This window comes from Pezoporus wallicus, unplaced genomic scaffold (genome assembly GCF_028554395.1).
Source record: "Pezoporus wallicus isolate ANWC-B61680 ecotype Strahan unplaced genomic scaffold, APGP_CSIRO_Pwel_v1 contig_7461, whole genome shotgun sequence".
NCBI lineage: Eukaryota > Metazoa > Chordata > Aves > Psittaciformes > Psittacidae > Pezoporus > Pezoporus wallicus.
Genome location: NW_026637976.1, coordinates 1 through 144,179, shown reverse-complemented (window position 1 = coordinate 144,179; position 144,179 = coordinate 1). Strand labels below are relative to the sequence as shown.

The window sequence follows — 144,179 nt, the reverse complement described above, 5'->3', positions numbered from 1 at the left end:
ATTTTCCCCAGAGACATTCACTTATCCAAGTGTTCGGATGCCAGGTCCTGCGTTCGGTGTCTCCTTACATCTGTTCTTCTCTCAAGTCAGGCATTAGTTTCTCCTAATTTCATTCGTGCTGACGGGAGCAATGAAATGGGTTTGTCTCCTATAGCAAGACCTGCTCCATCATCCTCTTCCTCAAAACCATGGGAAACAAAAGCAATTGCCTTTAATCTCCCAAGCCCAATCAATCCCCATTGCTTCTCCTCCATTACACAGATGTCAAACCAGCTGCAGTAGGAGCTGAAAATGGGCTTTGCATTATGTCCAGCTGTTAGGCAAATCATGGAATAGAAAAGACCACATTTGGGATCTTTTTTTGCTTTTCAGTGCTGTCAGTCAGATGAAACAGCAGGTCCCTAAAATAGTTATGAATAACCATTAGCAGGAGAAGACTTTGAACATGTTCCTTGTTTATACATTTGCTGGAGGGTCTAAATCCTGGTAGAGCTTAGAAAAACCCACCGTTTTCACTAAGCTTTCAACTCTGCTTGGGCAAGAGCTCTGCAGCACGGGATAATAAATAAATGTCATGCCACATGTATACACATTTGCTTCCAAGGCTGTTTTCAATTTCTCCTTTCAGGCATGTTTTGCCCTGATGGTTCCCTTTGCTGGCTATATATATAAGAACCAGCTTCAGCACGTCTCTGAAAGCTTTCCAAACAGAAAGCTCATTCATGTCCTCAGCTCTGAGATGAGTAACAGTCTGCAGCCATGTACCTTAGGAGCCATAAAGCAGAGTGGACGAGATTGGAAAAGCTCATGTGCCCATTTCCACTGTGTTTTTCTTTCATGGGAATGATATTCTGGAGGAAAACAGGGTTGAAAGCGATGCCAGCAGAAGGGCCCTGGAGAGCCAAGTCCCCACATCTCCAAATTTAGCAGTTTCAGCCTAATCTTGTTATTTTTGCTACCACCTCACTGCCCACATCGCGAGCTGAGTCCACAGTATATGCAGGACCAGTACATTGATTTGACCTGGGGAGCTAGGCTCCCTAAAGAAGAGGGTAGTATAACAACAAGTGCTGGACCTGCTCACATCACCCACCTTGTCCTCATCATTAGGACAGCTCTTAGAAACACTGTATGACTTTCACAGGTTTCCCATGTGGGCTGCTGCCGGTAGATGTGTCCTTTGGTCCATGGCATCAAGTGGCATGGCATGTCCATGGTCCATGGCAACAGACCTCAGGTCTATTTGATGCTCGTGTCCTCAGCACGTGGCTGAAGCAGAAACTCAGACTACTCGACACCTTGCAGCAGATTAGTCCTAAACCCACCAATTTGAAGCCCTTGAAAACACTTTCCTGCCATGGTCCATGTCAGATTGAAGTGGCACTTAGAGAAAACACAACACAAACACTCAGGGACATCGAGCATAGCCTTGATGCTGATGAATTTTGAACATGTTTTACCTGCAGTGCAAGCAGAGACATAGAATCATAGAACCATAGGATGGTTTGGGTTGGAAAGGACCTTAAGATCATCCAGTTCCAATTCCCTGCCATGGGCAGGGACACCTAACAAGAAACCATGGCACCCAAGTCTCTGTTCCACCTGGTCTTGAATGCTGCAAGGGATGGAGCATTCACAGCGTCCTTGGGCAACCCATTCCAGTGCCTCAGCACCCTCACAGTAAAGAACTTCTTCCTTATATCTAACTTATACATCTTTGCTGCCACCTTGCAGATAGCTCATGCTGTCAAACATGGTGTCCATCCAAAAGTGGCAGGCTTGATATTCCCAATGCGTGTTAGGGGAGTGATCAGATGGAAGCTTATTTGTTGTAATCTGCTTTTGTCTTCTGATCTTGGCCAGGCTTTCCCTTAGAACAATTTCCCTTTCCCATTTACTTAATTACTTTAACAATAACATAGCAATAAAGCATTCTGGAGTGAGTTTTATCAGACCATTAATATACAGCATAGGTGGGTGAAGGCAGAGGCCACACTGCAGCACCCCCCCCCTCCAAGGCACATAATAATGGGGCCCATAAAACACACTCCTTTGTGTCTTCTGGCTTCGTTGTCAAATGGTTTCCAGATTTAAAGCCCCTAAAGAGAATCTTTTAGAGGATCTACATTCATTAGGTAACATCAAAAGCCCCAGTAAACATAGGAAATGGGAGCTGCCATTTCGAACTCACGGAGACATAGAGCAGTGGGGGGGTTAGCAACATTTTCTTTCATATTGGCCCAACCCAATCGTAGCAGGCAGAACTGAATACACCAAAAATTGGGTTGCTTTCCCCAGCTGGAGATCTGCTTTTGCTCTGATGTCCCTGCCTAGCTCTTCCTCCCTTTTTTTGAGTTATAAGTATGTGTAAAAGAAGCAGGAAGAAAATGAGACCTTGGGGGATTAGGAACCACTGGCCACAGTTGGTAAGAGTGCAGATCAATTTTGGGTACCTCAGAGTTTTGGGGTGCCCATCCTGACTAACTTGAAGGTGGTTTAACCCCCACACTATTAACTCCATTGCTTTGCTATGTCTCAGGTTGGGCACTTGAAGATCCCATAGATTCTGTCTCTGTTTCACCTTGTTTCAGTTTCCTTTTCTTTTAATACATCCATAGCAGGGTGGTTCAGTAACTTCCTTCAGATGTCTTCTATTCTCATCATATCCTAGCTTCTTGTAGCTATTTTCATTGCATCTGGTACTGATCATGGGCAGAGACACAACAAGCTTGCTGGAGTACAGCTCTGCTGTGGGGTGGTCTGGAATTAGAGACCTTCTGCTTGCAGTGTCCTTTGGTACCATTTCTGTTCTTGGGCTTTCTTCTAATTCCTAATCTGGAAAGTTCCACCAGGAAGGGAAGGAAGGAAAAGAAAGAACAGGTCTTTGCTTCATCAGTGGGCTTTGGATAGCTGGGAATAACCTCTGCTTGACTGTCTACAAGAGAACCACGAATCCCCCATTTGTGGGACCCACTACCAGTAAAATGATTGATAGCAACCATTTTTCAGCACATCATCTTCTCTATTCTATTCTATTACATAGGTAATATAAAGGGTTCCTCAGTCTGGGGAAATAGAAACTATGGGGGAAATAACCTATGCATTAATAGTGTATATAAACTCTCTGCATATGTAGCTGCCCTGTGGATGCCCATGGTCACAAATAGGTGCTTGAAGACTATACCACCTTCAACTAGATGGCTAAAATGGTCCACCATCAGTTTGCTAATGTAAGTTATGAAACCAGTCAGACAACTTGAACTCTGGAACTGTCTCTTTGTCAACATGGACAATGAAGGGAGTTTACTGTGAGTAGCTCAGATTGCAAACACATCCTCTACACATGGAAACATGGATATCAGTAGTATTACACTTACTTAGTCCCTCCCCAAGTTCTTCCTGAGATTCCAAAGGAAGGCCAGGTAACAAGAAAACCTGTTGTGCAGAAGAACCCTGTTTGTAAAATAAGGCTGGTAACACTTCCTTTCTCCCCTTCCATGCTTGCCCTGTTAATCACTGCTAGAGATTCTGTTTTTATTCAGGATATAGTTCCTTCTATACCAGAGCCTTAACCCTCATTCAGGTTACCAGCTTTTCCTCTAAGTCCATTTCTCTCCAAAACCAATGATGGTGGAAGCCATGCCTTATGATTCATATCGACACCTTGGCCTGCCTTCATCCAGGTTCAAATCACAAAGGTGTTTGACCCAACAGTGACTGAAAAGTGAGTGTGGTGTCTCTAACCTCAAGCTACTGTTCAGTGAGGAGCATTTGGGATCATCTGTAACTGTTCTTACTAAGGAGGATGTGGTCCCATGAAGCTGGAAAGAAGTGGAACAGTTTGGGCCATAATCTTGCCTTCATAAAGGGATGCTGATAGCACAGCACAACACAACTGGCTTTACCAAAACATCATACCAGCAATGCTAAAGTATGAAGATGCTTCTTGTGGACTATGCTGCAAAGAGCCTATTAGTGATGAAGAAGCTTCTGTAGAAGGATTTTGCCCGCCTGTGCTGTAAGACACTCATCTCTTCAGTCCTAAGAGAGGGTTGTATTTCTTGAGCATGAAATATTGTGCGGATTAGCAGGAAAGCTGAGTCACAGAATCATAAAACAAAGAGGGCTGGAAGGATGAGGAGAGGTCATCAGGGCCTTTTCGTTGCCTCAGGGCAGGATCAGTTTGTTCCTAAGCCATTCCTGACAGATGTTTGTCTAATATGTTTTTAAAGACCTCAGTTGGTTCAAGGATCACAGCCTCCCCAGGCAATCTATGCTGGTGCTTAACTGGCTTTACTGTTAGCAACTTGCCTCTCAAGTTTAACAGAAGTCTCCCAGGGCTCCATTTAAGACCATGACTTCATGTCTTGTTCCCTGAGGATACAGAGAAGACCTTATTCCCTTCCTCTTTACAACCCTTTTTGTATAGTCAGAGATTGCTGAGGGCAACCCTGGATAACCCCCTCCTACTGTGTATTTGATGTACACGCTGTCGACCAACCTCAGAGGAGCTCTCATGCATTCCTGTGGGGTTTATGCTCCCTTATGGGATGGCTAAGTTCAGTTCTTCTGCTGTCCCACTCCTGGCCAGTAACAGTGCCACAAAAGCTGTCGGGTCTCTGCTCAGCAGCATGAGGGTGGCAGGGAAGCTTTACTGCCTGAGGGCTTGTGACAACGGGGCTCTATGGAAGGTTTGGCATGCAGTGGGTCCCTTGGGGAGGTGATGTTTGCTCTTAGCCCTACATATCCTGAGAGTGCTAACATCACCTATACCCTCCCCAGGGACCTACAAGTCCCAGCATCCTTGCGGCCCCTTTCAGGCACTGGGAGCTGCTATGGGGTCTCCACGCAGCTTCTCTTCTCCAGGCTCAACAGCCCCAATGCTCTCAGCCTGGCTCCATATGGGAGGTGCTGCAGCCCCTGAGCATCCTCGTGAGCTCTCTCTATGAGCACTTCCATATTCCCTAGACGTAACTGCAGCTCATGTGCCCGTAGCCACACGTCCTTCTGTGATGAAAGGCTAAGTCAGCAAAACCTTGAGGAATCCCATTACCTTTCACACTGGAAAAAGCAACCAAGCCTTGCTACCAGGTCCCAAAGACAGGCAATAATCCATGAGATGGATTGAGGCCAACAGCTGCTCCTGCTCCTCCTCTCTGCGATGGCTCTTGCCTTTCAGAGCAGCCATAGGGGACTGCCTCACAGTGAATATAATCCCCTTCCTCCCCTGCTCCTCTCCCCTCAAGAGGTCGGTAGCCTTTTGGTATCAGCTCATGCTGCCAGGCAGGAGGCTTCCCTCCTGCTCCCAGACTGCTTCTTCGCTTCAAAGGCCAGCAGGGAGTAGGAAGCACAGCAGAGGCCACATTCTTGCAGTCTGTTTGCCTTGCCACACTCTGTTTTCCATGACAGGGGTACTCGCAGCCCCCTCCAAGACCTCATCTTGCACTTGGGCATATAAAGTGTCTCCAGAAGAGAAAACAAGAGCTTGTACCCAGGGAAGGTCAGCATCATCTCCTAGGTGATGTAGGCTTTAGCTTACTTCTCTAGAAGGAGTTAAAAGCTTGTGCCATTTACCCTTAGGTCTGTACTGCAACTCGTCACTGTGCTTGGAATAAGAGAGAACAAAAGCTAGTGTTCCTGAAAAGTGTTGGGAATGGGGGATTCAAAAGGTTCTGGTAAGAGACCAAAATGCAAACCTGGGACAAAAAGGCACCTCTGAGATAACTGTAGCATCATAGAACGCTTTGGGTTGGAAAGGACCTGAAGATCATCCAGTTCCAACCCCCATGGCCATGGGCAGGGAGACCTCGCACTAGACCATGTCATTCAAGGCTCCTTCCAACCTGGCCTTGAACACTGCCATTGATGGGGCATTTATCACTTCTTTGGGCAGCCTGTTCTAGTTTCTGAGACTCCTCTAATAAAATCCATTGTGATTGCAGCTCAGTCAGTGGAGCTGGAACCACATTGCTTTATTCACAGCAATTCAAGAAGGATCACTACGCAGGGAAGGTACCAAAGCTTTCTGCCTCTCATGCAAGGACAAAGGCTGTGCTGTCTGTAAGGCATCTGTGCTTCTTGAGCTCAGAGCTGAGGGAGGCAGTGCTTTCTGATTGCCTGCTTTTATAGTCCAGCTGGTGCCACTGGGATTCATTTAACAGGTCCAGCATTAACTTGTGGGGAAGAACAGAGGTGCCACAGCTGATTTCATCAAAACAAACTGTAATGAGAAGGGAAGTGAAGTCACTGCTCCATTCCATTACAGACACTTTCCCACTGCCATTAGCTTTCTCATGCTTCCTTCTGGTTTGTAGTGGGTGAAGGTTTTTGTCCCTGCTCTTACTGAAACCCCATGGAATCCCCATGGTGCCCACTCCATAGAGCTGTTACCAGTGATGCTTTGTGCTGGGTTGAAACACCATCCTGTGCACCAGGACATGGCACATGTGGTGCCTTGTGCTATAAGACCCGCCAAGAAACAGGTCACCATGCTAGTGAGTGATGTCCAAGAGTTCAACCACTCTGGACCTTAAAGAGGATGTGAATCATTAAGGGGCTTCTGGAATCATCACTCTTTTCTATACCAGTTCATGAAGAGTGTTGGAGACATTTCAAGGCCAGGTTGGATAGAGTCTTGGTGACATGGTCTAGAGTGAGGTGTCTGGGTTGGAACTGGATGATCTTAAGGTCCTTTCCAACCCAAACCATTCTATGATTCTATGATTCTACGATTTATGGGCATGGAAACACATTCACCTGTGGTTTGGGATCTAGTAGAGGCCAAGAACCATTCCCAATGAGCAGTCCAGATGAAGGTACCTGCTCAGACTTAAGAACAAGCATACAAGCTCTTCCATGCCAGATGGCCTCAGAGTCGCAGGACGATCTTGGGCACGTTTGATTTATTTGCACAGACACAACCATTGAGTTGAGCCCTTGCTGTTTCAGGCACCAATTCATGCAGTCTTCCTTAGAAATACATTGAGCTCAAGAGCCCAGTGCTTCCATAAAGAGAGAGGTTGACTTGTAAGAACCTTCTTATTGGTCCTGAGTCTTTTGCTAGAAAGGAATTAGTGTGTGAAGAAGCAAAACCATAAGGAACAATTACAGAGGGAAGGGATCACAAAAAACTTCGATGCAGATCTTAAACTCATGGAATCAATGAATGATTTGGTTTGGAAAGGACCTTAAAGCTCATCCAGTTCCAACCCCCTGCCACGGGCAGGGACACCTTCCACTAGAGCAGCTTGTTCCAAGCCCTTTTCAATCCGGCTTCTTACTTTCAATTCTTACATTAAGCTGAACGTCAGCATAGAAGTTAATGTTATTTAGCTTTGCTTTGACCACATAATAGTAAACTCGGTGTCTGCCTTCTCATTTGTATCAATGCAGCTGTCTAGTAGCCTCTAGGTGTTAAATATACTTCCCAAAAACTGAAACATTGCTCTTCTGATGCCGACCTTATCTCCATTGTGAGCCGGAGTTGGGAGCTTCCCTCCATGAGAGCACAAACCACATCAATGGCTGGGATTTTCTGTCTTATCCCTGCTTTTTTAAAGGATTTTTGTTCAAATCCCGTGATGCAAATGCCCCAGCTCATGACTGAAGCTCCCACCATACTTGACAAGGCACAGGCACATAATACAGTGACAGCCCTTACCCCGAAGAGGTTTTGCAAAGGTTTTGAGCTGGTGGAGGACACATGGAAGAGAATAGTTGCCTAACACTAGTATTAGTTGCATTACCCATCAGCTTAGGGCAACTCTTCTGAGGATGCCATGGGAGCTGGTGTGTGTGTGTGCCTATGTGTGGGTCTGCATGCCAGCTGCGTGAATCCAAGGTGGGATTCACGTCTCCGAAGTGCACACGGACACTTGAGCCTCACCAGGCTTTGGCTGCATCTTCTGCTCTGACTCAGCCTCTTTCTCTCCGCTCATCCTTGTGCCAAAATCTGCGCTCTTGATGGTTGCCAAACACGCGATAGGAACATCTGCCTGCCAGAAAAGCACCTGCGTGGGGTCTGCGGCTGCTGCTTCTCCATGAGAGCTCACAGCCCTTGGGGCTTGGAAGGGGTGCCCGGCTCCTCGCTGCCCTCTCACTGCTCACTCCTTCCTCTGTAGAGCCAAGGTCTGCACTGTCCTCCATGGCCATAGCACTTTCCCACTGATTCTAGACTCCTGCGTAACCTCGGACGGAGCCCACATCTTCACATGTGGGAGCATTGCTTTATCTCCTCTCTCTGTTTCCCGTCTCCCTTCCTCATTTTCATGGCTCAAAAGCTTCCATGCAGCACAGTGGGAGAACTGAATCATAGAATGGTTTGGGAAGGAAGAGACCTTCAAAGCTCATCCAGCTCCAACCCTGTAGTGAGCACAGACATCCTCAGCTAGATGTCCAGAACTACATCCAGCCTGGCCTTGAATGTCTCCAGGGATGAGGCATCCACCACCTCTCTGGGCAACCTGTGTCAGTTTTTCACCACCCTCATTGTAAAGCATCCCCTCCTCACATCCAGCCTGAATCTCCCTCTTTTAATTTAAACCCATCACCCCTCATCCTATCACAACAGGCCTTGCTAAAAAGTCTCTCCCAATCTTCCTTATAGGCTCTTTTTAAGAACTGAAATGCTTCAATAAGGTCTTGCAGGAGTCTTCTCCAGGCACATAGAGCTTCAATAACACATGGGATTATGGAAACCCATCAATACAAAGAAATCGTTTCAGGACAATGAGTACCAGAGGGATGTGCTGGGATCATGGCACTGGAGACTTAAACTGCTTAAATCTTGAAGCTTTTCTTCAAGAATTCCAGTTTCTCTGGGCCTCATTTTCCCATGGTAATATTTCCTTTCCTCACTGTTGTCTGTCATATCTACCTCAATAACAGGTTTGATAGGTCTCAGCCTACATGTCTAATACTTAATGCAGTGACCCCCAGATCTTGTTTATACAGTACAGGCTTCATTGCAGTAAAATAGAGTCACTCCAGTCAGAAAGAAGCAGCTTTACACAGAGCCTTGAGGTATGGACTTCTCACATCTCTACCTCTGACCATGAGACGAGCTCCTTAGGGTATTTGGGTACCATAGCACGGAGTTAAAAGAGCAAAGCTGCAAATACTCCTTTTCCCCTGCAAAAAATGATGGCATTTAGCATCAGTCGGAAAGAAATCCCCTTTTATTGCAGTGGCCAAGAGTTAGTCCTGGACAGAAGGAGTGAAGCTGCAATTCCCAAGCGCAACTTAACTGCTGCACACCCAGATGGGGACCAGTTCTGCTGAGCACCGCTCCACACACCAGCACAATCACACCCTCCCATGAAGAAGTATTTCTTTACTGGTTCCAAGCCAAAAAAAGAGATGAACCCCAGTTCCTGCATGGGCTTTCAAGGAGCGGGAGGGAGGGAAGATGTGTAACACATGTGTTTTGCAGTAGGACATCTTACCTCAGACCAATCCATCACTGTCCATCCACACTGCTGGGCCCCGGCGGCAGGTCATCGGCGGAGGCCCCAGATCCACTGCCTCTCCAGGAGTGATCAAAGGGTGAGATTGGGAATGGCATAAGCTTTCCTGGATGGGATTACAGCCCAGCCAGGGCATGCGACACTGAGAGATCCCCCTCTTCATCCCCCTGGAGTGGATTCATTTTAACTCCTCTCCTGCCATGCTCAGTAACCAGAGCTCATAGGAGGTGCAGTAGGGATGGTTTTGGATGAAGACACAATGCAACTTTCAGCCCAAAAGCCTGCAGTAAGCTGGTGGTACTTAGGGCTCACCCTCTCCAGCAGCTTACACAGGAACAAGCGTACATCAGACGAAATGTTAAGGTGATAAACTCTAAATAAGGTTTAAAGCAGAAAGATTCCACTGAGAGTGATAAACACAAGCACAGAGAAGCTGTGGCTGCCCCATCCCTGGCAGTGCTCAAGGCCAGGTTGGACACAGGGGCTTGGAGCAAGCTGCTCTAATGGAAGGGGTCCCAGCCCATGGCAGGGGGTTAGAACTGGATGAGCTTTAAGGTCCCTTCCAACCCAAACCACCCTGGGATTCTATGATCTCATTCCTGTCAGGTGGTCCTGGGTGCCTGGCAAGAGGATGCCAGGTACTGGTCCTCCGTGCTGTCCATGTACAGTAACTGGGTGTAATAAGGTGAATCCATAGGCTGCTTTTAGGGCTCTAAGTCTGAAGATGATGTTTCTCAGCAGAAAAACCCCACTTTTCATAGGTCCATCTTCTCCTGAAAGGTGACGACTACACATCTGGGGTTTCATGAGATTTCTATGTGTGGAGCAGGCTGCAGTAGGGTCTGGGCTGATGGCTAGTGTCAGAAACATAGGAAAGCCATGCAACAGCCAGGAAGGAAAAGGGACTTTCCTTCCAAGGAGGAAAACTTCCAAAAAGGAAGGAAAACACCAATACCTGGTAAGGTTAGCATTGAGCTGTGGGATGCTGCAGAGGAAATAGAGGCAGCCTGCGAGGATATGAGCACAGTGGCATCCTATGGAGAGTGCCTCAGGCACACAGGACCTCCTAAAGACCTCTAAGGTCCACCTGCAGCTATTTTAGCAAGCAAAAGCTAAGTTTCATGAACGAATTTTGGCCTCCCCAGGTAGAAACTGCTGTGATTCCATTACGCCTCTGCCCTCTTCTCCTCTAAAGCAACCCTGGAACTGCATCAAACTTCTTTTCCTGCCTTAGGTGAAGGACTCAGCCTCTCAGCCCTGCACTGGGGTTGTCACAGCTTCTTGTAAGCACTTCATATATTGTGAGAAGTGACTCCCACAAAGGCGTTTTCCAGCTCTGCCTTGTTGCTTCCAATTACCCTGACACGGAGCTGAAGCAGATCCATGTCTCCCATCCGGAGACTCATGGGAATCTTCCTCCTCTCTATGCCTGTGTCCATTGTCCTCCTCACGGATGAGTTACATCTTCCCTTCCTGCCTGCTTTGGTGAGCAGCCGGAAACGCACACGTAAGGAAGAAATATGCATGTCCTAAAGCAGAACATGTCTTATTGTTTAGATGTTAAGGGCAGGCTGCAACGTGGGACATAGCATGAATCACAGCTGCGGCTTGCCTGGAGGATGGGGGTACCCCGCACATGGCAGCTGGTGCTGATTATCTGGAGTTCTCCTGCTTTCTTTAATTCCTCCTGTTATAACAGGATCCAGTAATTCATCCTCAGCATGGGCTGTGTGTCTGTTCTCTCTGCAATATCCCAGGGATGGGTTAGTAATCCATCATAGGGAGATAGCGAGCTTTTCCTCCTCTTTGTTTCCCCCCCTCAGGTGATTTCAGGGCAGCCAATGGACTTCTACTACCTGAGCTATATGGAGATTGGCCTGGTGTGTTCAGTCTCTGAGGAGGGACATGGTCAAAACCAGTGTTTCTAATTACATAGAATGGAAAGATAAGCACATTGACAGGCAAGCAAAAACTGCAAGGGGTGGTGCAAATGCCCTGCAGTGGAAAAAGCCCTCTCACATGATGGCAGCTCACACAATAATATAAAGCACATTACAGAAGGTCAAGTCTCTGCCTCAAACTGCAACTGAAAGACATTAAAAAAGCTTTGCAGAACCATGCCCAGATCACCACAAAGGTGATTTCCCTCCTAAAAGAAATGTGGGGCTGATAACACCAAAGCAAGCAGCAGCCCTGGTGTCTGGAGCAACGTGTTTCACACATCATTTGGAATTATGCTCTGGGAATGTAATAAGCAGCATCAAGCCAGGGGATTGCATTGTACCAGGCAGCAAAGTGAGCAACGCAGTGGTTCTGAATGCCAACTGAATGCACTTCACATTTGGATGCCTTACATTGACTATGCTGGATCAGTTGAGTCCTTTTCCAACTGGAAAGATCACTGCTGATAAAGATATTTGTAAGCAGCAAAGCATCTCCACATGTTGCATCTTGGAAAGTACTCTGGGTACCAAGTTAGATGGATTCTTCACCAGGATGGATGGGACTTTGAGCAACCTGGTCTAGTGGAAGGTGTCTCTGCCTGTGGCAGGGGGTTGGAACTGGGTGAGCTTTAAGGTCCCTTCAAACCAAACCAGTCTGGGATTCTGTGATTCTTAAACCAGCCCAGCATAAACGTTCCTAAAACACCCATCCTTATAAGGCCTTCAAGACAAAAACCCCAAATCATCAGTCACATCTGAAAATCCTGGCTTTTGGTCTTTGCCATGAGAAAAGATGTGAAAACAAGAGGTGTAACAGCATCTCAACCAGCTCAGTCTGTCCTTAGAAATCAAGCAGAACCATGTTGGTCTGGGTCAAAGATCCATCTAACTTGGTATGCAGCAGTGGCCAAAGTAGAGAATAAGGCAAATATACAATTGCACCCCCAACTCCTAGCAATCCCATTCTATCCAACACTTTCTGATACCCCAATTCATAGTCTGGGGGCTATAACCTGCCTAACACTAAGTACAAACCTGTTAGGAAGCAGGCAGGTCCCACCGAGTGCTCTTATTTGCATCCCATTTCTAACCACCCGTCTCCTCATCTCATTCATCTTTGCAGCCTTGCTCCCGAGTGTCGACAAAGCTGGCGTGTCCAGCCACAGTAGCTTTCCACCGATGGCTGCTAATACCTCAGCACCCCGTGCCATGTGGTTAGAGCTCTGAAGTTCATAAAAATTCCTGGATTATTAGTTTAATAATAAGTCTAGTCTTTCCATGTCAGTACATTATAGACCCCCGGCTAGGCGTTTGAAATCCAGGACCATGAGGGAATGTTGTAAAGCCTCCAGCCCACAAGCCTGGTTTTTTCCCTTTGAGAAAGAGGAAAATTAATAAGACAACCTCGAGAATGGGAATAAGTCCAGGAGACAAAGGAAAAGAATGAGAGGGAGGAGAAAGGGGGGGGGGAAATATGGGGGGGGGGGGGGGGAAGAAGTGGAATAAAGCCAGAGGGCAAAAGATGGAGGCTGATAAATGGCTCTGTTGAAAGGCATATTGAAACTTTGTTTACAATCTCATGGTACCAAAGCATGCAGCATTAATAGCCTTCGACACCTTGTAAACTCAGCAAAACTCATTTTGCAGGGAAGAAGTCCTTTCCCAGAAGTCTCCTCTTTCTTGCTTAACACATTTCCTAGGGCTGACATGTCCCCTTTTCATCACGACAGCACAAAGGAAGCAGGAAGGTTTGCCAGGACACCTGGGGTAATGCCCCACGTGCTATTGCAGAGGTAGAACACAAAACCAGCTCCATCCGATCTTTAATGACCCCAGCCACCCCATAGCACTCTGCTGGGACAATGGGTCTGGAGGTGAACTCGTAAACACCACTTGTGAGGTATCCAGTCCTTATTGGCCCAGTCTGACAGATAAAGAAGCTGAGAGGGGTAGCTCAGGGCCACACAGGAAACTGATGTCGAAGTTGGGACAGAAGCAGGGGCTGCATCCTGTGATCCTGACAAGCCCTTGCTGAAGCATGGACTGAACCACAGCATGCTCCTTTAGCACCATAATCATGCAGCTTAGGAGGTATGGCCACACCGGTGTACCCAGAATGAAGTACCCTTCCAACTTCATCAACTACCAAATGTGTAGTGTTGGAACACATCCATGGTCTAAGAACCGTGGGCCTTTCAAGGCTTTTCTGGCCAACTCCTTGGCGCAAGTAAATGATGATGGCTGGACATAGACAGTCAGCCATGTTCCCATATGAGAGGGATACAAGCGGTACCATGAACCCAACTTGTTCCTTGGTGCACCCCAAATCTCAGCTAAAAGCCCTACCTAATCTATGGCTTGCATAAAAGCACTCTGGGCTCAAGACATGGCACAGCCCCATCATAGCTTGTTGATTATAAAATGGTTTGGGTTGGAAGGGACCTTAAAGCTCATCCAGTTCCAACCCCCTGCCATGGGCACGGACACCTTCCACTAGAGCCCCTGGCCAGCACTGCCAGGGATGGGGCAGCCACAGCTTCTCTGGGCATCCTGTGCCAGCGCCTCAGCACCCTCACAGGGAAGAGCTTCTGCCTAAGAGCTCATCTCAGTCTCCCCTCTGGCAGCTTAAAGCCATTCCTTCTTATCTTATCCCTCCCCAACATGCTTGAAAGCCCCCTTTAGGTATTGGAGGGGAAACCTTATAGCAGCTGATAAGATGCACAAGGCTGAAACAAGGTCTTCTGGATAACTAAAGCTGGTGGGCTTCTGCAGGAGCACCAGCAACAGATGTAAAGAAAGGTGCAGGAATAGTTTTTACTGAAAGCTTTTAGTTACAAAATGACATTTTCTCCCCCACAAAAGAAATTTCTTCCATGAAATTTCCCTTTGTTAACGTTCTTTGTGATCATTTTTTCATGGGTGATTTACCTGATCGCTCTTGAGATTTTCCATTCGTCCTGCTCCAGTGAATATTTCCCTATACATTATGAAACACCATTAGAAAGAGAACAAGAAAAGCTATCCCAGATTAGTGGGAATGGCAACCATCTGCACTGTGGGTAACTGACAGCGAGAGTCCCATTAAGTTGATGCTTGTCTAACACCATGGTCCTAACACCATAGAAGCAGCATCTTCATGTGCCTCCCTCTTCCAAGAAGGGGACAGAGGCACTTGGCTCAAGACAGAGCTGCCTTTGTGGTGCCTCCTTTCGAGGGACAAGGGACTGATGCAGCAAGCTGTCAGATCCAGTTTACGGGTCATTGTCCACCTCCAGTTGCAGGTTATTCTCACCTCCTACCACTGGTAACATGAGCTAGAGCTCCCCAAAGACAGAGGTGAGCTGACAGCTATTGAAGTCAGCCCCAGAACATGACCTGGCCACGCTGCCTCCACCACACATGCCTTCCCTCTGGGCTCCATCACTCGGTTATGTATCTCACACACCGGTTGGTGTCTCAGAAGACACCACTTTGGTTTCCCCCCCGGTCTCCAGTGATGTTTGGCTGGTGACTTTCTGACCCTTTCAGTAGCACAGTGAATGTCCAGACCAATATCAACTCTCACCCTTTCCAATGAAAACAAGGCAAAGACATCCACTCCCTGCTCCCATGCTCTCTGAAGGTCACAGCAGTCTTGAACAGTTTAACCCTCCCCTTTCCACCACCCCTCCAACAGCACAACACATTTAACTCTGTAATAAGCTTGATTCAGCAGGCAGGAGATGCCCCAGTTCCTGGGTTGAAAGGTTCTTGCACAAACTGGATCAGTTGTTTTCCCAACTGGAAAACATCACTGCTGGGGCTTCACTGGTGGAAAACAAAGCAAGCAAGAAGCTCTGCAGGACTCTCTCCTCCAACTGGAACCTAAATCCACATCCTCGTCTGGTTTCAGTGGTGCTGTAGAGTTGACCCAGGCTTGGCAGCAGCAAGTGTGCATCCAATGGAAAGTAATATTCATGGCCCACATGCTGACCCAGCAAGAGCATTCAGTTCTTCTGCCAGCTCTTGGGATGCTGGCTTGATGAGCAAGTAGATTAGGCTGGTTGTGTATTCATTAAGCAATGTTTTCGTGTGCTTGCTGTTACTTCAGGGGACAGTGAAGTCTCTAATGACATACGAAAGGATTAATCCAGTCCATTTGGAGCAGCATGGTGTGATCAACCTCAGTGCTCATCCTTGTTATGCCAGCATAGGATGGGATTACACACATAGCAGGTGTTAGATGGGGAGAAGGACAGGAAAGAGAAACGTTGGCCATGGAAGAGATGTTGGGGTGGAAGGTAGACAACCTGCGGCTTGCAAAATCCAGAGAGTAGAGGAGGTTTCAGGCCTTTCTAAGCCACTTCTCCATTTCAAACCAAATCCCAGTATTTACTCAGTGTTGCAAAACCAAGAAGGCTAAAAAAGATATAAAGAGATGGAACCCCCTAATCTGCTCCTAGCAATAATGTAAACATGAATCTGTAGCAGGACATACACACTTCCACTGCTCAGCTCCAACACAGATGATATTTGTTTATATCTGGGGGGGGGACTATATGGGAAACAGAGATTTCCAGCCTTCTGAGAACTGACCTGATGAAACTGGGAAGGTGTCCAAAAGCATCTGCTGTGTCAATGGAGGGTGAAGGAGGAAGCTTTGGGGAGATTTTAGCATGCGGAGCTGATTGAGCAAGACCTCCACGCTGTGGCTGGGATATATTGTTCAAGGGCAGCACAATGAGCTTGTGGCTTCTCCCACCTGCCTACGACCTGGCATCCAGCTTGGCAGCAATGGCGCCGATACTCTCACGAAGGATTCGAGATGAAAACACGCAGGGTTTAACGTTTAATGAGATGGCTGTTAAATGTTACTGGAATAGGAATTGATGAGAAACACATTGAGGTCTAACCAGCAACAGAGACTCACCCATGGCTGTTCTTGCAGTCAATATTAAAGCTTTAAAAAGGACAATCTGTGCGTGGTCCTGAATTTCAGCATGGGGTCAGAGTGGGATGCTTGGTGATGTTCTGCTCTCCAGACTGGGAATACAGATCCCACTTCGACCCAGATGAGCTGTCCCAGCCTCTGTTGTCTCTTCAGTTGAGGAGTACACAGCAGATATTTGCTAGGTGCTCCAGACCTACAACCTGTAGAGCTGCTCCTGAAAACTGGTGGAGAGAAGATTGAGCTATTGAGAAGATTCATAAGTTTCCTTTCAGATATTCAGGAGCCTTTGGACTGACACTCATTGCCATAGAATAGGCAATGTCACTGACTGTAAAAAAAAACACTTTCTCCCTTTTCTTTGCTGTCAGGCCCACCAAACTTGTGCTCTAGAGCTGCATTAGAAGTTTCATAGGATGTTGATGCAAAGGGTGTAGGTGCTACAGCGAGTCCCATGTTCCTAATGTGGCTGCACCTATATCCTTTGATACAGGCACCCCCAGCACACCACCTATATGCTTTGTGTCAGCATCGCATGAAGAGCAAGGCATTCACAATTCTGAGCAAGGAGACAGACAGTGTAACTTCAGGTCTAGCCCCATTTCATACTGAGTGAAGTAAGGTCTTTATTCCTGGCCAAAGACTGTTGCATTCAATAACTTTGCCATCTATTAGATTGTGCAGGGCCTTTGACCTAAACCCTGTCCTTTCTTCCCCTTTACCTTGATTTCCACTGACACAAAATCCCAGCCTGGTTTGTGTTGGAAGGGACCTTAAAGCTCCTCCAGCTCCAACCCCTCCCACGGGCAGGAACACCTTTCACTAGAGCAGCTTGCTCCAAGCCCCTGTGTCCAACCTGGCCTTGAACACTGCCAGGGATGGGGCATTACATGCAAATCTTTGCAGAAATATCATCTTCTGATGAGCATCCATGGCTCAGAATCAGGAGTCACATCGAGTGTCAATGTCTCATCACACCAGTTAGGTGTGTAATCTACCAATAACCCTTAATTTCAAGAACTACCTTTTACATCTGCTGAGAGCAGGCTGGTAAATGAGCTGCAGAGGACCTAGCAACATAGAATCATAGAATAGTTAGGGTTGGAAAGGACCTTAAGATCATCCAGTTCCAAACCCCTGCCATGGGCAGGGACACCTCACACTAGACCATGGCACCCAAGGCTCTGTCCAACTTGGCCTTGAACACTGCCAGGGATGGAGCATTCACAACCTCCCTGGGCAACCCATTCCAGTGCCTCAGCACCCTTACAGGAAAGAATTTCCTCCTTATATCCAATCTAAACTTCCCCTGTTTCAGTTTGAACCCATCACCCCTTGTCCTATCACTGCAGTCCCTGATGAAGAGTCCCTCCCCAGCATCCTTGTAGCCCCCTTCAGATATTGGAAGCTGCTCTGAGGTCTCCACGCAGCTTCTCTTCTCCAGGCTGAACAGCCCCAACTTTCTCAGCCTGGCTCCATACAGGAGCTGCTCCAGCCCCTGCTCATCCTCGTGGCCTCCTCTGGACTTGTTCCAACAGCTCCATGTCCTTTTTATGTTGAGGACACCAGAACTGCACACAGTGCTCCAGGTGAGGTCTCACGAGAGCAGAGCAGAGGGGCAGGATCACCTCCTTCGCCCTGCTGGTCACGCTCCTTTGGATGCAGCCCAGGATACGGTTGCTTTCTGGGCTGCAAGCACACACTGAAGCCGGCTCATGTTCATTTTCTCATCAACCAACACCCCCAAGTCCTTCCCCGCAGGGCTGCTCTGAATCTCTTCTCTGCCCAACCTGTAGCTGTGCCTGGGATTGCGCTGACAAACATGGAGTCCTTGTAGACACCCATGGATTGCAGGGACTTCTTGAGAGGAGAGGAGCTTAGGAACTGGCATTCCTCTGGTCTCAGCTTCACATCAGTCAATTTGCGCAAGATCCTGGGATCCTGGAAGCTGAGGACTCCCCTCCCACCCCACCAGGTGAAAAACCAAGCAGGGTGTGCTAGAAACACACCAGCTTTCCATCAGGTCCTTGATGAAATCCAACTGTCCCCATGGACCATTTAGGCTTCAGCTGTGCGATTGACGGAGGTATTGTCATGGCGGGAGGTATGGCTAAAACTGAGGCAAGAGAAACAAACTAACAATGCCTTGTAAACAAGGGAAAAATAATATCTGAGGATCTAAAGGGAAATAATTAGTGCTGGAGCCAACCCAGGTCATTTATCTGAAATCCCACATACCTTGGGGGCCTTCATCTGAAACACGTCTAGCTTTTGCCTTTGCTTTCTTTCTGTTGTTTTAACCAGGCTGAAGCCCACAAGACAAAGGTTTGAGACACTAATAACTGTGGCTGATTTCTGCCTGGATGCGTTTCAGGCCTCTGTCTCTTCATGCTAACCCGCGGAATGAAGAATAATTAATAACACTCCAAATCCTCCACGCTGAGCGCGAAGTGCCATTGTTCCCTCTGCATTCCTCATCCTGATTCCGCAGGGCCCCAACCCAACAAAGCAATCAAATACATGTGTAACATTGACAGCCTGCCTAGCAGCTTTGGCTCCAAGGAGCTCAAGGCTAGTATTGCATCCAAAAAGGTGCTGGGCTATTAGTATGGACATCTTGAACAGGTTCTTGCCTTGGCTTTGAGTATGACCATTCGTGACTTCATCTTTCATGTGGGCTTCCACATTTTCAAAGCTGGCCACGATAATCCAGCCCTGAAGCTTTAGATGAGCTTCCAAAATAGTTTCAAGGAAGGTACTGGTTGATGCAGAAAGGGTTTCTATTAGGCTGTGTCCATATGGGTAAATCAAACAGCACCTGGGATTATTCCCAGGCATGAGAGAGCTCCCTTCTCCAAATGGTTTAATTAGTAGGATGCTTTGGCACCATTCAGGTCTGGACCACCAGGCTGCTTCATGGACACCCCCTGGCACTGCTCAGGAGGTAGAACAAGCCAGGGACTCCAAACAAGCAGTTTGGAAGCAGCCACCTGGGTAGGAGCAGCAGCATGGACACAGGCCCTTCCTTGATGCTTGGCCTTGGGGCTGGAGATCAGCATTGGGCACATTTCATTTACTAGTATAGATCCAGTGACTAAATCACTCTCTTACCCTCTCCGTTACCCAGTGCGAACTTCTCATGTGGCAGAGCTGTTTCTAAACCTTCATCCATCTGGAAGCCATTATCTCAAAATGAAGTTTATTTGAAGGAATTGTATTAAATGATTACATGTTATTTTTGCCTCGGCTAGAAAGCAAACTGTTGTACCATTGCTGAGAGCCTCTCTTTGGTCCAGCTTTGTTTTAATACTTTATCTAGACTATCAGCATCAGGCTGTGGCAGCTCATTTGGCTGCTTTGCTACAGTTGTCTGGTGGTCGGACATCATTTATTAAGAGTTTGACTCTTTATTTAGGTTTATTTGTTACTGTTCCTCTTCTCCATCTTCTGTTAGGTCTATGTATCACCCGTCCAAATTGTCTCTTTATTTACTTCTTGCATTTTGCAGCGAAGATTTGAAACACATATGAAAGCCCAGAAAAGAAGGAGAACATGACTGCTGAAAAGGAAAGATCCCAGATAGGTTGCCAAAATAGTGTCACTTGTGTTGTGTACTGGGAAAAAGCTGGACTAGACAGCTGTGGGGCTGATCCTTCTCCTAGTGAAAAGAAAATGAGGGAAAAATACAGGGAGGACTAAAGCAGAGCATTGACCTTCAGCAAATGCACAGATTTGCAGGCCAGATGTTGGTTTTTACTATCAGGCAATCTTACTGCAGGCTTCCACGCCACTGGTTGATAATTCATGATCCCTTTTGAAGGGGAAAATAACTGTTTGATTTCAATATGTTAACTAGTGGAGACTCGGATCATCCCCTGCATTGATGTTCAGTTCTGGCTCATTGCCTTACACATGCTGCCTCTGCAGACTGCCCTTCCCAACCCATCTGCACCACCAAACCCTTGTGTGGGAACTTCTTTTCCTCTGATCTTGACAAACACCATCCCATCCCTGCTGATATTCATCCTGAGCGAGGATCTCTTTGATCATGTCTCTTCCTCCCCAGGCAGCTCTCCTTGGATTCCCCCATCTGTGCGCATCTGACATGAGCTGCTTCTCCCTGCTGTCAAAGCCTGTCATCCCTCAGTCAGCATCAGGCCTTTTCCAATGCCAGGTTTGCCATCTGCTGCCCATTCCAGGTTCCTCAGACATATCACAGAGCCTGGATTCACATGAACACATAAACAAATGGAGCTCAGGACATGGCGCTACTCAAGTGCTTTGACCATCAAGGCTTGTGGGGTCTTTCCATGCCCCTTTTGGGTTGCATCTCAAGAAGATAAAAGGAAGAGATTTCAGGGCCCATGCAGCAAAGGGGCACCATAAGTGAGTGTGAACATGAGGTCCAAGGCATGAAAAAGTTGTGAAGTGACTGACGTAGCAATAGTTAGAAGCAGTTTTAAACCATCATGTACTTCCTTTCTGGGTATATTATTCCCCACTGCAAATCTGACCATAATGGGGTATTTTTGTCCCCAAAGGACAGAAGATCAAGAAATCTTTCCTTTTCCCCTTGCACATTAAAGATCTCACTCTAGGATCATGTCACAGACCAGAACCAGTGCTGTGCTCTCCTCTGGCCAGGCACCATCTCCCTCTTCTGTGCTAGCATCACAACTAGCACAGCGGACAACTTCTGCCATATACAAAACCAAACTACAATCATTCACTTTTATACCCTGTGGCCACATTTCCACCTCCAAAGTGTCCATTTCACGCTCCATAGCGATTCCTTAACACTTCAGTTAAATCCCTTTAACAAGCAGGATAAATGTCAGCCAGATCCTATGATTTGTAGACTTCCAAAGTTTCCAAACCCGTCCTTATCAGCTTCATTTTTCTCTTTATTTTTCTTGCTAATGACATATTTAGAAAGGAATTCCATATTCTGGCGGGTTTAGAGGCATTTATTAATTACATCCTGCTCTTTGTTTATTAATGAGCCTGGGTTCTCATTTTCCTCTGTTATAATCATAGAGGGCTTTTATTTCCCTTTAGCCCTCGCACACTTAACATGAGCTCATAAATGCTTCCTTTCTTATGCCCAGAGATTTTCACTATTAGTTTAATTGACCAAGGGCTCATCTCAAGTAAGGAACTGACTCATTGTGCACTACAGCTGTCAGCACCTTGACTAATTGATAATACACTCGCTGAGGCCAAGCCCAGGACAGCTTGAGATAAGTAGAAAGGAAAGTCAAGACCAGATTTCTCCTGTATGTTTGCACGGCACCTACCACAACCCAGAACTGCCCCAGATTTCCTATATAGTTATACAATAGAAATAGTAATAAATAATTAAGTATTAATAATAAATTATAATGGTGTTGGAAGAATGGAACAGGGTGCCCAGAGAAGCTGTGGCTGCCCCATCCCTGGCAGTGTTCAAAGCCAGGTTGGACACAGGGGCTTGGAGAACGCTGCTGTAGGGGAAGGTGTCCCTGCCCGTGGCAGGGGATTGGAACTGGATGAGCTTTAAGGTCCCTTCCAAGACAAACCATTTATGATTCTATAATAAATAATAATAAATGGTGGAGGTAATGTATGAAAAAAATGGGGAAATGCTCCAACAAAAACACAGTTTAGCTCCTTCCATTTCCCAAGTGTTCAGATGACCCATTTTCCACATGACATTGCAATGAAAACCCCAGTTGTACTCGAGAAATATGTTTTCTGGTTAAAAAAAAAGTATGTTAAAAAATCATGGATGGAGATGTCAGAACAAAGTCAGCATCACTGGGATGATGGGCACTGAGGGAGCTCTTGTGAAGTGGATACTACAGATGGAAAAGGCCAGCATTGCCCTGGACCAGGAGTCTCTTTGGTGATCAGCAAATGAGCTGCCCAAAAGGCTGCAGTAGAGGAAACCAGTCACAAACTGACAATGAAGCCATCCCTTCAGAACATCAGCAATGCTTTCAAACATATGCCCAATACTGGATGCCATGGGACAAGAACGTCCATAAGTTTACAATTAAGCATGGCCCATGCTGATTGCAAAGGTGTTGCATCCCCATGTGAGGTGAAGCCACATTTGCCCTGACAGGGGTTCATTAGTGGGTTGGGATGGAAACCATGGTTCCCTGCACAGGGGTAGAAAGCCTCAGCTTAATGCAACTCCTCACTCTCCTCACCATCAGGAGGACAATTTGGAAGTCAAAGGCAGATCTCATCTGGGGCCATCTGCCCTCAGGTTTGCTCTGTACCCCTCAAGAAGAGCTGAGTAAATGTAATTTTGGGGGATACTGGGGCATCAGCAGAAAGCTGGCCTGCACCTCTGGGGTCCCCTGGTGAAAACAGGGAGAGAACTCCTGAATCTGTGATCTGCCTTTGCTAGTTTTACCTCTTGGTCCTTCCTGGCCATCTCCAAATACATTATGTTTTACCCATTGCACTTCAGACCCAGACAAGGAGCTCCATCATGATCTTCTACCTTCAAGCTGGAGCAGCCTAAGAAAGCCCCTTGTGAAGCCCAAAACATCTCCTCCCTGCACCGTAGGAGCTTGGAAACTGTCTGATACATCAGAGAAGTCTGCTCTTCTGTCTGTTATTCTCTCCCTCAGCTGCGAGCTTCCTCCTTCAGGCTCCCCCTTTGATTTATTGGACTTCTGCACTTGTGAGCACCTGGAAAGTGTTTTTGTCCCATTAATTCTGGCTTGGAAGTTTCAATGTTTCCCAGAAGAAAAATCAATCACTCGAGCTGGGAAGACGCGCCCCACACAACCTCCTCCCTCGTCTGAGTCCCACTCTCCTGCCTTCCACTCTCTTTTCCCTCCTACTGTTCCCTTTCCCCTGCTCCGAGAGGGGAGAAGAGTGATAAATGTGCCATGCAAGGTATGAAATCCATATACTAGGAGCAACGAGGTAATCTTATCTGTCTAAAACCTGTTTTACTGAGCACCTAAATAAAGTTCTCTGCACCCAGCACATTCCATATTGATGGAGATGAACACTGTGGTCCAAGGAAAGAAAGCAACAGATGGAGAGGTCTAACCCCTGCAGGGGTCTGCCTCCACTTCTAAAGCATTTGGGGCCCAGAAGTTTGAAACACCTCTGGATGGGCAGTATTGGGCTGATATTGAGTTTCCTTTAAAGGTGACTCTTCCAACGCAAAGGTCTCAAGTCTCTCCTTTGCGCTATTATTTATCCCACTCTCCCATGTTGCTTCCTAGCTTCTTGTCATCCGCCTTGCAAGGAAGAAACTTACAATAGCACTCACTGGTCATCCTGAACAAACGACATTCCCCAAATCAAGTGTTTTCCCATTTTATCAGGCATAGGAACACAGCAATGACATATGTTTACTCTTGGGTTCAATGTCCAGCCTCATGCGGCTGCCCCACCATTGACTGGTTGTTAAAATCCTGCTGTGTAAGTTATCTTCTTCCAGGATAGCTCCTGCTCTGCACTGGGGCAATTACTCCTTTGCTTTAGGATATTCACTAAACACTCAATAATTAGGATTTTGAAATATCCTCCTTTCCCTCACCACTTGGACAACTCTTTCAGATTCCCTCCAGTGATGAGCACACGATGGACAAATTAGACATACTTGGCACTGAAGGAAGAGCTTCCCAATCTATGAAATGTTTGCCTAATCAAGCCTTGTTTGAAAAGGAATTCTATTTATTTTAAAGATGGCCTCAATCCCACATCAGCTCTGCTTTAAGGTTTTCCACAGTCCCCTTTTCTTCCATTCGGTACAGGAAGGACAGCGAGGGAACCACTTGTGAGTTCACTTTAGCATTTTATCATATAACCATCTTTTTTCTCTCCCTGGAAATGATATTTATGTGGTCATTCAACCTGTCATCTATCAATCCCCCATAGATTTCTCCACCTGTTGGCTTCTCAAACAGCTTTGACAGAAAGCTGAAGGTCTCTGAAGGAATTATGTTCATATTTCCACACGGAAATAAAGATTCAGAGAAAGCAGTGATTTCAATCTAAACAGTTTCTCCTTAATTTTTATCCTATTAGCTGATTCCTAGAGGGAGGGTGATGCACATAGCACATTGTAGTAGACAAATTGTACAGAAACCCCAAGGGAATTCTAAAGGTGCAACAGAAAGCCATGGACAATCTTCAGATAAATCAGTTTAACAAGCCATCAGCTTTGAGACATAAATCCATAACGACCAGATTTTGCTTGCTGCCATTCCTTGTTCTTCCAGTTTCTGTCTGGAATTGAGTCCACTGAAACCCTGCTAGAAAGGTAATTCCCTCTGCTATTTCCATGCTGTCTAGAAATGTCTGAGTAGAAAGCATTGGAAATTCCTCCAGAAGGCACATTTTCACATGGTTTCCAGTTGTGTTTTGCAAGCTGCGGTCCCTAGATGCAGTACGCGCACCACAATCAGGGGGGAAATCATTTCAAGAGGGTACTCAGCCCTGCACAGAGGCCAGAGCAACCAGTGCCAGATGTGTTAAAAGTGGTGGTGACTTCAAAACCAACACCTCTACCGATAGTAAAAGAGAAGGAGGTCACCCAGAGCAATATTTAGGACATAACTCATTTCAACCTAGACTTAGTATGTTAAATGAACTGCATGACCAAAAGCCTGCTTCTCTCCCTTCTACTAAACTAAACACAAAAGTAATGAAAGTAAATGAGACCGAAAAAAAAGAGGAGTCATTCCAATAAGAGTATTGTAAAGAATCCAAGTCTTCTCACTTTATTCCCCAATGCCCTTGAGAAGTTACAGCACGTCATTCAGGAGCATCAGACAGAAGAGCCTTGTCCAATTCCAGAAGTGCAGCTCAACAGAACTTAATTTTAGTCGTGTCTTGATCAAATTCCATTGGACTGAAAGCGTTTCCTAGGGGAAAACCAGCCTAGGAGAGCGAAAAAGCAGGCAAGTGTGTTTTGTGAAGCAAGACAAGCATGAGTGCTCTACCTGCAGTGAAGCTGCATGGAGGATATGCAGTTCCAGGGGGACACGGGGAGTGCGGTAGGTTGGATGTCAACGGGTGTGCTAGAATAACACTACTTCCACACTACATTGCTAAGGAGACCCACTTGGGAAAGCACAATAAATAACATGACTACATAATAGCTCTGTAGTGCCTTTCATCCATATATCTCCAAACACTGTGCAAAGGTTCATTAGAACCGCCGCTAACCCCAGACAAAGCAGCGCTATCTGAGCCATGCAGCAGATAAGGGAATTGAGGTTATATGTTATTTCCAGGAGCTTGTGACAGGGGCCAGGGTAAGAGCCAAGAGTCCTGCCACCTATTCCCCTTTGCCCCACGGGAATGATGGAAAAAAATGGATATGGAGGTCTGGGTCTGCTCTAAGGCCACGCTCATGTCAAGGGCACGTCAGTGGTGGTGTCTTTTGTTCCTGAGTCAAGTGACAGTGCAGAGAAAATGGAAAGGTATTAGGAGAAACAGTAAAGAAATTACATATAGAAAGATGCTCAGGTCAATGCATGGTACATTCATAAACACTCGGAGCTGGGAGATGTGATCCAAGGGATAGGAAAATGGGGAATGGCTTTAAGCAGACAGAGGGGAGATTGAGATCTGATTGAGCAAAGACATACGAATGATGATCTCTTTGTTCAAAGCTCTGGTAGTCCTCCCTTCCCAAGCCCTGACTGTAATGAAACAGTTTGATAAATCCAAGTTGGTTTTATTTCAATGCAAAAAAAAAAGGGGGGAATTCAGACTGTTGTGTTTTCTGACCTATAGCTAGCAACACATTAGCCCTTGCCTCCCTTTGCAACTCTAAAGCATTGATGTTAGTGTAACGTTAGATGATGAGGAAGCGATTCCTCACAAATATTATGATGGGGTTGTCATGTTGCAGTCCATGTGGAGTGATACACAGTCTGAACAACAAACTGACCTGCTAGAACTCAGCCCCAAAAGACAAGTCTTGTTTCTTCAAAGCCACTCCTTAAGGGACTGTGAAGGAAGAGGGACCAAGGTGCAAGAGGAACAGACAGTTGTCTCCCAGGGATGCAATGACCAATTACCACATCGCTCTTTGGCTGAAGATGCTCTGCCCAAAGGAGAAGGGAGCATGGATTGGTTTGTATACAGGTAGAGATTTACATGGGAGTCAAAAGGGGCTTCCACTCATTGCTTTTTACTAAATAGAGTGGGATTTCTATTCTGGTCCTGCTGCACTCACCCCTCCTTGGGCAAACAGTACCTGGTGGAGGTGGCTCTTTATAAAGACAAGTCAAACAGCACAGAGGATATTTTACTCTCATTTCAGACACAAAAGAAACATCAGAGCTCCAGCATCTCTTAAAACCCAAGACACCTGCTCTAATGCTATCCATGTCCAAGTCTGGGGGAGCTTTACAGGAATGTCTCCTACTGAGAAACAATCAAAACTCCCCCAAACATCGGATGTCAGCTCTTCCAAGGCTCGCTATAAATCTGTGGTGTTGTCCAAAGTCTTTTTATGTTTTAGAAATTAAGGAAGGAGTAAAACTCCCAAAGTCCACCTGGTTGTCTCCTTCCTCCTCCCGGGGAAGAATCCCATCCCTGGAGTTCATTTCTGCTCCCTAGGACCAGGCTTTTGATTTGGCAGCTCATAGATCACATCTATCCCACCAGCCACCACGGTGGACTCCTCCATGTGGCTCCAGCTTGGGGAGTTACCACGAAGGTCCCATATTGCTGAAATCCAGTCCAGACAGACCTCCTGTCTCCTGGACACCAGTGTGGGATCAAGGACAGCCCAAGATGCAGCAGGACCCAGCACTGCCTCTGCATGGTCCACACAGAGAGGAACCCTCTTCTCTTACCTCAGGGTACAATGGCATTGCTAGGTAGTAGCTCAAGCCCACCTGGAATACCCACAGAATCATGGAGGATCTCCTCATTTCCAGTTGGAGTGAGACCCCAAACTCCTTTCTGGGATCCCAGGAGCACCGTGATGGCTTTTCAGCAGGCACCCCAAGCAGGGCCAGGCTGCTGGTATTGCAAAGACGCATGGATGAGTCTGTCATCCCTCTCCCCATGGCTCAGGCATTCCTCTCTTCCTTCCATGGGGAAGGGAGACACCAACCCATAATTCTTGCTGGGAATCTGGTTCTCCAGCCACTTCCAGCACAGCAGAACAACCCCAGATCTGCGTTTTCCCTTGCAATTGATATTTTCCCTTGCAGTTGATATTTTCTCTGCTATATGGACAAGAAAACACCTGCCAATAAAATAATGATGCATTTATGAAGGCATCCCTGCAGGGAGCATTTAAATCTATGTGCAAAGACTCCAGATCCAAACAAGACATGGGCTGAATCCCCACCTCAGAGAGCGATGCCATCTGCAACCCTTTCTCAGGCCATAACCAGAATCCTACAGTTCTGTGCTATGTCAAGACACAGCATCATGAAGCTCCTTTGATGTACCTGTTATTTACGGCCTTACTATAGATGGGTGTAGGAGCTACAGCTGATTTTAAGGCTTTCAGCATCTAAGCAACATCTGGTTGCACATTAGAACATTGATGTCTTTTAAGGTTTACAGTTCAAGCAAATGTCACAAGCAAAGGGCAAGAGGAGGACAATAGCAGAGCACAACTTCCCCATTCACTCTGCAGATAGGTCTCTTTCTCAGTCTTGCCCCATTTGTCCGCTAACTCCTCTTCATTGCCTGATCACTGGTGAAATTAGAGGCCCAATGGGGTTCCCCAAAGTCTACTCTGTCAACCAAGCAGAAGGCAAAGTCTTCTTCTGAAGTCAGATTCATTCACATATGGAGTATCAGGAGGGAGAGAGTCCTTGGTCTTCTCACCTCCTCTTCGGTCTGGACAAGGAAGACCTATATGGGACAAAGTGGACCATACCCCTTCACCATGAAAGGGAGCCCAAAGTCAACACTTCCTCAGCAACCATGGGCCCAGATCAAAGCTTCTCCATTTCACAGGGAAGGTGGAGGATTGTTGCCCTCTGGAGAGGGGAATGAAGCTGCCCCAAGCCCGAGAAGGAGAAATGGGGACAGACAAGGAATTGCTCTAGGGCTGCCAGAGGACAGGGGACAGCTGAGGGCACAGCAGCTGGAGCACACAGTTGGGTTTTTACCACCAGGATTCTCTTCGCACTGCGTTGGCAAATGCTTACTGAGCCTGCTGGCAGAGCAGTTCCCTGTGGGTTCTCCCATTCATGGGACAGATCACAGGCCCTCCCTGATGGAATCATAGAATAGTTAGGGTTGGAAAGGACCTTAAGATCATCCAGTTCCAACCCCCTGCCATGGGCAGGGACACCTCCCACTAAACTGGTCAAATCAAACACTCATAAACCTGTCTGTCCATCATGATGCAGGCTGTACTTGAGGACACAGAGATACTACACTTCCATGTGAGGCTCTCTGTTGAACCCTGCCTGTCACAGCAGAGATTAAAGGCATCCACAGCGTCTCCTACCCAGACCATTCACAACTTGCAATCATTTATATCAAGATACCACAGAAGTCACCACCACCCTTTTCAGAAGCAGGCATTACAGAGAAGCAGCACTGCAGGCTCGAACTCCTTCTTCTGCAGGAATAGGATATTGCAAAGCCAAAACTACAAGCACAGCAACTCCACTGCTGAAATAAACTTAGAGCTGCAATTTCTCTTTGCTGCCAGGGTTTGATGAAGGTGGGAGTGATTTGTGGCATCCTAAGAAGGCAAAGTTTGTACAGTCACTGTTGAAGCATGTGGGAGTGAGCACCTATCTGTCTAACAGGCTGTCTGCTTTTCCTCTAGCCATTTTTGAGCCCTTTCACCAATTTCCAGCTAATTTGACAGAAAAGGAGCAGTCTCTGCAGCGCTTGAGCTCCAGCATGTTTTGTGAAGGAGGACAGAGGAAGAGGGAGAAATATAAATGTCCCTGCTGAGGAAAAGCAGGTGTATGGTTCCTGTCCTTATTAGACCCTAGAAGATCTACACGGGAGAAGCTGTGAACATCCTGAACACTGTAGAAGCTTCAGCAAGGTTTGTAGCAAATAGACACTGGAGACCCTAAAACAGAAACCAAAATCCTTTTAGATCAAGGTGCATCGCTGCCCATGGCAGGGGTTGGAACTGGATGATCTGAAGGTCCTTTCCAACCCAAACCGTTCTGTGATTCTATTGCTCTTTAATCCTTGCAGAGAGCAGGAGTCCCCCACACTGATTGCAATGGATCGAGCAAGTCCTAAGTGTCCCCTCCTCGGCTGGCACTACAGGTTTATCATATCTCCTCTGGCTCTTCCGCTTCCCCTTTACAAGTCAGGACTGCTTTAATCTCATCCTGCCAGCACCTCCCTCTCCACGAGCACCCTCCACTCCTCAGCCTATCCCATCTTTATCACTGGAGTCTGGCAGGACAATGCGGGAGTGAATTTGCACTTGTATCTCCTGCTGTTTGTTATGATGGCCTGGCCTGTTCCTCCTGCTGGAGAGTTTGTTTGAACTCTTACATTTCCAGCCAAGCCTTTGTAGATGAGCGAATCCATGTGTCCTGATCTCTTTATCCCCTTGGAGCGCTCCAAGCTTTCCTGGTCCTGCCCCAACCGTGGTGTCCAAGTCATGTTTGCTTCGTGAAGAGACAGGAAAGATTTGTGTCGTGTGCGTCTGCAAGGTCAGATTCTCAAACCCCATGGGTTTCCACATGTTATCCCAAGGTTTTTGGCTTCCTCTCTCCCAGTTTTCATCATTCTTCACTCTTTCTCCCACTCTGCAAATACACAAAGTAATGATCCACACGGACAAACATCCCCATGTCATGCTGTTGAGAAGCTGTTAGGATTTGGGACACTAAAACAGATCATTTCACAAAGGGGGATAAGCAGAGGAACAAGCCAGTCCTTATTTGTCAGTAGGATGTTGACTCTTTCTATATATACCTACAGGTATAGAATATGTGAATAATCAAACAAAAGGAGCAGTTTCTTCAATCTACCGCCAGGTCTGCATGCACGGGTGGTTTGTGCCCCAATAGCCCCATTTCTCTGTCTTCCCTTAGGCTGTATCACTAACACATCTCCATTAGCTGGAGGAAACAAAGGAGGAGAGGAGATAGGACCAGCATGAAAAAAAACAAGCAGAAATCCTGAAACAAGCACATGTAGACAGAATGGACTCATCCTGATGGGACAGTTTTACTTGTGGAGAGGGATATTGTTCCTGGAGCGAGTCCAGAGGAGGCCATGGAGATGCTGCAAGGGCTGGAGCAGCTCTGCTCTGGAGCCAGGCTGAGAGAGCTGGGCTGGGGCAGCCTGGAGAAGAGAAGGCTCCTGAAGGGGAGACCTGAGAGCAGCTCCAGTGCCTAAAGGGGCTGCAGGAAAGCTGGAGAGAGGCTTGGGACAAGGGCCTGTAGGGACAGGCCAAGGGGAATGGCTTGAACCTGCCCAAGGGGAGACTGAGCTGAGCTCTTAGGCAGAAGCTCTTCCCTGGGAGGGTGCTGAGGCGCTGGCACAGGGTGCCCAGAGAAGCTGTGGCTGCCCCATCCCTGGCAGTGTTCAAGGCCAGGTTGGACACAGGGGCTTGGAGCAAGCTGCTCCAGTGGAAGGGGTCCCTGCCCGGGGCAGGGGTTGGAGCTGGAGGAGCTTTAAGGTCCCTTCCAGCCTAAACCAGGCTGGGATTCTGTGATTCCATATCAGGGTTTTCTGAAAGCCACATGGACACTATCCTGTCCATAGAGTGCTCTCCTCTACTGGGAAAAAAGCAGCAGAAACCTTATTCACTTGCTGGGTGTTTCACTGAGGTGACCACACTGCATTTCACTGTCCCTGAGATGTGAGATGTTCATTATTCCTTTCACTGAGCTGAAAAATGGCCACTTCTGCAACCAAAGCCTTTACCTACATCTGTCATTGCCTTAGAGCTGCTGTTCAAGCTCTCAACCTAATGCTTTCTAACTGCCTGTAGAGCACAGATCTCCATCCTTCCAGCAGAGTTGTATTTCCCTCTCAATGCAATGGCTCAGGGTGAAACCCTGCCCTTGTTAATGCACGTGAACCAGCACAAGGAATTGGAAGTCCGTGGACCCTGGCCTGGCACAGGGTTGAACTTCAGTCAGCATCAGGCTTCTAGAGGTGATAAATCCCATCAGTTCCAGGAGGGATGGCTGCACACAGAAATAAGGTTCATAGCGTGGGGGCACCGCTTATCCCCCAGCATGGATCACACACAGAAGCCTCCACAGCCTGCCACTGGAAGGATATTCTGTGATGCCCTATTCAATTCACGTCAGGCTGAACCACTGGGATTGGTCAGGGACTCAGGAGGGAAACACATGGGATGCTCATAGCCAGGGCAAAGCAAGAGGAGCACGTGCTTCCCAGAGGGACACACCATGCCTAACGTCTGCTTCCAGCACAGAGGGTCATAGATCCCCCTTGGGTCGTCCCTTCCCACACCCTCACCCCATAGAGCTGAGACTTATGCTTTAGCATGAAAACGATGTTGCAGCATGGAAGGCCACATAGGGGCTTGGATGGGCAGTCTCTGTGTTGCACGCCAGCGGTGGAAAGCATCCTTGTAATGATACCCAGCTCTTGTTAAGCTGAAACATGTAGCAGGAATCTCTGTGGGGAAGCACCAATTTATCAGTCTAACTGGCTTGGAAATTCCTTTTGGGCAGGATCTCTCCCTCTCGAACATGTGCAGCACAGCCCCAGGAATGAGCAATGAACATGACATCTCTTTTATGTCCGCCGTGGCAGACATCCTATTCATAATAATAATAATAGCTTCCAAAACACACCCAGCCTGCCTAGATGTAAAATATGGATGGGAAACACTACGAGACGTCTGTGCTGTTTAGCCTTGGGATGCCTGTCTCCTGCCTCAGTTTACTTCAGGGCTAATGGGTCGCATCTCTGAGGTGGTGTAATGTGTGAGCAGTAAGTTGTATAAACGCTGCAAGAGGGTGCAGCTGAAGGGGCCCCCATATAACTTGTTTTCTCTGGTGTCTAGCAAGGGTTATGCTCACTCCTCAGCCCATTCTTCCACCAAGCAGGATTTCTTTCTCTTACTTGCTTGGATTCAAAAGGCATATTAGAAATTCCTCCTCTCTAACTGGCCACCATCCTTAATGGATTTTGAAGAGATAAACAGACACAGGCATGTGCAGAACATGATGTGTAAGTTGTGCTTTCTTGGGGAGCCAAGTAGAAAGGAAGCCAGATGACTTCCACCCAAGCTGCGCTTAGAAAAGAAACCCTTGTGAAGGTGATCATGGTGGTGAGGACTGAGCGGGTGTGAGGGGAAACAGGCGGTGTTTGGGTAAATTCAAACAAACTGGGGTGGTATCAGCCAAAGGATTGCAGAGCCTCAGCCAAAGTGTTTGTATGCTGAGAGCAGAATGTGGCTTCAGAGGAATAAAGCTGCTACTGGTTGTTCAGGGTGAGTCACCCTGGGTACATCCATCCTGCAGCACTGGGATACTGAAATCACTGTGCTCTTTATAGACCAGAAAGTACGGATGGGACCATAAGGAAGAGGAGAAGCTAAAGCACCTTCTCTCTGTCAAGACCCCCATGCTGTCCCTGAGAGCAGTGGGGTTGAGTCCCACCTCCCAAGCTCAGATGGGGAGTGAGGGTTTAGTCAAAACACAAGAATTGGCGCTAAGAGATATCAAGACATTGAGAGATGGCAATGGGTGCCATAACAAGTCTCATCTGAGGTGTTCTTGGTGCTCCTTTTCAGGTGCTTGACATAGAGCCAAGAGGTTTTGTCTACCTGGGGCTGCAATGTGGGTACACTCATGCAAGGGAGGGATAGAGAAGACACAAATAGAGCTACAAATCCCATTGAAACCCATTTGGAAAGCCTACACTGGTGCTGAACCCCCCCAGAGCATGGCCATCAAGGGGGTTAGGGAGCATTTAGCTACACGGTGCAGGTTGAGGAGAGGTCAGCTACAGGCATTTGCCATATTGAAAAAGGATCGGCACCAGAAGGCAGGGCTGACTTGAGAGCTCCCCTCCGGGACCACTTGCAGCATGAACATAATTGCCTGAGCATTAAAGAAAATAGAGATCCATCTTTCCATGCAAGTGGGCCTGCTGCTGGGAAAGGGAAAGCTCAGGGAAACAGCAGAAGAAATACTGGTGCTGTGCAAAGCAGAGATAAATCCCACCAGCAAGGAGGGAGCAAAGTCGGAGAGCTTTGGGAAGCCTGAGCACATCAAATGAGCAGAGCATCCCCTGATGAGTGAGGGTGTCGGGGAAGTAGATCGATGGGCAAACGCTCCGAACAGTAGCATCCATCTCTCGTAATAAGGCAGTGAAACTGCTCTCGTTTCCTGTAACCTGATAACCCACCAGAGGAAGGGGGGAAAATGCCTTTAAATGGTGATTATAATTCCCATCATGATGTTTCCTGACTAAGTGGCCCCCCAACATGGTGTTGTTATCAATCACGACTACTGCAGTAGCATCCTGAGGCTCCCATGCAGATCGGTACCTTCAGAGGGAGAACTTTGCCGGCCTGAAGGACCTGCAGGACCTCTGTGGAAGTGAGTGAGGGCTCCACAGAGGTGAAATGAGTTGTTCAAGGCTTCACAGCTGGGAGTAAGACCAAACCCAACTGCTCTTTGGGTTGTGGGATTACGTGAGCATCACGCGCTCGTAGCAGTGTCGGCTGGGAGGGACATGCACAAGTCTTTAGCACAACCTCCTGCTCAAAGCTGGACCACCACGAGCTTCCATTCAAGAAACAGTGGCTCACAAGTTGGCATAGTCACAGCAAACTGAAAGTGAAGATCTGATAAACATGACCATCAAAGCTCTGTGTTATTGGATAATCTCATGAGCATCAAGCCAAGTGTTAGCAAGGCTGGACACTTCATGTCATTTTTGGTTCCTCCCTATTGCTGCTAATGTGTGGCAGCAATAACAGTGCTCAGGGCTGGTTTTCACCTCCATGGTCATGACAGGCAGTGGTAGTGCTCCTTCTCTTCCTCCAGCAAAATGCATGTCTATGGCTATTTTTAGCATTGCTGCCATTTGTACTCCAGATGTATCTGTGCGGGCCAAGTGAACCCTGTGCTAGGTCCTATAAAAGCGAATCCTTCCTCAGAGAAGCATTGCATGATGAGCAGCACCTCATTCCTATCCTGAAGGACCAACCTCAGTTGTGCCCCATGCCTCCACAGCACCTCTGATCAGTGGTCCCCATGCAGCACCATGGCTTGACCCTCTCATTCATCCTCCCTCAATAAAGAAGTACGTTCAGGTGGGAACTTTCAATCACCTTTGATCATATGAGTGCAAAAGAAGATGAGATCCAAGCTGTGTCCACCAACACGATTGGAAATGAAGATCTAGGGTGAGGCGTTCCTGCCCGTGGCACGGGGGTTGGAACTGGTTGATCTTCAGGTCCTTTCCGACCCAAACCAGTCTGGGATTCAATGAATTACAGAGACTGAGGTGCTGCAAGGCAAAGCCTTGAGGCAGCAACCAACCTACCCAGGACATAATGACCTCCTCTGGACAGAAGAGATGCAAATATCCCACTGTGCCTGCAGCATTCATCTACCTGCCTCATTCCTTATGGGAGAGCTGGGCTGGGAGATCCCATTCCTGCCCTGCTTTTGCCTTCCCTAAGTGATGAATTCCTCAGAAGCAGGACCGGCAATCCCAGTCATAAATCTGTCTTCCATGGAGCACGGTGAGGCAAGCAGGAGGAGGGAAGATGTCGCGGGCGCTCCAGAATAACCATTAGCACAAAGCAAACCTCATATCCCCCCTCAAAACAAGGAGGGAATGAAGGAAAGAGGTCCATAAAACTCCCCTTTTACGCCTCATATCACAGACACACAGGTCTGCCCAGCTTTGTGATTAATTAGGTAGGCAATGGGTGACTGCTTCAGACAATGTGCAGGAGCAGCTCATACAGCGAGCAGCACCGAGCCACCGGCTTGAGAACAGGCAGACCAAAAGCCCCACGTTGCTTTATGACGTTTCTGCTATTAAATCATCTCTTCTAGAGGCAGGGTTGTTTGAAGCCAGCTCACAGATGCAGGCAGGGTTGCCCAAGGCTGGTTTCTGCTCTGTAGCTGCCAACACGTCGTTCCCATCAGATCTACCTGGAGCAAAGGGAACTCCAGGCCCTGACACTGTTGGGTGCGTGTTCCCAAGAGCCAGCTTCCCATTGCTGCAAGTCCAACACCTTCCCTGGTTGACTTTGGACCCTGGAATAGATGTTTTCCTCTCTGATCCCACACTCCTGGCACCCCATTGTGTGTGACTTCGGGAAGCCAATCCCACTACCCTCTGGGTGCCTCGGGGAATAATTTGGAGCAGCAGCACAAAGAACCCACAGCGACATTATCCCTCTTCTTAAAATGTGTCCAGACAAGAAACCACGCACAAATCACAACCTATGGATTACCATGAAATGATGGTGGCCTTGGCAGTCCTGGGGTGGAGGTTGGACTTGATGATCTTAAAGGTCTTTTCCAACCTGGTTGATTCTCTGATTGGATGATGGATGATACCTACTCTATTTGCCACGAGAGGGCACTTTTACATTAATTCTCACGGCCTTGGCTCTAGCGTGGAGTCTGCTCGAATTCTGTTTGGGATCCAATATCCAACTCATTGAGGGGATTTATTTTGCAAGGAGAGGGTTGTGTTGAGTGTGTTTCTCGTTACATTAGAGGCGAGACCACAATAAGGGTGTAGTTGAGAGTTTTGGTATCAGTTCTATATGGAGAGAAGTAATAGCAAAGAAAACCCCAGTGGGAGAGGATGCTACATGCAAAGAAACCTTCCTAAAGGAAACAGTTTTGTAGGGAATACTAACACAGAAGTGCAATGTCTTTCAATGCAGATGAGGGAGACACCTGCTTCTTCCCAACTTCCCTACCAAACACTGCATAAATTAGAATCTTGGGAACGGGACAGTGAGTTATGCTTGCTGCAGACACGAGTCATTCCTTTGCAAGCACCTCTCCAGCTGGAAGCTGCAGGACAGAATCCAGGCTGCTGCCTCGGAGCTGATTAAAAACCTTATTTCCCCTTCTTTCCTCTCCATCATGCAGTAGATGTGGAAACCTGCAGACTCTGAGAGCATGCATAGCTCTGAAATTACCGCTATTCATCATGTCCAATTGCCTCTTGGACGAATCCCAACCGGTCAAGGAGTTCTGCAGCATAACAATAGGTGATTACCATTTACTCCAATTCATTTTGTCACAACAGCCTCCCAGCCTCTGCTGGGCTGTGATTTCCATTTGGTTTCCAGGAAAAGGACTGAAGATCCAAGCAATGAGACAGGTCTTTGATTCTCTAGGGAAGGTACCGCATGCCTGGGCAAGAAATCAACTGTGCCTTGATTTCCAGTTAACAGACATGATCACTATCTTGCGCCTCAGGTTGGGAAGAGGGAGATAAATGTCTTTTTAACTAAACTCTGCAACTTTAGTCCGGAGAGGAAGGGAATGACAGACATGAGTTAGATCAGCCCTCGGAAAAAGAAAGCCTTTTTTCAGTCATCTTTACCCTCCCTCTTTTCATCTTAAGGATGCAACCATAGATATGAGACAGGACCTTTTTAAACACCATCAGCACTGTGACAAGGAGCACTCAAATGCTGAGCAAACAGAGGAAAAGCTCATGGAAGAACAAGGATGATAAGAGGCTGAAGAAAATAGGGCTTGTGGAGAAAGACTCGTGGGGTGGTGACTCCTCAGTCTAGAGAAAAGAAGCCCACGGAGGGAACCTGGTGACTTCTTTGGCATCATTTGCAGCAGAGCACATTTAGGCTGGTTCCAAAGGAAACTGAGGAAGTCGATGGAAGAGAAACATGGAGAAAGTCTGGACTCATTCCTTCTGTGGGGTTTTATGAACTGGCATCATGGTCCTTGGTGTAGGCATTTAGACTAGGTGGGTCTTCAGCTTTCTTCTATCCCAAAGCTTCTTCCATGCACAAGATGGTGAAATTCCACATGCTCTGCTATAGAGGTCTCATAAAGAAAGGACTCTTTGTAGCTCCACGACCCAGACTTACATCACAAGGGCAAGCACAGTAGCAGGGAGACGTCCATCTTGTCTTCAGAACCAGCGCTGGTGGCCAAAGACATCCATTCACCCACACACATCCTACCTCTAAGCATCACTTTTTACAAGGCCTGGTTATGATTAAGGAGGTGGAGCTCAGCAGGTTGAGCGGAGGTGATGAATCACATCCACTTCTCAGTAGCATTAAAGTCTTTCTGCAAGGAGCTTACATGAGATTTTGTCCATGCAGAAGGACAGAAGTCAAAAAGAAGACAGAAAAGAGCAAAGACTGTTTTGTTTCCTTTGTGGCAAATGAAAGAGCATTTCACAGCATTGGAGTGTGTTGAAGCCTTTCCAGATGGATGAAGGAGACAGATGAGCATTGCCTGAGCTGGGGTAGGATGCACCAGGATTCCTGCCCGTGTGCTGGGCTGCACCCCCAGATTGTGAGCAGCAGCTCAGGGAGGGGATCCTGCCCCTCTGCTGGGTGAAGGGGAGACCCCCCTGCAGCCCTGATCCAGCTCTGGGGCAGCAGCCCAAGAGGGACGTGGAGCTGTTGGAGCGAGGCCAGAGGAGGCCATGGAGATGCTGCAAGGGTCTAAAAAGCAAAGGCAGAGCAAGGGAGGGCTCCCAGGAGGTACAACAGGCAGGAGCACCTCTATCATCTCTAAACCTTCTCTGTCCCCCTGCATTAACCTCTTGCATCCTCTTCCCAAACACAACCAACAGAGGAGCATAGCCCTCTCCAGCAGGTCGTTGCTTTGAGCAGCAGGGCTGTTTGCAGCAGCAAGCTCTTGCTCAAGAGACCATCTCAATAGCATTTCCTTTCAGTGGAGCTCACGGGTTGTATTTGTTACCCCTTTCCCCCCCATGTGAGCAAATAAAATGTGTTGCAACGACTCTCGGAGACAGGGAATGACATGTGGATCTCTGGCACCTTCCTGCTGAATTCTTTCGGTGAAGGAGTCTGACCCTTCCCAGTTCATGCATGCGTGTGATAGGAGGGGAACATCTGCACCAAGGCAGCCTCTTTGCATGTAGAAAACCACCCACAAAGTGTCTTCTCCCATCACCTTTCCCCAGCCACGGTCTCCTAGAGTCCATTGTGAGCCGTGGCGCCTATTCCTTGCACCAGGTTTGTCCCCATCACTCATCTTCTACACAGAAACTACTCCCTCCGGCCATGAAAATCAAGTCACGGCACACTTGCAATGTGATGATCTGAGAACAGAAGGGTTACGAGCGCTTGGGAAAGGCTGGGTTTGAAACCCAGGTGAGATTCAGGAGGGGTAGTGATAAAACAGAGATGATTTGCGGGCAGTGGGTGAAAGATGATCGGTGCTGTGGGTGTTATTTTGCCTGCGCTAAGCCTCTTCAATGTGATCCGTGGCTGCACACCAAAGGGGGAAGCTGGGGAACAGCTCATAAGCTGGCACTTCCCAACCACACCAAGCATTTCCCTGGATATTAACCAACAAAGGACCCCCGAAACCCCCAAATTTGGGAGAAACGTCCTCAAAAAACGATGCCGAAAGCATTTTCCCAACATCTAGCAGTGGAAACGGGGAGATAACACGGCAGGAGAAAACAAGCCGTGCTATTACCAGGAAGATTAATTACAAGTGCAATAATATCCAGGCCTTCTGATGAAATATTTTACAGTCTATTGCCCTCAGGAGAGCAGCTGCTTTCACTGATTTATTTCAACCCTCACATTACGCAGATACGTTATAGACGTCTTCAGAGATGCCCCGGTGTTATTTGCCCCCTGACAGCAAATAATAAACTCTTTCTCAGCTATATAACATTGCTAAGGAAGCCCTTGACGTGACTAGGAAAACATTGAGGACAATTAAGTCACACGGCACTCAGAGCCCTGTGGGAACGGGATAAAGCTCTGCTCCAGGACTCGGATAGCATGAGAAAGCCTGGTTCAAACGGAGTAGCAAGCGTCGTGGAGGTAGTCCTTATTAAAGATCTCCTGGTTAAAGATCCTCTGGGGTCTCTCTATTATGTTAATAACAGTTCAAGCCAACTTTACTGCTTCCAGAGGAGCCCGTTAGCACAAAAGAGGAAGGGCCCAAGGGAATGCAGGCTACCCAGTTTCATTCAGTGTAAGGAAAGGGGGGGTGTTGATCACACATCTTTTGGGGTCCAGGTAAATTTGGTGTTTCTCTTGCACCCCTGCTTTCAGTCTCCCTGGATGGAGCGATGTCGTGGGCAGAGGTTGCTGGGAGGTGGGCATTAGCATGGGGTTCCCACGGTCAAAACAAGGGGATGCAGGGAATGTGGGGAGGTTTCCAGCCCAGATGGCCTCCTCCATCCTGCCCTTGGCTCCTCATCTGCAATTAAACAGGCAGCTTTTTTCCCTCATTGCAGTTCTCCTGCCTCTGCTGTGTTTGTTTCTCCTCACCAGCTTACCATAGTATCATAGAGCAGTCCGGGTTGGAAAGGGCCTTAAGGCCATGAACCTGCTCTTCTTCAACCCTGCAGTCTCCTCATCTCCTCCACACAGCAAAACCCCCTTAAATCATCTGATAACCATCAAGGCACCTTAATAGAACATGAGTCCTACCCCACCTAACTCAGACGCCACATGCAATTCCTCTCTTTGCTGTGATGTATGATGGCATGGAAGTCCAAGTACCTAGGATCACAGAATCACAGAACTAGGGTTGGAACTGGATGAGCTTTAAGGTCCCTTCCAACCCAAACCACACTGTGATTCTACAATCAACATCTACCTTCATGTGACCATCTTCTTATTTGTAGGGTCCCTGCAGTGTCTGAGCACTAGTCTGCTGGCTCCATGCTTACACCCTTGCTCTGCACTCGTGTGTAGTAGATGGCCATGGGTGAGGAGAAACCACCATAAAGGTGACCCTGTAACTCCAGGTTTAGGCTATTCCTAAAGCATTCAGCACTGCAAGCTTCTTGTCCCAAAGGGAATGACTCCTCTCTGTGGCAATGGCAGCATCATCCCCTCAATCCCCTTTACCAACATCACAAACCCGAAGCGAAGGGCAGCGCACACACACACCTCCGATGCCGGTTTTTGCCTCCTCCTGCTTCCCAATCCCTGCGATGCTGGAACAGATCCCTGCAAAACCACTTTGGTTGGAAAGCTGTTGTCAGGTCACGCTGGAAAGTCTGCAACACTTTGCAAATTGTTCTTGCTGGAGGGTGTACAATAACAGTGCCGTTACTCACAAACCCCATCCAAGCAGATTATGCTCGGCACAGGTCACATCTCCCCCACCCACAACAATATTCCAAGGGGGGAAAAAAAAAAAAGAGGTGGAAAAGGAATTGTTAAACACGAGCTGGAGATGACAGTGAAAAATTTACCCCGAACTGTGTATATTTTTATGGAGGAGGGTTATCTATCCATCCATCATCACTTACTAGCACAGGAAAGAGCCTGGGAGTATTAAGGTATTTATATCTTGCATGGGTAGTTAAAGAGAAGAAATACCCTTATGGATGTAGGGCTGTCCTTAATCCCTCCCTTTCCTGCCCTTACGTGCCCATCATGAACACTGCATAAGGCTCTCACCTCACCTGTTTTAATTACCTCTATTAGGGAGAAATAAACAGAAGCGGCTCTTTAGCACCAGCAACAATAAAAGGAGGCTCAAGCAATTAGTTCAGGTGTACAAAACTACTGTGTCAGAGCAATCCCATCTCTGTGTGCCTGCCCCATCCCTGGCAGTGCTCAAGGTCAGGATGGATGGGGCTTGGAGCAAGCTGCTCTAGTGGAAGGTGTCCCTGCCCATAGCAGGGGTTGGGATTGGGACTGGATGGGCTTTAAGGTCCTTTCCAATCCAAACCATTCCATGATTCTTAAAGCAGAGGCAATAACCCTGCCTTTGTCTCAAAGGGACGCAGGGATCCAGAAGGGAAAAGTGTTCATGACATAGGGATGTTATCTATGAAATAGCAGCAATCAGGTTAACAACAAGGTGAGTAATGAGCTCATATATAAAATGTGCTATGGGATTGCAAAATCCATGTCTTGGATATTTATGTCTCTATTCCCCCCATAGCTCAAACTGGATCCTGGACTCCTTATTCAATCAGAACTCAGCAATTTTCAAATCCAGTATTGAAGAGGAGAGGTGGCTCTTCCTAAAAGCCACGTTCAACATCTCACCCTGTGTGCCTGTATTCAGTGCAATCCCCACTTGTCCAGCATTTTGGTGAGCTAAACGCAACAAGTACCAGGACCCATGGGAAATTAGAGGGGGTTTTTATTCCATTTTCCCTTTTTTTTTCTTCACATTTACATTTTCTCTTCCCCCACCCTGTCTTGGACCGCTCAGCATCAATGAAACACCTCAAGGTGCAGGAACAGAACAAAGACATAATGGAGTCACCCCGGAGAGGGTACCCCTTTTGTATCCTCTGTGCAAGAACCTTACTCCTCAGCACATCCTGTCCTGCTGATGGACAGCAGTTGGTGTCTTGAGGCCATTCCAAGCCATGACTGCCTGTTCCTGGGTCTGCAGCATGGATATGGGGCTCTGGAAGGGGCTCGGGTTGGAAAAGCTGGGATCTGATGCCTGGAATGACTGGAGGAAGACCCAATCCATGGAAAGCCATTGGCAGCTGGAGATGAAAGGTGTAAGAAGGAGCCAGGGCTCGGAGGTGTCCCCACATGAGCCTCAACCACTGGGATGGAACCAGGACATCCCTTAATATGTGACCATGAGTACATGTGTCCAGGGGCTGGGGGAGACATCCCTTCCCATGCCAGTGCCTGAAGGGCTCACCAAAGAGCAGGGCATAGGGAGCCCCATGGAGCACATGTGTTGGCTCCTGAAGATACCACGAGACCCCACAAAACTCATGATGTCAATGACAGACTTGTTCCAGGGTGCCTACAGGGAAGATGGAGACTTCCTTTTGACAAGATATCCCATTGAAAAGCTAAGGGGTGATGGGCACAAGTTACTGCTGGGAAGATTCCCAATGGACACAAGAGGGAAATGTTTCCCAATGAGAACAAGCAGCCATTGGAATAATGTCCCCAGGCAAGTGGTGACTCCCCAGTGTTGGACACTGTTAAGACTGGGCTGCACAGGGTGCTGGGCATCCAGTCTGGGTCATGCTTTGCCAGGAAAGGTTGGAGCAGATGATCCTTGAGGTCCCTTCAACCTGGGATTCAATGATAGACCCCTTTGAGCATTAGGGCAAGGAAACAGCAGCTTCTGGGCACCATCTGCTTCAAGTCCATGCTTTGCATCAGCTCCTGAACACCTTCAGCATCTTGAAGTCTCTTGTGAGAGACTCTGGGGCACTGGACTGGGTGAGGTTTTGCCTTCTTGTTGAGTCAGGTCAGAATCAGGCCTTGGGTCTTCAGAGGAGTTTCTAAATATCCACAAGGTTCCAACAACATCAATTTCCTCTCAATCAGCGTTTCCTTCTCTGCTGCTCTGCCCTTTCTGCCTTTCCTACATCTCCAGCCCCTGCAGCCTCATAAAGCATTGAAGGAGAAGGGTCCTGCCTGGTTGAATGACAGGAAATCGCTGCCGTTTTTCACCTCTTTAGCCCAAGGAGCTGCCCTCCAGGCATCCATCAATGGGCAGCTGCACCTTGGCCCTTCCAGCCCCATCCCCAGAGAGGTCTTGGTGCCAGCAGCAGTGCAGGGAAGAAGCCAAGCTCTTCGTTTAGAGTGGCACCAGGAGCGCTGCATCTCCAGCCGAGCCTCAGCATCACCTTGGCAGTGCAGTGAGGGCTGCAGAGCACTCCAGGCACCCCCCAAAGGTTGGCAGCCACACGTTTGAATGTGTTTAACCTGGTTTTGGACACATCACCCCTTGTCCCATCGTGGTTTACCAGGTGTCAGCACCGACATCCCTGGGATACTGCCGTGCTTTGGCACCTCTCTGATGGATTTGGACCACAAAAGCCCTAAGAAGGGCTCGTAACTCCCATACATCTGTATGGGGAGAGTTAACAGGAGCTTTGTGGCAGAACATAAAGGCAGGACTTAGAAATGTCCATCAAGTTTTGTCTTCTTCCTTCATCATTTAAGAGGAATAATGAAAGGCAAAGACCAGCACGTTGGGTGAAGAGCCTCCAACCTTGCTAAGGGCATCATATTGTTATTTTTGGGGTGGAAAAACGCAATTCCCTCTAACCCAAACCATTCTATGATAGTTGTGATCAGCATTCATAGGATTGCAGACATGTTGGGCTTGAACAACACCTGAAGCTAGTCCTGCTGCACTACCTGGTTTGAGGAAAGCTCCGTGGCTTCTCTCCTTCTCCATCACCACCACCACCAAACAGAGGGCATGGATGGTGGCGAGAAATCACACCCAACCATTGAGCGAGTAACAGAAGAATTAGAACCCACAACCCAACCACATCACCTCGTCTCTTGTAGTTTGTGGAGAGGATGCTCCAGCCCTTGGGTTTCCAGGTGTGGTCCAGCTTGTTTCCTCACTTCCAAGATGGTTCACTGCACACACAGGTCTGTGCAACACAAAGATGCTGAAGCATTTCCAAGTGTTCCCAGCACTCGTGCCGTTCAGAACAAGAAACCAAAGGCACCACTGGTGGAGGTAAGGAAGGAGGTATCACACCCTAGCTAGCAGGTTCTGCCAGGGCACTGCCTGCACCAGGAGCTGGAGGCTGGTTTTGGGGAGCCATCTGAGTTGTGAAGGCACAGTATAACCCTGGAGAAAGAAGGCAAACTGTGCCCTTGGGTAAGTGGAACCTGTAGCTCTTAACTAGGGAAGCTCTGCAGGAATGGGTCCACGTGTGCTGCTCCTCCCAAGCTGTTCCTATGGCTGATAGGGAAAAATGAATCTTAGAGGAAGATTTATCTCATCCTAAAGTGGGCACTCCCTTGGCTTCAAGGCCAGGTTGGACACAGGGGCTTGGAGCAAGCTGCTCTAGTGGAAGGGGTCCCTGCCCGTGGCAGTGGTTGGAGCTGGAGGAGCTTTAAGGTCCCTTCCAACCCAAATTCCATGGTTCTAGGGGACCTCGTGGTCACGTCTCTTCATTGACTCAAACTGGAGCCCACAGCAACCAGGTCTGCAGCACAGACAGCCCTGCAGACAAGCTCCTTCCCTTCAGCCTCAGTGTCCTCACCCACCGTTAGGAGATGGGGCTGGGATGCTCCTTTTACCCAGCCAATAGCCAAAAGCAGTTCAGTTGCTCAACACCCCGAACACTACTAGAAGAGCTCTTGGAGCAAACCCCACTATCCAGGCCTGGATTCCACCCATGCAGCCACCATCCAGCCATGTGGAGATGCCCGTCTGCTGCAAGGAAACCACAAGGACAGGAGACCAAAACCACTTCAGCAAAGGGAGATGGTTCTTTGTGGTTTAGTGATGCTGCAGTAATCATTTCCATATGTTTAACCATCCTTTGCAAGCATCACTTCCATCACTCCTACCTGACTTCCCAATTGCTTCCCTACTGCTGAGGATGGGGAAGGAATCCAGTTCCCATCCTCTCCTACTGGAAACCAGCCCTGAGCACAGCTCAGCACTCAGGACTCGCATCACTTTATGGGCTCCTTGGTACCATGAAGCTGATGGCAAGGCTCAGAGCTTACTGGAGCAGGCTCCTGGTTAATCCAGGCCTGGACTTTCCTGGCAGGCAGGGACCCGGGGGCAGCCAGGAGAGGAAAGTTGCTAAATATAAGCCCCAAAGCATCCTCAGCCTCCCAAAAGTGTCAAAGAAAGAGGCACGTGGATGACCTGGACTATTCATAGACCTGGACTCAATGGAAACATGATGGAGCTCAACCAAATTCCTGCTTCCAACCCATCCAGCTGCACTCAGGCTGTCACCCAAGCAGTGTGGCAGCAGCCAGAGTCCTTGGCTCTGACTTACCCAGGGTCAGAACCTAAACTATAGCTGAGTCCCATCCCTGGCAGTGTTCAAGGCCAGGTTGGACACAGGGGCTTGGAGCAAGCTGCTCCAGTGGAAGGGGTCTCTGGGTTGGAACTGGATGAGCTTTAAGGTCCCTTCCAACCCAAACCAGGCTGATTCAATGAAAAGCAATTGTGGGTCATTGATAGAAACCATCAAGAGAAGCAGCCAGCAGCACACAGCAAGGAGCTGCTTTCAAGTCCAGTGGTGGATGGGTTTATTCCCAGAGCTCACTGCTGATGCTCCACAGAAGGTCCCACACTTCAGAAGGAAACGGTACCACATTAATTCCTGCGCCATTGCACTGCTCTACGAGTGATAATCCTCCTTTTATCACGTGTTCTCCTCCCAGGAGGATGCTGATATGGGATGCTGCGCTTCCAGGGACGACCAAGTTAACTGGGTTTAAGATGTGTGAAACTTAAAATCCACTGGGGGAGGAAAGAACAGGAACCTCTTCCCAAGCTTTTCATTGAATTCTTTAGGAATTGCTGCTATGGGTGATTTAGATGAACAAAAACATGGAGCTGGGAAAGAGCCTGTGTGACCACCCTCGGCTGCTGAGACAGCAGCGTATTGGTATGGGACATCCTCCTGGGATGGTGTAGCACAAGCTAGGGGAACAATGGGATGAAGAACAGCTTTTGGGAATAGAAGCTGGGACAATGGAGATAAACCATGCCATGGGTGGTGGTGGCAGGAATGGAACAAGCAGCACCAAGGAAGCTGTCCATATAGCACCTGTCAAGCAGGGCACTGGGACCAGTTTGGGCTCCCCAGTACCAGGGAGATGGGGAGAGAAGGCAGGGAGGCCACCGAGCTGGTTGGGACTGGAGCTCAGGGCAATGGGGTGCAGTGAGAGCAGAAGGCAAAGGGGGATTTTATCACTGTCTGCAAATCCCAATTGGGACACTGTGGGGATGAAGAGAGGCTCTCATGGGAGATGCTCAGTGATGAGAAGAGTCATCAGCCCAAGTCATTCCCATTAGGAGCAGCTTTTTCCCATGAAGGTGGTCAAACAGTGGAACAATGGCCCAGGTTAGGGCATCTCCATCAATGAAGGTACTCAGACTTCAAAGCTGGTCCTTCCAGCAGTGATTACTCTCTATGTCTTTGGCTGCTCTACAGCCTCCAGCAGCAGGGATTACAGACTCCTTGGATCACCTCCTCTCATATTTTCTACCTCTATTGTTCTGCATTTTACCCTAAACCACACCAAGTGCACATTTGCTGTGCGCGGATGCATTTCTGCTCACACCATGGCAGCAGATACAAGCATAGAAACGATCCCTTTCCTGCTCTCTTCACATCCTATCTTGATAATGCTTTGCCAGAGATGCACCTCTTGGCAACAGCATCACCTCTGGCTCCTGCCCCACACGTGATGGGGATCCTCTCAGCTCCTCTCCCACCACTCAACCCCACACAGAACCACTTCACATTTCTCTTTTGGAAAACAGTTTTCCCCTTAGAAATGCAGCTTCAAATTCCACTGGTAGCTTGAAAATCCCATCTGAGACCCATTGGACACAGAGAGCTGTATCTGTTTCTATAAGGTATCAGTTTCATCGAGGGAAGGAGGTGTACACAAGATTGATGGTGTCCATGTGACAAATGGGCATGGACATGGAATCATAGAATGGTTTGGGTTGGAAACGACCTTAAGATCATCCAGTTCCAACCCCCTGCCATAAGCAGGGACACATGTCCCAAGCCAAATTCACACCTCATCATAACAGCTTATTAACCAGCAGGTCAAGGGCTTGAGTAGCAACCCCACTGTGTTGCAACCCTCATATGGCCATGGGAAGCTCGGGAGATGGAGGTAAGGGGGGTATCTAAAGCCTTATCTGCTTTAGATAAGGAGACTATTGTGGCTGCTCACAGAAGATGCTGTGCAGATTTTCCTCTTGCTCTTTAGAAAGTGGGACAAGAGGCATTTCGGTTCGGGTTCCAAAAACACATGAAATGTGCTTAGCCACAGGATTGGGGATGCATCCACTGCTTTCTAATGAGCTCCCCCATGGGAGCAGCACCGAGAGCCTGTTTGGGAGCTGTGCAGGGGCCTCCTCCTCCAATCCCAAGCAATAAGGAAGGATAAAGCATCACTGCGCTGGACAAAAAAATACAGCTCCACTCCAGCTCCAAAACCCTTTTGGCATCACTTGCTAAGTTGAATTTTATCTGCAAACGTTTTCAGCTCCATCCCATTGGGAATCCTGATTTTTCCAAGACTTACCAACAGGAAATCCCTGAGCCGGAGGGTTTAGTTGTAATGAACTTATTGTATATTCAAGCACTGAACGTCAATTTGGATTACTGTGTCAAACATAAGCACTGAGAGCATGCAACCGTACCCTGGGGTCACCCGTCAGGAACTCCAGACTGAAACTGGCCAGATAGAGACCAGCACAGCCTTGATTTATATCTTTCCCTGTGCAAATAGAACAGCTAAAACCGAATAAACCTGCTGCATCTTGGAGATGAGCCCCTTCCTGTTCTCCCCAGCGCCTTCATCCACTGTGCATGGGCTTCCTTGGCTGGGGATGCTTCATTAGAGGCTGCCCAAAGAGCCCAGGTGTGGTGGGAGGCCGAATCCCTCTATTAGTGCATGTCTAAATCACTGCCACTTGTGTGGCTCTGGGAGCCCATAGTCCCAGGCACAATCAGGATTCCCATCCGCACACACACTCAGCATGCGCAGGTGAAAACAGTTTCTCCCCAGTCTTGGGCTAAGGATACACTGGGATTCATCCAGAGCATTGGATGCAAGAGGAGAGGTGCATAGGGGAAGGAGGGATAATTTACACCTTCCTCTCCAGGCATGTGGCCACAGGGCCTGCAGGCAGCTCATGCCCATCTGCCTGCCCATCCATCCATCCATCCATCCATCCATCCATCCATCCATCCATCCATCCATCCCCTTTTCTCTGCAGCCCAGGTGCAGACACAAGCAGGAAGGCTGGAACCAGAAAGCTGAGGATGTCCATTGCTTTCTCATGCTCCATCCCAAGCAATCAGGGGGGGGAGCTGGTCCTCTTCTGCTGCCCACTACTCACTGCAACCATGGAGCAGCACCCATGGGGCACACAGAGTGGGCTTGGCTCTGCAGAAGGGGTAATAACATCACATGGGGATGAGAAAAGGAATCCTGCTAAGAGGATGCCAAGTGGAAGCTCAAATCCCAGGTACAAGTCACGCTCTGGGTCTTTAATTCCAAAGCAGGAGACAGGAATCAGATGCAAATGCACCATTACAGACGTTCTCTAAAGAAATGGCTTTGCTAAAGTTGTTCAGGCTGCCTGTTTGGTTGGTAAAGTTGTGAAGGCCAAGTTGGATGAGGCTTCGAGCAAGCTGCTCTAGGGAAAGGTGTCCCTGGATGGCAGGGGTTGGAACTGGATGAGCTTTAAGGTCCCTTCCAACACAAACCAGTCTGAGATTCTATAGAAAGACCTTTAAGATCATCAAGTCCAACCATTACCCCAGCACTGCCAAGTCCACCACTAACCCATGTCTAAGCTCCACATCTAAATGCCTTCTTAATCCCTCCAGGGACGGTGACTCCACCACTGCCCTGGACAGGCTGTTCCAGTGCTTGACAACCCTCTAATGCAGATGCTGAAAAGCTTTGGGTCTCCTTTGCTTTGGCAGGTAACGAAGGGTCGACTGCGTCTGGTTTGCTTCTGATGCTGAAAATCACAGCAGTGGCGGAGGTCCAGAGATGCTCAGCCAAAGAGCAGGAAAATGCTGCTCCACTCCTCTGGTCCCAACTTGACAAACACTCACTTGAGGCACAAATACTCTTCACTAATGCTGGAAGCTCCACTGCACTGAGCAGCCCGGTGTTAATCAGCTCACATCCTCCGGTGCCTCGTATCTGGCTAACGTCAGGGCAGGGAGGATTAAAGCTTCCCTCTTGAGCCATCTGCAGCTCCCAGCAAAGCTGACAGCATCTTGGCCTTGTCACCCAGGACAAATCCTACCCCAGCTGAGCAAGTCTCCTCCGTGGACAAAGGAGCAGCCAAACAACAGCCTCGTGTTGTCACACCGTGTGCGGCTGACAAAGTTATCGCTGTTAAAACAAGCTGGAGCCAAACCAACAGGGTCCTCCACCGACTCCAGATGAGAGCATTTCCTGCTATCACAGGGGGAAAGGTTGCTAGAGATACACGTAGGAGTAAAGGTAAAGGGTTTGGGGCAGGTAGTGGAGCTGCACTTGCTTTGATCAGTATTTAAGGTCTGGAAAAGGTGATCTGTAACAGGAGGGCTCCATCCAGCAGGTGACAAGTATGAAACCCAAAGACTGGATGGCAAAACTGGATTAGGTAGATGATAAAGGTGCAATAAAAGAAGGGAGCTTGAGAGGAGCTCTTAGGCAGAAGCTCTTCCCTGTGAGGGTGCTGAGGCGCTGGCACAGGGTGCCCAGAGAAGCTGTGGCTGCCTCATCCCTGGCAGTGTTGAAGGCCAGGTTGGACACAGGGGCTTGGAGCAAGCTGCTCTTCTGCCTAAGAGCTCAGCTCAGTCTCCCCTCGGGCAGGTTCAAGCCATTCCCCCTGGCCTGGCCCTACAGGCCCTTGTCCCAAGCCCCTCTCCAGCTTTCCTGCAGCCCCTTCAGGCACTGGAGCTGCTCTCAGGTCTCCCCTTCAGGAGTCTTCTCTTCTCCAGGCTCACCCAGCCCAGCTCTCTCAGCCTGGCTCCAGAGCAGAGCTGCTCCAGCCCTCACAGCAGCTCCGTGGCCTCCTCTGGACTCACTCCAACAGCTCCATGTCTTTCTTATGCTGAGGACAGCAGAACGCACGCAGTGCTCAAGGAAGAGCAGGATCACCTCCATGACCTGCTGCTCACGCTCCTTTTGATGTAGCCCAGCACAGGGGTGGTTTCCGGGCTCACACACACATTGCCCTAACTGGGTTTATTGCTGCTCCTCCCAGCTTTGGTTTAAACTGTGAAACAAAGCAGGACCTCAGTGAGACTACCACGAATCCGAGATGTTATCACAACATCTGCACTGTGTCTGGCAGATGCCCCATCTCTCTGCTGCGAATCCTTCCCTCTTGGTCCCACACAGGGCACACAGAACTACAGCCATAGAAAACAGACGTGCATAAGGGCTCCTCTGTCTCTCTGCCAGCATGCTCATGTCTCCAGTTAAACCATGGAGGATGGATCGGGTTGCTGTGAAATTTCACCATCATTGCAAATCTGCAGGGAGAAGATTACAATGAGAACAGGATTCCCAAAGCCAGGAGCCATGTTCTGAGCAGGTCAGAGGAAATCACAGAGGACAACCCCAAACTCTCTGCCTAACTTCAGACCAACAACCATAGCCAGGGTCCTGAAAGCAGAACAGTAAAACAAGGGCTGAAAAGAAGGGATAACAGACTTCTGCTGCAGAGTTTCACTGAGGAAGGGCAACGAAGTCCATGAGCATCCTCCATTAGGATATACTCTGCAAGGAAAAGATTTTCTTTCCCCAAAGTGCCTCCATCACTTGTAGCATGTGCAAGTCTCGGCTGAAAACAGAAGTACTTGGCATCAGCAGCACTGGCAGCAATGAAGCAGCCAGCAGGAGGGATACTGGCTTCTCCAATGGAGAAGGCCAAGGAGACTCACAATCAGCAGAGCTGTTAAGAACCAGAGCTGGGGTTAGAGTCTGGGTAGGGATGGGTAAAGCAGCCACCACACCATGCTGCCATTATCTGCTGCCTTCATAGAACGGCTTGAGTTGGAAGGGACTTAAAGCTCCTCCAGCTCCAACCCCTGCCCCGGGCAGGGACCCCTTCCACTAGAGCAGCTTGCTCCAAGCCCCTGTGTCCAACCTGGCCTTGAACACTGCCAGGGATGGGGCAGCCACAGCTTCTCTGGGCACCCTGTGCCAGCGCCTCAGCACCCTCCCAGGGAAGAGCTTCTGCCTAAGAGCTCAGCTCAGTCTCCCCTCGGGCAGGTTAAAGCCATTCCCCGTGTCTTATCCCTACTTTCTGACAGATTTCAGCAGCAGCAGAGCTGACACCTGACAATTCCCGAGTGGAAAACCAGTTTTCATATTACTGAATGGAAAACTAAAACCTTATAAAACATCAAACCCAACCCTGTTACCCCAATGATACCTGGGTGGTCTCTGCAGCTCTTCATAGAATCAGCCAGGTTGGAAAAGACCTTTAAGAGCATCAAGTCCAACCATCTTCACTTTACTCTGCTTCCCACCAGCAACTCCACGCCACGGACAGCCTCCTCCCAGGACCTATGCAGCAGACTCCTGTTTGAGAGGAACATCACCTCTTTAGGTGGACCCATGTTGTTAGTTCAGATCAGAGTGCTGCGGGAGGAGCAGGGATGTCTCCCTGATGAGGGAACACGGTGTTTCCACTATCCCTAAAGCTTTGCAAATCCATGTCTCCAGCCCCACTGAAGCCTGTAGCTGCTTTTGCAGCTGCATGCCATCATTCTGGAAGGAGAGTGAAACAGAACTGCGTTACCATCTCGTGTGAATCAGGATTTGGAGCCAGCAAAGCAGCCAGGTCTTCAGCACATCCTCTTTGCCCAAATATTCCCATTCGGATCGATATGGGCTCGATGAATGATGAGTCAAGGAGTGTTTTTAGGGCTGGGGAAGGACACCATGGTTGAAATCAGGCTTGGAAGGAAAACAAACAGAGAGGAGCCATGAAGAGAAGACACACGAGTGGAGAGATACTAATCGGTTTTATTTTATAAATACAGATGAGCTTTCCTGCAATTACCAACATGGTTTGAATGTGGCATTTCCTAGGGGATATTCTGGGTTTGCTTCAATACCTGCTCAAGCAAGGAGAAGCCAACGCTGTTGCGCTTGCTAGAAAAATAGAGTGGGATACGCTCTTCCAAAACTAATACTCTCAAAAATGTCAGGAATTCCTGGTGAGGGGAAAGGATTGCAATGAAATGTGGTCTCCACTTGAAGACATTCGCAGACATTTAACAGTGTCACAGCTGTGCAGGAACTGAAGGGCTCTTGCCAGTGGAAAGCACGCTGTGATACATCATCTCACCTTCAAACCTACTCTTTGCTTCTCTCCCACTATGCTCTTTTCAAAGCTGTTTGGGGGGGGGGGGGGGGGGGGAAGAAATAAACACAAAGGCAGCAGCTATGAGGTGGTTGGAGGGGGTTCAACCCCGTCCTCACAGCAATGAGACGTTTGTTAACACTTTAACTAGCCCCACGACAGCATCCCCCTGCACACCAGCTTCCAGCTGGGAAGTGGTTAAGAGTGGAAGAGAAACACAGGGACAAGTTTAGGGCTACTAAAGATACATCCATAGGAAGCCCCGTCACAGACTCATGCGGCAGATGCAGGAATCAACCATCGTGTCTGACACATCAACCAGTACAGGGTTCAAACAGGAACAGGACATCGGGGGGGGGGGGAAATGACTTCATTTGGTTGGGTGCAACCTGAGAAAATCTGAAACTAGTGATAAAAAAAAAATCCCAAACCCCACTGATGCTCTATGGACCTAATCTCACACACGGCTGAATTGCACGGAGATGCTCCATGCTTGCCTACGAAACACAGCGGCTTCACATCTACTCTTTGGGTTGCCTTGAAAAGTCACCACCACACAGAAGCTAATGCCTTTCTGTCATAGAGGAAAAGAGAAGAGGGTGCCTACAAACAGGTCTGTGCTGCTCTGAGGTCCTGCAACTGACCCAGTGTTGCCCAGTTTCACCTAACATTATAGTGCTATCAGAAGATGGTAAGATAACGTCACAGGACAGAGTATCTTATGCCCACTTCATGAGTAAGTGGTGTGCTTTCAGGTGTTCATTTCTTCCTTATCTACACCAAAGCACAGCAGGAGCTTCCTACCTATCTCTCCTCCAAGATCATGTCGATGCTTTATGCTGCTGCAGCATTTCCTTTAGGGAAGCTCTTCCTGAGGTTGGAACTAAGGAGCTTATTCAGGGGACAAGATACTCATGAATGCATCCATGCCCAAGTCTGCATCTGAAATCATGGTCAATGACTTACACAATAGAGGCTTCTGCTTCTGTTTCCACCTAGCACATCCTACCGGGACAGACCAAAGACCATGAATCACTGTAGCAAGGCTTGATCCAGCAACACAACTGCAGACACAACCCTTAAAAGCTAACAGAAGAAATGTGAATACAGTTTTAATACAATCATTAAGGTGTTACCTGGAAAGATGCATATTCTAGAACAGTGCTATTATTATGCATATTGGTTCTCACATACATGTCTTGCTTTGACAACAGATAGTTGAGGTTATACATATCCACATTTGAAGAAGTTAATTTAGGCTAGCCTTATGTGAAGTTAGGAGAAAGACTAGGTCATTGGTTCAAAAGAAAGCATAGACCAGGGAGGGGGGGGGAAGCCAGGCATGAAGAAGTGGTGTTTATTCTGCTATATATCTTTATATTTGAGAGCTCAAACCCGAGCCCCAATTCTTGGGTATACAATATAGAAAGCAAAGAGCAATGAAATCCCAACTGAAACAAATACCAGGAATCACTAAAGAGGCTGCAAATTGCTTTCCCATTAGTGCAGCTGAACACGTGCCAGTGGTAACCTACCTAACAGCAAAAGCACACCTCCAGCAAAGCACTGGAGGTTTCTTCCTTTAAAATACATATGGTTAAAAGGGTATTCATTGAGATGAATGATGCTGAGTGCCTCCTTCCTACAGATTCCACAGATTTGCCTAATTCCAAAGTGCTGACGGCATTTTCAGGCTGGGTTTTATTATGAAGGCTCTTGTGAAGTGCCTCACATGGCACATGGACCCCATTAGACACCTCAAAAGGCGGCCACTGAACCCCACTTAGTGCATTTGTTAGGTCTCTACTGATGAGATTGAAGTGGGGAAGGTTCAGGCTGAGACTTATATGGAACCTTGGAGGTGATTTAGTCCTCAAGGCTTCTATTGGTAGGAACAGTATGAAGGAGGAGGGAAAAGGAGAAGACTAAATGTCATTTTTGATTCATCAGGTGCAAGGAAACTGCAGCTATCACGGAGGTGCTCATTCTCTGGCAAGCTCACATCACCAACTGAAGACCCATCAGTGCAAACGAGAACTTGAAAGGCTACAGAGCACAGCCAGGAGAAAGCTGTCCAATGGTAAAGAGAACAAATATCCATGGTATTTCTGGAACACTGATTACATTGCTCAAGAAAACACAGGAGGACATGGGAGAAGGTAAAGAGATCTTACCATAAATGTGCTTTTAAATTAACTTCTTTCTTCTGAAAAGGATTAAAATAAATTTAAAGAATAATCATGAACAAATACCCATAGAAGGGGCCTGATCAGCACTAAAAGGTGTTTTCAGGAAAGCCTTTATAAATGGATTCCAATGCCTAAAAAAACCAACCCCCCCAAACCAAACCTTCCAACAGATTATAAATACCATATAAGAGGACTGGAAGCAGAATCAAAATGTACCTGGGCTGTGAATATACCATGATCCTGTGTTATCGTGCTCAAGTCCATTTGTCTACCACCATAGGAAATAGCTTTAGCTGGTTTTATTTTTCTTTTTGATATAATTAATATAAAGAATAAGTGCAATTTCATCTCTATTCCCACATCACTGATTTCACCTCCATGTCTGCTATCAACCCCCTGGTCCCAAGCTCACTTGTCCGAACTCTTCCTTGGCCTGCGGAAGCTGGACATGTTCTCATTCAGTGCATAGATCCTCCGAGAGAACTCCTCGAACTCCCCTAGGACTTGTTCATCACACTCCACCGCCACGGCGTGTTCCACTGGGATGGAGTTAAAGTCCTCGAGCTGATCTCCCGAGCTGAACCCCGTCGCTTCCAGCCCCATGATCTCCTCTGCTTGCTCCACGGTGCAGCAAAGGATGGGGTTGAGCGCGGGGCGGAACTCACAGGGCTGCTCGGTGCTTGTGGTGCCAGAGCACTCACCAGGTAGGAAGGCCCCATTTATTGCACTAGTACGTCCTAGGAAAGACTCCTGCTGGTCTTGGGTGCTGTTTAAGCTCCTGCTTTCTCCATTTAAACTGCTGCACAAGTTCTCACTTTTCTTGGTATTTCCTTTTGCGGAGTCCATAGAGGTATCCAAGGAAGAAGATATTGACCCAGGATTTTTAGCTAACTCTCCTACACGGGCTGTGATGGCGACGGGCTGTGTTAAAGCAGAGTTGTAGCTAGGAGGAGGAGTTTTGTGCTGCAGTCTCTCATTTCCCGTGCTGGCTCGTTTTCTGAGTCCTTTATCTGGAGAAGGAAGCCCACTGGAAAAGCCAATATCCAACCTGCCGAAGCTAGAGCTCTGTCTCTTTGGAACGGGAATCGCACTGGATGTATGGTGTCGATCACTGGGAAAGAAGGGAAGGATAAATCACAGCTGTTAGGCACGTTCATGAGCACTACAGATGTTTAACCAAAGGCTGAAGCAATTACTTTATCACAACTCCAAGCTCCGTTTGGCCAACGACTTGTATCCTGAAGTGCTAAACCCCTAAACGTGTTTAATGCTGTCTGAACTACAGAAGACACCCCAGAGGACAGCTTTACTGAAAACCAGGAAGATCCTGTAGGAACATTTACAAAGCTCTATGGTTTGAAGTCAATCACCCAAGAAACCACCACATTATGTTAATTCGGACTGTTAACACCGTTTTATGGGACGAAGCTGTGATTTATGAATCACTACTGTTGACCGCACGTTTATGTATTTAGGGCCTGTCCTGGGCCATCATAAACTCCTCAAAAGCGAGTCTGAATCCTCTCAGAGTGACTTCTTGCAGGAGTGGACTCTCCTGACAGCTACAGAAAGGAGTAAAACCACACCAAACGTTGCTATTTACAGAGGATTCTCTTCGCCAGATCTCCTTTCCTGTGCCAATCATTCCAAAGCTTTTTGGACAAACATCAACCTCTGTTTCTTGAGGAGCACGAACTAATCAAGCTTAATTTACAAGTTTGATTTTCCTATTTAAGACGCCACTTACACCGTGTCTCAGGTTCTATAACTTGGAACATCCCCATCACATCATCTGCGGTGTGTTACGTGAATTTTCCTTCATCAGCTTAATCCTTATCCAAATATAATCACCAGGCTATATGCAAATAGTGTGCTGTACATCAACAAAAGCAACTGCTTCATTTTCCCTTCCAAACTTAAAAATAATAAAGAGTACAGCTATTCCTGATGTGCTGAATGTATAACTCCAAGATTCAACTGCTGTCAGTATGAGTCTAAGCTCCATTTAAAAAGAAACTCTTTCTGCTCAAGGCCTGACACATTTTGGGTGCTGTAATGCAGGAGAAAATCTTGGAATAGCAGTTAAGAGTAGTCCCTAGAATGGATCCTTTTCCATGTTATTTCCCTTTTCTTGTTCCCTTTTGTAAATAGGATAAGGTAGATGGCAAAAAGGCTCTTTGAGAAAAAGCAGCATCCCCATGGAAGGGCAGCATAGAGTACTGCAACTCTTAACTTTCCTCTCCCATCTCACCTCCTCCCAGGCTGCCCTTTACTAAACGCATGGAGCTTTCTTCTCTTCCATAAAGCCCTCAAATTACCCTAAGGAACAGTTGCTTTTTGGAATTACACTTGTGGACAGTGAAGTAGAGAGATAGCAGCAAAACCACTAAATTTCCCCTTCCACTGCTGTTTCAGCCCTTTATAATGCAAACTCAGCACCTGCAGCTTTGTTTGCAAAGGTTTGGAGCCTTCTTAACAGAGGTGGCAAACCAGAAAGCAGAATGTGCCACAGATGCTGACAAGTGCTGGATGCATGGTTACAGAGATGAGGCGCTGGCACACGGTGCCCAGAGAAGCTGTGGCTGCCCCATCCCTGCCAGTGTTCAAGGCCAGGTTGGACACAGGGGCTTGGAGCAAGCTGCTCTAGTGGAAGGGGTCCCTACCCGTAGCAGGGGTTGGAGCTGGAGGAGCTTTAAGGTCCCTTCCAACTTGCTCAAATTCATTCCTCTGAGGTCAGCTGCTTTAAAGGGCAAAGACAAGTATGCATAAAACTGCCTAACTGCTGAACCCCAAACTGCCTTTCAGCAAGGGCTTATCAGCCCGATGTAGGCACAACAACGTTCCTACACAGCAGAAATTTCAGTGTCTGAGTAAACCAACGTGAGAACTGTGGTTTCCAATTAGCTCAGGAGAAGCAGCTCTACAAACTGTTGTGGTGGGCATATAAATCTAAGGTCCTCTTAAAGAGAAACATGCCCACATTCCTCTGTAAATCTAGGCCTTAGAGGCAAATGGGTGAGAAATTAATTAGTCTGCGGGACCAGGAGAGCTTTTAAAGAGCTTGTTATGACAAGGCCATTCAAGCTAACACGTTATGTATGCCTGAACAATACCTCTTTAGACCAGCAGCCAAAGAAAATCTTCCCTTCCTTAGTAAGTTGAAGTGGCAGGATGATGTATACTAAGTGATCTAACAGCCTGAACGTATCAGCAATACAAAGCTAATCTCCCTCATCCACAAAATAACTTCCCAGTTAATAGAGTACATGAGGGCTGCCCCATAGGGCAGTAAAGCAGGAATGATCTTCATTTATCATGGAAGTGTTCAAAGCAATGAACTAGAACAAAAAGCACTTGCAGGCAGGATCCTTAAACTACATGCAATGAAATGGATCTTGCTTAAGAGCACAGAACCAGGTTTTAAGCTGCTGGAGACACACGTGGGCAGATTTCTGAAACCATCTATTGCTGCCAATAAATACAAATGGGATGGGTTTAGCTTCAGTCAGGAATAAATACAGGGATAATGGCCCAAATGTGGGAAAGCAGGAATGAAGTCAATAGAATGGCTTAAGTGCTTATCAAGTATTACCTAAGGCATTTAGATAAAAGTCAATATGCACAAAGGGCTTTGGAGATCAGCCATCTAAGAGGTCATTGCCCAGGCTCCTTCCACAGCCACTAGAGAAGAAACAAGTGTGGGAGAAGGGTGGGTAATAAATAATCATAGCATCATAGAATGGTTTGGGTTGAAGGGACCTTAAAGCTCCTCCACGTCCAACCCCTGCCACGGCCAGAGACACCTTCCACTAGAGCAGCTTGCTCCAAGCCCCTGCATCCAACCTGGCCTTGAACACTGCCAGGGATGGGGCAGCCACAGCCTCCTTCAAATCCCCTGTTGAGAGCCATTCATCATCAGTGGAAAGCCACCTGGTCAAGATGCCTCTTCTCAACCACAAGGACAATCTAGGCAACTAGGTGAGGCTGTGTGACAAGTGTGTATAAAGCAAATATTAGAAGATGAAGAGCTCTCTGTATACTAAGTAGACTCATGGCCAGAATCTTGCAGGCAAGTAAAACCAAACCAAAATGGCTGTAGGTACAGTGGGTTAAGCAGTTAAGTCAAGGGGTCTTCTCCTGTTCCATCACCTCCCTCCAGGTGAGAATGAGAAGTCAGGCTGAGGGGTTTGGGTCAAAAGCAATGTGTATAGAGAGGCACAGAGCTCAGAAAGCCTAGTTTGCTATTGCTCTTCGTGAAAACAGGCAGCTGATGGAGGATCTCCATTCCGTTTGCATTTTCCTTCAGGAAAAGGCTGCGCTGCTATCAGAATTCATAGCACTGCACCGAAGCAAGCCCACAGAAAGAGATGCTTTATCAGCTTCACAGCTTATGGAATTAACACAAAATATAGTAAAAAACCAAGTCACATTAGAAAACTATCATCCTATCTCCCAGAAACTTTAGAGTAAGGTATTGTCACCAGTGACAAGAGTTTGGCTTGCAGGAGCATAGTCCTTTACTCCAAGGTACAAGCTTGACCTGAATTACTAGAGTTGAGCTGGTTCAGCTTCCAGCCACAGGTAATTACTTGGTCCTTGACAGTGAGACAGCAAACTGGTGTGGACACCTGCCCAAAAAGAATGGCCTGTCACTAGTGGAGGATAAAACCTGATTTGATGAACTGCCATCAGGCCTTAAGGACTTTCAGTCATCAACTTGGATCAGCCTCGGAGTAGTTCTGTATGGGAGCAGGTATAGTTCCTATCAGGAAGCAGGAGTTCTGAATTAGAAAAGAAAAGCCTCAGATTTATTGGACAGTATAGATAAGAGAATTACATCCCCACCAACCTGAAGGCTTCAATTGCATTCAAGTCTCAAAAGCCAATTCGTAACAGCCTAACTTCAGCTCTAAGTTTTACTGGCAGCAAAACTACAAAGTAGCTGCTTTCCCCCCCAGAATATTAGTTCTCACTTGTTAATAAATAGTCCGTTTGGGCATTCTTGCAGCCCTCAGGCCCAAGATGCAGACTCCATGCTGTAAACAGGCGAGATAAAGTGATGGAAGCAGGACACAACCACTTGTGAAGCTGTTGTTTTAGCCGTCCTGGTTGGAATCTGTTTGCAGCTTCAATCAAAAAGAAAAGGTTTCTTGAGTCGAGATTCACTTGTGCTTATTTAAACTGGCTGCAAAGGGGCTCGGAGAAACTGTAAAGCACTATGAGAGACAGAATACAATTCACAGGCTCAAATATGTATCTTTTCCTCCCCGCAAAATGTTTCCTCAGAGGGACATTACTGGATCACAGCTGGTCAAAATACTAAATCTTGATTGTCTGGCCCCAAGCCAGTATCCACAGCTACAGCTCTTTGGTATGAGAATACTTACCCAAAGCAAAAAATCATAAGTTAAACACCATTTGATCTTTTTTGTTGCAAACTATGACCTCATGGCAGCAAGAACGCTCAATGAAGGTGTTTAAGTTGGTTTATAGCCATCTGAAAGGTTTGAAGCTCCAAGCGTAGCTCCGAGCCAATAGCATGTCAAGCGTGCTAAAAAGCAATAATAGTTTCTCACCTTGTGGAGATTCCTGCTTCAAGAACACACAATAGCCACAGGGCTGCAAAAGGGAGGCTGCCAGCATGAAGAGAAGGTGAAACTGGGTCTTTTGGCAGCTAAGAAACTCTGACACACGCTTTAGACAAAAAGAAAACCTTCATAAATTAAGCTACCAGGGTTTGCTCGAGTCAAATGTTCAGTTTTAGGCTCCTCTCGAAGCTAGCAGTACATGAATCAAGACTTACCTTCGAAACACTGATTTAAGCCTTGGCATGCAAGTGGGTTTGAGTCCAGCTTTTAAATGCAGGCTCAAAAGGACATCTCCCTGGCTACAGACAAGAGCTAAAGGCCTATCTCATATTTGCCAGCATTAGATGAGCCTTTTGTCTAATCTATTCACTAGGAATAAAACCTTCTTCTCGCTGCACTGCTCAATCGGTGGTGTGCTCTTTACCCGCTATTGATAATCACAAATGCTATCCCTTTACTTACACAGAGTAAATAAGCTGAAGAATAGGAGAGAAAATGAAAGAGCCTCTTCATTTAATGCAATGACCTAAAGAGTCTGACTTGTGCAAGATAAATCTGAACACGGAAAAGGGAATAAACCAAGGATCAAAATGCACAGTTTGGTCTCAAAAGCTGGAGTAAAATGTGTGCTCCAGAGTAAAAAGGATTCAAGAGGAAAGCTGCCCAGGGCCTTTTGCATCAGCAAAAGCTAATCTTAAAAATGAGCTGCTTTTCTGGAAGCCAGTGAGATTCCAGGATGAAAAAAAAGACTGGAAACAGAGAGAATTAATCCCAAAGGAAACAGAAAAGATTTGGGGACCACAACCCAGACAGCCTAAATCAACAACAACTTTGCCTCATCATCTTTCACCTTAAGAGTCAACATGCAGAGTTGATAACAGAAAAAGAAGCAGTTCTGTAGCTTCCATCACAGTGTGCGCAGGGACCAACAGATCTGTCTTGATTTTGTCTATATACAGTACAAGTAATATTGTGTAGGGGGGGGGAAGCAAAGTAAATACAGCAGAATATAGGTGCCAGGAGAGAGATGAAGAGGGAAGCAGGGCTTGTAGACCTGCAAGCTCACTGTAATAAATCAGGTGTGTTGGGATGTGAAAGCATGTATTAATCATTTCAGTGTCATGCCTGAGAAACCAAAACAACCCAGATCTCACCAGGCTGAGGGACCAGCAGCAACACAAGTACACCTCGAGGCAAAGGCACTGGACTCCACAAACCTTCAGGGGGGACAGAGGCTCGCAAAGGCTGAAGCAAAGACTGGAAAGATAAATTTGCTCTGATAGAGGCATGAAATAGATGGGATCTTCCACAAAAGCTGGGGGCAGTGTTTGCTTTTAATCTGAAGGAGTTAAAGAAACTATTCTGTACTTAAAACGAGACACTGATGCTGCGAGGGCTGGAGCAGCTCTGCTCTGGAGCCAGGCTGAGAGAGCTGGGCTGGGTGAGCCTGGAGAAGAGAAGGCTCCTGAAGGGGAGACCTGAGAGCAGCTCCAGTGCCTGAAGGGGCTGCAGGAAAACTGGAGAGGGGCTTGGGACAAGGGATGCAGGGACAGGCCAAGGGGAATGGCTTTAACCTGCCCGAGGGGAGACTGAGCTGAGCTCTTAGGCAGAAGCTCTTCCCTGTGAGGGTGCTGAGGCGCTGGCACAGGGTGCCCAGAGAAGCTGTGGCTGCCCCATCCCTGGCAGTGTTCAAGGCCAGGTTGGACACAGGGGCTTGGAGCAAGCTGCTCTAGGGGAAGGTGTCCCTGCCTGTGGCAGGGGTTGGAACTGGATGGGCTTTAAGGTCCCTTCAACCTAAACCAGTCTGGGATTCTGTGATGCTTACCAGAGGAAGAGGTTAAGTCTGAAATAACTGTGTATTCCTGTTACCCTGCATATGTAGGGGATTCAATTCCATTCCCAACTGCAGAGCAATGTCTCTATTCAAAAGCAAAACTAAGGACAATGCACATGTCAGGAGTTAAAACCAGTCCTGTTCAAAGAGAAACTAATTACAGTGTGAGTGTTGTTTTTTACCAGTGTGATTATGCTTTGACAGAACTTAAGTACGCCAAAACCCAGCTACAGTGCTAAGAAAGGAAACTGAAGACCAGCACCAACGAAACCAAACCAACCAGGCAGTGTGAGTGTATCTGTAGATAAGAAAAACCCATCATCACCACCTCATCTAGTGTGAGGCATCCCTGCCCATGGCACGGGGGTGGAACAAGGTGATTGTAAAGTCCTTTCCAACCCAAACCATTCTGTGACTTGATGCCCCTGCTCCCATGCTGCAAGTGGAGGATGATGTGGACTTACTGTACAGACTGTGGTCTGTGGGACTGGGGATAATGTAACTCACCTCCAGCATCCTGAAAACAAAAAATTCCTTCAAATCTTCATTTGAACAGCGAGTGGCCTTTAAGCTTGTTTAAATCTCTGTAATCAGATATTATCCACGACACAGTGGGCATCTGTACTCTGCTATGTGTGTGTGCTCAACTGCAAGGCCCAATTAGGGAAGTCTAGCCGGTTTTCCCCTTGAGCTAGACTCCCTGTAAAGCCCCATTTCCATGTATATTAGTAGGAAGTACTAAGAAGCATTGTTTAGAATCATTAGCCTTAAAAAAAAAAAAGAGTTAAAAATGAACAGCTCTTCATACATGTTTTGGAGGTGAGAAGGAAATGAGGCATAGACAGACAGGGAGCGGGGAACGTGATACTCCCAGAGAACCATGCTTCATATTTCTACTTGTTTTGAAATATTATCCAGCCAAAAAAGATGTGTTTTGTCTTGCTAATGACTGTGTATCACCTATAGGAAAAAACCAAGCGGCTGTATGACAGCAAAGCCCCTAAGGCTTAACCAAAGCTTCCAATATCAGTTCTTCAAAGGCAGCGCACATCAGAAGGGAAGAACAGAGAACCCCAGCCTGGTTTGGGTTGGAAGGGACCTTAACGCTCATCCAGTTCCAACCCCTGCCTCGGGCAGGGACCCCTTCCACTAGAGCAGCTTGCTCCAAGCCCCTGTGTCCAACCTGGCCTTGAACACTGCCAGGGATGGGGCAGCCACAGCTTCTCTGGGCACCCTGTGCCAGCGCCTCAGCACCCTCACAGTACCTTACAGGTACTTCCATGTGGAAAGTGATTCCCATTTAACATCCCAGCACTGTTTATTCAAGTCAGAAGGGAACATCCACAACCAGTACCCTTCCCTCCACTGATGACTGCACACAAGTGCTATAGAAGCCATGGATCTGATATTCCAGCCCTTCATTTCCAGATTTGCTGAGGGGACCACACACCATCCTGGTGTTTTTACATCACAGTGATGGATACCACATGAAACCTCACAGTAATGTTATCCCCAAAGAAGAAAGCTTTGTGTTATGCATCTTGCTAGGGGATAAGAAGAAAAGCAAGGAGAATCTTTTCAGCTGTGCTTGAAATTACTGACAGAATAAAACAGCGCAAGGGACTGCACTGCCTTTTCTCAGGGCCTGTTTATTTCCACTGTTTTGTTGGCTGAGTTGAATTTCCATCAGGCAACACTTTTTATAGCATTGCTCAAAGATGTTCCATTTTCTGCTCCTGTATGTCTTTTCCTTTGCCAAGACTCTCCTCCCAAAACAAGTGATTTGGACACCAGCTTCGAGCGCACATGGACCAGTGTTTCTGGGCTTTGAAACTGTGCTTTGCCAGTGTAAACCTCATGAAGTTCAACAAGGCTGACAAGAAACCTGGAGAGGGGCTTTGGGCAAGGCCCCATAGGGACTGGCCAAGGGGCATGGCTTGAACCTGCCTGAGGGGAGATTGAGATGAGCTCTTAGGCAGAAGCTCTTCCCTGTGAGGGTGCTGAGGCGCTGGCACAGGGTGCCCAGAGAAGCTGTGGCTGCCCCATCCCTGGCAGTGTTCAAGGCCAGGTTGGACACAGGGGCTTGGAGCAAGCTGCTCTAGTGGAAGGTGTCCCTGCCCATGGCAGGGGTTGGAGCTGGAGGAGCTTTGAGGTCCCTTCCAACCCAAACCAGGCTGGGATTCTATGATGATTAATTCACCTCCCTCTACTGAAGAGCACTGCTTTTCAAACATCCTCTCCCTGCATCTCCCTACCCCTCTGAGAAGGGTTATGGGCCCATCATCTAGAAAATATAACAGCACATACAAACAGTAGAACATTGTGGACATTTCCATAGTCTAGCTTGGGAAAGTCATCATCTTCAAGTATGCTTAACTCTTGTGAAGCTCTTAACTGCTTATATCTAAATATGATGCAGCATCCACCTCTTTAATCACAAAAACCCCACTTACCATCTAACCATTAGCCCGAGCTCCATGAAGTTCTTCAGGTTAGGGAGAGTTTGCCGGAGATCTGGAGTACTCAGCCCATGTTGATATCTAAGCTATAGAAACAGGAAAAAGAAACCCAAAATTAGCACTGCTTTCCAAATCCCACATTGCAATGAATATAACATTCTGGTCAGTTAATTTACTGGGGTTTCAAAGAAAGTGTAGGATAATCAAACAGTTCCCTTATGGAAATGTTCCATTTAACACTCATAACCTCCTATTAGCAAAAGCCACCCAAGAACAGGGAGAAAACAATCAATCTGCCTGTTAAAGCTCATTCCACCTTTTCCATTTCCTATCTGGAACAGGAGAGCAGCCTCCCAGCTTAATGAAAGCACAGCCATGAGGTGGAAGGACCCAATTTCAACACAGTGTTCTATATTCATTGACTCCAAACGTGTATTTGTGTGCGTCATTCCCGAGTGCATCAATGTACGTTGGAATTAGTACAGTCATATCAACTGGTACAAATACACATTGTCACACGACTGGTCTGAATCTGTTCCTTCCAGAGTTTCCATCAACATTTAAACTGCTTCAGTTATTCCCATAATTAAACCCAGCATTCACATACAATGCATGTAGCTAAGAGAAAGGCTTCAAGCACTGACTGACTTTAAACCAAGTATTAGCTCCCATGTGGGTGCAAACAGAAAGGAAAAGATTCCATATCCGACATCATGCAAACCTGCTTTTACTCCCAGGTTATCAAATGAAGCACCCAACAGAACTGTCACTGCTGGTGGTAATAAACGGCTTAAATAAGAAGTTCCCAAACTAAAAGTACCTCCTAAAGAAAGCACAAGGAAGGGGAAAACTCTGCCTTTCAAGTGTGAATCCCAGCACTTCATGGAATCCTTGCAGGGAGATTTATCCCTTGTGTGGTTAAAATATGACAACTAAAATGTCCCTAAATTCCAGTACCTTTCAGACTAGCAGGATAAAGAGGAGCCAACATAATACACAGTTCTCAGCAGGTAACACCCTCTAGAACAGCAGGTATCACCCTCTAGAAGCCACAGCTGGCCTCCACTGCACACATACAGTAACTGCACAAACTGGATACTGAAGTAGTTGCTGTAACATGGAACAATCACAGAATCATGGAATGGTTTAGGTTGGAAGGGACCTCAAAGCTCATCCAGTTCCAGCTCCCTGCCACGGGCAGGGACACCTTCCACTAGAGCAGCTTGCTCCAGTCCCCATCCACAATAATCCCATTCCAAGTTAAATTTGGATTTTCAGATCCACACCTGTTTCCAGGACTGATGGCAGTGAGGTGTAAGCAAGAATCCTTCAAGTTAGAAAGATTTCTGACCAAAAAAAAGACTCAAAATTGGGAATGATTTCCATGCTTTTCTGAGTTTGAGGAAGAAAAATAGCTTTGGAAGAAAATCATCCTCAGCACTGCTTTGTACAACAAGAGGCCATTTATTACACAGCTTATTAGTTCCATATGGACCCAGCCAAGGCATATGGTGGGCTTGGATTCAGATTTGCTGCTGCAATGACAGAACCTGGATTAAGGCAACCAGCCAATATAAATGACTTTCGATCACCACGTTCTCCTGATGGGATTACAGTGGATTTGGTTAACCAAAGCACGAGCCTGGGGGCAAAAGAAATAAACCAGCAAAACAAATCAAAACCATCCCATTGTCCCTCCTACTACAATCAAACGTTCAGAGATGATTCCTTTTTATAGGCACCCTTAAATTCTAAGGTTTCATAGCATGAAAAGTGCTGGATTAAGGGAGCGCTCTACTGCCAACAGCCAAGATCAGAGGAATGCATGAGAGATTCCTGTATCCAAACGTGAACAAGACCACTGTTTCTGCTACAATCCATTTACTTACTGCAAATGCTAGAGATGCACGGTAAGCAAAGTTAGGATGGCAGGAAAATAATATGATTTCACTTTATAAACCCCATTCTATATTGGCTTCCTAACAGCTTAAAGCCAAAGCAATATTGCCTTATGTGTCTGTGTCAACAGAAGGTGATGATGATGCATTTACAAAACAAACATGGAGGTAAACCCAGGAGCTGCTGAAAAACTCATCTGCCTTCTAGTGGCAGACAAAAAGCAGTTGAAGCACCAGAGCCATGGGTTATTTCCCAGGTTTTAGTCTGGTTCCTAAAATACCTCCCCATCAACGTGACAAGGTTAACTCCTACTTTGCAGTGGTCCCACCTACTTTGTAGGAGAAATCTCTCCACCTTTACTGAGTGATAGAACCCATGACACATGCAGCAAATACCAAAAGGAAGCACCACAGAATCCCAGCCTGGTTTAGGTTGGAAGGGACCTTAAACCTCATCCAGTCCCAACCCCTGCCACGAGCAGGGACCCCTTCCACTGGAGTAGCTTGCTCCAAGCCCCTGTGTCCAACCTGGCCTTGAACACTGCCAGGGATGGGGCAGCCACAGCTTCTCTGGGCACCCTGTGCCAGCACCTCAGCACCCTCCCAGGGAAGAGCTTCTGCCTAAGAGCTCAGCTCAGTCTCCCCTCGGGCAGCTTAAAGCCATTCCCCTTGGCCTGGCCCTACAGGCCCTTGTCCAAAGCCCCTTTCCAGCTTTAGGGGCTGGAACGCTTCATCATTAGTAAGAACTGTGGGGTTTTTCCTTCCCAAACCATAAGGCATTTCTCTTACACCTTTCTTCAGTTTAATATCTTTTAACAGCCAATACCACACATACACAGATAGTTACTCCACCTCGTCCAATAACCAGCAAGACACAACAACAGCAATAACCCTCACCCATGACCTGTGACAGCAGAATTCATACAAGTGCCCTCTAACATCAAAATCAATTTTAAGAAGAGGTGAATGTAGGGAGAAGACAGATGCTTTGCTCATGAGACTTGAAAAGGTGGGAAAAGAAAAGCCTGAGGTGACTGTTGCTGTCTGGATCCTCCCAAGAAACCAAGTTCAGATTTCATTTGTTGCTATTAAACATCACCCACTTCCATCCACCCCACGCTCAGCTTCCAAAGGAACCAAGTGTCATTTGCTAAAGCAGTGCTTTATTTAAAGATGAGATTGGTTCTTCAGGGTATTAGAGCCCCAGACATCCATGGAAACACAGGTTTTAATTTGAGGGAGGGAACAAGTGGCCAAGACTCGTGTTCATGTTTATATGCCTGTATTCACCATGGGACTGTAAGTCATTAATGATGCTCAAGTAATAAAGTACTATTTGCACTTCCTTTCCAATATTCAGCTCCTACATGCAGCTTTGTTTTCCCAAGTGCTGTGTGAAATGTTACTCCATTGAGCAAAACACGTAGTAAACATTAATTGGAAAACAAGGAAGACATCAGACAGGAGACAGAGTTTGTTCTTGTAGCAGCTATTAGCAACACGTACTCCAGAGAAACAAGGTGTAGCAGAGGGGATCATAGAATCACAGAATGATCTAGGCTGGAAAGGACCTTAAGATCATCCAGTTCCAACCCCTGCCACAGGCAGGGACCCCTTCCACTAGAGCAGCTTGCTCCAAGCCCCTGTGTCCAACCTGGCCTTGAACACTGCCAGGGATGGGGCAGCCACAGCTTCTCTGGGCACCCTGTGCCAGCACCTCAGCACCCTTACAGGGAAGAGCTTCTGCCTTATCTCCAACCTGAACTTCCCCTGTTTCAGTTTGAACCCATGACCCCTTGTGCTATCACTCCAGTCTCTGATGAAGAGTCCCTCTTCAGCATCCTCGTGGCCCCTTTCAGATAGGCATCATGTTTTATGATCAGTTCAAAACAGAAGAACCTCAGGGTACTTGTTTAAGGAGAAAAATAATCTATGTAATTTCTTTCAATTACACTGATTAACTCCTTTTACTTTTCTCAAAGAGAATAAGATTCAAAGCTACATTTTACTGGGCTTTGTCACTCTGGCTTCTATGTTAACATAACAGCAGTCAAAGTTATTTAATCGAAGATGTAACAAAGCAGCTACTCAAACATAAAAGTACATAGTCATGTTTCTCCAAGATCAAGGAAAACTCTACATTCATCCAATTTGATGACTTTCTTTACTTGCACCCCCAAACATCTGACGCTACAAATCCAGGGTGATAAAGTGAGCAACTTCAGCGTTAGAAAAAGACGTTGATAGGAGGACAGTGTTTAAAGTGTCAATAACTGCCTAGACTGCTCCTGTAAAATCTGGGGGTTCTGTCTCCAAATTCAGGAAGTACCTGTAAGGAAGAATATGAAGATGATCAGGGGCTGGAGCACCTCCTGTATGGAGCCAGGCTGAGAAAGTTGGGGCTGTTGAGCCTGGAGAAGAGAAGCTGCGTGGAGACCTCAGAGCAGCTTCCAGTGTTTGAAGGGGGCTGCAAGGATGCTGGAGAGGGACTCTTCATCAGGGACTGGAGTGATAGGACAAGGGGTGATGGGTTAAAACTGAAACTGGGGAAGTTTAGATTGGATCTAAGCAAGAAGTTCTTTCCTGTGAGGGTGCTGAGGCACTGGAATGGGTTGCCCAGGGAGGTTGTGAATGCTCCATCCCTGGCAGTGTTCAAGGCCAGACTGGACAGAGCCTTGGGTGCCATGGTTTAGTGTGAGGTGTCCCTGCCCATGGCAGGGGGTTGGAACTGGATGATCTTAAGGTCCTTTCCAACCCAAACTATTCTATGATTCTAAGAAAGAGGATATTAAGTTTATATTAAGGGCAACTCTACTTCTGTAGAAGACCAGCCTATCACAGTTGGGGGTATTTAACATACACTTGCTATTTATTCCAACATCACAGACAACCATAAATATTCCCAGAATCCCAGGTTGAAGGGACCTCAGGGATCATCTGGTCCAACCCTTCCAGGCACAGTATAATCTACACTGGATGCCCAGCACCCTGTCCAACCCAGCCTTAACTGGGACTTCTTGTCAAAAGAGAGTCTCCAGCTTCACTGTAGACATCGTTTAACCCCTGGCACATGGACATCAGGTCTCCCTGAGCCTTCTCCAGGCTGAAGAAACAGCTCTCTCTGCCTTGAGTGAAAACAAACTGCATTTAAGATACTGGTTCTCAAAGTGAAAGGTGGATTTACTCTTAAAACTTGCATCAGCTTTCTAATACAGTGTTTAAACACTTAATTTCCATCAAAAAACATGAAAACTGTTCCAGCTAACACAACCACAGTATCACCTGCAGGTAAGGCACGACAAACCCCTTAAGTTAACTCATAACAAGCCAGGCATTGTTGGTTTAGACTCTTTAGGAAAAGGAGGGAAAAGAAATACCGTAGTATCATAGAATGGTTTGGGTTGGAAGGGAACCTCAATAAAAGCACCCAGTACCTGCATTCCTTTCAGTGCAATGGCTTGAACTTCTACTGGAAGGAAGGTGTCAATCCTCAGCAGCAGCCAGCTCCACACTGGGTGTCTCCAAACCACTGCCATCCAAGCACCTTCTAAGTATTTATTTTGCCACCTAGGCTGTTATACTTAATTAGAATCACATCAGAAGACATAAAAGCTCAACACCTTCCTAAAGGCAACAGTTCCATGGTAAAACATCTATTCATCAAGTCATGACATGCACAGCAGCCTCATTTGTTAACTAAAATACAAACCTGTAAAGGTTCAGTTACTCTCCTATACAGCCCACAAGATAAGAAGGAATAGAACTATTTAAGTTTCCCAATAAGTTGGCTTAAAAAGAAGCCATTTAGTTATCTTTCTATTTCTGAGTAGTATCAGATTGCACCCAAGACCAAAATTAGGGCTCTTGCCACTAAGGGGCTGCCTCTTAAGAAGAATAATGATATCCTGCATTTACATGCAAAGAAGAATAGCCCATTTCCTAAGCTAAATCCTGTAGCAGGATTTAATGACTAATGGTACACAAGCACATACATTTACTCCCAGCCAGAAACCACAGAGTACCTGGACTGAAATATCCTTTTTTGAGGGAGCACAGAATAACTCTAATTCTGACTTCATCTGTTCATCATTTAGCATATTGTTTCCCCAGCCCTATTCATCTTGGTCTAAGACATGTGGAAGCAGTCTCACAGCTCAACCTATGTTAATAAAGCTTAAAATACCAGCCCTTTTAATACATATTATGCCTAATATTGGAGCCTACATCCAAATCTGCCCTTATCATAGAATTATGGAATGGTTTGGGTTGGAAGGGACCGTACAGTTCTAACACTTCCCTTAGTCTCTACTGCAGGCAGCTGGGTCCTTGGTGTTGCAGCTCTATCTATACAAGTGGACTCAACCCACTACCCCACTACGCACTGTGTTAAGGCAGTCAAAAGCAACCCTGAAACCTTTTCAGCTAAACAAGGAGTTTGTCTTGCTAGCATCAGGCATTTCAAAAGGCCATCTGCTCCCCAAATGTGAAAGCCTACAAACAAAAATAGAAGCAAGAGTGTTCTTTCAACCCAGTTTGGAGGGTTGGTTGGGAGCCAAGCATTCACATCAGGCTTTCAGAGGATGTCAAACGCTGGGAGAGAACTAGAAAAGGCAAGATTCAATCAAATGACATAGTTAATTGTTTTACAAGATCCTGGAGGACTTCTCCGAGGCTGAAGGAGCATTGGCTGGCCTTCAGATGACTAAGCACTGCAATAATGAAAACAGAAAGCGTTGTTATAATGCCTGTTGCTATATAAACAACCTTGGGGGATCAGTGGAATAATGCCTGCTGCTATACACACAGTTGTGTGTGTTTATACCTTTTGGGGGAAATTAGACCATTTTAGATTATTTGCACTCTTCACACGTTGCTCGCCTTTGTTTTATTAAGGCTGGTGAGTTGTTCTCACTTAGATGGGGGGGGTTTGCTGAACAACCCTCAAGCTGCAACATGTGCAAAAGGCACTGTGGTATCAATCAGCGCTTCAGATAGCGTATCCCAAAGCTAAACATGTCAAATTCATTGGCATTTTTCATATTTAAAACACTGCCAGAATGCATCTATCACAGCTTGGAAGTAAATTTAACCAAAGGGATTTCTTTCAGTTTTTTAAGCTTCTTCACAGAATCATGGAATGGTTTGGGTTGAAGGGAGCTTAAAGCTCCTCCAGCTCCAACCCCTGCCACAGGCAGGGACCCCTTCCACTGGAGCAGCTTGCTCCAAGCCCCTGTGTCCAACCTGGCCTTGAACACTGCCAGGGATGGGGCAGCCACAGCTTCTCTGGGCACCCTGTGCCAGCGCCTCAGCACCCTCACAGGGAAGAGCTTCTGCCTAAGAGCTCAGCTCAGTCTCCCCTCAGGCAGGTTCAAGCCATTCCCCTTGGCCTGGCCCTACAGGCCCTTGTCCCAAGCCCCTCTCTAAGTTTCCTGCAGCCCCTTCAGGCACTGGAGCTGCTCTCAGGTCTCCCCTTCAGGAGCCTTCTCTTCTCCAGGCTGCCCCAGCCCAGCTCTCTCAGCCTGGCTCCAGAGCAGAGCTGCTCCAGCCCTCGCAGCAGCTCCATGGCCTCCTCTGGCCTCGCTCCAACAGCTCCACGTCCCTCTTGTGCTGCTGCCCCAGGGCTGGACACTAAGGTCTTACACTTCTTACACTGTGATTGAAACACGTCTTCCAAGTCCTCACTCTTCCTTTCAGAAGGAGCAAATAAAGAACTGCCACAAGCAGGGACAGCCCGCAGCCAAACTAGAGGAAGTGCTCAAATACACAGCTATTTATATGGAAATGCTGACTTGAATCTTGCTATGCCAGCGCCTGCCTTCCGCTCCCAAGTGGATTTCCATGCTGTTCAGAGGTCCACCCTGCAAAGCAGATGTTTACTTTGCAATGCTTCTAAGAGTACTAAACTAGCAAGAAAAACAAGTGACATCAACACCCTTGAAGACCTGCCCTTCATTAATCCATAGAGCACGCATTTTATAGTCCCTCAAGCTGACCCAACATGCTTAAAGCCTTCATTAGAGCTATGTTAAAGGACTCCCATCGCAGTTTTGATTCAGCAGTAACAAATAAGGCATACAAACAGAAACCAAAGCAACAACAAGAGAGAACTCCATTCTGTTGCTGTCCCTTCAAAGGCTGCTTAGAATCACTGTTAAGTTTTGTACCATGCTTAGTTCTCAGCTACCTTGATTTTCCTCCCATTTACAAGGTAGAGGCTATTAAAAGTAACATATTTTTTCTCTTACTTTGATTTTTAACAGTGATAACAAACAGTTGAGATGCTGCAAAGCCACTGGCCCAAGGCAGTCAATAGTACTGTTAGGAAATGTCAATCTCTACATCATGGCTAAGTGTCTGCATGCATTAGGTCAGGATGGAGCTCTGATTCAGTTCGCACTGCATCAAATCCATCTAGTAACTTCTCATCACTGGTTCTTCCCACCCCTTTCCTCCCCTCTCATCCTGGAGAATTCCAACTCACTTCCATCTGAAAGGCAGGAGGAATTCATGCATGAAATCTAAGCATGGGAATGTTTCAGCAGTGACCAGGGGAACTACATTCTCAGCTGATAACAGATCTCATTCCCTTCTACCTCCTGCCATTTCCCTCTGAATTCTATTAAGCTGCTCTTTTCCCTTCACATCCAGCAACACACAAAGCCTGAGCACTACTCAAACCCAGCAGCAGCCTGGATTCTCATGCTCAGCAACTCGTAATATTGTGCCAAAGGTTAATGAAGTAGTTTTCCTCTAATTATTAAAGCTGAAATGTGATAATAGGCACAGTTTAATACTGGGTTCTGGTTTCACATCACTAGTGTTTATTGGAGATAGCCCACAGGACGATAAAGGAAATAGGAGTACGTGTTTGAGTACATGCAGGACGCAGTCAGAACTGAACACTGAGATGAGCCAAAAGCTGCGTTTCCTCCAGCACTCTCTTGCTTGTATTTGTGAAACCCTTCCTGAGAGTAAACACAATATCCCCTCTGGAGAGGTCTCAGACATCAGCTTCACTGAGGCTGGTGTCCCAGTAAGGATACGGGAAAGCATCATCAGAGACTAACCATACAGGGGCTAGTGGGCTTGTAACACCCGACACTGGCCCCTTTGCCCATGAAGGTGCCTCTCACATAGAAAAAGGACATTTAAGGCAATTTAGGAGATAGAACACTTACTGGCCCAAGAAAGGCTTCCCCTCTCATATAACTAAAACCATGTTTGCTGTTCCGCTCCAGTCTTCCTGCATTATGGCTTGATGAGATGAAACTGTACAGCACAAGCTTCCCAGGTTCAGGGCAGTACGGCTTGCAGCAGCTCGGTATCACAGAGTGATGCTTGTTGGATTATAATCACGGGCACAGATACTTCCTATGAGCTCATCCATCCTGAGCTTTGGTATTAAAGAAACTCATTCCATCAGGCACAGAACCAAGGGTCAGATGTGCAAAAGGCAGGAATCAAGTAACCTTTTGTACCTCCTTCTTTAACAGGATGTTTCCTTTAAGCATTTAGCACCCCAAGCCTACTTTTACAACACCTGAAGCGTGATTTTCACCTATATACAGCAAAAGGACAATCAGAAGTGCACAGGTAGGTGGAGACAAGTCCCAAAGAAGGCTGAGGGATGGGACTGTCCCCTCCTCTCTGGTGAGAGACCAGGGATGGGACAGTTACAGCTCCTCTGGGCACCCTGTGCCAGCGCCTCAGCACCCTCACAGGGAAGAGCTTCTGCCTCAGATCCCATCTCAACCTCCCCTCTGGCAGGTTAAAGCCATTCATAGAATCATAGAATGGTTTGGGTTGGAAAAGACCTTAAGATCATTCAGTTCCAACCCCCTGCCATGGCCAGGGACACCTCACACTAAACCATGGCACCCAAGGCTCTGTCCAACTTGGCCTTCAACACTGCCAGGGATGGAGCATTCGCAGCTTCCCTGGACAACCCATTCCAGTGCCTCAGCACCCTAACGGGAAAGAACTTCTTCCTTAGATCCAACCTAAACTTCCCCTCTTTCAGTTTTAAGCCGTTACCCTTTGTCCTATCACTACAGTCCCTGATGAAGAATCCCTCCCCAGCATCCTTGTAGCCCCCTTCAGACACTGGAAGCTGCTCTGAGGTCTCCACGCAGCCTTCTCTTCTCCAGCCTCAACAGCCCCAACTTTCTCAGCCTGGCTCCATACAGGAGCTGCTCCAATCACTGAGCATCCTTGTGGCCTCCTCTGGACTTGTTCCAACAGCTCCATGTCCTTTTTATGTTGAGGACACCAGAACTGCACACAGTGCTGCAAGTGAGGTCTCACGAGAGCAGAGCAGAGGGGCAGGATCACCTCCTTCGCCCTGCTGGTCATGCTCCGTTTGATGCAGCCCAGGATGCATCCCCCTTGTCCTTACAGGCCCGTGTCCAAAGCCCCTCTCCAGGTTTTTTCACATATGGAAGGCTGCGATTCATTTTGCTGGAGAACAACTTGCTGTGAACTCCAACCACAGCATATAATAACCCTGAAAGGCATTTATGGATGATTAAGTAGCTGTCATACCCAAAGCCTTCAAAGCAGGGTTTGTGCCCTGATGTGCCAAATCCGACGCATAGCAGGGTGATAGAAACCCTGCTTCATGGAGCACAAAATGCACATATTAAACTATAACACAGAAGAACAAAGGCTGGAGAAGTGAAAACAACAGAAGCATAGCAAAAAACCACCAAAAATAAACCCCAAAAGCCACAGTTTGGCATTTGCTAATGACAGATACATCATTTTTATGCATTAAAGCCAAAGATATGCATTTTCACATCAATTCCCCCCCCATTAAGAGATGGCAACATGGCAGGAAGCGAGAAGGCTCCTACAGGAAAAGACAGGCTCCCAAATGAGATCCAGGAATTCCACAGGTGTTAACACTTTGTATCTGAAAATCAAGCTTTGCCTCCAAAGCACACACTCAACTCATTAGGAACAATTACACACTGCATCTTATCCCTACGCTAACACTGTGTGCCACAGCTTGGTAACAGAATTCCCCCTTCCCCTATCTCTTCCAATTTCAAATTGCAGTGCTTATATATACTACAAAGCAGTTGAAGTTGGCAAATCACACGTGTTTATGTCAGCTTTACTGTATGAGGAATCCATTTTTCCTTTTGATTACTGGATTTGGGGTCTATTTTAAACACATACTCAGTTGTTCTTTAAATAGCTTAGGCTGAAGAGCTAACGCAGACAGATGATGACAGCCACGCAGTACACAAGTGATCTAACGCACAGAGCATGCCCGCAAGGGGTGGTCCCCAAAATCCTTATGGAGAAGGGGCTCTAGGCATAGCTGGTGATGCCAGGTCTTGTGTATCTGCTCCAGAGGAGGCCACAAGGATGATCAGGGGTTGGAGCACCTCCTGTATGGAGCCAGGCTGAGAACATTGGGGCTGTTGAGCCTGGAGAAGAGAAGCTGCGTGGAGACCTCAGAGCAGCTTCCAGTGTCTGAAGGGGGCTACAAGAATGCTGGAGAGGGACTCTTCATCAGGGACTGTAGTGACAGGACAAGGGGTGATGGGTTCAAACTGAAACAGGGTAAGTTTAGATTGGCTATAAGGAAGAAGTTCTTTACTGTGAGGGTGCTGAGGCACTGGAATGGGTTGCCCAGGGAGGTTGTGAATGCTCCATCCCTGGCAGTGTTCAAGGCCAGGTTGGACAGAGCCTTGGGTGCCATGGTTTAGTGTGAGGTGTCCCTGCCCATGGCAGGGGGGTTGGAACTGGATGAGCTTAAGGTCCTTTCCAACCCAAACCATTCCCTGATTCTCTCTATAAGCATGGCACAAGCTCAAGCTGCAGGTGACAGTACAGCTTGGAGAAGCCAAGAACCTCCTTGTCCACAGAGCAAGTTCACCCTGGCCTTTTGGTGATCAGCACAGGTTGCCTATCAGCAAGGACAGGCAGGCTTTCATCTGAATGAAAGGGTGACTGTTACAGCTAATCCAGTCTCATTTCAACCTATTTTATCTTGGCATGGGCGATAGGAAAAGGAAAAAAAAAAAAAGGAAAAGCTTCCAACAAGTTTGCAATAAACCATATGTAAATTCCCCAGGTCTAAATGACCTGGCCAAGTATCAGCCCATTGCTACCCTAGGAGACTTTCAGGAATGAAACCTCTCCTAACAGCTTTTGGCTCTACGCAGCTGGAGAAGGTACTTTGTGGTTTTTCAGGTGCAGTCCCTTCCCCTCACCATTGAAATGAATGCTTGGCACTTTACAAGATGGGGACTCGACTCTGGCTTCAACCTGCGCTCTTTCAAGAGCACTTTTTTTCCCCCCATGCAGTTAAATTGGCCACGGATTCAGACAGTGCATTCTTTCTGAACTGTACGTTTTACGATGGGAGTTTAGGGGCCTCATAAAAAGATGTAGTGTGCAAGTCACAGGATCCTGCACTCAGAGGGTCATAAGCACTGCCTCTCCACCGATACCCACAGAACGCTTAAAGACACTTCTGCTCCGTGGTGTTTATTGCCAAAACAAATGTGGAGCCCTAACGTTTCTGCTGTTCAGCTTCCCATGGAAAAGTTTAATCGTTCCGAGGATAAAGTTGATTTTCTCGCATGTTTGATACCTTACAGAGCCAGGCACTGAACATCTTGCCTCGTTTCATGTTGAGGAGCTGAACTGCGGTTCAGTTCCTTACACACGGCGCTAGTACATGAGCATTCAGCTTTTATTCTATTAAAGGTATCAATATGACTGCAATTCAAACACATCCAGAAGTACTTTAGAATCATAGAATAGGCAGGGTTGGAAAGGACCTTAAGACAGAATTACACAATCATAGAATAGTTAGGGTTGGAAAGGACCTTAAGATCATCCAGTTCCAACCCCCTGCCATGGCCAGGGACACCTCACACTAAACCATGGCACCCAAGGCTCTGTCCAACCTGGCCCTGAACACTGCCAGGGATGGAGCATTCACAACCTCCCTGGGCAACCCATTCCAGTGCCTCACCACCCTAACAGGAAAGAACTTCTTCCTTATATCCAATCTAAACTTCCCCTGTTTCAGTTTTAACCCCCTTGTCCTATCACTCTGCTTTTCTCCTGTGCTGCTGTGAATGTCACTTACCTCGTGCATCAGACAAGCAACTGAACCCCAAAGCACCATTCCCAGGGGATCAGCACTGGCTGATCAACATCTCCAACAGGTTGCAGAGAGCACATAAATGTCGCCTGCCACCCTGTGGACACAGCGACTGCCGACATGTAAAGGGAGGGCTAAACACGAGTTACTTGGACCTGAATCACAGCGGTGTGAAAACAAACATCCCTGGGGGAGCTGACAGAAGATGCCTGGATTGATGCTTTTCATGTCAAACAGTAATGTTCATCTGTTGCTAATGACTGTCAGATGAAAGCAGAACTATGCTTTGGCCAGGGCTGAGCAAACCATACCAATGAGAGTGGGAACATCAGCCTAACATCACTCAATAGCTGTCTGACAAAACAAATCAAGAGAAGCTCTGCCTTGTGAGGTTACTGTAAGCACACATTCAGCATGAACAGGGGAAACCATCCTTAACTCCTGCAGTGATGCCTGGGAAGGTCTGCTCTCAATGCCACCACTGCAGTACCCCCCTGGCAAACACCAGTGATGAACTGGGGTAAGATAAGACACATTCACTGCCTAAGCTTGGCTCTAGGAAATCAAATCATCTGATGGTCAGAGTTGCAAATAAGATCATTGTCCCATGCAAGAAAATAGCTGCAGTAAAGCCCCTTCTGATTGGGACCAGAAGTAACAAGCTCTACAGCTGTAACACAGTCATATCCTCTCTAAGCACTCCTGCAACTGGATGAGGAATAGTACCTGTCAAATAGCATGCCAGAGAGAGCTTCTGCAATACCCAACGGAGTTGGAAGGTTCTTGAACAAGATGGTCATGCTCTCTTCAATGGCTATACATCACATATGCATGGGTTACAAATAATGATTAATACAGGAAAAAAATCATGTAATATCATCTTATACTAGCGAGACCCTGTGTGCTCAGTAAGGACACAGTTCAAGAAGGATTGCCACTAAAACCACATCTCTTCATATGCGAAGAAGAACACACGTTTAAGCCAGGCCCGAGCAATCAAGACTCTGTGAGTGAAGGTAAGAGACAGCAAACCAACCAATAATGCAGCAACAAAGCTGCTCATTTCTACAGGCCTGAGATCTGAAATTCAAAGCCAGTGAACCTTCATCCCCCCCAACACTCTAAGGTGGGACAGAACCCCGCCGTGTGCTGAGCTGCACCCCCAGAGCGTGAGCAGCAGCTCAGGGAGGGGATCCTGCCCCTCTGCTGTGTGAAGGGGAGACCCCCCTGCAGCCCTGTCTGGGGCAGCAGCACAAGAGGGACGTGGAGCTGTTGGAGCGAGGCCAGAGGAGGCCATGGAGCTGCTGCGAGGGCTGGAGCAGCTCTGCTCTGGAGCCAGGCTGAGAGAGCTGGGCTGGGGCAGCCTGGAGAAGAGAAGGCTCCTGAAGGGGAGACCTGAGAGCAGCTCCAGTGCCTAAAGGGGCTGCAGGAAAGCTGGAGAGGGGCTTGGGACAAGGGCCTGTAGGGCCAGGCCAAGGGGGAATGGCTTTAACCTGCCCCAGGGGTGACCGAGCTGAGCTCTTAGGCAGAAGCTCTTCCCTGTGAGGGTGCTGAGGCGCTGGCACAGGGTGCCCAGAGAAGCTGTGGCTGCCCCATCCCTGGCAGTGTTCAAGGCCAGGTTGGACACAGGGGCTTGGAGCAAGCTGCTCCAGTGGAAGGGGTCCCTGCCCGTGGCAGGGGTTGGAGCTGGAGGAGCTTCAAGGTCCCTTCCAACACAAACCATTCCATGATTCTATGCCTATGCTCTAGCTGACCTATGTGCCACATGCATATGTTTAAAGCCATAAGAACTGTTTCAGAGGTGCAGCTTGCCCATGCTGTGTGCTTGCTTCTCACCCACAAAAACCCCTCACAACCTTCAGCGAGTCCCTGATATTCACACACTGTAACAAGATATTCTCACCATGAATCTCAAATCCCCTGCTGTGAAAACCAATCCAAGAGATCATCTCATTCTCCTACTAAAGCCTCATCTTCCTCAGGTACTCCACACACATCCATAGCCTCACAGCCGCAGGGTTTGTGGGGCCAGCTACCTACTGAATCATCTCCCAGTGCCTAATGCTTTGGAGAGCAGAGTCATTCACTCCCATTTTTAGCAACTGTTTTGTGCTTCACCTTTGACAACAGTCTGGAATGACAGTGATTTTTGTTGTTGATGTTATGAGACAGAAGTCACTAACACCCCCTTATAAAAGCCAGCACGTTTTGTATGTTCATTAGAGTCAAAGGGCTGAAATCATAACTGGAAATTTAAGGTCTTACCCAACGTTATCCAAGTGGAAAAGCTGCTCTGTGAACGCCGGGAGGGATTCCATTTTTACAAGTAGAAACTATGGGGATTGAAGCAATTTGTGCTCCCATACAGATGGAAGTGATTATGAACTCTCGGAATTAACACACATTGTTCAGGCTTCGGAATGTAACAGCAAAGCAAGTTTCTCTACAGAAATGCTCTACCAAGCTAGCACTGAGCTGCTTTTGATTCCAGCTGGATTCTCCCGAGTGCGAGATGTGGTTTACATTGTTGTTATCCTGCTGGTTTACAAAACAGCACCAGTGTATCCCTAGAAGAGCTTTTACTTTATAAAAAGCCAGTCTCACTTCTTCCTCACTCATTTTAATCCTTGCAGCCAGAATTCCAGGTAATCGGAAAGGAAAACAGAAATATAGGGATCCGGGAAAGCAGGGAAGACTTTATGAATCCTTTCAAGTATTTAAGGTTTTCTGGGCTCTTTGTGTCTCACCCACAACCATCAAGACTTGATGAATGAGTTGAAGGAGGCGATGGAGACCCAAGCTCTTCTCAATGCTCCAGTAGGGCCAGCACTGGTCCTCCTATGCACCTCCAACCTTCCCATAGCACCCAGAGGGAACTGAGCAACTAATCCACATGATTCTCAACAAAGTAAGTTGTAGGACCCATGCTATGAATTAAGGCCAACACCTTGGGGCCTTAAAAGTATTCCCTCACAGGTTGTAATGGTCTAGAAGTAAGAAAGAGGCTGCTGCTCATTCTCCATCCAAATTTAGTTTCACACATTCATATGAACTAAGCATATAGAATCACAGGATCACAGAATGGTTTGTGTTGGAAGGGACCTTAAAGCTCATCCAGCTCCAACCCCTGCCACGGGCAAGGACCCCTTCCACTGGAGCAGCTTGCTCCAAGCCCCTGTGTCCAACCTGGCCTTGAACACTGCCAGGGATGGAGCAGATCTAGAAGCTTCTCTCAAAGCACCCTGAAGATCTTCTAAAAGCCACTCCAATCAAGCTCCAGCCTCCAAAGGAACACACAAAGGGTTCAGTCTCAGGTTTTTAGCTCAAGTCACCCTGAAGTATAGAAGTTTGTGGTGTATTTCTTGATGTTATTTACCTGTTCTGCTCTCACAATGGAATTTCCCCTTGGCAGAACTATAAAAAGCTGCACTATTTACCCACAGATATCAAAACAAAGGTGACTACAACAGTTTATGTGGACTTCAGCAACGCTTTCCTGATTAAATAACATCATAGAACCCCCCCTAAAATCTTGATTTACTTTTATGATGTTTTTCTATTCAACAGCATAAAATCTCAAGCATTAACATGTGAACCACTGGTGTTGTACAAACCACTTCAAAGCCCGGCCAAGGACCACTCCAGCTTCTACCAGCACCAGTGACCCCATGTAAATTTGGAAACTTTTAATACAAAGACATACTTAAAAGTCTTAATTTACTTTTTATGAGTTTAAAGGTATGCCAGGGAAGTCAGAAACCAACTGGAAGGACTTGGAAAGCACCATGGGTGAGTGAGCACGTGTTCAACTGCTCGGAGTCCTGTAGGAACAGGACAAACTGAAACAGGGGAAGTTCAAGTTGGATTATAAGGAAGAAGTTCTTTATTGTGAGGGTGCTGAGGCGCTGGCACAGCGTGCCCAGAGAAGCTGTGGCTGCCCCATCCCTGGCAGTGTTCAAGGCCAGGTTGGACACAGGGGCTTGGAGCAAGCTGCTCTAGTGGAAGGGGTCCCTGCCCTTGGCAGGGGTTGGAACTGGATGAGCGTTGAGGTCCCTTCCAACCCAAATCTATGATTCTAAGAGTTCATCATCTCAGTCAAGAAAGAAGCACAGAGCACTTGCATCACACAATGGTACAGCAAGCTCCAGAATAGCAACCCAACCATGAAAGGCTGAAAAGCAAAGGGAGCAGGATCACGACTCAAGTGGCAGAATGAACTAATGTATTTACTTAAGCAGAGATTGAGGAAAGCATTGATTTGATAGTAATGGAGAGAGAAAGCTATCAAAGCCTTTGAAGGAAAGAGTATTTAATCCCTATTTCTCACTAGTCTTCAAGTGTGAACAGCTGTCTGCCATTATTAATACCAGGAACAAAGAGGCTCAGTTTAAGTTATATTAACAGCCTGGTTAAGTGAATTTCCAAGATTAGCAGGACTTGATTAACTTCATCTTATAGTATTTTAGCCTTTAAGTCATTTCAGAGCCATTGGAGGTTATCTTCCAAAATACACTAAGCATGGGCATGATACCAGAAGTCTGGAAAATGGCAAATGCAATCCAAGCTTCAAAAACAAACACCACAAAGAGACCCAGAAGCTTGATTTCAATTCTGGGTAGGGAATAGTCGGGGAAAAAAGACTGGTGGAAAAGAGGAGTGGAAAGCCAACTAGAAACTAAGCACAAAAACGATATTTCATGCATAAAACTGTCAGAGCAATCTTATTTCGAGCCTTACAAACAGGTTAGAGGCTGAAATGTCAGTATTTCTGTTGGAATATAAATACATCTCTTGGCACTTCGTGGTGTAACATGCTTGCAAGCAAGCTGGGGAAATGGGATATTGATGAAGTATGAATGAATCCAGAGCTAGCAAGTACTCTTTGGGTGTAGCTGAACAATGGCTCACTGCTGTAAATGGAAGTGCTGAAGAAGCTGGGCTCCAGCTGGGTTTAGGCTTTCCACCAGTTCCATTCAGCACTTTTGGGTGAGCTGGATAGAGAACAGGCTCAGATGCAGAAAGCTCAGTTTCGCTGGGCACCCTGTGCCAGCGCCTCAGCACCCTCACAGGGAAGAGCTTCTGCCTAAGAGCTCAGCTCAGTCTCTCCTCGGGCAGGTTCAAGCCATTCCCCTTGGCCTGTCCCTGCATCCCTTGTCCCAAGCCCCTCTCCAGTTTTCCTGCAGCCCCTTCAGGCACTGGAGCTGCTCTCAGGTCTCCCTTTCAGGAGCTTTCCCTTCTCCAGGCTGACCCAGCCCAGCTCTCAATTACAAGTTTGTAAACTCTCAGGCATTTGCCAAAGTAAAGGATGATTTCCAAAGCACATGAAGAGCAAAGAAGGAAGAAGGATTAGAGGACTTCTTACGTTCTTTTACTGTAAAATCACACATTTGCAAGGCTTAAGAAACACAAGCTGGAAAGTCTGACCCTAAGTACAGGGGTAGAATACTAGTTATATTGGTAATAGAGCAAACTAAAGACACAGCAATGAGAGTGACACGCACGGATCCTCAAACATGACAGAATACAAGTAACAGAGAACATTGACAACTTTCAAACCAGTGCCTATGCACTCAGCACTTACTGTTTGCAAAGGAAAAGGTTCATCATCAGCTGGTGAGCCCTTCTCTAAGCACCACAGAACAAAGTCTCAATCACAGAGGTGTAAGGTAAGTGAAGACAAGGGTTAGAAGAACATCTCCACTCAGTCACAGATGTTCACCACAGAGAAGAGCATCAGAAGCCAGTGGATGCACATTCATGACAAACTAATGCTAAGCACACAGTAGGTAAGAGAACAAGGAAAGCTCAGTGTACCCACCTGTGCTATGTTTTTGTTGAGAAGATACACTCCGTATTCAAACTGAAGCTTCTCCCCTCCTTTTGGATATAAAGGAAACCTGATGGGAAAGAAAACAAGGAAAACAAAAGCATTTAAGGTGCAATAATTCAGATGCTTAAATATGTCAACGCCACAGACTCCTGTTCTCAGAAAGGGAAGATGTAAAAAGCCTGCCTCCCTGACTTCTCCTGGGAATCCCCTTCATGGAATGCACTTGGGAATCCTCAGCAGCTCCAGTCACTCAGCCTTTTAAAGGCTGATGTCAAAACTGATCTAATGCACTATGTTTTCTAAAGTATTCTAGGTTAAGAGACGCTTTATGACTCTCCCAGTGGTGCAACATTCCTCTCATGAAGTGAAGCACAGAACGGTTTGGCTTGGAAAGGACCTTAAGCTCATCCAGTTCCAACCCCCTGCCATGGGCAGGGACACCTCCCACTAAACCATGTCACCCAAGGCTCTGTCCTACCTGGCCTTGAACACTGCCAGGGATGGAGCATTCACAACTTCTCTGGCCACCCTGTGCCAGTGCTTCCCCACCCTCACAGTAAAGAACTTGCTTATATCACAGCATAAGACAAGACCCCACATTATTCCTTTGCAGTCAACTATTTCCATTTGCTTAGCTCATTTCCAAATAGGAACAATCTTTTAAAGAAAAGAGTTGTCTTTTGATTCCTATTTTGTGACTGAATGTGCACAAATCTCTTCATACACAGAAGACGATTGCAGGCTCATTTTACTATCACACTGGAACAAGGCTCAAAGAATGTAAAGGGATGCTTTGTCTTTCAACAAGCTTCACCCATGCACTAAAGGCTTGAGTCAGTTACAGCATCAGAGGTCACTACAGCCCTTGCACATATCATCACAGAATCCCAGCCTGGTTTTGTTTGGAAGGGAACTGAAAACTCACCCAGCTCCAACCCCTGCCACGGGCAGGGACCCCTTCCACTGGAGCAGCTTGCTCCAAGCCCCTGTGTCCAACCTGGCCTTGAACACTGCCAGGGATGGGGCAGCCACAGCTTCTCTGGGCACCCTGTGCCAGCGCCTCAGCACCCTCCCAGGGAAGAGCTTCTGCCTAAGAGCTCAGCTCAGTCTCCCCTTGGGCAGGTTAAAGCCATTCCCCTTGGCCTGGCCCTACAGGCCCTTGTCCCAAGCCCCTCTCCAGCTTTCCTGCAGCCCCTTTAGGCACTGGAGCTGCTCTCAGGTCTCCCCTTCAGGAGCCTTCTCTTCTCCAGGCTCACCCAGCCCAGCTCTCTCAGCCTGGCTCCAGAGCAGCTGCTCCAGCCCTCGCAGCACCTCCATGGCCTCCTCTGGTCTCACTTCAGTAGATCCAATGTTTACTTCTCCTATTTAATAACTAAGGCATTTTGCCCAATTTCAAACACCTGGATGCAGCACAGAACTTGCAAAAGCAGCATCACAGCTTATTCCTGTCTTTAGTGCTGCATGTACCAGAGTGACAAAACTTCATTCCCTAAACTACTGAAACTGAGAGTCTGCATTGAAGAATGTGATTTTATGTGTATATTTTAGGAATCTTTAAGTGAAGCAGTTCTCATGAACACCTTTAATACCCATACACTGCATTTCTTAGGATGGGCTTTTGACTGCTCCTTGCCACCAGAGGCTGCGAGGTCACCGTGGGCAATGCAGTCATCTTGGTACAACCTAAAATGTACCTTTATGGGAACCACCCCATGAAATGAGCTTTAGCCTTTACAAGCACCGTATGCTCTGTAGCTCCTAATCAAGATCCTGAGCACATTATCTGTGCACAACCCACATTACATCAGAAACCCAAGGCTCCCTTAAACAGAAGATAACAAATAGAGGAGATCAATATCTGCTAGAAACAACACACATCCTAAAGGGCTGCTTACACAAAGGGTATTTTATCATCAATCAGCCCCACAGTAGAGTACTTTTAAGGAGAATTATATAGAATCATTAAAGCTAAAGGTTAACAGGTCATGATCACAGCAGATCAAATATTAAGATATCAGCTTCGAGTTTAAGGCTATTTTCAAGCTCACTGGGTCACTTTGAGTTTGAGGGATATAAAAATCCCTGTGAATAGTCTATCTCTAGCTCACCTTGCTTAATAGAGCTATAAATCCAACTAGTTCCCCATGCAAGAGAAGAAAAGCTTTCCAAGTGAACACACACTACAAAAACGCCACGAGGCATTATCCTAAGTGTAAAACCCCAATCAAAAGGAATTCATTTCAATATCTACAGTTACACTAAGGAGAAAGAGCAGGGCTTAGATTTAAAGATACCTCCACAATTAAGAGTATAAAATGAACTCAAGCTTGACAATAAAAGCCCCATTAGGAACACAAGCCACGGTTCACTAGAAGATAGGATTTCACTGAGTCATTGGTAAAGGGAACCGTGTATTCTGTTGTTAGGCAGTGTCGAAAAAGAGGATAAAACCCTGGTTTACAGCTCTTGCCACCATCTCACACAGAGTTTCTTTTAAGTGGTAAAGACTAAGCTTTGTATTTAACACATTGCTCCCCCCACCTTTGCTAATATTCCCATTCCTGCCCTCTAAGTCCCACTAATGACACTTGAAAGCCTCTCAACGACATCCACCCTCGTGTCAGCTTTCATAACATAACCATTTACATGAGAAACATCAGTGCATGTCTTTGTGCATGAGCATTTGTGACTCCAAGAACTACATTACCAGCTTCCACATCTCCTTCTTTGTGTGTTATCTTGCTTGCCTGGTCACAAGCAATAAAATCCAGGGATACAAACCCCAACATTACATATAGTGCTGCACTGAGTATAATTGAATGCAACTTTAACTGCTGGCTCCCTATGTGAAACTCTTGTCTGCTCCTTAGACAAGCATGGCTGTAAGCTGAATGTCTCAGGCATGCTGCTCTGTAGGGTTTTAGTTATGCTTGCTCAAAAAAAAAAAACATCTCAAAACTACTATTTTGGTATTTTTATCATCATAAAGCACCCAGTAAAATGGAAAATGGCATCTGCTTGTTCACTGTGCAACATGTACCTCCCTTGTTCCCATTCTTGCCATGTTTGGGGGAAGCAAAAATCATTCAGCTCTTTCGAAGCAGAATACTTCCTCCAAGAGATTCAAGTTCAAAGGAATAAGAGTGATGAGTTTAGAGGGAAGTAGAAAAACACCAAGATACAGATGTCTGTTGCATGGTCACCAGAAGAGATCCCAGACTGGTTTGGGTTGGAAGAGACCTTAAAGCTCGTCCAGTTCCAACCCCCTGCCACAGGCAGGGACACCTTCCATAGAGCAGCTTGCACCAAGCCCCTGTGTCCAACCTGGCCTTGAACACTGCCAGGGATGGGGCAGCCACAGCTTCTCTGGGCACCCTGGGCCAGCGCCTCAGCACCCTCACAGGGAAGAGCTTCTGCCTAAGAGCTCAGCTCAGTCTCATGTGAACCCTTCAGCTTAAACCACATCCAAGAAAAACCAGCATGGAAGTCAGAAGGGAGCACGTTATAAACACCCAGTCAAGAATCTCTCCTCTTCCATACTCAATACTAATGCTAAATCAGATTCAAGTCACTAAATCACCCAACAGCCAAACCAGATCCTATTCTTAGCACTGAAATCCTGTTGTTTACACAACTGGATGCCACTAACCATGAGTAGTACTAAGAATAAAGAAGGGGTTTTGACGTACAGAAGTCAACTGATTTTCAGTCTACTTACACATAAGGAGGTTGTCTGATAGGCAACGAGTAAGCAAACAAGTACAAGCAGGTCAAGGCTTGGAGTACTGCTGATCTATGTACCCAAATACACCTACTAGTAAGAAACTTGAAGGAGAGCGACAAATCAAAGCGTGTCCTCATGTATCAGAGTGCAGATTAGTGCAAGACTAAGAGAAAGAGGGCAAAAAAGGGGTGGAAAGGAAAGAAATCCCGGCTAAGAGAAGTGTCAACATTGGTGTTATTTTACACCATAGACTCCATGTGGAAGTTTCTAGGGTATTAAACCTCATTAAACCATCCCCAGGGAGCTGTGAAAAGGAAAAAGCAAGGCAAAGGTTGCAGTGCTGTGTTCACAGTTACTAAGAAGGGGAAAAGTAACCTCAAGTCAGCTTTTGAAATGGAAAACAGGGCTGAAAGCCTACCTGTGTTTCAAGTTGAGTCTACAGAACCAGCACCCTGCCATCAGCAATGGGATTAGATGTGGAGCTCTTCAAGGATCTTGCAACACTTCACAAATGCTGTTCTAAGACAGTCTGAGTATTTGCATGAGAAATAACATACTGATGGGCATCGAGCTACAAGCACCCAACTACACCATCAACAGGACTGTTACTTTGGAATCAGTCTTTAATGACATTTACTCTTAACATGGTATTCAGTCAAGTAGAACACATCTTAGACATAACACATACCTGCAAGAAACTGAAGAGCAAAGTGATCTTACTATAGGAAATCACATTTTGAGGTTATAAAGACTGTAGACAAGGTACTAAACTGTCAACTCTAGTTTAAAAACCTTCCTATAAAAGAAATACAATATATGCATTTCCAGTCCAGATGAAACTATTGGTGGCTCACTGCCATCATTTCCATCCCAGCTGAACCACAGAATCACAGAATGGTTTGGGTTGGAAAGGACCTTAAAATCACCCACTTTCAATGCCCTGCCATGGGCAGGGACACCTTCCACTAGAGCAGCTTGCTCCAAGCCCCTGTGTCCACCCTGGCCTTGAACACTGCCAGGGATGGGGCAGCCACAGCTTCTCTGGGCACTCAGTTCAAGATGTATTCCCGAATCTGCCCAAGCACATTTGTGGTCTGGGGCAGCACAGGATGAGCAGACAGGAGGCTTGATGAATGCCTTTGCTACCTGTACCTGTCTGGGAGCCTGACAACACTTCTGCTGGAAGTAGATCCTATAGCATCTCTGCAGCAACCCAATTCAAAAGCTGCAAAGTGTCCCATGAAACCACCAACCATCACTCCATGATGCTGAAACTACCTGTTCATCCAGATACAAGCAGGTCATCCTATAATCATAACAGCCACAGGCACAAAGACGGCAAAGGTATCATCTCTAAGGCAAGTTTAAACCTCTCTTATCTTAGCCATGACACCTCCCTCTACATAAACTTCACTATTCCTTGATGCAGAAGATTGTCTAAATTACTTTCCAGTGTTGATTTCAGCCTTATTTTCTATGATTCAAGGTGTAACAAAGGAGATTATGCTCCTCTACTGCTGGAAGTCTGAGTCATCTCAGGAGGAGACAGTAGAAAAAGCCTCTTGCAAGGCTTTTTTCATACTTACAGTTCAAGGAGAGGTGTCTCCAGCTTGACTCAATCAGGTTTGGTGTTTTATTTCCCCCCTTATAAAAAGTATTACTTACTACTTAATAAAAGAAAGGCTTGTAACCCAGCTCTTAGTGACCTGAATGTACACACTAAAGCACTGCTTTTGAGAAGACAGCATGGGCAGGATGGTTGCTACTACAGAATCTCCAACCAAAACCTGTCTTTACACATAAATTGTGCTAAGTATTGTACTCTTACCACTAAGAACTCCCCTTTCTTACCTTTTTCAGCTGACCTTAGACAAGGACTTATCAGCCACTGAGATCTCATTTAACTTTATCTCTTCAACTAATCTTTAGCTGTTTTACAGGAGAACTTCAGTGTTTGATGAACATGCAGTAAATCACTACAGGATTCTCAGCGCAGGCAGATGGGAACTGTTAGGAGAAGCTGAAAGAATCCTTATATTCCATCCATTTATTACAGACCTCAAGTATCTCTTCTGAATTCGAGTCCAAATACATTTATTGTTGTGTGCTGGGATTTATGGACTCCTCTGGATGCAGAAAAATCCCAGATGGTCCAATAGACTGGTGGCCCATTTTTATTGTCTATAACCGCCTGTCTTTAATACAGGCTATTTTTAAAGCTTAAGGAATTGCTTCATTTTTAACTGCTTTCACCTGCTTCTACTTTGGTATCCCACCATCTGGTTTAGATCTCTTCTTCTCTTCTTCTGTTCAGGCTTCTGCCATATCCCAAATTATATTCAAAGTCTCAAAGTTTAATCTCTCCTTCAGAAAGCTCTTCAGGGAAGAAGTCAGGAAAATAATGATTTTTGCACATCACAGCTAACTGCTTTCCACAGGCTGAAGTGTGGCACAAGTTAAATAGTATATTACACCCCCTTTGGCAAGTGTAAGTTAAATTCCAAATCTAGTTTGGAATTGTGTTAGAAAATCTTAATTCACAAAGTGATGGAAAAGTTCAAAGACTACTAATATACATGGCTTTGCAAGCTAAATTAATAGCAAGGACAGTGCTGCTTTAAGAACACTTAATTATTCCAGAAGCCCAGACTGGTTTGGATTGGAACCTTAAAGCCCATCCAGTTCCAAACCCTGTCACAGGCAGGGACCACTTCCACTAGGGCAGCTTGCTCCAAGCCCCTGTGTCCAACCTGGCCTTGAACACTGCCAGGGATGGGGCAGCCACAGCTTCTCTGGGCACCCTGTGCCAGCACCTCAGCACCCTCACAGGGAAGAGCTTCTGCCTATGAGCTCCTCTCAGTCTCCCCTTGGGCAGGTTAAAGCCATTCCCCTTGGCCTGCCCCTACAGGCCCTTGTCCCAAGCCCCTCTCCAGCTTTCCTGCAGCCCCTTCAGGCACTGGAGCTGCTCTCAGGTCTCCCCTTCAGGAGCCTTCTTCTTCTCCAGGCTGCCCCAGCCCAGCTCTCTCAGCCTGGCTCCAGAGCAGAGCTGCTCCAGCCCTCGCAGCAGCTCCATGGCCTCTTCTGGCCTCGCTCCAACAGCTCCACGTCCCTCTTGTGCTGCTGCCCCAGACAGGGCTGCAGGGGGGTCTCCCCTTCACACAGCAGAGGGTCAAGATCCCCTCCCTGAGCTGCTGCTCACGCTCTGGGGGTGCAGCCCAGCACACAGGGGGGGTTCTGGGCTCAAGCACACACTGAAGCCGGGTCATGGGGAGCTTCTCCTCACCCAGCACCCCAAGTCCTTCTCCTCAGGCTGCTCCATCCAGGCTCCCCCAGCCTGGGTTTGTGCTGGGGATTGCCCTCACCCATGGGCAGGACCTTGTCCTTGGCCTGGTTGAGCTCCATGAGGTTCACATGGTCCCAGCTCTCAGCCTGTCCAGGTCCCTCTGGATCCCATCCCTTCCCTCCAGTGTCACTGCACCACACAGCTCAGTGTCATCAGCAAACCTGCTGAGGGTGCTCAATCCCACTGTCCAGGTCTTCAACAAAGATATTCAACAGCTCCAAGCCCAGTATTGACTCCTGAGGAACACCACCCATCACTGGCCTCTACTTGGCCATCAACGCATTACCTATTAGTTCACTGAAGATCACAAACTCAGTTCACTGACTAAATGAAGCCTGTACCACCATATCTGAAGCACCTTTGCTGCTTCCTGCCCAATTTCATGCACTGGATTTGTGACAGAACCAACACGCTGTGGTTTTCTCTTTCGCTCCCTATTTCCAAGGCCAATATGCAGGATGGCTGCAGGGAGATGACTGCAGAGCAGGACTTGGCAGAATGCAGCTGAAACCCAATTATTCACTCTTGTACAGATAAAGAGCTGATGCATTTCTGTGCCTGTAGCAGTCACTGGTGTGATAGCAGAGTCATCCGTCAGATGTGGGGAACAACTGTGCCTCACACAACACTACCAAGAACCAGGGTAGTTTAGAGAATGATGGATTTTAAGCTTAAGCCCATGGATAGGACACCCTACATGAGGATAGAACTAAATAGCCCAAACCAGATAAGATAATGACCTGAAAAAGTCACAAGTTCTTGCTTGATAGGGCTGAAGTATGAGGAGTGGACAAGAACATGGTCTAAACATTTAATGAAGTTTGAATTGTCTCAACCTCAGCCCTTATGGGGGTCTGTGAGGGGGGCAGACAGAGGTGGAAGGAGCTGGTGTCTTCCCTCCAACACAAACCACATCCTGTTTGCTCACTGTAAAGGAATGTTGTATCCCCAGAAAGCTTTTGTTATTTAATAGTGTTGGGACTTTTCTGCATCAGAAGAAGGAAACCTTAAAAGCCTTTTTTAAGTGAGAAGGGCTCCCATTGTTCAAGCCGGGTCACTTGAAATCACTGCTACCAAGGATGTTTCCAAGTGGGTATTAGGAAAAGTAGTCTGAGGAAGAACAGGCACAAGAATACCCAACACTCCAATAGATGAGCAAGGCACATGGAATCCCAGACTGGTTTGTGTTAGAAGAGATCTCAAAGCTCAGCCAGGTCCAACCCCTGCCACGGGCAGGGACCCCTTCCACTAGAGCAGCTTGCTCCAAGCCCCTGTGTCCAACCTGGCCTTGAACACTGCCAGGGATGGGGCAGCCACAGCTTCTCTGGGCACCCTGTGCCAGTGCCTCAGCACCCGCACAGGGAAGAGCTTCCGCCTAAGAGCTCAGCTCAGTCTCCCCTCGGGCAGGTTCAAGCCATTCCCCTTGGCCTGGCCCTACAGGCCCTTGTCCCAAGCTCCTCTCCGGCTTTCCTGCAGCCCCTTTAGGCACTGGAGCTGCTCTCAGGTCTCCCCTTCAGGAGCCTTCTCTTCTCCAGGCTCACCCAGCCCAGCTCTCTCAGCCTGGCTCCAGAGCAGCTGCTCCAGCCCTCGCAGCACCTCCATGGCCTCCTCTGGTCTCACTTCAGTAGATCCAATGTTTACTTCTCCTATTCAAAGGAATAAGAGTGATGAGTTTAGAGGGAAGTAGAAAAACACCAAGATACAGATGTCTGTTGTATGGTCACCAGAAGAGATCCCAGACTGGTTTGGGTTGGAAGAGACCTTAAAGCTCGTCCAGTTCCAACCCCCTGCCACAGGCAGGGACACCTTCCATAGAGCAGCTTGCTCCAAGCCCCTGTGTCCAACCTGGCCTTGAACACTGCCAGGGATGGGGCAGCCACAGCTTCTCTGGGCACCCTGGGCCAGCGCCTCAGCACCCTCACAGGGAAGAGCTTCTGCCTAAGAGCTCAGCTCAGTCTCCCCTCTGGCAGGTTAAAGCCATTCCCCTTGGCCTGTCCCTATGGACCCTTGCCCAAAGCCCGTTTCCAGCTTTCTTGTCAGCCTTGTTGACCTAAATGAGGTTTGCAGCAGCAAAGCCCAGCTTCAAAGCCCGTCTCCTTCTCAAATAAGCTGCCTCACAGCTGTACGAGCTTCAGAGCAGAGACTGGCACTGATGTTACATCGCAGACAAGCAGCTTGAGGGCCTGTTGGAAAGAACACAGCTAAAATGCAATGATAGGAAACTGCCATCACCACTGCACTTCTCAGCTACAGAGCTGCAACACAATACTCCTCATACCCTTTTTAGATCAAGCTACCAAATGATGGTGGAGGCCACAAGCTGACAAGCTGACAAGGTGTCCAGTTACCTAAGAGGAAGAGCTAACCAGTCTGCCAGCCATCAGCATGCTTGGAAGAGTGTCAAACTAAGAAGCTAAGATCACCACCTGATGAGCAAGGCTGAAATCAAATGGAAAAGCAGGATTACAAGCGTGCACTTTGCTTTGTTAGTGCTGAGATTAAAACATGGGGATGCATCACAAATCACAAGTGAATGCAGGTTTGGTTACTACATGGGTTTTAGTAACTGGAGAGAAACTTGTAAAACAAACTTGATGACAAAAATACTGATTGCCAAGGGGAAAAAAAACCCATATCCTCATTCAAGCTTTACACAACACAAAGAGAATTAGTTTATTGGGAAAGGAATACGTATTGGCAGTTTAACTTTATGGAATGTGCTTTCGAAATGCCTATCTGAATAGCTCAAGATGATGATAATGAGAAGCAGAAGCACTGCCATCTTCTCATTAAGAAGTATAACAGCTGTGACCTTGCTCTTGGGGAACCTACAATAGCTTCGATATGTACAGGTTGGATAGAGGGAAAAGAAAGCAAAGAGGCAGTTTTGGATAAGATAGCCAGTAATTTAGACAAGAGGGTATCGTTAGAGAATCATACTAGACATGTTACCCAAAGCTCTGTCCAACCTGGCCTTGAACACTGCCAGGGATGGGGCAGCCACAGCTTCTCTGGGCACCCTGTGCCACTGCCTCAGCACCCTCACAGGGAAGAGCTTCTGCCTTATATCCAACCTAAACCTCCCCTGTTTCAGTTTGAACCCATCTCCCCTTGTCCTATCACTACAGTCCCTGATGAAGAGTCCCTCCCCAGCATCCTTGCAGCCCCCTTCAGACACTGGAAGAGATTCCTCTCTTCTCCAGGCTGAACAGCCCCAATGTTCTCAGCCTGGCTCCATACAGGGGTGCTCCAGCAGCCCCTGATCATCCTCGTGGCCTCCTCTGGACTTGCTCCAACAACTCCATGTCCTTCTTATGTTGAGGACACCAGAACTGTTTCAGCCATTAATGCTTTCCAACACCTCCAGAAGACAGCTAGCAATCCATGGAGTGAGTAACCCTGATGTTTTCATGACACATCCCAGCTTGAATTCAAGGCTTGCCACATACAAACCATCACAAGGAAGGACTATCCGTGAGGACAGAGCAGACAACTTCCCTACTACAGCTTTACATCTCCCTGCCACTGAAGGCTTAGTTTTTAACTAGAGGACACTTTATACAGGTCAAGTCCTTGCTTCTCGAGCAATGAAGTAATGCTTAGAGAAATCATCTCAGCAGGAGCCTAGTGCTCCAAAGGGAGTGACTTAAGACTCATATGTCTCCACAGAAACATTTGTCAGCTGTAGATGTCTGGGGTCAGTGGTCTCATCTACTGCACTTACCAAAATCAGCTTTCCCAGGGTGAGCCAGGAGCATGTAAGAGCTCCTAGTTCCCAGAACCAGTTGTTAACAGCATCTAAATCCATTCAAGAACACCTGATGTAATCCTTAATCTGCACACAGTAATATTTGCTGAGGCAAGGAAGGCAAAAAGCATTGTTTTGGAGATCAAGAATAAAACAAGCCAGGACTCTAGCTGAGTAGCCTCAAGAATGTGGGATGTAATAATGCAGTTCAAGATAAGTTCATGGCAACAAGCATTCTTTGAGCAACACTTTACACACACTCAATCTACCACAAAGACTCAACGTTGCTTTGACAGCTATTAGATTTCTCAACAAACCATCTCCCTCCATCTGATTGGAGTTTGCCAAGATTCCTTCCCCAAGCTGCCATTGTATTATCTCAGATCAAGTACCAAATGTGATTAAAGACTTGGAGTGAGCTGGAAGATGTTAATGGCAGGGAAAAGTTACTCTTCACTTGCTTGTGTGAGATGGCTTTGTGGTAAGTGGCTTATCTATTACCAGCCACAAAGCAATAACCACCTTCGTACTGTGGTAGTAAGTCTACTACAGTTGAAACTCTGATTTTTCATACTCATTGGAGCAGGAGCAAGGCCATGGTAGCAAGGATCACTTTTCAACTACGCTCATTCCACAAGTGGTTTCAAACACTCCAAAACTATCCATATGCCTGTTCGGCAACACTCATCACCCCTTATCTGCCAATCCAGCTTGTCACATTGAATTGAAAGACAGTGCATTGAGAAAGGTATTTTGGAAGAAGTCTTGATCTCTTTGCTTTACTCATAGAATCCCAGACTGGTTTGTGCTGGAAGGGACCTCAAAGCTCATCCAGTTCCAACCCCTGCCACGGGCAGGGACCCCTTCCACTAGAGCAGCTTGCTCCAAGCCCCTGTGTCCAACCTGCCCTTGAACACTGCCAGGGATGGGGCAGCCACAGCTTCTCTGGGCACCCTGTGCCAGCGCCTCAGCACCCTCACAGGGAAGAGCTTCTGCCCAAGAGCTCAGCTCAGTCTCCCCTCAGGCAGGTTAAAGCCATTCCCCTTGGCCTGTCCCTACAGGCCCTTGGCCAAAGCCCCTCTCCACCACTCATCACTGTACTTCCTGCATTTAATCACAACAGAAGGTTTTCAGACAGGACAAGTAGCAGCATGATTTAGAAAGCTGTCTCATGATTAAATGAGCACTCTCCTCTTTAATATTCAACCAGCAGGTTGTAGAAATGTTATATGAAAACTTGATTACAAGAAGTAGGAACTGAGCATAGCTTTGAAGTCAGAGATGCCCAAAGGCTCCCAAACAGATGGCATGAGTGTGCTCCGCTGTACTCACATTACACCTAACAAGGATACTGATATGATTTAAAGAGATTCAGTAGCTTCCAGCCAGAAACATGCAGGCACTGAATCTGTGAGATGTTTAGATTGTATCAGCACTGAATGAAGACTACATGAGAAATACTACAACAATAACAGCAACAACAGAGTCTGCCTCCCTCCAGACACAACAATCCTTACTTTGCTCTACCCTCTAAGCTATTCTCTATTTAAAATCTGGGAGCAGACTACCAGAAGCATTAAATGCAGGGCTTGACAGACAGTGTCAAAACATATCATTGATAGTTTAATCTCAGCATTCCTCCTGTGTTTCTGAGGCTGTGATGAAGTGTGAGACTTCAGCTCTGCAAGAATGATGCCAAAGAATGTAGGTGGTTTATCCAGCAAACATGTTTGTTTGTCAATGGAGGGAGGAACACGCTGTTGTCTCAAGTAGCTGAAATATCACAGAATCATGGAATAGTTATGGTTGGAAAGGACCTTAAGATCATCCAGTTCCAACCCCCTGCCATGGGCAGGGACACCTCACACTAAACCATGGCACCCAAGGCTCTGTCCAACCTGGCCTTGAACACTGCCAGGGATGGAGCATTCACAACCTCCCTGGGCAACCCATCCCAGTGCCTCAGCACCCTAACGGGAAAGAATTTCCTCCTTAGATCCAATCTGAAGTTCCCCTGGTTAAGTTTTAACCCATCACCCCTTGTCCTATCACTCCAGTCCCTGATGAAGAGTCCCTCCCCAGCATCCTTATAGGCCCCCTTCAGACACTGGAAGCTGCTCTGAGGTCTCCACGCAGCTTCTCTTCTCCAGCCTCAACAGCCCCAACTTTCTCAGCCTGGCTCCATACAGGAGGTGCTCCAATCACTGAGCATCCTCGTGGCCTCCTCTGGTCCTGTTCCAACAGTCCCATGTCCTTCTTATGTTGAGGACACCAGAACTGCACACAGTGCTGCAGGTGAGGTCTCACAAGAGCAGAGCAGAGGGGCAGGATCACCTCCTTCGCCCTGTTGGTCATGCTCCTTTTGATGCGGCCCAGGATACGGTTGCTTTCTGGGCTGCAAGCGCACACTGAAGCCGCCTCATGTTCATTTTCTCATCAACCAACACCCCCAAGTCCTTCTCCACAGGGCTGCTCTGAATCTCTTCTCTGCCCAACCTGTAGCTGTGCCTGGGATTGCTCCCACCCAGGTGTAGGACCTTGCACTTGGCATGGTTAAACTCCATGAGGTTGGCATCAGCCCACCTCACAAGCGTGTCAAGGTCCCTCTGGATGGCATTCCTTCCCTCCAGGGTATCAACCGAACCACACAGCTCGGTGTCATCGGCAAACTTGCTGAGGGCACACTCAATCCCACTGTCCGTGGCAGCGACGAAGATGTTGAACAAGACCGGTCCCAACCCCGATCCCTGAGGGACACCACTCGTTACTGGTCCCCAGCAGGACATTGAGCCATTGACCACAACTGTTTGTGTGCGGCCATCCAGCCAGTTCTTTATCCACCGAGTGCTCCATCCATCAAATTGATGTCTCTCCAATTTAGAGACAAGGATGTCATGTGGGACAGTGTCAAACGCTTTGCACAAGTCCAGGTAGATGCCATCAACTGCTCTACCCCTGTCCATCAGTTCTGTAGCCCCATCATAGAAGGCCACCAAATTGGTCAGGCAGGATTTCCCCTCAGTGAAGCCATGCTGGCTGTCACCAAGCACCTTGTTGATTTCCATGTGCCTTAGCATGCCTTCCAGGAGAATCTGCTCCAGGATTTTGGCCAGGCACAGAGGTGAGACTGACTGCTCTGTAATTCCCCGGGTCATCCATTTTCCCCTTCTGGAAAATGGGGGTTATATTTCCCTTTTTCCAGTCATCAGGAACTTCACCTGACTGCCATGCTCCAGCACCTCTATGTCCCTCTTGGAGTGAGGGGCCCAGAGCTGAACACAGGATCCAAGGTGCAGCCTCACCAGTGCCCAGTGCAGGGGCACAATCCCTGCCCTGGCCCTGCTGCCGCACTGGTGCTGATCCAGGCCAGGATGCTGGGGGCTCCCTGGGCACAAGCTGCTCATGTTCAGCTCCATCCATCAGCACCCCCAGGGCCTTTTCCATGAGCAGTTTCCAGCCACAATTCCTCAAGCCTGGAGTGTTTCATGGGGTTGCTGTGACACAAGTGCAGGACCCAGCACTGAGCTCTGTGGAACCTCATATGATTGGCTTTGTCCCACAGTTCCAACCTGTCCAGATCCCTCTGCAGAGCTTTCCTATCCTCCAGCACATCAACACTCCCACCCAGCTCTGTATCACCTCAAACATACCAAGGGCACACTCATATGCTTTGAAATCTTGGCTCCAGAACTTCTGAGCAGTAATACTCTTTCCTTCCTACATATTTGATACACTCTGGAAATGTGGAAGAGGATCACTGAAAAAGTGCATTAATGAGATATTTAGTAAAAAGCATGTTCCTGCCTTAATTTGGTGGTTCAGAAAGTCACAAAAGTAGATTTATGAGAGAAACAGCCTTGTAATAGCACCAGAGCTATTTTATGGAATACAGGAAGGGAACAGTTATTGAATAGATTATAAACACCACTATCTCTGCAGTTACAAAGCTGACCATATATTGTATGCTACCAGCAGGTATTCTACGCCTCATTCTACCTGCACTCATGTGACAAGTGCTTAAGTTCTCACCAGAGCCTCCTGCTTCATTTGTACACTCTTCAGGTCTGGTCTAACAGTAACTGCAGCAGACAAACATAATACTCCTACAAGAACTTTGACACTGAAATGACCTGGAGCATCCAAGAATACAGGTGTGAAGCAGATAAAGTAACTTATGTTGTGAAAGCTCTCAGAATGTTTAACCAGCTTATAACAAGGGCTTGAAAAAACTGGTAAAGAAACCTTACAGTGAAGCAAGACATTTATACAGTATAACAGTAGAAACAAACACGTGTACTTATGGAATTCTCTCTAGTAAAGAGATCAGTTATTCCTCCAATGTATGTCTTTTTAGAACCATAGAATAGTTAGGGTTGGAAAGGACCTTAAGATCATCCAGGTCCAACCCCTCCTGCCATGGGCAGGGACACCTCACACTAGACCAGGTCACCCAAGGCTCTGTCCAACCTGGCTTTGAGCACTGCCAGGGATGGAGCATTCACAACCTCCCTGGGCAACCCATTCCAGTGCCTCAGCACCCTCACAGGAAAGAACTTCTTCCTTAGATCCAACCTAAACTTCCCCTGTTTCAGTTTGAACCCATCACCCCTTGTCCTATCACTCCAGTCCCTAATGAAGAGTCCCTCACCAGCATCCTTATAAGCCCCCTTCAGATACTGGAAGGCTGCTATGAGGCCCCCAAAGCACTCAGAAGCTCTTAATATGGATCTCAGGGCAACCCTGGAGTCCAAAAGAAGTATAAAGCCAAGAAAAACGTTTAACCCAGTCAATAATCAGTTTGACTACAACACAACATCATGCAGCAGAGAGAAAACCTCACTACAGTTACTCAACAGTTGAGGCTGGAGTTTGAAAAGCTGCTAAATGGCAGGTGACTGAAAGGAAGACGTTTACTAATAGCTGTTAATTGCTGTGTTCAATTCAGCTCAGGAGCAGGTGAGAAACATGAGCTATTAGTCTGGAATGAAAAGTGCAAGTTAAGCCTTTGGAGGTTTTCTATAGCTAGCCAAGTCCTTTGAGAGATGGGGGGACTGACTCTCCAAAAGCCGGGAACAGAAGATCTCAGCAGGAGCTAATCCTGACTAAAGTGTTGCAGAACACAAGGAAATGGCCCCAAAGGGATTCAGAGACTTAGCTAAAAACTTTCTCCTTTGCAGAAACCTACCGTGAAATGAAACATTAAGTGAGGAGGGGTTGGGAGGCTACGGCCTGAAGGACTAAACCTTCCAATCTGTCTCAGACAACAGGAAATTGGTTTAATCTTTCCTACACCCACACACAGGCAGCTCCACTCCTCTGAAATCTGTTTTCCAGATAGAATCATAGAATAGTTAGGGTTGGAAAGGACCTTAAGATCATCAAGCTCCAACCCTCCTGCCACGGGCAGGGACACCTCACCCTGGACCATGTCACCCACAGTTCTGTCCAACCTGGCCTTGAACACTGCCAGGGATGGAGCATTCACAACCTCCCTGGGCAACCCATTCCAGTGCCTCACCACCCTCACAGTAAAGAACTTCTTCCTTAGATCCAATCTAAACTTCCCCTGTTTCAGTTTTAACCCATCACCCCTTGTCCTATCACTGCAGTCCCTGATGAAGAGTCCCTCCCCAGCATCCCTATAGCCCCCCTTCAGACACTAGAAGCTGCCCTGAGGTCTCCATGCAGCTTCTCTTCTCCAGGCTCAACAGCCCCAACTTTCTCAGCCTGGCTCCATACAGGAGCTGCTCCAGCCCCTGATCATCCTCGTGGCCTCCTCTGGACTTGTTCCAACAGTTCCATGTCCTCTTTATGTTGAGAACACCAGAACTGCACACAATGCTCCCAGTGAGGTCTCACGAGAGCAGAGACAGAAATGGTCTAAGAACAGGAAAGAGTTTGGTCATATGCAAAGAGAACTACACTGAAGCAAACCAGATTCATGGTAAGTTGCCCAGGAAGTGTTTGGACAAGTTCTTAAAATGGTATCAGAATTCATTTGTAAGACATCATTCTATAGTCCTATTGTGTCAGAACAGGAAGACCTCAGTGAGTTCAACTCAAGGGTCTGCTTGTCAATGGTCACTAAGCTTCAAAGAGAAATCAGACACTTCCAAGCATCCCAATCCTGTCAACTGTGCACAATAAGACCCTTCCAACTTGATTTGGACCATTAGGAATTAATGTAATACTTTGATTGCTTATTTCCAAAGAGAAGAGGGGTTCTGTGTCACACACAGCTCCTTTTTGCATATTTCCAAAGAGAAGAGGGGTTCTGTGTCACACACAGCTCCTTTCCAAAAATCCATTTCCCCTCAGCCATTTCCTTTCCTACTTTTTCAAACCTTTCCTATGGAATAACAAAGTTCCTGACCCTGTCACCATCCACACAGACAGGATGAGACCTGGCCTTGACAGATGGTCAGCAGTGAGTTCCTTTGAATTCTGTGGTTTCAGGCTTTAAAGTAAAGCTTAACCAACAATTGCAGCTACTTTCACATTAGAGCACACAGGTGCAAAGACAGAGGGAAAGAGGCAAAGTGCCAAAACACAGGAGAAAGGATGTGGAGAGTGAATTTAAGGACAGCAGGACCCTGTTTCCTAGTAGCATAACAATAACAATAGCATAGCTACATGTTGAAAGACAATGACTACAGAACAAGTTAAACACTCCTCATTGAGAATTAAGTTGATTTGTAGTAGGGAACAGCTTACACCGCTCTTTTTCAGTTGATTAAAATCCTCTGTGTTAAAACAAAGTATTAATTTTACTAGGTTTTAGATCACAGAGTCCCAGACTGGTTTGGTTTGGAAAGGACCTTTAAGCTTACCCAGTTCCAACTCCCTGCCACTAGAGCAGCTTACTCCAAGCCCCTGTGTCCAACCTGGCCTTGAACACTGCCAGAGATGGGGCAGCCACAGCTTCTCCTGTGCTGGTGCGTCACCACCCTCACAGTAAAGAACTTCTTCCTTATATCTAACCTGAACTTCCCCTGTTTCAATTTGAACCCATCACCCCTTGTGCTATCACTCCAGACCCTGATGAAGAGTCCCTCTCTGTATCCTTGCAGCCCCCTTCAGACACTGGAAGCTGCTCCGAGGTCTCCATGCAGCTTCTCCTCTCCAGGCTGAACAGCCCCAGTAATAACTTGAAACTCTGTGTCCTTTCACACTACCCAGAACTGTTCAAGGGGGTTTTATCATTCTGATAAAGGACATAAGCATATTTATAACACACTTACTCTCGCTCTTTCTCCGTCAGTTTGTCATTGATGTTGTCCTTTATCGTAGACCGGGAGCCCTTGTGGATTATTGGATACCTGAGTGGCACTTGTAAGAAGTACGATATCATTGACACCAAGTGTGCAGTGTAGCCCAGGGCAACAGCAATGCTTCCATCATCTTTTGCTGTCAAGAACAAAAGGATTCCATTATTAAAATAAATCAACTGAATCCGAGTGTAGGCTGAGTGCAAGTCCGTCATAGAACGGTTTGGGTTGGAAAGGACCTTAAGATCCTACAGTTCCAACCCCTTGCCATGGGCAGGGACACCTCACCCTAGACAATGTCACCCACAGTTCCGTCCAACCTGGCCTTGAACACTGCCAGGGATGGGGCAGCCACAGCTTCTCTGGGCACCCTGTGCCAGCGCCTCAGCACCCTCACAGGGAAGAGCTTCTGCCTTATCTCCAACCTGAACTTCCCCTGTTTCAGTTTGAACCCATCACCCCTTGTCCTATCACCACAGTCCCTGATGAAGAGCCCCTCTCCAGCATCCTTGTAGGCCCCTTCAGGTATTATTATTGCTCAGAGAACAATACAATAATGAAGCTGTCAGAAGTTATAACTGAAGAAGAGATTCAAGACTGAAATTTAGGCTGTTTTACAGTTGCTTGCACTTCACTGCATTTGCCTCTTCCATTAAAGAGCAATACAAAATGGGGGATAACTTGTTCTCCTTCCAATATTCCACTTTTCAAAGCTAAATATGACTCTTCAACACTTGCTGAGTAGGGGAGGGTGGAGAAGAAATGGGAAAAGCAAAACAAAATCCCCAAGACAAAACTGAAGCCTCAAGCTTTATGCATGTCTGAGGTGGAGCTGACATGTATGACCAGGGTCAGGGAAAGCTGCATTCCTCCAAACTCCATTCATTAGTGAGATCAGTTGGAGAGACACCGACCCCAGGGTATGAAATCTATTCTCTGCCAATAACTGCAAGAACTTAGATTAACCCATTGGTTTAAAGTATCATTTTCAATTGGACATTTAAGGTTGCAACCTTGAAGTTTCACCTGAGGGGGAATAGCATGGGTCTGGCAATTCAAGTTACAGCCTTCAGCCTCTGAGGGCTTTTCCTTTCTATTTGCTCTATTTTAGTTCTTTATAAGTGAACATACCAATACAAACAATGTGAGAATCACCCTTTCTAAGGCACAAGGGAGTCCTGTGAAATCAGCTGTACAGAGGACTCTCCAAGAAGCTTACAGTGATGTTCAGCCACAACTATGAAATCATACTGAGCTCTGAGAGCCTAACTTAGAACCATAGGATGGCTTGGGTTGAAAAGGACCTTAAGATCATCCAGTTCCACCACCCTGCAATAGGTTGCTCCAAAAGCCTTCCACTAGAGCAGCTTGCTCCAAGCCCCTGTGTCCAACCTGGCCTTGAGCACTGCCAGGGATGGGGCAGCCACAACTTCTCTGGGCACCCTGTGCCAGTGCCTCAGCACCCTCATGCAGTCACCTGTACAACTGTTACTCAGAAAGGTATATTACAGATTTGCTTCTGCAACAGGAAGAGTACAGACAGTTAAACTAGAAGCTGACTTCTAAAATACTCCACATACTCCAGCTTTAAAGTCTTCCTTATGCAAGGTATGTATTTGGTAAGCTCACCAGCAGCTACAGCAAACTGAATGGGGATTCATGCACGATGTCCCAATCCAGGTTTATGGACTGCGAGTAGCCACAATGGAATTTTAGATCAGACAAGCATTATCCAGCATCCCTCCATTTGGAAAGCACCTCTGGAAACTGCATAGTCCTACCACCCTGCTCAGTGTAGGATCAGCTACAGCAGGCTGTGCATGACCCCATTGGGTTCTGAGCATCCTCAAGGATGGAGACTCCAGATGGAAACTCTGGAGCCTCCCTGGGTAACCTGCTCCAGTGTCCCAGTGTTGAGACTTGGAACACTGAGGTACTTTTCTAAGCATCAACAGTAACCCCCTTTGTACTAGGAATTAGGAATAAATGATGCATAAGTTTACTTCTAGTCCCTTTTCAGCCAGGTATCTGCATCATAAGCCATTCCTATCACTTTACTTAATTCCATGAAGTTCAGCAGCAGCATCAACTGTAACAACTGAATTAAGAACATGCAGCTACCTTGAAAGTCTTCAGAATTAGGAAGCTTGACTCCACAAACAAAGTAATCCTTCTGATCATTCTGCAAGGTTAAAAACCAACAATGAGAATGGAAAAGGAACACCCAGAACACAGAAACCTGCACAAAAAAAACCATCACAACAAAGCATTTTTTGACAGAAGAAACTAAATATTCAACTAAACTCGGAGTGAGTTTGTATTTTAGTCCATGTTTTACTAATATGGAAATAAATGCTACATAGAAAAAGGGAGAGCTTCATTATATAAAGGTTTTGGAGCTCTACTTTGACATCTGTTTATGTGCACTCCATTACAGTTCAGCTAGTTTACTGTCAGGGTTACTTTATATCATGGTAAACAGAATGGAAAGCATCCATTAAAATACAGCTATTCTGCTCTTGTAGTGGAGACTATTTGAGAGATGCTGGCACAAGTCCTCCTCCCGTAAGTTCCAATCCAGGGACCAAATCCAAGGTAAAGCTGGGAAAGACCAGCATGAGTGAAGTGCAAGTTTCATCATGAATAAAATGTGGTATTTGCTCACAGTGTGATAAATAGGAGGTTCATTTCCCATCAAGCAGAATGTCAAAACCATACCAGATCAATAGGGTAGATGTAGGAGAGCTCTGACAGCAGTTGTTTGCATCGAATAGCCTGCTGGGCATGTGTCTTCAGAAACAGTTCTCTTTGGGGAAAGAGATCCCAAACCCATTAGTTCCTACAAAAAGCTTTAAGTAAAGGTATCAAACCATCATATTCCCTCTGCATCTTCCCAAGCGCCACCTCCCCTCTCCCAAAAAAGCAAGGCAATTCCACCCCAATAAAAATAGAGAACACGAAGGTAACTTTGCATTTTCACTTGTACCTCATATAAGCATATTTTGCCTATGTCAACTAATTCCTAAAGCTCGACCTAAAACTCTTTACATAGTCTACACATGCAACCAAGCATCCGTTTTCTTCTCTTCTAGACTTGCCACTCTCAATTGTCAGTTTAGATACCTACAAATCATAGCAGATATGTCTGAACAGAGGTTTTGGGGTGACATTGGGAAGAATTTGGTGCCAGGAGCCAAATGGCCTGCTCTCAATCTTGTATTTCCTTTCCAAGAGCAGAAAAGGCATCGGTCCTGTTACCTCTTGGCAGTGCATTCCTTTCTTAATTCATGCAGGGATTCATTATGCTCTTGAAGTTTCTGGTATTCACTCTCAAATGTATTTCCTAAACATGAGGAATCAGGGAAAAAAAAATAGTATCAAATATTTTCTTGGCTATCTGAAGTATTATAAATGTAGATACTGACACAAATGTTGGCAATAACCCTCCACGTACTTTTAGATGCCTGTTTTCCATGTGATGCTGCCAACAAGGGAATGGCAGTCGAGGAGGAACACTTCTCCATGCATTACACACCATTCACCAGCCAAAGACACCCAATATAACTTCATTCTTCTTTGACACCTGCTCCCCTCATGTCCACAGTAGTGGAGAAATACGTAGGATCCTAGACTGGTTTGGGTTGGAAGGGACCTTAAAGCTCCTCCAGTTCCAACCCCTGCCATAGGCAGGGACACCTTCCACTGGAGCAGCTTGCTCCAAGCCCCTGTGTCCAACCTGGCCTTGAACACTGCCAGGGATGGGGCAGCCACAGCTTCTCTGGGCACCCTGTGCCAGCGCCTCAGCACCCTCACAGGGAAGAGCTTCTGCCTAAGAGCTCAGCTCAGTCTCCCCTCGGGCAGGTTCAAGCCATTCCCCTTGGCCTGGCCCTACAGGCCCTTGTCCCAAGCCCCTCTCCAGCTTTCCTGCAGCCCCTTTAGGCACTGGAGCTGCTCTCAGGTCTCCCCTTCAGGAGCCTTCTCTTCTCCAGGCTCACCCAGCCCAGCTCTCTCAGCCTGGCTCCAGAGCAGAGCTGCTCCAGCCCCCACAGCACCTTCATAGCCTCCTCTGGCCTCACTCCAACAAGTCTATAGGCCCTTGTAAAAAGCCCCTCTCCATCTTTCTTCAGAGGAAGAAGTAAATGACAACCCCCTCTCATTTTTAGTAGTGATTAATTACTGTAGACTCAGTTAAGTTTTAAAAGCCCTGGAAGAAGATCAAACATCCCTGTAGCTTGGTCTCTGGTGAGCTCCAAAGAGACACTGACACAGATTTTACCACTACAGGACACTTCCCCAGTAAAAGGAAACACCAAGACAACTGAGCACGTCACCTTTCACTTACATTATAAGCTATTAAGAGGGATATTTGTCTTCTAACACTTAGAATGGGATCCTAATCACAGGTATGATAACATCCCTTATGACATGATAATGTGCCTGCATCACGGTGCTGTTTACTGTGTTAACAGTGCAGGTCTTCTGATTTTCCCATTACAATTTAATTAAGCACTGCTGCAATATTGCTTTAGAGATGTGTCATGGTAAGAAGCTCTTCAGAAGCAGAACAGAATCTCCTGTCCAGGATTCATTATAACACAGATGGTGAAGAGCCTGGATCTGGCTGCAAACTTCAGATAAACAGAAGTAAGTTAGAGCCAGGTAAAAAAAACAACCTAAAACAGCACCTTCATGTTGGTGACCGTGACCATCAGCAAGGCTGCTACTCTTCTGATCAGTGGATTATGGATACCTGCAATAGCAGCAGTTTTACACTTACCTCTGTCATGCAAAGTACTTTTTTCCTTATGCAATAAGGATACTTCTTGACCAAGGGCCTTCTTCTGCCTCTCCAGTTCATTGCGTAGCACCAGGATCTTCAGCTGTAAACATTCACTCTCCTTTTTCTGTTGGAAGAAAAGCACATTTTAAACAATAAAGCAGCTTTTCTGCACACAAACAGTTCCATAAAAGGGGTGATAGGAGAGAAGGGAAAAAATAAGACAAGACAAGTGTCTGCCAGAGTTCATAGATTACCACAGGCCTTAAGCATTTTGCTGCTTTGGAAGGAGAGAAACTCAGCTGTGTCCTCCTCTGGGATGCATCTCCTCTGCTCTGATTGTGGAAAGCTGCTCATGGAAAAGGACCTAGGGGTCCTGATTAATGGACCTGAACAAGAGTTTGCACCCAGGCAGCCAAGAAGTCAACAGCATCCTGGCCTCTATCAGCACCAGTGTGGCAGCAGGGCCACAGAAGGGACCTTAAAGATCATCTAGCTCCAGCCCAGAATCTACCTCACAGCAATAAAGTAACTTCACATCCCATGTTTGCCTGTTCCTGGACAAGGCACCAGCCTCATGTCAGGACAAATATAATGAAGTCATAGAATCATAGAATGGTTTGGGCTGTAAAGGACCTTGAGATCATTCAGTTCCAACCCTCTGCCATGGCCAGGGACACCTCACACCAGACTATGTCACCCAAGGCTCTGTCCAACCTGGCCTTGAACACTGCCAGGGATGGAGCATTCACAACTTCCCTGGGCAACCCATTCCAGTGCCTCACCACCTTCACAGTAAAGAACTTCTTCCTTAGATCCAATCTAAACTTCCCCTATGTCAGTTTGAACCCATCACCCCTTGTCCTATCAGTCCAGTCCCTAATGAAGAGTCCCCCCCCAGCATCCTTGTAGCCCCCTTCAGACACTGGAAGCTGCTCTGAGGTCTCCACACAGCTTCTCTTCTCCAGGCTCAACAGCCCCAACTCTCTCAGCCTGTCTCCATACAGGAGCTGCTCCAGTCCCTGCCCATCCTTGTGGCCTCCTCTGTACTTGTTCCAACAGCACCATGTCTGTTTTATGCTAAGGACACCAGAACTGCACACATTCACTTTGAGCCCCTCTTGTTCCATCACCTCACTGCTTGCACCTGAGCTCAACCTTTGTGGGCAGAAAGCAGGAACTCATGCCAATGCATGCTTTTGGAGAGGGGAAGAGAACAGGCAAAACAAACTGTCAAAAGCTATTGTGAGATCTAATACAATTCCTGCTTAAAATGAATGTGTCACTTGAGTGACAGCTTCTGCAGGAACTGCGTTCACCCAAAGGGAGCAGGGTGCAAGAAGATACTGGCAATAGACTCACCTCCCTCTAAATCCACCACAGGTTCCTGTCAAGATTTATCTAAATCATTCCAAGTTTGGTTCTCCTGATCAACCTCTCCTGTGCGCTGTGCTGTATTTAGGCTTTTACAGTTTCAAAGCAGTTATAGAAAATAAAGGTAGAAATAGGATAAACAGTTTATTAACAGACACAAATCTCAAATCCATTCCATTCTGCTTCTCTGAGGAGTTCCCATTTGAAACGACAGGTTTAAAGATAGACTGTCAAGTGTGAAGAAAAACAAGCTTATGGTCAAAACACCAGCCAGATGCTAGAGCAAGCCCGTAGAATAAGGTTTTAAACACCCAAACTCACCAGTTCATTGCTTGTAGATGTACATCTCAGCTTCTCTTCAATCTCCCTTCCTATTTTCTGAACAGTTACCTGAGTCTGTTTAATTGCACACTGGGCTCTGTGAAGCCTGTGAGGAAAAGAGAAGATAGGGCTGAAGTACAGGTTCCCCAACACATGATGAATGCATCAGCTGCCTTAAACCCAGCAGCAGTAACGTGAATGCAATGTCAGCTTCCAGTTAGAAATGAAGCATTAGAGGAGGAATCATCACATGAAGGAGTAGCCAAAGCAAACCAGCAAGTGCCTAAATACGATCAACCACCAAATCTCCTTTTCATTTGTTAAATACAATAGAAGCTGATAAGCAAAGCTGTAGGTGACAGAGCAGATAATCATGACATGAAATCTCTGTAATCAAGTTCTAACACTGTTAACATCAAGACACAACAGTTACCATGGGCACTGTTATATAGCCCAGCTTTAAAAAGTGCAAATATCCTTTAGATAACACAGAGCTGCCCAGGCCAAGAGTGCAAAATAGCCTTTAGTATCTCCCTATATCCTATGGACCCTTCTGCAACAGAAATGTGGTTTTCTGAGTTGAACTATGCTTGAAGAGTGAAAGATGAGGACTGTTTCTGATCTAACCCTGACTTTAGGGTGAAAAGGAAACAGACTGTTTGCCTTATGAGGAAAAAGAAACCAGGCAGAGGAAAGCAGTGGCAAAACACAGTCTAAGAGAGGCATTAAAGGCATTAATATGGAGCAGAAATTAATGTATTCACTAAATAAAATGAGAGTTGGTCTGCAGACAATGTCTTTTAAGGCATGTACACCCAGGCTTACTCCTCCCAGTCACAGTTTTCACTATTAATGGCTTCTCCTTTTATAAGGATCCTCTTCAGACAACCTTGCTGCTGGGATAAGAACATAACTAAGGTCTAATGAGAACAGCAAAACCCCAAACAGGTATCCTACCACATGGTATCAGTGCTTTGCCAGGCTGATGCAATGCAAAGGCCAAGGTTGTTTCAGTGACCATCACCATTCACTCAAAATTAACCCCTCTTCATGGGAATGCTTAATTCTATTAAAGTAAGGTCACACATTTGCTGTGAGCCAAGGACCAAAGCACGAGAGCGCACAGAAGAGGATACACAGCTCCTTCCTTCTACACTCTTTAATCTCTTCCAGATTTATAAGGATTATTATTCAAAGGTTTTGGCTAATGGTTTTTAATGGTATGTATGCAGCCTAATCAGGCTACATGCTTCAAATATGAGTAACCACAAAGCACTACTACTTCTCACAGCATCTCCCCTCAGCATACCAACTTAATGGCACACATTACATCTTGGTTCATTCAGTATGAGGACAGCGGCTCAGCAAGCTAATACACAGCAAAGAGATGATACAAGGGCAACAGGGAACAAACAGTGTTAGTAACATTCATAGAGTCATGGATTGGGTCGGAAGGGAGCTTAAAGCTCATCCAGTTCCAACCCCTGCCACGGCCAGGGACCCCTTCCACTGGAGCAGCTTGCTCCAAGCCCCTGTGTCCAACCTGGCCTTGAACACTGCCAGGGATGGGGCAGCCACAGCTTCTCTGGGCAAATATAAGGGACAAACATCAATTCAGACTGACTCCTCAAACCAGTACATAGTTTAGAATACTTCAGTTAATCTGTAAATAAAGGTCTATTCCTAACCTACACAGGCTGCTACACAAAATAATTCAGTAATCAAGCCTGGGTTTAATAAGAAATTATTTTCTTTTTAAGCCAAACATCGATCGTGCAACATAAAGAACAAAACCATCCAGTTAAACTTGGCTGCCTTGATGCCAACTAACACCATTTACACACAAGACAAAGAACTTACTGATACTGGTTGACTCAATCCCAGTACATTTACTGTTATTCCAAGAACTTTAAAGTGCTAACAGTAAGATTATGACTACATCCAAAGTTAAAACTTCCAAGATTAAAACTTTTAGGGATTCATGTCACAAAACCAGCAGCTATCAACAAGAATCCCCTTTTCCAGACAGAAAGGTCCCTACATGGAAATCTTTGGTTATTCAACAACAGGAATGCAAACTAAGTGACGGGAACATCAGCAAAAGGGGAATGGCTTTAACCTGCCCGAGGGGAGACTGAGCTGAGCTCTTAGGCAGAAGCTCTTCCCTGTGAGGGTGCTGAGGCGCTGGCACAGGGTGCCCAGAGAAGCTGTGGCTGCCCCATCCCTGGCAGTGCTCAAGGCCAGGTTGGACACAGGGGCTTGGAGCAAGCTGCTCTAGTGGAAGGGGTCCCTGCCATCGTTTCTGCATGCACAAGACAGTGTAGTGGAGGCAGTTATGATTGTACCCATGAATGGAGATCAAGTTGAGGCCATAAATCTACATTAAAATATATATGTAGTGAATGGAGAGAAATTTCATTGCTAATTGACCACAGATTTTTCCCATTTCTAGTCTGAATGCAAGTCCAGCACTACAGCCTAAAGCTGGCACAACGTGTGCTTTGAATATAATCTGGATTGCCCAGCGAGGTTGTGAATGCTCCATCCCTGGCAGTGTTCAAGGCCAGGTTGGACAGAGCCTTGGGTGCCATGGTTCAGTGTGAGGTGTCCCTGCCCATGGCAGGGGGGGTTGGAACTGGATGATCTTAAGGTCCTTTCCAACCCAAACCATTCTGTGATTCTATGGATTGCTTTAGTACTTGACAACAATTAGCCAGCTGATGGCATAACCAATGTGCTATCAGCCAATGCAGGATTCTTCCTACATTGTTCAAGAGGGCTATTATTTCTTATTAAAATTAGCACTTCCATAGCACTTCAAGAACTAATTCAGGGCTTTAAGAGGCCACTGGCTTGCTTCCAGACTTCCTTCAGCGGTCAGGAAAGCCAAACCAGTGAGAGCAGAGCCTCAAGCCTTCTTCAAGGGATAGCTTAGCCAACAGTGTCGTCACCCTGGGTCAGCAGGCTGCTCTGGTGGCTCTGCAGCAGCTCACAGCCATTGTCAGCCAGCACCAGAGGTAACATGCACATTAAGTGGGACAGATTTACTGCTGCTGGGGGCCCCCAAGAGCTGCTGTGCAATGGTCCAACCTCAGGTGAGTTTGCTGCTGCCTGGGAAAGAACTGGAAAGCAAAGCAGGCATTAACATTCCTTACAACTCTCAGAGACTGGAGGTAGAGATGCATGAAGCTGCTGTTCTACTTTCATTCTCCTATTACCTTCTTTTCTGAGGTGGGGAGATTAAGAGGAAACAAGATATTCTCCCTTCCTTTGGAAGTTTAAGGGGATAGATACAAACCCATTATAGTACTGCAAGGCAAGACCAACAAAGGTTGCATCCCTACTTGATGTAGGAAGACCCAGTAGGTAAAGCTTTAGCATCTCTCCACATGCTAGATCCCAAGTAGCTGAAATTTGGGCTATTTGGGGTAATTCTTCAAGGCTTTTTAAGTTTGACAGAACTATCTCCTTCCCCCACTAAAAAAAAAACTACTTCCTACCTTGGCTATAAGATTTAAAGCAATTCTAGTATATGATGCTCTGCCAATCAATTCAACCTGGGTACTGACTTGGAAGGGAAAAAGAACTTGCCATGCTTTGGACTTCCTCACCACTAATACAGGATTTCTTTGCAATACCAGCCGTGTCTTGTTTGCAAGAAGGAGCAGGCTTCCTGACTTCCCAAGCTTCCACAATGCAGTGGTCCAACACAACTTGACTTTACAACTGGGGAATGGGCTGTAACAACACATTTGCTCTCTGTCAGCTCTGCAGTGTTCGAAGGTTCAGCTGAAGCACTTTCCTTTAGGAAACATGCTGTATCCTGCAACTGAGATATCCCTCTTGGCCATGAATTAGTCCAGTGATTTACTAGTTTATACAGCAAGTTCATTCCTGGCTGCAGTCCTTATAAACCTGAAAGCTGGATGTAGTGACAGTTGTGCCTATTAAGCTAACATATGCTTAGATTTACATTAATGAAAGACTCTCAGCTTTATTGGACATTTGATACAGGATTTTGTAGTTCTATCACACACTCCAAATAGCTCTTTGCTGCTATCAGACACATCTGGATCGCTCATGGACACAACTTTAAGCCATAAATACATCCATTAATTACAGCAGCCCCATACTCCAGCTACTTCTCACAAGAGAAATAACCTCCTATGCTTATAGTTGCCAGAACAACCTTAGTTTACAATGAGCCTAAATTTAAACTGAGAATTACTACCAGGGATTTAGAAGAGAGAACAGAATACTTCTGGCAATAAGTAAGATGTAGGATCCTAGAAGGAAAATACTCAAACCTATTATTAAATAAGTAATCCAAGACTTTCCTATTAAATATAAAAAATGGAACGTACATTACTTTGTATCAGCCCAGCAATGAGATTATGGTCAGTGCCAGCCAGCTATAACATACTTCAGACACAGCCCTTTAAACCATCATCTGCTACATCTGCTTTCCCACAAGAACAAGTTGAAGCTCCTGATCTTCCACTCCCTCTCCCAATTTCCTCAGCAACCCATAGCTCCAACTTGTTAAAAGGTGAGAGAAGACAGTAGGGAGTAAGAGGAGAAGAAAATGCAAGTCTGACTTGTTCATTTATGGCATTAAAGCTCTATGAGAGCCAGTGCTGTGAGAAACTCAAGACAGTGCCGCCGGAGCACAGGCACATCATCCTTCCACACAGGTTTGAGTCTTACATGTGTAAGGCTCCAATGAAGCTTTTGGAGAATCAAATCCATGTGGACACCTCAGCAGTGGATGCTTTGAGCTAAGTGTAAATGGAGAAGGAAAGGACCAAACACGTCTGGCAGGCTGGGAGCAAGGGAGGTCCTGGCCTCCAGCATGAGGAGCTACCTAGTAGATAGATCACCTTCAATACATAGAGGGCAGGAATGGAAGAGGAGTCTTCATAGAATCACAGAATAGTTTGGGTTGGAAAGGACCTTAAGATCATCCAGTTCCAACTCCCCTGCCATGGCCAGGGATACCTCGCACTAAACCATGGCACCCAAGGCTTCGTCCAACCTGGCCTTGAACACTGCCAGGGATGGAGCATTCACAACCTCCCTGGGCAACCCATTCCAGTGCCTCACCACCCTAACAGGAAAGGATTTCCTCCTTATATCCAATCTAAACTTCCCCTGAAACTTCCTTCATGTGAAGAACAAACCATGTTTTGCAGAAATGAAGTCACAAAACCTGAGCTGTCTCTAACCCTCTTATTCCAAGTCACAGACTGGACTCCAGTGCTGGGCTGAGTTTACGGCTTGACTTTTTTACCCAAAGAACAGATGTATTTGTGGCAAATAACAAAAGGAAGCTGCTTTTTGTTCTTGATATTGGTGCTTATCAGTTTGCAATAAGTCAGGTCAACAATCACATTCAAGACAGTCTACACAGTACAAAGGTAAGTTACATGCAAATCCAATTCCCAAAGGGCATAAACATGTGAGCATTTAGGACAAGAGGAAATGGCCTCAAGCTGCACCAGGGCAGGTTTAGATGGAGCTGAGGAACAATTCCTGCCCCAGAGGGTGCTCAGGCATTGGAACAGGCTGCCCAGGGCAGGGCTGCAGGCACCGGCCCTGCAAGTGTTCACACCCTGTGGAGAGGAGGCCTCAGTGCCATGGGGCAGTGGTGGCCTTGGCAGTGCTGGGATGAAGGTTGGACTGGGTGAGCTTAAAGGGCTTTTCCAACCTGGTTGGTTCTATGACTTCTAATCTCATTGAACATCACTTCATTGATACAGTCTTTCACGCACCAGCACAAATAAAGCAGCAGAATAAAGCTGCTTATGAAGTTCTGCACAGCTCTGTGCCATTCCTCTTTTAAACAGAGCTCTGAACCCAGATTTGATCAAGAGCTAGCAACGTCCCTATCATGCTTAGGCTAAGGATCTGCCACCATAAAGGTGTTTCATTCCATAGGCTCTACTGGGAAAGCTGAAGATAAATGCAGCAGCTAACTGTATGTTAACTGCTAACCCTGCAGTTAACATACAAACCCCCCACCTCTCTCCCATGCTTCATGGACTGTTTCAACTTGCTGTGACCCATGTCATTCCCTTCTACAGATCTGGGCAAAAGTCAGCCTTGTAAACCGACTCTTGTGGTGACTGATTAGCCTCAGTTTCCATAGAGCTTTGCACCACACAAGTGAAAGGCCTGGGAACAGATTTGTCCATAATGTCTGATTCCACACATAAATATCCCTAAGGAACCCCTTCAGAAAATTCACATCCCAGTTTCCATCCCAGGAAGACACCACCCCACGATTCCAACCCCCATGCTTTTTAGGCCAAGAGAGATGACACTTGTTGTAGTGCTCATCCATGAGAGTGCTGCTTATTGAAGCATACAGAGGCACTCAAGAGGTCCCATTACAGTCTGTGTTTATTTGTGTTGGCTTCAGGCCACCTGGGGTTTCATGTCCCAAGCCAAGGGGATGCCTGCCCTGTCTTGGCTGCTTACACAGTACGAGGAGCCAAGTCTTCCAGGTGGAAATGCTTCCTAGCTTAGAAACATCCAGGCTGGCCACTGCAGGAAAACAATCACAGTTATCACTAGCAAAGGGGAGTTTTTAGCAGAGGAACATACTGATTTAAAAGCACAAGTCAGGCTAAGAGGAATCCTACTGCCCCTTCCAGGCTCCTGCTGGGAGAGGGTGGTGGCAGCAACAGGATTAAAGTCTGAAGGTCTGCAGTTTGAGAGCCAGCAATTTGACTGCTAACATACAGGAAAACAAAGAGCAAGGCCCTTCAAGAGCATCAAAGGTGATAACCTCCTGCCACACACAAGTGCCATCTTCACAGCATGTGGCACTCTTCCTACTGCATGAACATCTATAACTACAGTGTTTAGAAAGAAGTTGGTGGCATTTGTAAGTCGGGAACCTTTGTGAGGAAAGGACAAAAAAGGGAAAAGCTATAAATGAAAGACTCCGCAGTGCATATTTTGACGTAGAAATTAAACTAAGCTTTCCTACCTCCTTTTATCTCTATGCAAGTACCAGCAGGCTGAAAGGAATAGGGTAGAGAAGAGCCACACTATTTCCATGCAGTCAGAGCTGCAGAGGCTGGACAATGAATCCCACCCACTGCACAGCCTCACTTCCTTCATGGAGATGAGGATGAAAACAGAAGAAATTCAGTGAAGCTCAAGTCAGAATAGATTGGCATGACTCACCTATGGGTTTATCATCATAGGATCCCAGACTGGTTTGGGTTGAAGGGACCTTAAAGCTCATCAAGATCCAGTCCCTGCCACGGGCAGGGACACCTTCCACTGGAGCAGCTTGCTCCAAGCCCGTGTCCAACCTGGCCTTGAACGCTGCCAGGGATGGGGCAGATGCTGTACAACCTGAACAGTCAGGGAACAGCTGAGAGCATCTTCTCTTCCTGCACCAGCACTGCACACAGTGCTTCACGTGGGGTCTCAGAAGAGCAGAGGGGCAGGATCACCTCCTCCAACCTGCTGGTCATGCTCCTTTTGATGCAGCCCAGGATACAACCAAAATGCTTTCAATCTGCACTTAGTGGCTGGCTAAAAAGCACAAGCATGCCATCCATGCTGCTGAAGAAATGGTTAAGCCACAGACAATGCAGTTTTGGACTGGAGAGAGAAAAACATAGGAAACAAACCTTCAAAGGGGCATGTTTCACTAATTCTTAGAGCACTTTCTGTCTGCAAGCAGAACTGGGGAGGATTTGAGGCACTCACATATATAGAAGCATAAAAACTAATAGCAGGCCAATTGTTCTGTCACAATACCATAAGGATCTGATGCAGACTACAAGATAATCGTTTTTAGATTTAGGAACCAAAGCAGAATCCTAACATATAGGATTTTAAGGTCTTCTTTTAGCAATTGCCAGCACACCCCACCTTCCCAACACCACTTCAGACTGAAACGTCTATTTTTCACTATTTAAAGAAAAGAGAGAAAACTCAGAGAATCCTAAATATAAACCTATTCCCATTAGTGCTGCAAACGTGCTGAGAGTGTGATTATGGAGACATGTCCAGAACATGACCTCAGATGAATCTGGCCCATCCTGAGTGTGATGTGAAAGGTGAAACACGTTACTCTCGAACCTATTACCACCAGCAACATAATATTTAGAATGCCTTTAAGTGACCTCTCCTCAGGAAATCTGACAAGATGGCCAAGGGACAAAACCTCAACCTTTCAGCTTCCCAATGGGGGGGGGCTCATTTTTGTTAGCTAGCCCTTTTTAAAACAAAAGGCTGGGAGAACGTTTGTCATTTCTATATGGCATGAACAACTGCTTAACAGCACTACATTTCATACAGTCATAGAATGGTTTGGGTTGGAAAGGACCATAAGGCCATCCAGTTCCAACCCCTGCCACGGCCAGGGACCCCTTCCACTAGAGCAGCTTGCTCCAAGCCCCTGTGTCCAACCTGGCCTTCAACGCTGCCAGGGATGGGGCAGCCACAGCTTCTCTGGGCACGCTGTGCCAGCACCTCAGCACCTCACAGTAAAGAACTTTTGCCTCAGATCCAACCTGACCTTCCCCTGTTTCAGTTTGAACCCATCACCCCTTGTCCTATCACTCCAGTCCCTGATGAAGAGTCCCTCTCCAGCATCCATGCAGCCCCCTTCAGACACTGGAAGCTGCTCTGAGGTCTCCACACAGCTTCTCTTCCCCAGGCTCAACAGCCCCAATGTTCTCAGCCTGTCTTCATCTGCCTGAGATGCCCCTGCCCCAAAACAAGAAGGTTCACGAGCTGCAGAGGTGCTGAGAACTCTCCTTGTGTAAAGCTCAGCTCTCTGGGTACTTAAACTTCTCCTCCTGCTTAATGAACTTGTAAATCTGAGTCATTAAGCATCTGAGCACACAGGCACGACTTTTATCCAACACTCAAACCATTTTCTACTGTTCACACGCTCTGGCATTCCTAACTAATTTCTTTAAATCAACAGAATTTGAGCCAAGCACGTGCTTTTCATTAAGGCCTATTCACAAGCTTCATGAGTTTGAGCTATTCACTTCTTCTGAGAAGTAAAAACAAAAATTCAATCATTTCTTCCCCCCAAAACAGGTTTGATGGATAGGCTGACCACAGAAGTTCTCATTTTATACTTTTTCAGGAGGTGAGGGTCGAGGTAAAACCTTCTCTCTCAGTTGCTCATCTCACACAAGGATGATGCCCCATCCCTGGCAGTGTTCAAGGCCAGGCTGGACACAGAGGCTTGAAGCAAGCTGCTCTAGTAGAAGGTGTCCCTGCCCATGGCAGGGGTTGGAGCTGGATAAGCTTTAAGGTCCCTTCCAACACAAACCATTCTATGATTTCCACACTGTTCAGCTGATCCCACCTGGCAGAATGACACCATCAGAATAACTGGGATACAGACACCATCATCACTAGGATTTGCTTCCTGGTTTTAGGGAGTTTAAGCAAAACCGGGACAAAGCTGTTCTTCATATCCACATGTCCCATGGAAGCATTAGGAAACCACACGTGCAGCTTGTGAATTTTTACTACAGACAAGCATCATATCATGATAAAGTCTTCAAAACGTGGGATTTATGTGACCAGATGCAAGCACAGACACCTCCCTGTTCTCTTTACAGCCAACGGACAGAAGCAGGCAGACAGATTCATTTCCTCCCCAAGTACATGTCCTGTCAAATGAATCACAACTCAAATTATGCCCATCTCTCTCTTCAGGTTGCAAATGGAACATAGTCACACAAAAACCATCATTGGAAAGAGTTCATGGGCTCATTACTCAAGACTGGACTTGAGCTGGAGAGGTGGGAACCAACATGCTTGGTAGGAGCAAAGGGACCTGAGAAGAAGAGACTAGAGATTGCTTTAAAAGAAATAAACACTATCACCAGTGGTTTAAGGTTGATGTCGAAGGTAAGCAGCAGTAGAGAAAGTGTACCTGTAAAATAGCAGAGCTAATGTGGGAGGGAATAGAACCATAGAATGGTCTGGGTTGGAAAGGACCTTAAGATCATCCAGTTCCAACCCCTGCCACGGGCAGGGACCCCTTCCACTAGAGCAGCTTGCTCCAAGCCCCTGTGTCCAACCTGCCCTTGAACACTGCCAGGGATGGGGCAGCCACAGCTTCTCTGGGCACCCTGTGCCAGCGCCTCAGCACCCTCACAGGGAAGAGCTTCTTCCTTATATCCAACCTGAACTTCCCCTGTTTAAGTTTGGACCTACAGAAATCCATAGAAAGGATTCTAGACTTTGCCTCAGCTCCTGAAGAGCTTTCTTAGCTAAGAAGGAAACAGGCGAAAAGAGCACCTAGAAACGGTCACAGCTGATAACTGCTAACTTCTGATGGAAGTAGACAATGCAAGATGTACTCCTATAGGATATGTCAAATCCACTGAGGCATAATCAGCAGCAGGCCTGGTGGTGAGGCCTGGATAAAAACCTGTTCCTTTTAGGACAAAGCAAAAAGAGAATGTCTCAGCTCAGAGGCAGGGCTGAACAAGAGCTACACCCAACAGCACACCTAGGAACTATAAAGAGATGATGTCTGGGCTCTCAAGAACCTTCCCAAGACCAAACAAAGTGCTCAGCTTCAGTATTGAGGTTTCAAAACAGCATCCAGCAAGGGGAGCTTTAGCAAAGCTGACATCTTCGTTTCTTGTTAGCTTTATGATAGACACTTTCAGAAGGACCACAGTTCAGATTAGACACGGTTAGACAGGCTCAGACAGGCTCAAGCTGGTCAAGTCATGATGTAATAGCGAGTGAGAGTGTGCTTCATCCTACAAAGAAATGCAAAGGAAATGTGGGAAACCCACAAAAACGCATCAATAAAGCACTCAGGATGACCAGCACACATTCTATTCTATTTAACAAAGATAATGTTAGGTAGTAGAAGAGTTCTCTTTAACAGACTGTGCCAGAGCACAACCAGAAGTTTATAACGCACCCCCAGGCTGTTTTGCACTAAAAGTGCAGGAGACAGACATTTAGAATGCAGCTTTTGGTTCAAACCTGCTTTACACAACCAAGAAACAGCACATTTAAGTTTTAAGAGAGCTTATAAAACACGGACTTCTTGAATAAGCAACATAAGAGTTAACGTCTCCTAGAGTTAAGGTCTTCACTTCACAAGCAACAGTGACACCTACTGTTAACACTACCAAAGGCATTCAACTTTCATTACAACTGATAAAAACACAAATGTATTTCTCCAATGACTTTTGAAAGCATATTAAACACTTCCTTCTCGAGGGTTTCCTTTCTAGCACATCTATTGCTATTACTGCAGAACTGAAGTTATCAACCTGTCTTAAAATCATAGAATAGTTTGGGTTGGAAATGACCTTAAGCTCATCCAGTTCCAACCCCCTGCCATGGGCAGGGACACCTCACACTAAACCATGGCACCCAAGGCTCTGTCCAACCTGGCCTTGAACACTGCCAGGGATGGAGCATTCACAACCTCCCTGGGCAACCCATTCCAGTGCCTCAGCACCCTCACAGGAAAGAACTTCTTCCTTATATCTAATCTAAACTTCCCCTGTTTCAGTTTGAACCCTTCACCCCTTGTCCTATCACTGCAGTCCCTGATGAAGAGTCCCTCTCCAGCATCCCTGTAGCCCCTTCAGACACTGGAAGCTGCTCTGAGGTCTCCACAAAGCTTCTCTTCTCCAGGCTCAACAGCCCCAACTTTCTCAGCCTGGCTCCATACAGGAGCTGCTCCAGCCCCTGCTCATCCTCATGGCCTCCTCTGGACTTGTTCCAACAGCTCCATGTCCTTTTTATGTTGAGGACACCAGAACTGCACACAATGCTCCAGGTGAGGTCTCACAAGAGCAGAGCAGAGGGGCAGGATCACCTCCTTCGCCCTGCTGGTCACGCTCCTTTTGATGCAGCCCAGGATACGGTTGCTTTCTGGGCTGCAAGCGCACACTGAAGCCGGCTCATGTTCATTTTCTCATCGACCAACACCCCCAAGTCCTTCCCTGCAGGGCTTGTTAAATGCCTTTTGAACTCCTCAAAATCCATCTACTGACAAGTGTTTAAAACCTCTATTTTTCCACACATAATGTTCTTGATCTATTATCATTAAAGCAGATCTGAAAAAGGACCTTTTATTTACCTTTATGCCAGTGTTTTGCAGGTTTCACCACCTGACCTAAACAACCACCTAAAACTGCAGTCACCATCCCCGTTTTATACCATAAAAGTGTTGGAGTAACTGGATCCTGACTTTGGGCAGTGCCTATTTTCTGGATTATAAAGCAGAAAAAAGGCAAATTCAATTCAAATTAGACATTTAAAAAGACACAAACCACACACATTCAGGTGTGTAGCTGCTTTGTTCCAACTACAGCATCATTCTACCAAGTTAAGTTTGGGCAAGTTGCTTCCCCCCTGCCCCTAGTTCTAATTGAGTTAAGTTTTAATGTTGTTGAGGAGAACAGAGTGGGGCTGTTGTGGTTTAACCCCAGGTGGTAACTAAGTACCAGGCAGCCGCTCACACACACAACCCCACAGTGAGATAGGGAGGAGACATGGGGGAAATGTAAAATCCATGGGTTGAGATAAGAACAGTTTAATAATTAAAATAAGATATAATAATAATATTAGTAGTAGTAATAATAATAATAAATAATAATAAAGGGAAAAAACAAAAGGAAGAACTAAAGAAACACAAGTGATGCACAATACAATTGCTCAGCACCTGCTAACAGATACCCAGTGATCAGCTACCTCCAGCCAACTCCCCCAGTTTCTATCCTGGGCATGACGTGCTGTGGTATGGAATACCCCTTTGGTTAGTTTGGGTCTGGGGTCCTGTCTCTGCTCCCTCCCAGCTTCTTGTGCTCCTCCTCACTGGCAGAGCACGGGAGAATGAAGAGTCCTTGATCAGGGTAAGTGCTACTGAGCAACAACAAAACCATGGGTGTGTTATCAGCATTGCTCTCATCCAAAAATCAAAACCACAGCACTGCACCAGCTACTAGGAAGAAAACTAACTCTATCCCAGTTGAAACCAGGACAAGGGCTTTTCCACAAAAGCCCTCCAACAAGAAGCTCCATGATCTTGACTTCCACAGCCAGCTCCAGGTCAGTGCACTAAAGCATCCACATGGCAGAAGCCAAGGAACACACACTCAAGGCCCACCTCCTTGCTACCAGAGGCACATCAGCACTACCTGGATATCTCCTTTGCACATTCCAGTCCAGAAGAGTTGGTTTTATACTTGGAAAGGCTCATTCTACTCACATGCTAAAGAAGTTACCAAGAGCTACATAGAATATTCTCCAACACCTTACCTAAGCAAAGAGAAGACATCGTACGAGTTACGGACACAGTTCTGATCCACCTGGAGAAGACTGCTCTTCAGGGTACCTGAGTGATCCTTAAGGCAAAGAAAGGATGTTAATTTAAGAACCAAAACCTTCTCCATCTTGACATGTACTTTTGGTAGGACAACAAATAATGTTGCATTTAATGTCTTTTAAATCTCTTTGCACATGGTTTTATGTGCAGTAGATAGAAACAATATATGGTGGTAATGAAACCAAGCTCAAGTCTGGCTCATAACAGCACTTACCTATAAAGGTGCTAGTGATCTATCACTTCACTGTGTTCTAGACAGAGAGTGTGGTTTCCTGACCTTTATAATCCATCACTGCACAGACTGCATGCACAGAAATACTGAAGGATGCCGTTTAAAGTGCTGCCATTCTTCAGGTTCAGATCTGAGAGCCTATTCAGTGACGTGAGATAAAGCCCTACTCCCTATCCATGCTGAAACACGTTTAAAGGATCAAAGCAATCTCAGTTGTGAATGATGTGAATAAGTCTCTGGAAGTTACAAAAAAATCCCTTCTATCGTTCTTAAGCAACCGAAGTGTACACTCTGCACAAGAGGCATTGAAACAGTGACAAAGAGCAATTCTTCACGTTGCAAAGATCACATATTGAGTTCTTCTATATCATAGTCACACAAACTCCTAGAAGCACCAGAGACTCAGAACGGGTTCTTCACATGATAAAGTCAATTCTAAATAGGTCAAAACACCAGCAGCACTGTAATGAAGTTTACGGATTGTAGGAAAACAGGCATTCATTTAGTGTATGCACTAACTCTACTTGATCTCATCTATCAGCTGATTTTCCAAGTGATGCAGGCACAATCAGAGTACCACAATCCCTGCACACTCCCTGCCTCAACAGGCTGCTTTCATATAGAACATGTTGAAATGCAGTTACATGTCAACATCTCCTGACACAACTGCATTAGCCACAGGCCATGCAGCACATTCTTTCCCACAAAAAATAAAGTTCCACCTAAATAATTGTGTGATCTATACACTGCAATATGCATCACATTGCAACAGAGGCACCATATCACAGAATCCCAGACTGGTTTGGGTTGGAAGGGAACTGAAAGCTCCTCCAGCTCCAACCCCTGCCATGGGCAGGGACCCCTTCCACTAGAGCAGCTTGCTCCAAGCCCCTTGCTCCAACCTGGCCTTGAGCACTGCCAGGGATGGGGCAGCCACAGCTTCTCTGGGCACCCTGTGCCAGCGCCTCAGCACCCTCACAGGGAAAAGCTTCTGCCTGAGAGCTCATCTCAGTCTCCCCTAGGGCAGTTTAAAGGCATTCCTCCTGGCCTGGCCCTACAGGCCCTTGTCCAAAGCCCCCCTCCAGCTTTCCTGGAGCCCCTTTAGGCACGGGGACCTGCTCAAAGGTCCCCCTGGAGCTTTCTCTTCCCCAGGCTGAACACCCTCTCTGTGCAATCAGTTCTAGTGTCTCACCAGTCTCACAGTGAAGGATTTCTTCCTAGTACCTGATCTGTACATTGCTGACTATAAAGCCATCACTTCCATTCAAATCCCCACAAGACTGGACTTGCTAGTTGCGGCTAATGCAGGAACTGTAGCTGTGCATCAAGGAGTCATCTCCTTTCCAGCCAGGGACTCCTTATACAACCTACCTATACCACAGCACTGCCACTGGCAATTTGGGATTAAGATAAACACAACCTGTCAGCTGTGCTGTTTGCTATAGGTAACTTTAAGCTTCTTCAGCATCGATGTAGAAATCAGCACTGCCATAGGATTAATGTGGCTGCAACCACAATGTTGGCTGAATAAGCACAAATACTCCAGTGGAGTATTTGAAGAACAAAAACCGTGGGGTGAAACAGTGGCAACATGGAGCAAATTGATTCCTACTTAAGAGCTACAAACTCTGGTTTTAAAACTGATAACTAAAACTTCATGTGCTTTTCTATTTGCCATGAAAAAGAGCCTTAGAAACCACACCATTTCAGAATGTTCTATGTTTAAAAGCAATCTCTGCTTCAAAAAACAATTCTATTTCCAGTAACAAGGGATTTTTGGACTTAAAATACTAGTCTCTGCCTTCCCAAACAGCTCAGATGTCCACACCACAAAGGCAAAGTAACAGTTCTTATCTGGTATGTCAAAAAGAGGGTTTCTTCTCAAAATGAAGTGTTTTTGTGTATTTAAGTGAGAAAATGTCAGTTTCCAAGTTCAATTTCAGCTTGTCAGCAGTACCAACAAGCCAGAAGTACAAGATGCCCTTACCTTCTGCTCAAATGAAGCTCCATAGTAACCATCATTGAGACCAAAAATAATCTCATTGGGGTTTCTTGCATGTATCTGTAAGAAGAGAAGGAAAAAAAAAATCATTCCAGTCACCTAACTATGACTTTACACAGCATACAGAGCACACAAGCATGGAATGCTCTGACAGTCGAAAGCAGTTTTTCAGCACCTGCAACTCTAGAAGCACAGGAAATCTAAGTGAAAATGGAATTTATCCATAGAAAATGCATTTGCTTCACAGGTTTAATATGTCACTGAGTGTGCTCAGCAATTCTACCTTGAAATCAGAAACATTGGCCAGAGCATCCTTCCTATTGCAGCGTTCCCAGCTGACAAAAATAAGGAGACCAGGAAACTAATCAAAGAAATAAGTCTTAAGAGTAACTAGTTTGCACATAATGATAAGTAATGATGCTAACAATGAGGGTTCTCTGGTCATAGCAGACAAAATCATGGAATCACAGTATGGTTTGGGTTGGAAAAGACCTTAGGATCATCCAGTTCCAACCCCCTGCCATGGGCACGGACACCTCACACTAGCGCAGGTTGCTCCAAGTCCCATCCAATCCGGGCTTGAACACTGCCAGGGATGGGGCAGCCACAGCTTCTCTGGGCACCCTGTGCCAGCGCCTCAGCACCCTCACATTTAGTGGTTTTATTTAGTAGTTTTATCATTTATGTGATATGGGTTTCTTTCTGAGCCACTTTTACTATAGGCTCCACAATTCAGAACACACCTCTCGTTTCACCTCTTTCAAAAGGCTATGAGTAATATACAAACCCCAGAATAAAACAGATCTCAGAGTAAGCTCCTTGGACTGAAGAGCTTTGATGGTTTGTCATTGCTATGTGAATGGATTAAAACTGTCATATACACAAACATTTTAATAAGAGCAAGCAGGGACAGGCCAAGGGGAATGGCTTTAGCCTGCCAGAGGGGAGACTGAGCTGAGCTCTTAGGCAGAAGCTCTTCCCTGTGAGGGTGCTGAGGCGCTGGCACAGGGTGCCCAGAGAAGCTGTGGCTGCCCCATCCCTGGCAGTGTTCAGGGCCAGGTTGGACACAGGGGCTTGGAGCAAGCTGCTCCAGTGGAAGGGGTCCCTGCCTGTGGCAGGGGTTGGGACTGGATGAGATTTAAGGCCCCTTCCTATCCAAGCCAGGCTGGGATTCTATGAAGTATACATACAATCACACCACTGTTTCCTTGAAGCAAGGCACTGCACTTTAAACCACTACCATTTGAGATTCTCAGTCAACAGTGGTACCTTAAAGCAGTCAAGATTTAAAGCTCAGAGGTAACCTAGCATGAATCTCTGCAATCAAACCTTAAAACATGCCCATTGAATGTGTTCATTTCTTTTCTTAGCCTTCTATCTATTTGTTCATCCACATAACTTGTTTCCTTCAGTAAAGAGTTGAGAATAAACTTTTCACATTACCTGCTGGCCCAAGTACTTCAACCCATCCAGATTGACCTTCCATTCAATCAAGAGCTGGAAGTGCTCCTTCTTGCCACCCCAGATCCTCACAACAAAGCAGGAGACAGAGGTATCGAGACGATCAGGCATTATCCCAAAGTCCAGGCTCCTCCATGTCGGATTCTGTGGGTAAAGAGGGATAAAACCAACTCAAACTAAACAATGCAGAAGGTAGTGAAGTCCATGTCAAACCTTATATCTATATATCTATATATATCTATATCTATATATATCTATATAGATATATAGAGATATAGAGATATATATATATATAAAAGAATAACAAACACCCTATTTCAAGGTTCACACATGGCTGAAGCCAACAGGCTCTGCTGCTTCCTTAGCCTGTTTACTACACAGAATCCCTGGGTTAAAGGCTTCATGCTGTAAAGTACTTCAGAAACTCAGAGTGGGCTCTGTTTCCTTCCATTAGGAAACACTGAAGAATTTACTCAGAATTTGCTCATTCAGTTGAGCCAAATCAGGACCTTCACAAGTGGAAGTGACTTCCCAAGTCATAACTGAGCTTCTGAGTACAGTTTACACTGCAAAAGTGAAGTTTAAAGGGCTGATCTACTCCTTAATGATTCAGTTTGCATTATTGACGTGTTTGTTCACGTTCTTCTCCTCCTTGACTGATGCTGATGGCAATCCTCAAATGCTGCCTCTTCATCCCAAGAGGCCAGATGTGCATCTCAAGCTTTATAAAGTCAGCATACTAAACTGCTAACATCTATTTCCCTAGAACTCAGATTTGCAAACATGAAGCATTCCAAGAACTTTCACTCATCTCTGATAACACAGAATTAAAGATTTATGGAACTGTTGTAACTGGCCAAGATGCAACCAAGTCAATGCAACCCTACAAGTGCCAAGAGACAGATATTGACTTTAGGACTGCCACAGGCCATAAATCCCAGGGTGTCCTAAGGCAGAAATGGGGAAGAGCTTTTTATGCACATCTCCCTCCTCTGCTACACCCAGAAACAGTAACTCCTCCAAAACAAATGTGGGAACCCACCACTACCCCACGATACAACAAGCTTTTCCTTCTAGTGCTTAAGAAGCTTGGAAGAGGCCAACCATCTTTGAACTGGTGTTAGGCAATTTAGAGTCAGATGCCTCTGAAAAGAAGGGAGGAGCAAAGCCACCCATGAAGTACTGCAGAAGGAATACATGCTTGGAGTTTTCTTAAGGAGAAGGGATATTTGGTAGCACAAAAATACCATTTTAATAAAAACCCATAGACAATGTATGAAATTTGCTCCAGACATCTTTGATTTACATTGGTGACATTTCACCTCATGTTGCCTTTGGTTAGATTCCCTTTTTGTCATTCCTTGTCCTGACTTAGAACAGGCAGACCTCAAAATCCTAAAGTCTCATGGAACTTGTCTCTTGCATAAATGAGGCTTGAGGATGTAGAGAGCTGCTTCTCCATTCAGGAGCTTTTCAAAGCACTTAGACCTCATGGGCTATAAATGGTGCTGCTCTATCTTGTTCATGCAGGTTTTCAAACTCCTTTACCCAGTATCTGCAACATCCTACACCTAGAGAGACACCTACCTCTCATCTGCTGTAAGAACCTGACCAGTTCTGGGCCCTTCACTGACCCAAAATGGGAAATGTAGAAACTCTAAGATGCTTTCAACTTCACTTTCTTAAAGCTATTCAAAGAATGCACATGTGTATATGAGCAGGTACATGCTCCTTACCATTCACTTATACAACAGAGAGATGTCCAAAGAAATCAGTGCAACACTGACTGTCCCTTTGTCTGGGGTGTTGCAAACAGGGCCTCGGCTTCTATACCACTGCACAACCTGAGCTTCTATTGAATCTGTACACCCAAAGTAACATACAAGTGCTTCTTGAATAGACATTTAAGTAAAAGCAGCTATTTCTGTTAACACCAAGAAGAGCAAATAAAGAGATGAACTGCACACAAATCTGAGTTATGGCACATACAAATCTCAGCTACTGAAATGACTTAAACCAGTAAAAACACAGCTAATGGTACTTTACCTATCTGGTGTTCTTAATATTGAATTTATATTTTAAAGCTTTATTTGAAGTTTTCACATGAAAACACCCTGCCCTTGGAGTGTTCTATCTTGCAAGAGGACCAAGACTTGAAACCAACACACACGTCTACTAATCAGTAACTCACTACCCCAACCCCTGTGAGACCGACCTGAAAAGGAGAATGGGATACTCCAACCAGAACTGAAGAGTGCAAATACACATTTAACAGTGCTGGTGTTCAGCAGAGAAATCAAACTACTGGAGTAAACACACAGTTTTCCAAAAGAAAAGTTTTAATATTAAAGTAACTTACCAGAGAATTCTTGATCACCTCACTCTTATAAAACTCTAAAGAAAAAATGAGTAGAAAGACACCTTTAGATTAGTTTAAACATGGATATAGAACAGAAAAGACTAAAATAAATAACACTCATGTAAGACAAATGCTAGTAGGTCTGGTTTATCAGGAGTAGATTCATGAGGAAGACTTAGAAGTACAGGCATGCTTTGAACTAGAGCAAGACCTCACTTGGAGCATTGTGTGCAGTTCTGGTGTCCTCTATGTAAAAAGGACATGGAGCTGCTGGAACAAGTCCAGAGGAGGCCATGAGGATGCTCAGGGGCTGGAGCAGCTCCCGTATGGAGCCAGGCTGAGAAAGTTGGGGCTGTTGAGCCTGGAGAAGAGAAGCTGTGTGGAGACCTCAGAGCAGCTTCCAGTGTCTGAAGGGCGCTACAAGGATGCTGGGGAGGGACTCTTCATTAGGAACTGGACTGATAGGACAAGGGGTAATGGGTTCAAACTGACACAGGGGAAGTTTAGATTGGATAGAAGGAGGAAGTTCTTTACTGTGAGGGTGCTGGGGCACTGGAATGGGTTGCCCAGGGAAGTTGTGGATGCTCCATCCCTGGCAGTGTTCAAGGCCAAGTTGGACAGAGCCTTGGGTGCCATGGTTTAGTGTGAGGTGTCCCTGCCCATGGCAGGGGGTTGGAACTGGATGACCTTAAGGTCCTTTCCAACCCAGACCATTCTATGGTTCTATGATTCATTCACACTTCACTATTAGACATCAGCATTTGAACTTAGCATTTCACCTTTATACCCAAGATAACTCTCAAGATTTACTGAGGTTTTGGTTTCTGGGGTGCCCCAGTACTTCACAATATTTGGATGACATTGGCAAAGTGACTTCTTCGTCAGGAGGAGTGCAGCACTCATTGCACTGTTTTCCTGAAGAGCATGAGGGACATTGAGTTTCTTTCCAACCCTAACTATCCTATGATTCTATGACCTGTTCCAGATGCTTAGAGAGCAAAGAGCCAAATCACCCCACAGAGGTGCCAAGAACCCTGTATTAAATAGAAATAAGCAACCGCTGACACAGGGACCTTGGCTTTTCCAGCCCAAAAAGGAACTTGAAGGGGCTTCAGGTAGAGAGCTCTGGAGGCTGTAATACAGATCTTGTACTATATCCCTTATCCTTGGACTCCAACAGACTAAAGTGTTGATGGAATGCAGGACAGTCCCTTACATGAGAGACTGTAGAAGTAGTGATCAGTTAGAGGTTCAGCCAACCACAAAGAAGTCCAGGCTGCAACCTCACGTTATATATCCTTATCCTTCTAAAACCTTTGAGAAAAGCAAGGATCAATTACACTAGCTGAAAATAACGATTAGGAGAACACCAAAATTCACCTCCAACTGTTGAGCATATCAGAAAGGAGGTTAAAAATACAGTTTTAATAACATCTCTCTACAGTCAAGAACTGTAGTGGAAAGCAAAGCATTAAAGGGGAATGAGATCCAACACTCAAACACAGCTATCAAAAGCAGAACAGATGCCTGGATGCTTCATGTCATTGGCTGACAAGTCTATTTTTGGAAAACTTACGTATGAGTGCTGGTTTCTGCTCTGTAAAGTAACTGAGCAGAGAGCAGGACACTCTCCCCCCACAAATCAACTAAGGCTCCAAAGGCTTTAACTGTTCTGTGCTCTTGGAAGTTCCCAACTTTCTTGAATTATCAGCGAGGGGAGAGGAGCAAAGAACAATAATAAGCTGATTTAAGACTCTACTAAATGCATCATCTGTTTTGCTTCCTTGGCTGCCAACTGAAAGCTTTTAGGAAGCTCAGGAAACTAAAGAGCTCTTCTCCACTATTAGTATAAGCGATGCAAACATGGCAGCGGGGCTGTCAAGGTAATAAAAGGGCAGAGAATCTGGATCATAGGAACCCAAGGATTAACCAGTGAAAATCTGGTTTACCTTTGTATATCTTGGTGTTATCACACAAGTGAAGAGTGAAGTACGTATCCAGGAGGCGATACCCATTCTTGTTGATGATGTTCCGGGCAGCGATATTCCGAAGGTGGCGAAGCCGGCGCTGAAAAAGAGCAAAACAACAAAACAAAACAGATCAAGAACTCTGAAAGGGGCTTAGAGCAGTGGAAGGCATCCCTGGCCATAGAGGGGGTTGGAACTGGATGATCTTAAGGTCCTATCCAACACAAACCATTCTATGATTCTTTGAAACTGTTTGGACAAGCAGCAACCAGCACCTACGAGCTCAGATTAAGCAACACTGCTCTACTACTCACACTTGTATCCTGTACCTGCTTTCTGCTCTTCATGTCTAAATCACTCCACCTAATCCAGTAGTCTCAAGTGAATATGTGAGACACTGAGCTTCAAACAGCAGCAGCACCACCCAGGTATTCTGCATCATCCCATTGGAAACACTTCCAAGGCAAAGCTATGTTCAACAAGCACTAGCAAAGAGCTCCAACATAAACCAACTCCTAACCCAGAGCTGGATAAAGCTTCCTGAATTCACAGTAATCCTGGAAACTGCTACCACAGCCTTAAATAAAACATACCATAGAATCCTATCGGAAAGTCACATCCAGATTGTCAGGGAATATGAAGGACACAGTGTAAGTTGTGACGTCTGTCAGCTACCATCTGCTCAGATAACAAAGTCCTTTTGGGGTGAATACACTTGAATATGGCACTACAATCTTTAGTTTAAGTGATTTCAGCATTATGCTAGTTCGCTACAATACTGCATCTTGAATGAAAACCCTCAGATTGAGTCAAGCTCTCTCCATCCCCCTTTCTCCCACCAAATTCCCAACAGCTATGGCTCAAAGCACACAATACCCTTAACTTAGACAAATACTGAACATGACCAGCAGGGCGAAGGAGGTGATCCTGCCCCTCTACTCTGCCCTCGTGAGACCTCAATTGCAGCACTGTGTGCAGTTCTGGTGTCCTCAACATAAGGACATGGAGCTGTTGGAACAAGTCCAGAGGAGGCCACGAGGATGAACAGGGGCTGGAGCACCTTCTGCATGGAGCCAGGCTGAGAACATTGGGGCTGTTGAGCCTGGAGAAGCTGCATGGAGACCTCAGAGCAGCTTCCAGTGTCTGAAGGGGGCTACAAGGATGCTGGAGAGGGACTCTTCATGAGGGACTGCAGTGATAGGACAAGGGGTGATGGGTTCAAACTGAAACAGGGGAAGTTCAGGTTGGGGATAAGGCAGAAGCTCTTCCCTGTGAGGGTGCTGAGGCGCTGGCACAGGGTGCCCAGAGAAGCTGTGGCTGCCCCATCCCTGGCAGTGTTCAAGGCCAAGCTGGACAGAGCCTTGGGTGCCATGGTTTAGTGTGAGGTGTCCCTGCCCATGGCAGGGGTTTGGAACTGGATGAGCTTAAGGTCCTTTCCAACCCAAACCATTCTATGATTACAAATTCATTGCTAACAAGTTAACACAGACTCTCCAGTCGTTCTTAACTCATTCCTTAGCTGTGCTTCTTATTTTAACTCTGAAAATCCATGCAAGCTTAAAAAACAGACTGTCATGAACTTAACACTCAGCAAACCACCCTTTCACACATATAAAGTTCTCCTCAAATCCTTTGGTATCGCATTCTCCCAATGAATCTCTCAATCTACTCTCACTCATCTACCACAAGGATGTTGACAAGTGGCTGCTTATCCTTTCTGGATCACCACAAACCACCTACAAGCCTCAAACAACCGGGTTAGTGCATCCTTTGACCACAAAGTTCATTTTACAGGATACTGGTGCTTCCCGAAAGCTCCTAAGTCTGGATCCACCTTCAAAGAAACACACTCACCAAAAGAGGGTTTAAAATGCTTTTGAAACCAAAGACAATTTTTCTGTTTGCAGCTTGTCCTAAAATACATTTATGAGTTAAAAGGCTATCATCTGTGTTAGAATAACAGTTACAGTGACATTTTATACCACTTGGTATCACTTCAGTGATGTCTTACTTTTCCTTCCTGGAAACCTTGAAGAGGAATATTACATTTCTGTTCATGTGACAGATTCAAAACCACCAGTTTCATTCCTGCAAAGGCCGAGTTACACTAAAAACAGAGCTGAGATGGGATGACCACATACCTCCAGGATAAACATACAAGATTAAAAACACACCCGAGGGAAGGGATGGGATCCGGAGGGAACTAGACACACTGGAGAGGTGGGATCGTTCAAGGCCAGGTTGGACAGAGCCTTGGGTGCCATGGTTTAGTGTGAGGTGTCCCTCCCCATAGGAGGGTTTGGAACTGGATGATCTTAAGGTCCTTTCCAACCCTAACTGTTCTATGATTCTGCAACCTCATGGAGCTCAAAAAGGCCAAGGGCAAGGTCCTGCTCCTGGGTTGGGGCAATCCCAGCACAAACCCAGGCTGGGGGAGACTGGATGGAGCAGCCTGAGGAGAAGGACTTGGGGTGCTGGGTGAGGAGAAGCTCCCCATGACTCGGCTTTGGTGTGCGCTTGAGCCCAGAACCCCCCTGTGTGCTGGGCTGCACCCCCAGAGCGTGAGCAGCAGCTCAGGGAGGGGATCTTGACCCTCTGCTGTATGAAGGGGAGACCCCCCTGCAGCCCTGATCCAGCTCTGGGGCAGCAGCACAAGAGGGACGTGGAGCTGTTGGAGCGAGGCCAGAGGAGGCCACGGAGCTGCTGCAAGGGCTGGAGCAGCTCTGCTCTGGAGCCAGGCTGAGAGAGCTGGGCTGGGTGAGCCTGGAGAAGAGAAGACTCCTGAAGGGGAGACCTGAGAGCAGCTCCAGTGCCTGAAGGGGCTCCAGGAAAGCTGGAGAGGGGCTTGGGACAAGGGCCTGTAGGGCCAGGCCAGGAGGAATGCCTTTAACCTGCCCTAGGGGAGACTGAGATGAGCTCTTAGGCAGAAGCTCTTCCCTGGGAGGGTGCTGAGGCGCTGGCACAGGGTGCCCAGAGAAGCTGTGGCTGCCCCATCCCTGGCAGTGTTCAAGGGCAGGTTGGACACAGGGGCTTGGAGCAAGCTGCTCTAGTGGAAGGGGTCCCTGCCCATGGCAGGGGTTGGAACTGGAGGAGCTTTCAGTTTCCTTCCAAACCAAACCAGTCTGGGATTCTAAAAAACAAACCTACACAAAACCACCCACAAACTTCTAAGTTGCTTCATTGCTCAACTACACGATGTTATTTTGCTAGAGATTGGTATCAAGATTGTCAACAGAAAGATTAAGCTTCACTTAAAAAAAGCTGTATGAATCATGTACATTAGTTCAGATCTAAAGCTGTGCAGTTTCGCTGGCCATTCTTATAAGGAACCTAAACACTCCATAAGACATGGCTTTGAACAGACATTGCACTCTATAAAAAATGATAGAAGTGTTTTTATGTGCCATCTCTCTCCTTTAATTAACTTCTGTAGCACACAGATCAATCCTCTACCATGCTCACATATATATACACACACATTAAATCCTTTACAACCTAAAAGCAGCCCACACAGCATCTAACAAGGAGAGCAGCCTTCTCCACATCATCTTAGGACCACAAGCTAATGGTTTGCCTGGTTTAAGCAGTGTGTTACAATAAGTAGCCCCCAAGCAAAGCCAAACATTTTCTTGTCTTTCGCTACATGCAATCAGGTTTGGAAAAAGCTTCAGTGTTATAACCAACACCTGCACCTCTGGACAAGATGTCACAAACCATGGAGACATGGACCCACATCTTTACACCCTTCAAAGTCTGGAGTTGATCCTCAATTCAGAAGTCTCAGTTCTCCCAAAGCAGCTGGAAGAGGAATGGTACATTCAGGGCTTTGAGATCACAGTACAATCCAGGAGTCAGAATGCAACAGGTAATGAATGTCTATTTAAATCTTCAACTTAGTCATCCCTCTCCTCCTCCTTCTGTCCCACTACTTAGCCCTGCCAATAGGGAACAAGTTTCAAGCTAATGGACAATTCTCTTGTTCACATTCTTTAATATGAAGTCATGACAACAGAGACTTGGATCCTGAAAATAAGCCTCCCGACACTGTCCTGATCCTATACTGCAGTATTCAGATCTCCTCAGAACTCTACAGAGGCCGCATTCAGAGTTAACCTCTGTCATTAACCTCTCCTGACCAGAGATAATCAGCTTTAGCCAGGACACCATCAGCTAAAGACATAACCAAAAGACAATTCAAACAGGCTCTAAAATACTTCATCAAGGACTTACAGCTGCTCTGTGACAAACCAAGTATTATTTAAGGGTATTTTCAAACCCTTATTAAGTGTATTTCATATCAATTTTGCTCAAGATGCTGGAATACACAATATTACCATGATGTTGTAATTCAGGTCTCACCAGCATCAGCCAAATTCTCTGCTGACAACCCCCATTGCCTACATGCACCACTGCAAATAACTGCAAGTTATTTGTACCACCATAAAGGAGCACTTGTGCAGCTGCTCCATGAATCACGCTGGGGAACTGAGCTGGATAAAACCTCACCAGAGCTCTTCTGCTGGGTTGGTTTCACGAGAGCAGTTCCTCAATGTGGTTCCCAATGTGGCTGTAGAAACAGCTGAGCTGATGCAAGAGGGACAGAGCAGCAGCCAAAGTCAGACAGGACTGACTGGAGCAGCTCTGCTTTGGAGCCAGGCTGAGAGAGCTGGGCTGGAGAAGAGAAGTCTCCTCAAGAGGAGAACTTAGAGCAGCTCCCAGTGCCTAAAGGGGCTACGGTAAACCTGGAGAGGTGCTTCTGTCCGAAGGCCTGTAGGGACAAGGAATGTGAAAGATGTGCTGAGCTTCTTCCAGAAGTCAGGGGTCTCTTGTTCAAGAAAAGTACTTGGTTTTCATAGACTCACAGAATGGTTTGGGTCAGAAAGGATCATAGAATCATTTGGGTTGGAAAGGACCTTAAGATCATCCAGTTCCAACCCCCTGCCATGGGCAGGGACACCTCACACTAGACCATGTCACTCAAGGCTCTGTCCAACCTGGCCTTGAACACTACCAGGGATGGAGCATTTAGCACTTGTTTGGGCACCCTGTGCCAGCACCTCAGCACCCTCAAAGTAAAGAACTTCTTACTTATCTCCAATCTGAACTTCCCTTGTTTCAGTTTGAACCCATCACTTCTTGTCCTATTGCTACATCATTCTGAAGATCTTGTTTGATGTACCTACTGTTCCCATTTCATGTTTTCCAGATTTACCACAGGCCATACACAAGTCAGACTGCTGCAGAATAAAGTATGTTGGTTGACAACCTTGTTAATACTTTGTTTTTTCATTCAATGATCCCAGAACTCTAAACCTCCGAAGACCTGGTAGACTATAAAGGACTGAAGCTGCCTGCTCCCTTCATGCTTTAGTTCCCTCAACAGGAAGATAGCACAATCTTTCACTACCTCTGCCCAAAACACCACCTTCTGCATCAGACACTTGTTTCCAAACAGTGTTTTCTGGTGCATTTCTGCTGTCTCACATTGAGGGTCAGAGAATTAAACCATGGAAAAGCTGGCAAAAAAAGAAGTTAGTTTAAAACTTGTGCAAGTTCCTCTAATTTCTCTCACTGTATCTACACAGATGTACCCAGCACAAAAGCAGGACAAAGCAGACAGACTGCGGTTTCTTGGTGGCTTCAACTGATCCAAACAACCACTCTTTGCTTCCTTCCAGCTCTGAGGAACCTGGATAACAATATTGGATATTCACTGGTTTGTCTGTCTAACAAGGTGGTACCATTAATAAAAATCACTGCAGAGATGAAGGGGGGAAGGAAGAAACACAAGAAGAGGTAATAAGTCAAAACAAGAAAGAGAAGTGTGCTGCTGTTAGCACAAGGTCTGGCCTGTTCGTGAAACCACAGGAGAACAGCAACTACCTCCAATAGCCTAAAGTATTCATGCAATTGCCTAATGATTTCTTCAAGGACATCTAATGGGCAGCAAAATCAAGCACAGGGAGTTCTGACTCCTCTTCCATCTCAACCACTTTGTTATTCTCGCACGAGATGATGACCCTGGGAAAGAAATGATAATGTAAGAAAACCCATCTGGATGACAGCTCAGCGAAGCACCATTTTCCCATCTTCACTGCTGACCTACCACACTTAGCAAGCACCTCAGACCCAAGGAATTGTGCAGCTCAGGTTATTAATATCATAGAATCCCAGAGTGGTTTGTGTTGGAAGGGACCTCAATGCTCAGCCAGTTCCAACCCTTCCACGGGCAGGGACACCTTCCACTAGAGCAGCTTGCTCCAAGCCCCTGTGTCCAACCTGGCCCTGAACACTGCCAGGGATGGGGCAGCCACAGCTTCTCTGGGCACCCTGTGCCAGCGCCTCAACACCCTCACAGGGAAGAGCTTCTGCCTAAAAGCTCATCTCAGTCTCCCCTTGGGCAGGTTAAAGCCATTCCCCTTGGCCTTAGCCCTACTTGCTTTAATAAAATGCTCACTTTGGCCTAATACATTTCACATTTTGCCAGAGTTCCTGGGTTTTGAGCTAGAGCCTTTAAGAACAGAGAAAAACCCACAACCTCTCAGCCTGACACACAGAACCCCGTGTTTCTCTGTGACTTACGACAAACATATAGAGACCCCAAGAACTGACCTTGCAGGCCAGTTCTGTTAAGCCTGAAACAAGCAGGTTTGTTGTAGTAACATCTCTGTTGGTAACTAATCTTTGCACCCTGCTTTAATGCTGAAATAGTTGGAAGGATTTTGCTTAAATTCTTCCAGAGCTATTGTGGATCATAAAGAAGCAGGCTAGAAAACTCATGTGAAAGCCAGGTAAAACCAGAATATGTACCAGCTTGTGGAGAGGTCAGCGCTGATCCTGACCTGAAAAGAATTTATGGAATAGCCTCTGTTGAAACAGTCGGGAAGCAGCATTCTGAAAAGCAGAGGTGATGTCCAGAGACTACGTCTCCATATGGGAGATGAAGCACCTCCTGTATGAAGACAGGCTGAGAAAATTGCAGCTGTTCACCCTGGAGAAGAGAAGCTATGTAGAAGCTTTCACGAGGGACGTGACTGCATCCCTGCCCTGGGCAGCCTGTTCCAATGCCTGAGCACCCTCTGGGGCAGGAATTGTTCCTCAGCTCCATCTAAACCTGCCCTGGTGCAGCTTGAGGCCGGTTCCTCTTGTCCCATCCCTTGTTCCTTGGGAGCAGAGCCCAGCCCCTCCTGGCTCCATCCTCCTCTCAGGCACTTGTAGGCAGCCATCAGGTCCCCCCTGAGCCTTCTCTTCTCCACACTGAACCCCCCAGGTCCCTCAGCCCTTCCCCATCACACTTGGGCTCCAGACATCATCCATACTCCTGCTTACTTACACAACTTACTGCACTGAGAGGTTCAACAAGGACAGTCAGCAAATGGAAGCTGTTGTCTGAAAAGCATCGAGTCTTCCCTAGTTCATATAGGGAGAAAGTGAAAGAGGAAGAATAAGGAACATCTCCACATTTGACATGGCACATGCAGAAGTATAATTATTCCCCAGCTACTTGAATGCAAAGTAGCCTTCATGAGCTCAACCCAGAGCTGAAGAATGCAATGTGGGAAGTTGATGTTATAGCTTAAAACATATCAGTCTATGGCACAACCTGCTCCTTAAACTAAGAAAAATAATTAAGATTACTGATTATATAAATGAAAAAATTAAAATGGAGACATATATTACTCCTAAAAGTAGGTACAGCCTTAGTCCATCTTTTCTCACATTTCTTACTAGCTAGCCCACTGAACTCCTTCCTCATAAGTAACTGAATTTACACCACAGAGCAACTCAGAACTCCACATCATTGCTCTTAAGTAGTAGTTAAGAGCTGGTAGCTGTTCAGCAGGGACAAGAAACCTTCTCTTTGTACACCATAATCATGTAGAACATCTACACTGCTGTTTTTAGAGCTCAGAACCAATGAGACAACCAAGACCAAACATGATCTTCAATGCAAGCCCACAGTGTCCACACTCTTCACTTGATTTCTGCATCCTCATCCTTCTTTCCACAAGCAAGATGTGTGGTCAATGCTGCAGAAAGACTGAAAGAGCCTGTTATTTAAAACATAAGGTGGAACAGGTACAGAAGACAGCTTAGGATACAAACAGGATAGCTTTTGAAAGAGTCACAATACAGACTGTACTTCAATGTAACGTTAGCAGGAAGGGTTTAAAAGCCAAGTTATAAGCCCATGCAGGGACCAAGGCAAATGAAGCAGTGTGTATTGTTTCAACAGCTGTGTTTGGTTATGGTCACTACAACATCAAGAGAGACACACCAAGAGCTGGCAGCCACCACAACCCTGAAGAATAAAAACTGTCAGCACACCCTAAAAGAACTTGCTCTAAACTGGGGTTAAGAAAATCTGAACTGACTGTTTTGACAGACAAAGCTCCTCTGGCAGGGTGTTTAGATAGGATACGAATAACAAGGAACAAGATACACAGTCTTACCGTCCTAAACCAAGACCCTCTAGAAATAGCATCTTTCCTTAAAGGAGGTTTTCCTTTGAGTCAGTCTAAATAAATATTTACTCACTTGCAAGATGAAAGACTAGAACTGCAACTGCTTCTTTGACACAACATTTGAACTACACCACGGGGAAGACAAAAGAACATCAGGGTGCAAGTTCCACATCATTAATAACATGCTGTAGAAGCCTCTTCACATGTTAAGAAGGCTCTTAACATCACCTTAGGTAAGAGAGCATTAGTCTGTATTAGCTGTGGGAGCAAACTGAGAACACCAATCCAGCAATGGAAAACAAGATGCTGCTCAGAGAGAAGGACCCAAAAAGTAAGCAGGGTCTTCTGGGATAAAGCATCAACAAAATCAAAGGAAAGGCACTTCTGACCTTAAGGAACCACTTGATTTTAAGGATGCACCAAGCTGCACAAGCAAACAGCGATTGCTGATTAACACCTTGAAGCATATTCATGTTTATCATGTTACTGGATGACAAACCAAGGGCAAAGAGGAAACCCCCTCATCATAAGGAAAGTGTCTTTAGTTACCAGCTACCAACCCTTCCTTCAATTAAGGGTATTCCCTAACCCCCCACAAATCTCCTGAATAAAGCATCAAAGCCGATTTACTACAGCTTTCTGACTGAACAGGGCCTGACTTAATCACAGAATCTCAGACTAGTTTGAGTTGCAAAGGACCTTAAAGCTCCTCCAGCTCCAACCCCTGCCACGAGCAGGGACCCCTTCCACTAGAGCAGCTTGCTCCAAGCCCCTGTGTCCAACCTGGCCTTGAACACTGCCAGGGATGGGGCAGCCACAGCTTCTCTGGGCACCCTGTGCCAGCGCCTCAGCACCCTCACAGGGAAGAGCTTCTTCCTTATACCCAACCTAAACCTTCTCTATTTCACCCCTTGTCCTATCACTCCAGTCCCTGATGAAGAGTCCCTCTCCAGCATCCTTGAAGCCCCCTTCAGACACTGGAAGCTGCTCTGAGGTCTCCATGCAACTTCTCCAGGCTGAACAGCCCCAGTGTTCTCAGCCTGTTTCCATACAGAACTGCTCCAGCCCCTGATGATCCTCGTGGCCTCCTCTGGGCTTGCTCCAACAGCACCATGTCCTTCTTATGTTGAGGACACCAGAACTGTATGCATACTCCAAGTGCATCCACAGTACTCCAGCTATCAACAGATTACTCAGCCTGTAAAACACACATGCATTCCTTAAAGAAAATACAGGGGGGTTGGAACGAGGTGATCTTAAACCCTAAGGTTCATTCCAACCCTAACTATTCTATGATTCTATATATAGTGCAGATAGCAAAACCCAAGCCCCAGATTGTCACCCAACCTTTTGGGCTACAATTACTATTTTACAGTAACTTTAACAACTGTTTCCTCCTAACTGCCTCTAACGAGCTCTATAGACATGGATACAATTGTAGAAGATCACCAGGTCAACACTCATGTGGTGGTGGTTTACTGGAGCTGCACTTCCGTCTGTCTCAGTGGTTAAAGACAGTGCATGTCAACAAGAAGTGAAAGCAGTATTCAACTATGACATTTTCCAGCCACTACTCTTGATTTCCCCCAGCAGATTTAGTAGGAAAGGGGAAGTAAAGTATTTAAGAGTCAGTCTTTGTTTTCATATTACTCAGTGGAATGTGTAACAATGGGTATATAGAACTATTTCAGACAAGAAGATGCTCTTTTCACACTGATATAGATGAAAAACTAGTTCAGATGCAGTCCACAGCCATGGCAGATTTCTTCACTTCTACTACAAAACCTTTCAAACCCATTTGCCAGAGCCATTAAAATCACCCATTTCTGCCACATTACCCACTCTGCTGTGAATGATTTGCATTCTTAGAGCAAATAACTAAGAAATTTTAGCCTTGTTGTAATCCACCCATATTCTTCTCCTGTTGCTTTACCTCTACTTGCTTGGATCGCTTCAAGTATCCAAGGTCCTGGATTACCATTTCCAACTACTGAAAACATTGGTTTATTTATTGTTGAAATCCAGAAGCACTACAATTCAGAAGCACTTTTTCTTATTCTCCTTAGGAAGCTCTTTCCAGAAGTACTTTCAAAAGGAGAAACATCTTTTGCTTTCAAGTTCACTTGACTCATGAGCATTCCTTTGCATCCTGGGATCAAACAGGGCAGCAATGCCAGTTTCTGAAGCAGGGATGTTAAGTTCATGGTATTACTAAATTCCAAGAGCTCAAAGACTGTTAAATGTTTAGTAGATACGATTTCTTTAAAGGTATGGAATCACAGAATCATAGAATAGTTAGGGTTGGAAAGGACCTTAAGACCATCAAGTTCCAACTCCCCTGCATGATTTATTGTATTTTACAGAGTGCACAGAATCTTCACTTCTATAGTCACAGAATCACAGAATGGTTTGGGTCAGAAAGGACCTTAAGCTCATCCAGTTCCAACTCCTTGCCACAGGCAGGGACACCTTCCACTAGAGCAGCTTGCTCCAAGCCCCTGTGTCCAACCTGGCCTTGAACACTGCCAGGGATGGAGCATTTACCACTAAATTAAACCACTTCCTAAGAGCTTATCTCAGTCTCCCCTCGGGCAGGTTCAAGCCATTCCCCTTGGCCTGTCCCTACAGGCCCTTGTCCCAAGCCCCTCTCCAGCTTTCCTGCAGCCCCTTCAGGCACTGGAGCTGCTCTCAGGTCTCCCCTTCAGGAGCCTTCTCTTCTCCAGGCTCACCCAGCCCAGCTCTCTCAGCCTGGCTCCAGAGCAGAGCTGCTCCAGCCCTTGCAGCATCTCCACGGCCTCCTCTGGACTCACTCCAACAGCTCCACGTCCCTCTTGTGCTGCTGCCTCAGAGCTGATCAAGACTGTAGGGGGGTCTTGCAGAGTGCAGCAGAGGGGCAGAATACCCTTCCTCGACCTGATCATTCTTTTTTCTTCACTGTTCCCTAATCGCTCATTACAAACTGTGCCTCAGTGAAGCTGTCTGTACAACAGTTACATGTTCAAGCTTGAGGGTCTTCAAACACTGTCTCTCAGTTCATTAAGAGCCTCAGTCTCTTCAGCGCTTCAGCATAAAGGAAAAGCTTGAAGTGCTAGGGCAGTGCTCTAAGGTCGATGAAGATGTGCTTTCCTGCCTCTAGAAAACCACACATGACATCTGTTTTGGTCAGCAGTTGGCACAGTAACATTCAACAGATCATTTGACTGCAGCATGACTGTCTCAATGTTAAGACTGCATTTTTTATCCAACTCCTTCTATCTAGAAGAGCGTGAAAGGTTTGGCTCCCTCAATCTCCATTGCTTTCTCCTGCTTATAGTGCCAGGTTTGAGCAGTTAGAAAACCATAAGTTATCATGGCACTCCTGGCCTTGCATCAAGCAACTAGGAGGAGATAATGCTAAAGAATCCATCTCTCCTTTTAAGTGTAATTATTTCAGTTCTGTTAGACTCACTCTTTCAGCAAAGGAAAACTACATCCTGGCACAATTAGGGATACAAATTCAAATTCTATGCTTAACTAGATCCATTTCTTTACAGCCATATTTCTCCCATTTTAAATGTAGAGGGCAACAGCAAAAGGAGTTCTTAGGCCAGGTCATCTAGTCACCAAGGAACAAGTTAAAGAACAGGTTAGTCAGACATAAGCAAAAGGGTTTGCACATGACTTTTCACTCCTGAGCTTTGCTTTCTAATCAATGTGAATTTCACTGGCACTACTAAATCCAGACTAAACACAAATAATACCCTCAATACCTCAGTCTTTAACAAGTCCCTTCAGTTATTACAAGCCCTCACCCTAAGTCTACATTGAGAACTCGGTCTTTAAGAAGTTTTATAGCCATGACTCACACCATCTTTACTCTCAATTCTTATTGTCGAGAAATGCAGCACTGGGTGTTCTAGAGAAAACTGCTTACTGAAACAAAGCACTGAGCTGATTTCTGTGCTGGCAGGTAGCAGACAATCCCCTTGTGTTACATAGCACCAAGCTGATCAGCCAGATCATTGCATTATCGAAGGGGTACAACAGACTGGAATGACTTTTCCATTCTTTTCCACCATTCTGCAGTGAAACACCTCCAGGGTGATTCCCCCTTTGAGGTATCTCGAAACTCAGTAACAGACTTTTAAGCCCAGACAATACAGTGAAAGAGGATGATTTGTTATCAGCATCTTCAACTGTAATTTTGGAGCTGCTTGATTTGATTGCAAGCACTGACACAGACACGTGGGCTCCTTGTGTTTGCAGAGCACACAGCAAAGCAATACCCCAGACTGTCACAGCCTTCTCCTTGGTGCAATTAACATCTCTGCAGCACACATAGGAGCATTCTACACAGCTTTAACTAAATATTTACTAGGCTGGGACATCCTATAATCGCTGATTCAGTTTCTGCTCCTACAAAAGTTTCTGCTCCTAGGAAAGAAAATGAAAAGGCTGTGTTTTGGTCTCACTTTCACAAACGGTGCCCAATGACTAATAACTGAGGCTTCTCTCCCTGCAGCATTCACTTGGTTCTTGCACAAGCCTGGGAAAGAATAAAAGCAAGAATTCAGCAGCGAAAAAGCCATACTCGATCCCCTGAACTGCTCCCTGCAAAGTCCATGCAAAGCAGCAGTCATGTTTGTGTGCATTAACTTAGACCCACATTTTAGAGTGAATACATGCTTCCAAATTAGGGTCAATACTTGCACAGCTCCAGTGGCCCAGAGTCATCTCCATTCACTCTTTCTGGATGCATGGTAAATCACGTTTAGCACTGGAGCCGTTGTATCTTCATTTCAAGTTGGTACCTATTGATTTTTCCTCTAGTAATTCTTCATTTTCACACCTTGTAACGCTTAGCTCAAGTAACTCGGTGTCTCCTCCTTAATAACATCAATTGCACAGAGGAAATGAACCACAGCTTCAAGCAGAGTCACATCTTACACCGTTTCTACAGAAAAGGAAGCCTTTCCTACGGAATTATCCCCTTCTCCACCATGACCACTTAAGCTCCCATGTAATAAAAGTCCCTGCATGCAAGAGGAGAAAGGGCACAGCCTTTAGGCTGATAGAGATTGCTAAACCCTCACGCAGAGCCTCGACTTCCTCACTTAACCTTGCTCCCAACCCTCTCCAAAATTAAAACATGGGACGCCTGCCCAGTAAACCAAAAGCCAACTCTCAGCAAACAGGAAAAACAAAGTTAGCTGAAGGAAGGATGTGATGGGGAGGGGACCTTTCATCACTTTCCACAACGCACTGGATGCTGCATCCATGCTTACCCCCCTCTACCTGGTTATGGGCCAGTGCAGGAAAGGAGAGGGCAGCCTGGCTGCTCCCACCTCATCAGCTTAAACCCAGTTTATCCGGGTGTTATCTATGCTGCAGCTCCCAGCTTCATGTGCACCCAGCACCACCATGGGCACAGAGCAGCCTCGCAGGGAGAGCAAACCCCTCCCCTCAACTCTCAGTACAGGCAGGAGAGGGGCACAGACCCGGCCCCATGCAAAGGGGAACTCCTCCATCACCTTCCTACCAGCCCAAGAGATGGGTGCTCAAAACCTCCTGCCCCATGGACCCTCCTTCCATCAGTGCAGGGGAACTCCTCTCACACCTCAGGGAGTACCTCTCCCTTTTCAACAAGGGAGCACCCCACATGGCAGGGCACCCTATAGCTTCGGGAGCACCTCCCCTACAACTCAGGGTACTCCAAACCCCAGGGAGAAACCCTGGGTGCCCCAAACACACCCGAGGGCACCTCATATCTTAGGGAGCACCCCCTTTCACTTCAGGGCACCCAATACCTCAGAGAGGCACCCCCCTACACCTCAAGGCACCCTACACCCTAGGGATAAGCCCCCCCTTCAACCTCAAGGTACCCCATAACTCAGAGAGACCACCCTATACCGCAGGGCACCCCATGCATCAAGCAGCACTCCCCTTTCACCTCAGAGAACCCCACACCTGAGGAAGTACCCCCTACACCCCATACCTAAGGGACCACCCCCCTCCATACCTGAGATACCTCCTCCTACACCTCAGGGCACCCTATACCTCAAAGAGACCCAACACACACACCTCAATAAGCACCCCCTTCACCTCAGGGCACCCCACACCTGAAGGAGCACCCCTCATACACCTCAGGGTACCAGAGGACCCCCACACACACACCTCAATGAGCACCCCACACCTGAAGGAGCACCCCATACACCTCAGGGCACCCTATACCTCAGAGAGACCCCACACACACATCTCAATGAGCACCCCCTTCACCTCAGGGCACCCCACACCTGAAGGAGCACCCCCATACACCTCAGGGTACCCAATACCGCAGGGAGCACCCCGCACCTCAGAGAGCACCCCCTTCTCCACAAGGATCACCCCCCAATTCACCTCAGGGCCCGTCCCCGCGCTGAGGCCCCGCCGTACCTGCTGCGAGGGCAGCTCCACATGCAGGGCCCGGGTAGAGGAGCCCGGCGGTAGCGCGGCGGGGCCGGCGGCCGAGTTCATCCTCACGGCACGGCAACGGCCGGGCAGCGCCCGCACATGGGCCCCGCCGGGCGCGCAGGGGTTAATGGCGGCAGCACCACCGGCCCGGGCCGCTCG

General features: G+C 46.7%; 1 protein-coding gene across 4 annotated transcripts; it reads right to left on the bottom strand.

The window, feature by feature from the left end:
- Positions 1–54,743: 54,743 nt before the first annotated feature.
- On the bottom strand, positions 54,744–144,131 carry UVRAG (UV radiation resistance associated). Of its 4 annotated transcripts, none has more exons than XM_057408502.1 (16): positions 144,003–144,131; positions 142,043–142,116; positions 129,109–129,226; positions 127,160–127,194; positions 124,783–124,944; positions 123,325–123,399; positions 121,039–121,124; positions 107,749–107,854; positions 106,054–106,180; positions 104,535–104,619; positions 103,995–104,082; positions 103,398–103,458; positions 101,250–101,415; positions 83,182–83,260; positions 64,335–64,426; positions 54,744–55,570 (listed from the first exon to the last, which is right to left on the bottom strand). In XM_057408502.1, the coding sequence occupies exons 5-16, from the start codon at positions 124,909–124,911 to the stop codon at positions 54,868–54,870; spliced, it is 1,797 nt and encodes a 598-aa protein (XP_057264485.1). In that variant the 5' UTR covers positions 124,912–124,944; positions 127,160–127,194; positions 129,109–129,226; positions 142,043–142,116; positions 144,003–144,131; the 3' UTR covers positions 54,744–54,867. The 4 variants fall into 4 exon arrangements, 3 of the variants coding, with proteins under 3 accessions (XP_057264485.1, XP_057264484.1, XP_057264483.1); XR_008972068.1 differs by lacking the exon at positions 142,043–142,116 and adding an exon at positions 62,389–62,465 and having other exon boundaries at positions 55,448–55,570; XM_057408501.1 differs by lacking the exon at positions 142,043–142,116.
- Positions 144,132–144,179: the final 48 nt, after the last annotated feature.

Excerpts from the sequence above, each read along its gene's own strand:
- UVRAG (XM_057408500.1), bottom strand. The coding sequence starts at position 142,159 with ATGGCTTTTTCGCTGCTGAATTCTTGCTTTTATTCTTTCCCAGGCTTG. Across the intron at positions 121,125-123,324 it reads GAGCTTCATTTGAGCAGAAG|GATCACTCAGGTACCCTGAA; the intron begins GTAAGGGCATCT and ends CTTTGCCTTAAG. Across the intron at positions 104,620-106,053 it reads AAGTACTTTGCATGACAGAG|GAAATACATTTGAGAGTGAA; the intron begins GTAAGTGTAAAA and ends CCTCATGTTTAG.